Here is a 144,179-nt window from a genome sequence, read left to right as displayed (position 1 = left end):
CGGTGAAGTGTGTCCTGGAAACTGAATCAGCTGAATTCACTGCTAATCAAACTTCAACTTAGGAAACTACTGCTCCACAAGTTGATGAATCTGCATGGCATATTCCTCAAACTAAGAAGAATGCCGCTAAAGAACATGTTCCTCAGACTAGAGATAATGCCTCTGAACCTCATGTTGATAATCCTCAGTCGACAGTTGTCGTGGCTGAAATTCCTCAAACTGGAAATCTACGAAGATTGTTGGCCACCTCAAGCCAAATCTTCAATCGAAGAGTATTCTACCCTCAAAAGAACAAAAAGGCTATAGTTTGTCAAGGACCAATTCATTGATCAGCATCACTATTTCACAGGCACTGGTCGTTACGAATCTCCTCACGTCAGGCGCAGCAGATTCTGGACCCCTAGTCAGATGAACTACTATGGTTCAATACTCTTCAACAAGGACAAGGGTTTTCCTCACACGCTAATTCCTCATGGAGATATGGAGGAAAATCCTTACTATGAAGAAGTTCTTCAAGAAGCTAGACTACTGCAATTCTGCGCTGACATCTGTGACTGGTATGAAGAAATTATTCTTCAATTCTATGCTACACTTCACACCTCAGGAGATATCTCAGATATCACCACTTGGGTTCTGGATTGGATGACTCAAGATACTCACTTCAAAGCCCAGCAACAGAATTGCTTTGGGCCCTTCCAGTTCCAATTCCCTCAGAAGGAGACAGATGCGTCTATGACAGACCTGGACTACCAAATCACCTGATGCAAGTGCTCATGAAGCCTTTGGCTCCTGGCTAGCCACCGAGAACCAAATTCCTGGCAAAGGAATTGATTTATGTGCCCAGGATAGTGTCCCAATTTTGTCCAAAACCTTCTATCAAATCAAGCGACATGACTCAATTGATGAAGAGATTGTGGGCATCATGAAGAATTTGATCTTCATTATCATCCAAGGAATCCCAATAAACATTCATGATTACTTCATGAGTAATTTGTCCCACTCTGCTCTGTCACCATTTGAGCTAAAGCCTTATGCGCCATGGATCATGAGTTCATCGGGAAAAGATCTGGAATCTCTTACAAGGCAGGTATTCTCAATCATCACACCTATTTGCCTCCACTTGAAGTCGTCAAGGGTTCTTTCGACAAGATTGAAGGCAAAGGAAAATCTGTTATCGATGAAGGAACTCGTCCCCTTGATGGCCAATTTCACAAAGTAGCGTCATACTCCACCAATGACGACACAACCTCACATGAAACCCCTAGTCCAACTATACCACATGTGATGACTGGTCGTGAGCTCCTGCTAAGTCTACATCAGAAGGTTGATCGCAACCACAAATGGTTCAAACGGCAGTTTGGTGCCATTGCGAAAGACCTCAATGCAACTCTGAATGCAGTGAAGAAAAATCACTATTATCTTCATGAGATCTTTGACCGCACATGGGCCACTATGTCTCACCTCAAGACTCCTGAGGAACTCACTGAAATAGAGTTCCAGCAATACTTTGACTAGTCCTCGCCTCCAAAGAAGTTCAAGAAGATTCTAGTTCCTCAACTGGTGGCCAACTCATTTTCTTCAACATGCACAACTGATGATGCTGAAGACCTTGATGAGACTGCAGTGATGGACCACCCCAAAGCTCCTCCTCCACCAACGAAATGATATTCTTCAAGGGCATTAGTCCTCAGTTTCGTCCCTTTTCGTCACTTGATGACAAAGGGGCAGAAATCTGAGTTAGTTTTCAAGCGGGTCTATTTTATCAGTTTATGGGCTTTTGAACTATATTTTCTTTAAGTTACAACTCTCGTTCTTGTGAAATGTTTGGTTGTATGAGTTGTAAACTTATACCCGGTGATGGTCTCACACTTTTTAACTGCCTTGCTTCATGCTTATTCCTGATGATGATTAATGCATGCATGCTGAAATTTGTCATACTCCACTTTCCATCAAGCATATGCCAAATACCTGCATGGATTACAAGATATTGGGGGAGATCTCCATGGTATAAATCCATAATGTTCATTTGCAGTCCAAAGAAAATTCCTCAAATATGCACATCTTCACGAGGAGATCTCTATATCTTGCATTCAAATTCCACAAACACTATACTTACACTTCATATTAGTATCCCCATTGAAAACTTAACCTATTTGTCATCAATCACCAAAAAGGGGGTGATTTTAAGTGAATCCAGTGCCCCTTAGTGATTTTGGTGTCTTGAAGACTTATAGGTTAAGAGACTGATATGTTTGTGAGTGTACATACGCTCTATAAGTCACTGAGGAGTTTGACTTATTTGAAGAATATCGACCCCTAAAAATGTATGGCTTCGACTGATGACTTTGGTATTTCCTCTGAAGACTTTGAAAGTGAGGAAATTGGTGTGTCCGTGAAGAAATCGATGTGAAGACTCTGAAGCGTGAAGACTTTCATTTTCATAGTTTCATTTTCTGTATTATGTGTCATAGGACCACCTTACTGTTAAAGGAGGTTGAGGTAAAACTAAGGAAAAGTTTCCAAGTGACGGTCATCTCAAAGCCTACACATTCAAACCCTTCGGATGAAGCCTTTGGAAATCTTCAACAGCTTAGTCAAATTCTTTTTTTTTGACCGGCTACTGTAGGGAAAACCCCCCACAGCCTTTTTTCTTTTATTCCCATATATAAGAGCAGTATGTACAAGAAGAAATTAGAATGTACAAATGGGATGAGGAGCTAAGGCTACAAACCTCAAGGAGGCAAAAAGGAATTAGTCAAATTCTTCAGTGACAAAGACGAAGATCTTCTGGTCTCTGAGGCATTTGCTCTAATTTAGGAGTTAGGTCTTCGCCAGTGCGAATCACGTACCTGTGAGGGACATGAGTGATATGAGCACTTTCACATTTCAAAGGTGGCGACTATTATTGTGCCGCGTGCGAGGTGTCCCCAATCTTATCCACCTAACGGTCATATCATTGGGGCATTAATGTCCATTCATGTCGGGATTGCTCCCCGGCTATAAATAGCCACCCCCATAACCACTAGTTGGTTGGATGCTCCGCGAGAGAAACTAACACTTGTCATTTGAGCGCAACCCAATCCTCAAAGACTCTGAGAGAAAATCATCAGTGAGGAAAAACCCCAAACACCCAAACCAAAACCCAAAACCCAAAGTGTTTGAGCATCACTGAAGAGATTGTTCCTCAGTGGAACCGACGCTTCCTACCTTCAAGGACTGTGCATCCTCCAGACGGTCAGGCATCATGGTCTAGATCATCTAGCAATGAATTGTGGATCGCCGAGTGACCAAGTTTGTGAGCGTTTGGAAGTCTGCCCTAAAGACTTACCACGAGTGTTGGGCGAGGACCGTGTGTCCTCAACTCAAGGAGAATACGGTATGCACTGTTTGTCCTGGGACTTTGTGTCCTTTAGTATAAATACCAAGCCACTCCAAACCAGATGTATGAGTATCACAACAGTTGGAACTGGTTCATCAAATCACTGTCTTCATCGATCAGAGGGTTCTAATTCCTCAACCCGTTCATTTCCTCAATTGTATGTTGACGACTTTGATCTTTATTGTTTGAAGAATTTGACTGGAGACTTTCTCAAATTCCTCAGCTCAAATTCTTCACTTAAGTTATTAGTCACCTACTTATCCTGATCATGCTACCTGTGCAACCTGAAGGTTTCATTTCACTCTAACGACTAAGCTATAGCTATTTTTGCACATGTGTTTGAGTACTTATTCCGCTGCACTCAGTTCGTGACTGAGGACTTTCCTCACTAGGAATTTCCTCGGTGATGAATTTGTAAAACTCGCCTATTCACCCCCCTCTAGTCAATATAACACACTTTCACATGGTCTGCCTAACAGCAAGTGACACACCTTCATAGGCACAACATCACACTCAACGGTGTCATTATACTCTCCAATTTTGAATTGCATGTGTACCATTGTGTGACCTTGATTTCTCCACATTCAGTCAACCATTAGAGATGATATGGGCGGAGGTGTTGTAGCAGCTTCGGTGCAATCTTAGCACACATTTATCTACTAGCAAGATTATGACAACTTCCAGCATCAATAAGTACATTGCATACTTTGTCTTTCACTTTGGCTCCGATTTGAAACAAGTTGTCTCATTGTCCGTCCTCAGCTTCTTTGATCTGCACACTCAAAACCTTAGTGAAAATAAGAGAGGCACCTAGTTCATAATCACAATAGGTATGCTTGTTGCCATCTGAATTTTCACCATGCTTAGTTTCTTCTTCACGTTCACTACAAGATTCATATTCTCCATTCTCTGTAATCAGCATGGTACGCTTGTTGGGATAATCTTTCTTCATGTGTCTACGTACCTTGCATCTAAAGCACTCTATATCACTAGTTTTCCTTGTGGAGCCAATGGAGGATGAACTTGGGGCTATAAATATGCTCTTCTCCTTCCAACTTGATACATCATTTCTACCCGTGGAAGCATGTCAAGGGGGGCGGTTTCCACTACCATAACTAGTCATGATACCTCGGCCAACATTAAATGGTGGCAAAAACTTACTTCCACTTGATGTAGCTCGAGCTGTGAAGGATGTTGTTTTGCTTTGCTTTGAGTCTCCTTGCAATCTATATTCATCCCTAGAAGCAAGATGTACAAGATCTACCACATTCCAATATGGATGCAAATCAACAACTTGCTTAACATTAGGATTCAGCACATAGAGAAATCTTTCCATGGACTACTCCTGATCTTCATGTATGTTGGCTCTTATCATTGCCTTCTCCATCTCCTTATCATACTACTCAACAGATAATTTTCCTTACCTCAAATTCTGGATCTTATCAAATATATCATGCCTATAAATCCTTGGGACAAATCTTGCTCTCATCTCTCTTTTCATTTCAGCCCATGTAGCAACAGTAGGTTCTCCTTCTTCTTCTTGCTGAATCTGAACTTGACCCTACTAGATTAGAGCATAGTCTTCAAACTCAAGTGAGGCCATAGCTGATTTCTTCTTTTTAGAGTACTTGTGCATGCAGAAAATCTTGTCAACCTTCAATTTCCTTGTAAGATAACTTTCTAGATCAGATCCACCATCAAACTTGGGTGTGGTAAGCTTTCCAAACCTATCCTCTTCCTGTCGTCCACGACCATAGTTTCTATGGTGGTGAAACCTTTCATTCTGGTGCATACCATATTTACCTTCATCAAATTCATCTTCACTATCCTCATGGTCTGTATTTGCTCTCCGGTGGCCTCCTCCAACACCACGACCAACATCAGGTTCATGATTACCATGACCATTAGTATCAGCATTTCCATGTCTGGGACCGGGAGGTCTACGGCATGGTGAGCGGGCACACGATTTCTTCTTGCTTGTTCACTGGATGGAGCAATTTCCCCGTCGCTAGCATTATGGTAATCACCATGGACACTTGCATCTATGCGGTCTTGGCGAAGCTCTCACACAAAATCAACAACTATGTCGGCTCTCATGGTTGCCATGTTTTGAGTGAGCTGCTCATTAACATTACCCATAAGTTGGTGCAAATCTCTTGACAACTTGTGTTTCTTATATTCAATTGGATCAAGATTGTTTCTGAATTCTCAGCGTAGATGATCACGCAAGCATTAAAGTGAAATTATGTGATGGCTGATTGAGATGCCCATTTCCATCAACATCATACTCGTGTTCATCACCTACCATGGTTATTTTTGCAAAAGTGTTATAGTACTAGAAGCATATATGTGGGTAACAAATCAAGCTCACCTCCCTTACCAACCAAAGCTCATGTAACTTCCAAGTGAGAGAAGAATCATGCTTAACCGTGGTGCTAGTGGTTGGTATACAAACAATGATAATCAAGAGAATACAAGTCAAGGGTTGCAAATGCGTGGCTATTTTGTGGAGCTTGGGTGCGGTATATATGTAGCAAAATATATACTAGTATGCAATATGGCTATTGTTGAAACAAGTAATCATCCACACATGATTCTAATGCCTTAGTTGCTTTATGGGGTATAAGTTAAGAACATCCAACTCACACCAAGGAAACAGATTTCCTGCAAGCGAAAATTGAAGACTTTGTACAGTTTACATGTTTGAGCTCACTATATGAACAGTGAATTATATAATTGAAGAACATACCAAAATTTCTCTTTTTTTCTTCTTGCACACAAATTTTTTTGGCAGATCTTTTTTCCCTCTTTTTTGGAAAACTATCAACAAGGGGCTTGGATCTGAACACACACTTCGGCAGAATCATGAAATTATAACGGATGAGCTCAAACAACAAGAACTTGCAGCTGAAACTTTGGCAGCAAACACATATGAACTGATCTAATTTTTGTGGATGGAAAACATGTTGGGAATCAGATCTCACAAGGATGGATGGAAATATCATGGAGTGGTCTTTTCAAAACGCACTAAAAAGCTCAAAACGGATTCCGGATGACAAAAATACGCGCAATTTGGTTGAGCTTGCAAATCTAATATATGTGCACGAAAATGAACACAAATACACAAGAATGGATGGGGTAAACTCAGCAACCAAAAAAAAGACCTAATGGATAAGAACTTGATAAAACTCACCAAATAATATATTAAAGGCTATATAGTGGCTAGTTACAGGTAATTTTTTTGTGCGGCTATTTTTTGGACTTTAGAATGAACAAGAACACGAACTAAAGTAGGGATACAAGATCCTATCGTGTGAACCAAAGCTCTAATGCCAAGATGATAAAGGGTTGCCTAATCTTCACAGAGGATCTGGTTGACGAACGAATCAACACCACATTAAGGGTACGAAGGAAACTCCCGATCCGAACCAACAACATTGTTGGGTAATGGATAACTAGTGCAACCTAACGAGACCGAAGCAAGCTACTGCATATCTAACAATGAGCAACAAGTATTTGCCCAACCACACTCTTAGTTTTCCAATCCACGCAACCATGAATGAAGTTGCAAACACGAACTGGTCGCCGCCTCAAAGACAGGTTTTGTAAAATCATAAAGAGGGTTTAGCCTCTCACAAGGCAAGATTACATGAGCTAAGTAGGAAGTGAACTCTCAAACAAAATTCTGGTTGCACTTAGCTAGGAATAGCCCTTCTACTTTAGGTGCGAAACCAGACCAAAATAGGGGCTCTAATTCATGCTAACTAGCTAGTCAAGGCAACTTGCACTGGAACTCTCATATCCATTGACTCAGGACTCCAAATGGTGCACCGTTTTATTTTCCTGAAAGTAGACTTCATATGCTCTCCATTTTTTACTCACACACGTGTTGGATACTCGTATATTTCCGTTGCAGGATGCAGCAAATTCTAGGAAGAATTCTGGAACTATGCAGGCAACGACGGAGTGTTCAGATGACTTGCTATTCTTCCTTGAGGTGTAACTAGTTGCCCTTACAACCAAAAAATAGCTTACATCACAGTTGAAACTTGTGCTCTTCAAACTTGTTGTATGGGCTTCATAACTTGTTTCTTCATGTGCTGAAAGTTGTTGGTTTCCCTTGGCATTGTACCTAAGGAGAATGAGCACACAAGATTTAGGTAGTATAAAGTTCTCATGCATAGTTCAATTATGATTAGTTAGGAGCGCATTCACCTGTTGTTCTATTTGTCTTTCACGGGTCCTTGTCATGGGAACCAAATAGATATTATTTGTAGAATCTTCATTTGATATTTGAGATTTATCATGAGGAAAATACGGCAAATGACATAAACGAGGGATGTCTTCATCACTCTTTATATGAAGAACATGTCGATTCCTTTAAGCACAAGTATGGAAGAAGATAGTAGCACCGTCCATTCTCTCTTTTCTCTCATTTTATATTGTATTTTTATTTTAATTTTTAATTTTTAATTTAGTTTTCATTCTTTTCTTTCATTTTTTTGGGAGTCTCATCCCGACTCATGGAGAAATCATAATCTCCATCATCCTTTCCTAACTAGGATAGTGCCCTAATAATGATGATCATCATGCTTTTATTTACTTACAACATGATATGAAAACTTAATATACAAGATGACTCTATATGAATGCATCTAGCAGTGTACCAGGATGAGCAATGATCTAGTGTATATTGTAGTACTGATGATTGGTGGCTGCACCATAAATATTATGTCAGCTAGATGATCATGCAAAGCAATATGATGTTGAACACACAAGTCATGTGATGGAATGAGGGAAAGGTCATGATAGGTAGGTATGGTGTTTGTTTTGACGAATATATAGGGTAGATTATGTGTGATAGAGCATATCATATCATGGGGTTTGGATGCACCCACGAAGATTGCAGTGATCCTCGAGGTGGGAATTGGTAATGAACGATACAGAAGAGGCTAGTAGTTATGGAAAGGTGAGAGTGCACATATACATGGATTGACATTAGTAATAAAGAATGCATATAATTTTTACAAAGCCTATTATCTCTCCCATTTAAAGTACTATCGCATACTCCTAGGGAGGAGGTTGGTACGAGTTAACCATCATGCTCCTCCGACTCGAACAACATGACATGATTTAAATCAAGTATAAGAACGCTCACACCTCATCACCATGCCATAACAAATATTTAGATGAGTAATCAATAATATGTTATAATACCGATATTTCTACTAACAAGTAATCATGTACTCATGTCATTTCATATTACTATATCAACATAATTAACTCACTGTTCTACTATAGTGAGCTACATGAGAGTTTTTATTATATACCTTTTGGATACCTATCCTTTTTGGACTAGTCTTATAACCCATGGATATTACTGATGGGGAACGTTGCATGGGAAACAAAAAAAATTCCTACGCACACGAAGACCTATCATGGTGATGTCCATCTACAAGTGGAGATTAGATCTACGTACCCTTGTAGATCGCACAGCAGGAAGCGTTAACAAACGCGGTTGATGTAGTGGAACGTATTCACGTCCCTCAAACCGTCCCACGAACCGCCCCGCGATCCGTCCCATGATCCGTTCCGATCTAGCGCCGAACGGACGGCACCTCCGCGTTCAGCACACGTACAGCTCGACGATGATCTTGTCCTTCTTGATCCAACAAGCAAGATGGAGAAGTAGATGAGTTCTCCGGCAGTGTGACGGCGCTCTGGTGGTGGTGACGATCTACTCCTGCAGAGCTCCGTCCGAGCTCCACAGAAATCCGATCTAGAGGTAAAACTGTGCGGAATAGGCTAGAGTTGCACATCGCAAAGTTGTGTCTCAAAAATCCCTAAACCACCACTATATATAGGAGGGAGGGGGAGGGGCTAGCCTTGAGGGACAAGGCCCTCAAGGTGTGTCGGCCGCCAGAAGGAGGAGGACTCCTCCTCCAATTCAGCTTGGGAAGGAGGAGTCCTCTTCCTTCCCACCTCCCTCTTTCCTTTTTACTAGTCTTTTCTTTTGGTATTTTATTATGTGGCGCCATAGCCCTCTTGGGCTGACTCCACCAGCCCAATAAGGACTTGTGGAGCCACCCTAGGGCCTTGGGCTCACTCCCGGGTGGGTGGGCCCCTCCCGGTAAACACCCGGAACCCATTCGTCACTCCCGGTACACTATCGGAATTGCCCAAAACTTTCCGATGACCAAATGAAACCATCCTATATATCAATTTTCGTTTCCGGACCATTCCGGAAACCCTCGTGACGTCCGTGATCTCATCCGGGACTCCGAACAACATTCAGTAACCACACATATAACTCAACTATACTAAAACATCATCGAACCTTAAGTGTGCAGACCCTGTGGGTTCGAGAACTATGTAGACATGACCCGGGGCACTCCTCGGTCAATATCCAATAGAGGGACCTAGATGCCCATATTGGATCCTACATATTCTCCGAAGATATTATCGGTTGATCCTCAGTGTCAAGGATTCATATAATCATGTATGTCACTCCCTTTGTCCTTCGGTATGTTACTTGCCCGAGATTCGATCATCGTTACCTGCATACCTATTTCAATCTCGTTACCGGTAAGTCACTTTACTCGTTCTGTAATACAAGATCTCGTGACTTACACTTAGTCACATTGCTTGCAAGGCTTGTGTGTGATGTTGTATTACCGAGTGGGCCCCGACATACCTCTCTGTCACACGGAGTGACAAATCCTAGTCTTGATCCATATTAACTCAGCGGACACCTTCGGAGATACCTATGGAGAACCTTTAATAGTCACCCAGTTACGTTGCGACGTTTGTTGCACACAAGGTATTCCTCCGGTGCCAGTGAGTTATATGATCCCATGGTCATAGGATTAAATACTTGACACGCAGAAAACTATAGCAATAAAACAACACGATCAATATGCTACGTTCATAGTTTGGGTCTAGTCCATCACATGATTCTCCTAATGATGTGATCTAGTTATCGAGCGAAAACACTTGCACATAGTCAGAAAACCTTGACTATCCTTGATCAACTGGCTAGCCAACTAGAGGCTTGCTAGGGACATTGTTTTGTCTATGTATCCACACAAGTACCTATGTTTTCATTCAATACAATTATAGCATGGATAATAAATGATTATCTTTGTAACAGGAAATATAATAATAACTATTTATCATTGCCTCTAGGGCATATTTACAACAGTCTCCCACTTGCACAAGAGTCAATAATCTAGTCCTCACATCGCCATGTGATTTACATTGTAATAAATCTAACACCCATACAGTTCTGGTGTTGATCATGTTTTGCCCGTGGAAGAGGTTTAGTCAGCGGGTCTGCTACATTCAGATCCATGTGCACTTTGCAAATATTCACGTCATCTCCTTCGACGTAGTCACGGATGAGGTTGAAGCGTCGTTTGATGTGTCTGGTCTTCTTGTGAAACCTTGGTTCCTTTGCTAAGGCAATGGCACCAGTGTTGTCACAGAACAGAGTTATTGGATTTAGTGCGCTCGACACAACTCCAAGATCCATCATGAACTGCTTCATCCAGACACCCTCCTTTGCTGCCTCTGAGGCAGCCATGTACTCCGCTTCACATGTAGAATCTGCTATGGCGCTTTGCTTGGAATTGCACCAGCTTACCGCACCCCCATTAAGAGTAAGTACATATCCGGTTTGCGACTTAGAGTCATCCGGATCGGTGTCAAAGCTTCCGTCGACGGAACCCTTTACGATGAGCTCTTCGTCACCTTCATAAACGAGAAACATTTCCTTAGTCCTTTTAAGGTACTTCAGAATATTCTTGACCGCCGTCCAATGATCCACTCCTGGATTACTTTGAAACCTGCCTGCCATACTTATGCCAACCCGACATCTGGTCAAGTGCACAACATTGCATACATGATAGAACCTATGGCTGAAGCATAGGGGACGGAACTCATTTGTTCTCTATCTTCCGCGGTTGCTGGGCACTGAGTCTTACTCAATTTTATACCTTGTAACACTGGCAAGAACCCTTTCTTGGACTGTTTGATACGTCTCCATCGTATCTACTTTTCCAAACTCTTTTGCCCTTGTTTTGGACTCTAATTTGCATGATTTGAATGGAACTAACCCGGACTGACATTGTTTTCAGCAGAATTGCCATGGTGTTGTTTTTCGCAGAAATAAAAGTTCTCAGAATGACCTGGAAATTTACGAGGATTTTTTGTGGCATATATAAAAAATACTGGCGCAAGAATTACGTGGAGACACGGAGCCAAGAGCCCACAAGCCCAGGAGGCGCCCCCCCCCCCCTGGCCGCGCTTGGTAGGCTTGTGAGGCCCTCATGGCTCCGCAGCCTCCAACTCCAGCTCTATAATTCTCTCGTGCCCAGAAAACATTAAGATAGAAGAGTTCATCGCGTTTCACGACACAGTGCCGCCGCCACCACCTGTTCTTCCTCTCGAGGGCAGATCTGGAGTCCGTTCTGGGATCCGGAGAGGGGAAATCGACGCCGTCGTCATCACCAAGCATCCTTCATCGCCAATTCCATGATGTTCTTCATCGTTCGTGAGTAATCTCATCGTAGGCTTGCTGGACGGTGATGGGTTGGATGAGATCTATCATGTAATCGAGTTAGTTTTGATGCGGTTTGATCCCTAGTATCCACTGTGTTCTAAGATTGATGTTGCTACTACTTTGCTATGCTTAATGCTTGTCACTAGGGCCTGAGTGCCATGATCTCAGATCTGAACCTATTATGTTTTCATCAATATATGTGTGTTCTTGATCCTATCTTGCAAGTTGTAGTCACCAACTATGTGTTATGACCCGGCAACCTCGGAGTGACAATAGTCGGAACCACTCCCGGAGATGACCATAGTATGAGGAGTTCATGTATTCACTATGCGCTAATGCTTTGTTCCGGTTCTCTATTAAAAGGAGACTTTAATATCCCTTAGTTTCCATTAGGACCCCGCTGCCACGGGAGGGATGGACAGTAGATGTCATGCAAGTTCTTTTCCATAAGCACGTATGACTAAATACGGAATACATGCCTACATTACATTGACGAACTGGAGTTAGTTACATATCACCCCATGTTATAACTGTTAAATGATGAATGTCATCCGACATAATTATCCATCACCGATCCAATGCCTACGAGTCTTTTCCTACTGTTCCTTGCTAATTTAGTTTACCGCTACTGATGTCACTACTGCTACTGTTACCGCTGCTACCGTTACTATCACACTACTTTGCTACTGAAACTTTGCTGCAGATACTAAGTCTTTTAGGTGTGGTTGAATTGACAACTCAACTGCTAATACTCGAGAATATTCTTTGGCTTCCCCTTGTGTCGAACCAACAAATTTGGGTTGAATAATCTACCCTCGAAAACTGTTGTGATCCCCTATACTTGTGGGTCATCACTATTCCATTTTGAACTTCTTCAAAACTTTATCAAGGTATGTGCTTTGTGGAAGTCCTATCACGCGTGTCGATCTATCCCTATAGATCTTAATGCCTAGAATGTAAGCAGCTTCTCCTAGGTCCTTCATAGAGAAACTTTTATTCAAGTAATCCTTTACGCTCTCCAAAAACTCCACGTTGTTTGCAATCAGCAATATGTCATCCACATGTAATATTAGAAACGCCACAGAGCTCCCACTCACTTTCTTGTAAATACAAGATTCTCCAACCACTTGTATAAACCCAATTGCTTTGATCACCTCATCAAAGCGCTTATTCCAACTCCGAGATACTTGCACCAGTCCATAAATGGATCGTTGGAGCTTGCATACTTTTTTAGCATTCTTTGGATCGACAAAACCTTCGGGTTGCATCATATACAACTCTTCCTTCAGAAAACCGTTAAGGAATGCCGTTTTGACATCCATCTGCTAGATTTCATAATTGAAAAATGCAGCTATTGCTAACATGATTCGGACGGACTTAAGCATCGCTACCGGTGAGAACGTCTCATCGTAATCAACTCCTTGAACTTGTGAAAAACCCTTTGCCACAAGTCGAGCTTTATAAATGGTCACATTACCGTCCGCGTATGTCTTCTTCTTAAAGATCCATTTGTTCTGAATAGCCTTGCGGCCTTCAGGTAGTACTTCCAAAGTGCACACTATGTTTTCGTACATAGATCCTCTCTCGGACTTCATGGCCTCTAGCCATTTGTTGGAACCCGAGCCCACCGTTGCTTCTTCATAATTCGCAGGTTATTTGTATTCTAACAACATAATTGATAAGACAGGATTACCGTACCACTCAGGAGTAGTACGTGATCTTGTCGACCTGCGAGGTCCGATAGAACTTGATCTGAAGTTTCATGATCATCATCATCAACTTCCTCCTCAACCGGCATCGCAACGATAGGGATTTCCACTTGCCCTGCGCCACCATCTAGGGGGACTAGAGGTTCGAGAACCTCATCAAGTTCTATCTTCCTCCCACTCAATTGTTTCGAGAGAAACTCCTTCTCAAGAAAAGCTCCGTTTTTAGCAACAAACACTTTGCCCTCGGATTTGAGATAGAAGGTGTACCCAACTGCCTCCTATGGGTAACCTAAGAAGACGCACTTTTCCGCTTTGGGTTCCAGCTTTTCAGGCTGAAGCTTTTTGACATAAGCATCACATCCCCAAACTTTAAGAAACGACAACTTCGGTCTTTTGCCATACCACAGTTTGTATCGTGTCGTCTCAACGGATTTTGATGGTGCCCTATTTAAAGTGAATGCAGCTATCTCTAATGCATAACCCCAAAATGATTATGGCAAATCGGTAAGAGACATCATAAATCGCACCATTTCTAACAAAGTACGATTACGACGTTCGGACACACCATTACGCTGTGGTGTTCCAGGCGGTGTCAATTGTGAAATAATTCCACATTGTCTTAAGTGAGGACCAAAACTCGAAACTCAGATATTCACCCCCACGATCAGACCGTAGGAACTTGATCTTCTTGTTACGATGATTTTCAACTTCACTCTGAAATTGCTTGAATTTCTCAAACGTTTCAGACTTGTGCTTCATCAAGTAGATATATCCATACCTACTAAAATCATCAGTGAAGGTGAGAAAATAATGATATCCGCCGCGCGCCTCCACACCCATCGGACCGCACACATCGGTATGTATGATTTCCAACAAGTTACTTGCACGCTCCATTGTTTCGAAGAACGGAGTCTTAGTCATCTTGCCCATAAGTTATGGTTCGCACGTGTCAAATGATTCAAAGTCAAGTGACTCCAAAAGTCCATCAGAATGGAGTTTCTTCATGTGCTTTACACCAATATGACATAAGCGGCAGTGCCACAAAAACATGGTGCTATCATTGTTAACTCTAACTCTTTTGGTCTCAATGTTATGTATATGTGTATCATCTCTATCAAGATTCAATATGAACAATCCTCTCACATTGTGTGCATGACCATAAAAGATATTACTCATAGAAATAGAACAACCATTATTCTCCGACATAAACAAGTAACCGTCTCGCAATAAACAAGATCCAGATATAATGTTCATGCTTAACGCAGGCACTAAATAACAATTATTTAAGTTCATAACTAATCATGATGGTAACTGAAGTGAAACTGTGCCGACGGCGATTGCATCAACCTTGGAACCATTTCCCACGCGCATCGTCACTTCATCCTTCGCCAGCCTTCGTTTATTATGCAGTTCCTGTTTCGAGTTGCAAATATGAGCAACAAAACCGGTATCGAATACCCAGGCACTACTACGAGCGTTGGTTAAGTACACATCAATAACATGTATATCGAATATACCTGCTTTTTCCTTGGCCGCCTTCTTATTAGCCAAATACTTGGGGCAGTTGCGCTTCCAGTGACCCAGTCCCTTGCAATAATAACACTCTGTTTCAGGCTTAGGCCCAGCCCTGGGTTTCTTCGTTGGACTGGCAACAGGCTTGCCGCTCTTCTTGGAGTTACCCTTCTTGCCTTTGCCGTTTCTCTTGAAACTAGTGGTCTTATTGACCATCAACACTTCATGCTCTTTCCGGAGTTCTGACTCTGCGACTTTCAGCATCGCGAATAACTCACCGGGTGACTTGTTCATCCCTTCCATGTTATAGTTCAACACAAAGCTCTTGTAGCTTGGTGGCAGTGATTGAAGAATTATGTAAGTGATAGCCTCTTGCAGGAGTTCAATCCCCAGCTCAGCTAGACGGTTTGAGTACCCAGACATTTTGAGCACATGTTCACTGAAAGACAAATTCTCCTCCATCTTGCAAGCATAGAATTTATCAGAGGTCGCATACCTCTCGATCCGGGCATTCTTATGAAAGATAAACTTCAACACCTGGAAGATCTCATATGCTCCATGACGCTCAGGGCGACGTTGAAGTCCCGTCTCTAAGCCATACAAGACTGCACATTGAACTACTGAGTAGTCCTCCTTACGTGTTAACCAAGCGTTCTTAACATCTTGGTCAGCCGTAGCAAGTGGTTCATCTCCTAGCGCAGCATTAAGGACATAATCCTTCTTCCCAGCTTGCAGGAGCAAGTTAAGATTACGAGCCCAGACTACAAAGTTGCTTCCATCATCTTTCAACTTAGCTTTCTCTAGGAACGTATTAAAATTCAGGGTAACTGTTCCGTGAGCCATTGATCTACAACACAAATATTGCAAAGTGGACTTAGACTATGTTTAAGATAACTAGAGTTTAATTAATCAAATTATTAAAAACTCCCACCCAAAAAGTACATCTCTCTAGTCATCTGAGTGGTACATGATCCAAATTCACTAGCTCGAGTCTGATCATCACGTGAGTTGAGAATAGTTTCAGTGGTAAGCATCTCTATGCTTATCATATCAACTATACGATTCATGCTCGGCCTTTCTGTCTCATGTGTTCCGAGGCTATGTCTGCACATTCTAGGCTCATCAATTTTAACCCAAGTGTTCCACGTGTGTAACTGTTTTGCACCCATTGTATGTGAACGTTGAGTCTATCACACCCGGTCATCACGTGGTGTCTCGAAACGATGAACTGTCGCAACGGTGCATAGTCAGGGAGAACACAATTTCGTCTTGAAATTTTAGTGAGAGATCACCTTATAATGCTACCATCGTTCTAAGCAAAATAAGGTGCATAAAAGGATTAACATCACATGCAATTCATAACTGACATGATCTGGCCATCATCTTCTGCTTCTTGATCTCCATCATTTAAGCACCGGCATGATCTTCTTGTCACCGGCACCACACCATGATCTCCATCATCATGGTCTCCATCAACGTGTCGCCATCGAGGTTGTCGTGCTATCTATGCTATTACTACTAAAGCTACGACCTAGCAATATCGTAAACGCGTCTGCAAACACAAAAATTAGTTTAAAGACAACCCTATGGCTCCTGCCGGTTGCCGTAGCATCACGTGCAAGTCGATATTAACTATTACAACATGATCATCTCATACATCCAATATATCACAGCACGTCATTGGCCATATCATATCACAAGCATACCCTGCAAAAACAAGTTAGACGTCCTCTAATTTGTTGTTACATGTTTTACGTGGCTGCTATGGGTATCTAGTATGATCGCATCTTACTTACGCAAAAACCACAACGGAGATGTGAAAATTGCTATTTAACCTCTCCAAGGACCGCCTCGGTCAAAACCAATTCAACTAAAGTTGAAGAAACAGGCACCCGCTAGTCATCTTTATGCAACGAGGTTGCATGTCAATCGATGAAACCAGTCTCTCGTAAGCATACAAGTTATGTCGGTCCGGGTCGCTTCAATCCAGCAACACCGTCGAATCGAGAAAAGACTAAGGAGGGCAGCAAATCGAACATCACCATCCACAAAACCTTTTGTTTTCTACTCGAGATAACATCTACTCATGAACCTAGCTCTGATACCACTGATGGGGAACGTTGCATGGGAAACAAAAAAAATCCTACGCACAGGAAGACCTATCATGGTGATGTCCATCTACGAGTGGAGATTAGATCTACGTACCCTTGTAGATCACACAGCAGGAAGCGTTAAGAAACATGGGTGATGTAGTGGAACGTATTCACGTCCCTCGAACCGTCCCACGAACCACCCCGCGATCCGTCCCACGATCCGTTCCGATCTAGCGCCGAACGGACGGCACCTCCACGTTCAGCACACGCACAGCTCGACGATGATCTCGGCCTTCTTGATCCAGCAAGCAAGACAAAGAAGTAGATGAGTTCTCCAGTAGCGTGATGGCGCTCCGGTGGTGGTGACGATCTACTCCTGCAGGGCTCCGCCCGAGCTCCGCAGAAATCTGATCTAGAGGTAAAACAATGTGGAATATGCTAGAGTTGCACGTGGCAAAGTTGTGTCTCAAAAAGCCCTAAAGCACCACTATATATAGGAGGGAGGGGGAGGGGCTAGCCTTGAGGGACAAGGCCCTCAAGGTGCGTCGGCCGCCAGGAGGAGGAGGAGGACTCCTCCAATTTGGTTTGGGAAGGAGGAGTCCTCCTCTTCCTTCCCACCTCCCTATTTCCTTTTTCTTTTTCTTTTCTTTTGGTATTTTCTTATGTGGCACCATAGCCCTCTTGGGCTGACTCCACCAGCCCAATAAGGACTTGTGGCGCCACCCTAGGGCCTTGGGCTCACTCCCGCGTGGGTGGGACCCTCCCGGTAAAGACCGGAACCCATTCGTCACTCCTGGTACACTGCCGGAACTGCCCGAAACTTTCCGGTGACCAAATGAAACCATCCTATATATCAATCTTCGTTTCTGGACCACTCCGGAAAACCTCGTGACGTCCGTGATCTCATACGGGACTCCGAACAACATTCGGTAACCACACATAGAACTCAACTATACTAAAAACATCATCGAACCTTAAGTGTGCAGACCATGCGGGTTCGAGAACTATGTAGACATGAACCAAGGCACTCCTCGGCTAATATCCAATAGCGGGACCTGGATGCCCATATTGGATCCTACATATTCTACGAAGATCTTATCGGTTGAACCGAAGTGTCAAGGATTCATATAATCTCGTATGTCATTCCCTTTGTCCTTCGGTATGTTACTTGCCGAAGATTCGACCGTCTGTATCCGCATACCTATTTCAATCTCGTTACCGGCAAGTCTCTTTACTCGTTCCGTAATACAAGATCCCGTGACTTAAACTTAGTCACATTTCTTGCAAGGCTTGTGTGTGATGTTGTATTACCGAGTGGGCCCCGAGATACCTCTTCATCACACAGAGTGACAAATCCCAGTCTTGATCCATACTAACTCAACAGACACCTTCGGAGATACCTGTATAGCACCTTTATAGTCACCCAGTTACGTTGCGTCGTTTGATGCACACAAGGTATTCTTCCAGTGCCAATGAGTTATATGATCTCATGGTCATAGGAATAAATACTTGACATGCAGAAAACAATAGCAATAAGATGACACGATCAATATGCTACGTTCGTAGTTTGGGTCTAGGCCATCACATGATTCTCCTAATGATGTGATCCAGTTGTCAAGCGACAACACTTGCACATAGTCAGAAAACCTTGACTATCCTTGATGAACTTGCTAGCCAACTAGAGGCTTGCTAGGGACATTGTTTTGTCTATGTATCCACACATGTATCTATGTTTTCATTCAATACAATTATAGCATGGATAATAAACGATTATCTTTGTAACAGGAAACATAATAATAACTATTTATCATTGCCTCTAGGGCATATTTCCAACAATTACCATTACTATTTATTAAAATATCAAAAAAAATGAAGCATGATTATTTGTATAAAATTTGGATGCCACCATGCTCTAAAAGATATAAGTGAAGCACTAGAGCAAGTGCCTAGCTCAAAAGATATAAGTGAAGCATATAGAGTATCTAACAAATTGTGATGGACATGTGCCTCTCTCATACATGTATGTCTCACAAACAATAATTGTGGCAAATTAAATAAAAGAAAACTATAATACACCACACTCCAAGTAAAACACATATCATGTGATGAATAGAATGTAGCTCCAAGTGGCATACCGATAGAAAGGAGACGAAAGAGGGGATGCCTTCTGGGCATCCCCAAGCTTAGATGCTTGGGTATTTCTTGAATATTACCTTTGGGTGCCTTGGGAATCCCCAAGCTTAGGGTCTTGCCACTCCATATTCCTTCATCCATCATTGTGTCACCCAAAACTTGAAAACTTCAGCACACAAAACTCAACAGAAACGACATGAGATCGTTAATATAATAGGCAAATCACAAACTTTAGGTATTGTTATAAATTGATTCATATTTAGTTATTGCATAAGGTACTGTATTCTCACTTCTCTATGCAATATAACCCCCCCCCCCCTCGATATGATCCACAACATCAACCAAACCATGCAAGCAAAAACTGAACACGTCTAAAACAGAACAATTTGTAGTCATCAGCACTAAAACAATACTTATGTAAATCTGAAAATTCTGAACAATTATGACAACCTGGGAAATTTGTGTACAAATACTGTGTAAATAATTAATATCTTCCAATAAAATTAGGGAAATTCTGCACTAGACGTAAAAGTTTCTATTTGTTCACACGATCAAATCTACTATCATCCAGATCATCGAAAATGCTTTACTTGGCACAAACACTGATTGAAACATTAAAACACAATCATTACAGTAGCAATAATCATATCAACACATCCAAAAAAGTAAAACAAACATTTAAGATAACTATTGGTTTACCTCCCACCAAACGCTATTGTTTTACGCCCCTAGCTACACTACAGGAATCACCTTCTTTGCCGTCTACCATCACAGACGGCGAAGACAAATACCCGAACGGCAAAGACAGTACCACAGACGGCAAAGATTGTCACGGCCGGCAAATTTTCTGCGTCAGTCTACGACGGCATAGGACATTCTTTGCCGTCTGCCACCCCCCCCCCCCCCAAAGCGGACGGCAAAGCTCTTTGCCGTCAGCTTCCCTGAGGAGCAGTCGGCAAAGAGCTTGAGACGGCACCCGAGAGGCGTTGCCTCCGTTAGGGGTTAACGGAGGCTCTTTGTCGTCTGCCTGCTGGTCAATCTTTGCCGTCTGCCCTATTGAATATCTTTGCCGTCTGTCGTGTCCTCCCCTCCCCCTCTCTCCACTCCTGCCCCTCCTCTGTGCCCTCTTCTTTGCCGTCTGCCCCCCCCCCCAGCAGGCAGACGGCAAAGAGCCTATATGGCCAGCTGCTACTGCCCAGAAGCACAGCTGGGTGCCACGTGGCACCTTTGCCGTCTGCTGGCTGATGGCAAAGGCCTTTGCCATCAGCCAGCAGACGGCAAAGAGCCCATATTGTCACTGTTTTGTTTATTTTATGTTATTTCACAGCAATAATATATATAATTCATATCACATATATGATATATAGTTCACAACACATATATGATATACATATAAAGTTCACCAATGTCATTTGTTCATCAATGAACATCCATATATCGAAAGAAACCAACATATACAAAGTTTCATCCATATATATATACATATAGTTCCACATATATTGTTCATCAACACATTGTTCATCAACACATACAAAGAACCAACACATTGTTCATCAACTCAAATAAAAAAGGAAACTAAAGCACTCCAACGCCAGCTTCCATGCATGTAGTACATCCAATCTGCAAAATGGGAATAAGAAAGTAAGTAGAAGAAGAAGAACAAAATATATGACAAATAAGCTAAATTGAAGAAGAAAGAGAAGAAGCAATAAGAGAACAAGGAGAATAAAAACAAGAAGGAGGAGGAGGAGGAGGAGGGGAAGGGGAAGGAGAAGGAGAAGGAGGAGGAGAAGAAGAAAAAAGAAGAGAAGAAGAAGGAGGAGAAGGAGGAGAAGAAAGAGGAGAAGAAAGAGGAGGAGGAGGAGGAGAAGAAGAAGAAATCAAGAAGAAGGAGGAGGAGGAGAAGGATAGAAGGTCCTTGGCCTTCTCCTCCTCCTCCTCCTCCTCCTCCTCCTCCCTTCTTCTCCTCCTCCTCCTCCTCCTCCTCCTCCTCCTTCTCCTTCTTCTCTTCTTCTTCATCTCTTCTTCTTCTTTCTTTTCATTTTGAGCATATTATGGTAGAAGAAGAAGAAGAAAGAGGATGAGAAGAAGAAGAACGAGGAGGAAGAGGAGAAGAAGAAGAAATCAAGAAGGAGGAGGAGGAGGAGGAGGAGAAGTCCAGGGGCCTTCTCCTCCTCCTCCTCCTCCTCCTCCTCCTCCTCCTCCTCCTTCTTCTCTTCATCTTCATCTCTTCTTCTTCTTTCTTTTCATTTTGCCTATTTCTTCTCCTCTTCTCCTCTTGTTGGAGCTAAATTACCTAATTATGTCTTTTTTGAGCTAAATATTCCAATTATGTCATTTTAGAGGAAAAGAAGCTAAGTATATAATATTCATGAGCTAACCAAGGTTCTTATGCCATTTTGAGCTTATTACGGTATTTTGGAGCTAAATGGGCTAACTATGTCATTGTTGGGTTAATTAAAGCAAGGATAATATGAAAGAGGAGAAGAAAGAGGAGGAGGAGGAGGAGAAGAAGAAGAAATCAAGAAGAAGGAGGAGGAGGAGGAGAAGGAGGAGGAGGAGAAGGATAGAAGGTCCTTGGTCGTCTCATCATCCTCCTCCTCCTCCTCCTCCTTCTCCTTCTTCTCTTCTTCTTCATCTCTTCTTCTTCTTTCTTTTCATTTTGAGCTTACTATGGTAGAAGAAGAAGAAGAAAGAGGAGGAGGAGAAGAAGAAGAAAGAGGAGGAAGAGGAGAAGAAGAAGAAATCAAGAAGAAGGAGGAGGAGGAGGAGGAGAAGAAGAAGAAAGAGGAGGAGCTTATTATGGCCTATTTTCTAATGTTTCTCATCTTCAAGTGCATTGCATTCATCTTGATCTTGTGATCATCATGCACCTCGGCAACATCCAACTCCAATATCATCTTCTCCTCATCAAGGCTTTTACGGACCTTCGACAACTTATATATAAGCTAATAATAGATCTTTTGCGTCTTTCGATATGCGAAGAGAAGTAAGAAGGTTTACTATTGGGATAACGAAGATATGACCATATTTCTGATCAATTCAACAGACGAGATCGGATAGTAGAATAGAGAGAAGGATCTTCTACTTTCTAAAAATGATAGAGAGTCAGGAGAGGGTCTATGTTAATAGTGCTCTTTAGATAGGGAGAGGAAAGACGTAACTAGACCGTGAAAATAATATAATCTTTTACCGCTACATCCGCTGGAGAAGAAAACTCAGCAAAGGATATTCCTATCCTTTCTCTAGTTGAAGACTAATCTGGATATTCCCTAACATGCTTGACTTCGAGTTCTTGGAGTGAAAACTTTCTTTGTACACAAGGGTCCCCTACTTTATTACTTTTCCACTTCATTGATCTGAAAGAAGTGACAGAAGAAAGCTACATGCATATACCCCTGCCCTGGGGGAACAAGTGCCACCTCAACAGTTATATTCTAAATCGTTAAGCCTTGCAACACTTTCTTTTGTATCAGACCTTTCCCGATTTCCTTACTTTCCTTGTTCACTCAAACTTCAAAAATTCCTTCCATGAATCTAGGGACGAAAAACCACCTGTGACTTCGCCAAGTCTCCCTTTCTTTGGTCGAAGGCCTCAGGTCAAGATCTTTTTTCCTATCTATTGAAAATGCATAGAGAGATGCTTCTTCCTCTTCAAGTTGGAAGTGTAAGAAGAAATGCGGTAAATAGGAGTTCCATCTACCACGCACTCGCCTGAAGGGGGTGGTCCCAACAGTAATGTTTCTGCACCGACCTGCATGGGGGTGGTTGCAGCAGCATTGTTGTTGCAGCACGTGAGCTCGATGGCATAGTAGCCATGGCAGGTGCGTGACAAGCTCACCGACGTTCCCCAACGCTGTGGCTAGTGCAAGCATAGGCGGCGACCGGAGGGCTCTACACGGTCAACTACAAACCTAACAACTAACCTAACACACAGTAGGTAATTAACAACTAACCTAACAACTAACCTAGCTCGAGGGGTAATACCACTAACAACTAACCTAATTACCACTAACAACTAACAAGTAACCTAACTAACCTAATTACCAGTACGTAACCACTAACAACTAACCTAACTAACCTAACTAACAATAGGTAATTAACAACTAACCTAACTAACCTAATTAATGAATTAAACGAAAAAAGGAAAAAAGGACTCACCGAGCTCCGGCGGTGGAGGAGAGGGCAGTGGAGGGGGGCGCAGGGCGGCGGTGGGGTGTGTAGGTGGGGAGGTGGGGGGGAGGCGGCGGCGGTGCGGCGGCGGCGGCGGTGGGGCGGCGGCGGCGCTGGGGGAGCAGGCAGGAGGAGGAGGCCCGCAGGGGGGGGTCGCAGGGCGGCGGTGGGGAGGTGGGGGGGGAGGCGGCGGCGGTGGGGCAGCGGCGGCGCTGGGGGCGCAGGGAGGAGGAGGAGGCCCGCAGGGCGTGCGTGGGAGAGAGAGAGCGCGTGGGAGAGAGAGAGTGCGTGGGAGAGAGGAGAGAGGTAGGCGCGTGGCGACCGTTAACTTTTCGGGGGTCCATCTCCTTTGCTGTTTGCCACTGATCCCCTTTGCCGTCAGCCACGGACGGCAAAGCTACTCAGGCAGACGGCAAAGGGGTGGGTGGGGCCGGGGTGGGATGGGGAGAGAGGAGGTGTGGGGTGGGACAGCTTTGCCGTCGGCCATCCCTACCTTTTCCGTCTGTCAGCAGACGGCAAAGAGGTGGCTGATGGCAAATATTTATTTTGCCATCAGCCTCCTCTTTACCGTCTGTTTTTTGCCAACACACGGTAAAGAGGTTCTTCGCCGTCCGCTGGCTGACGGCAAAGATTTGGCGGACGGCAAATATAGGAATTCCAGTAGTGCTAGGCACAATGCATAGTACCAAGTGCTTAGAGATTTGCCACAAAAAACCCTCAACCACTTTAAAAAATTCCATGTGTCCCAAAAAGGCAAACTCGGTCCCAACGAAGTGCTCACATCCGGACAAATCAACTCAACCCACAAAGGATATAAGCCAAACCCTAGGAACTCGTTCAAACTATGATGGCATTCGGTCCCACAGAAGTGTAGTGACCAAGTTTCTGTACCTAGTCGAGTTCACTTTGGATTTACCGAGATGAACTGATTGGAACTATTGAAACTAGAAATCTACTTAGGTCATCACAAATTAGTCTCACCAAGTGGATTCATCCGGTCCCATCGAAAATCCTAACGTTTGAATCTTTTACATGTTTCAGTCTCACTAACATTTCATGTCGATGTCACTAAACTGTGACGATTGGATTTTTGGTGAAAGCTATATATATCCCTATACCACTACCTTCTCTCAGTGAGACCAAGGACGACGAAGCATAAACCTCCCATATCCATTTTCTGAGACAGAACTATGTAACATCCTAGAATTTAAAATTTTGGAATGTTATATTAAATAACTGATTGTGATTGTTTGTGTGGGCGATTGCATGAAATTGAGGGGAGTTTCCTATGTATCCCAAAAAATTAAATCCTCCTTTTTTAAATTGAGTCAAGGTTGAATAAACGGACTTCCACAAAAAAATCTTTTCAATCCCTATTCAATTTTGGATTTGAATATTATCAAATCCTTTGGTAAAGAAAGTTAAGAGAGAAGGAGTATGACCCATCAAAATTAAGAGACAATTTGAAATATATTCGAAGAAGGGAAAACAGAAAAACTATTTGCAAAAGAATTGAAAATCAAATTCCAATTCAAATTGGAATTTAAAAATAATAATTTATTTTACTTTGACTTGAAAAATTGTTCATATGTTTCCGTGCAAAATGTTAAGATTTTTAGATATATGGTATGTCTAATATTTTTCTATTTTCCTTTTTTTCCTCCTTTTTCTCTCTTTACAAAAAAATGGCACTGCATGCGCCAAGCCAAGCCAGCCCAATAGGCCGAGGCCCACGCGAGCAACCAGCCGACTTTGCCACCCGCTAGCGAGGCCAGCGCTAGCCAAAGACCCGGGGCTTGCCCGAGAAAAAAATGAGAAACCCAGGGCTCTCCCTCATGCACGCACAGCTCCCCAATGTCCGCTCCCCTCACTCCAATCACACTCTCATGTGCGTCTCTTTCTATGTTGTTTTTTTCCTCCGTTCCCTGGGGCTCGTTCCATCATCTTCTTCCCCACGAAAAAGAGGAACCCCGTAAGTGCACGTTAGCACCGCCTCGACATTCAACTGTGCAATCCTATCTCTACCCTTCCCCTCACTCAAGATTTATGTCCTATAAATACCAATGGACCTCCTCGGTCGATTCCCCTCGAAAGGCATTGTAAAAACCACCTACATCGAGCCCTAGCTCGCATTGGATCTTGCCATGGTCGTGACCTTCCGCCGTAGATCCTGACGCCGATGAGCAACCTCGACCTCCCAAACTTTGTCTATCGACCAGCTCATCTAGACACACCTCTTTGACATCGTCTAGATCTCCAGGAAGCACCGGAGCCACTGCCTCAAACTTACAACCCCACCGGAGTGCACGCAGAGAACGCGGGTTCATGACGACGCCATGCTCGACCCCGACATCTTCCTACCTCACCAACATCCAAAATTGGAGGCCCTAGATCTCTCGCATCCATCGGACACCGTTGTTGCCCACGATCGCTGGAGCTGCCACCTTGTTGACCTCTCCATCTTTGACGAGCACCCCAACCCATGTGTAAGCCTCGCAAACGCCTTCTCTTCCATACGTTTATTTAGAAGAATTAGGTTTTTTATTTATTTTTCTTAATAGATCGGTCTTTATTTTGGTTTTCTCCGGTTTAGACCCAACCGATCATTCGTTTTCATTTAATTTAACCATCGGCTACTAAACCCTTATATAGAGGTCGTCCGCCCATAGTGCCACAACAAACACTCTCCAGCAAACCGTGGATCGCCACGTAGCATCTAGCCGCAATATAATGTTTTCAGGAACAAATATATTTTCACTTTATCAAATCTTGTGTTTTGCTTTAACTTTAGATCAACAACCCCGATTTCGATGATTCTTTTTCCTACAGTTTCATAAAAATACCCTCTATGAAGAGAAATAAAATAAAAATAATTTTGAACTTTTTATATTTTGAATGAAAACAGATTTGTTGCAATCACTAGATTGGTTATAACTCTTATTTTAAAATAGCTTTTTGTTTAATTCTTGTTGCCACTGTTTTCTAGTGGAAAATTTTATCCAGTGGCTTAATAAAATTTCAATTTAAACTTATTTAAATCTGTTTAATATAGATTCAAAAACAGTATCTATTATGCCTAGTTTTTGTTGAGAGAAATTATTTTCTTTTATTTAAAAAGTAATTTATTTTGCCACTTTATTTTCATTTCAATAACGTTTATTTTAGTTATTAGGAACAAAATTTTATAATTTATTAAAATTGTATTAATCAGATTTGAGTTAAATCTTTTGTTAGAGCATATTTCTCTATATGTGGTTTTGGTAATTGATGATCATCCCTATGGACTAATGATTGCCCTGATTTATATTCAAAGGATTTGTCCACACGCATTTCTTGAAGTCCATCTGTCGGCTTCAAGGAGTTTATATGAGGACCAAGGTGGTATTCAAGGTTTTATACAAAAGTTGGTCATAAAGACACAAGGTTGATCAAGACTAAGTCAAAGAGTTAATCAAGTTGATCAACACACAAAGCATGCAAGATTTTCGAGAGGTATCAAGTGATCCATGGTATGGTAAGCATTGTCCATTACGCTTTGTGTACTAACCCATGGTCTTCGTGAGGGTTCTATGTAGGGTTAGGTGTGTTTCTATGGGCTTGCATCAAGAGGAAGATCTCATACAACCCATGGAGAATGACATCAAGTGGAGATCGTCATCAAGATTTTGGCGTGTAGGTTCAAGTGGAGCACCACGAAGAAATCTTGCTTCAAGTTTGTCGTCCATTGTGGTGGCAGTGGACTTGTGAAGATGTGCTGAAGAGTGGCTCACCCATAGTGATTCTGGGGGAGCAATCAACTAGTCTTCATCGAGCCAACGCAATCAAGAAAGGTGGTCCATCTTAAGGAAGTCAAGATCATCATGAGCTATCTCAAGTGGACTAGTGCTAGGTATTGGTTTTTCATTGAGAGGTTTTCTATTTTACCGGTCTCACAGTGGTAGTTGGGAGACAGGGTTATAGGACAGATTGTCGTACTGGGCCCCTCAAGTGAGTAGCTTAATCGTATCGTTCGGTGAAAGCTCAAACCAGCTGTATCCTTGCATCATTTGTCTTGGTTCTTGTTTGGTGCTTCTCTTTGTGAGCTGTAGAGCTTATGGATATCTTCATGACAACCTTGAGTTCATCGAAAATGGAGTCCATATGCATCTTCTATGATGTTTTTGATGTTGGAATTTTTGCATGTTCTTCTCTCAAAGATTTTTCTCATATCTATATAATTGGAATTTTATACTGCCTCTTCTGAAGATAAATTATGACACTATTGGATATCTCTTGTCGTCCTGAATCCAATAAGCTTGAATTTGCTCAATTCGGAGTTCGTATGCGAAAGTTATGGCAGTTCTGGTATTCATGCTTTTCATCCTGAAAAGGTCCAAGTGGTCGTACCGCTCCAAAGAGCGGTACTACCTCTTATCCGAGGTAGTACTGCCCACGTTAGTGGTAGTACCACTCTCGGGCAGTAGTTCCCTCACTAGTAATGCTGCCTCGGGGTCTCGACACTTTGTATCGGACTAAGCGGTTTCTCGAGTGGTAGTTCTGAGCAATAGTACCTCTCAAGCGGTACTACCTCTCCCACGAGAGGTACTACCTCTGATAAGAGGTACTACCTCTCCCCCGAGCGGTACTACTTCTCAAGCGGTACTACCTCTCCCTCGACCGGTTCTACCTCTCAAACGGTACTAACTCTCCCTCCAGCGGTACTACCTCTCTAACAGAACTACACTCGTGTGTTTCTGTCTCGTTGGGGTGTTTTGACCGTGGGCATAATGCCTAGATTGAGGGGAGCCTATTTAAGGGGGCCTTCTTCCCCAATGGTGTTGGAATTATGCCCTAGAGGCAATAATACATATAGTTATTATCAAATTCCTGTATCAAGATAATCGTTTATTATCCATGCTACAATTGTATTGAATGAAGACTCATTTACATGTGTGGATACATAGACAAAACAATGTCCCTAGCAAGCCTCTAGTTGGCTAGCCAGTTGATCAAAGATAGTCAGTGTCTTCTGATTATGAACAAGGTGTTGTTGCTTGATAACTGGATCACGTCATTAGGAGAATCACGTGATGGACTAGACCCAAACTAATAGACGTAGCATGTTGATCGTGCCATTTTGTTGCTACTGTTTTCTGCGTGTCAAGTATTTGTTCCTATGACCATGAGATCATATAACTCACTAACACCGGAGGAATACTTTGTGTGTATCAAACGTCGCAACGTAACTGGGTGACTATAAAGATGCTCTACAGGTATCTCCGAAGGTGTTCGTTGAGTTAGTATGGATCAAGACTCGGATTTGTCACTCCGTGTGACGGAGAGGTATCTCGGGGCCCACTCGGTAATACAACATCACACACAAGCCTTGCAAGCAATGTGACTTAGTGTAAGTTGCGGGATCTTGTATTACGGAATGAGTAAAGAGACTTGCCGGTAAACGAGATTGAAATAGGTATGCGGATACTGACGATCGAATCTCGGGCAAGTAACATACGGGATTATATGAATCCTTGGCACTGAGGTTCAAACGATAAGATCTTCGGAGAATATGTAGGATCCAATATGGGCATCCAGGTCCCGCTATTGGATATTGACCGAGGAGTCTCTCGGGTCATGTCTACATAGTTCTCGAACCCGCAGGGTCTGCACACTTAAGGTTCAACGTTGTTTTATGCGTATTTGAGTTATATGGTTGGTTACCGAATGTTGTTCGGAGTCCCGGATGAGATCATGGACGTCACGAGGGTTTCCGGAATGGTCCGGAAACGAAGATTGATGTATAGGATGACCTCATTTGATTACCGGAAGGTTTTCGGAGTTACCGGGAATGTACCGGGAATGACGAATGGGTTCCGGGAGTTCACCGGGGGGGCAACCCACCCCGGGGAAGCCCATAGGCCTTGGGGGTGGCACACCAGCCCTTAGTGGGCTGGTGGGACAGACCAAGAAGGCCCTATGCGCCATAGGAAGAAAATCAAAGAGAAAAGAAAAGAAAAAGGAGAAGGTGGGAAAGGAAAGAAGGACTCCACCCACCAAACCAAGTAGGACTCGGTTTGGGGGGGGGGAGACCTTCCCCCCTTGGCTCGGCCGACCCCCTTGGGGCTCCTTGAGCCCCAAGGCAAGGCTCCACCTCTCCCACCTATATATACGGAGGTTTTAGGGCTGATTTGAGACGACTTTTCCACGGCTGCCCGACCACATACCTCCACGGTTTTTCCTCTAGATCGCGTTTCTGCGGAGCTCGGGCGGAGCCCTGCTGAGACAAGATCATCACCAACCTCCGGAGCGCCGTCATGCTGCCGGAGAACTCTTCTACCTCTCCGTCTCTCTTGCTGGATCAAGAAGGCCGAGATCATCGTCGAGTTGTACGTGTGCTGAACACGGAGGTGCCGTCCGTTCGGCACTAGATCGTGGTACTGATTGCGGGACGGTTCGCGGGGCGGATCGAGGGACGTGAGGACGTTCCACTACATCAACCACGTTCACTAACGCTTCTGCTGTACGGTCTACAAGGGTACGTAGATAACTCATCCCCTCTCGTAGATGGACATCACCATGATAGGTCTTCGTGCGCGTAGGAAATTTTTTGTTTCCCATGCGACGTTCCCCAACAGTGGCATCATGAGCTAGGTTCATGCGTAGATGTCTTGTCGAGTAGAACACAAAAGTTTTTGTGGGCGGTGATGTGCGTTTTTCTGCCCTCCTTAGTCTTTTCTCGATTCCGCAGTATTGTTGGATTGAAGCGGCTTGGACCGACATTACTCGTACGCTTACGAGAGACTGGTTTCATCGCTACGAGTAACCCCGTTGCTCAAAGATGACTGGCAAGTGTCAGTTTCTCCAACTTTAGTTGAATCGGATTTGACCGAGGAGGTCCTTGGATGAGGTTAAATAGCAACTCATATATCTCCGTTGTGGTGTTTGCGTAAGTAAGATGCGATCCTACTAGATACCCATGGTCACCACGTAAAACATGCAACAACAAAATTAGAGGACGTCTAACTTGTTTTTGCAGGGTATGCTTGTGATGTGATATGGCCAACGATGTGATGTGATATATTGGATGTATGAGATGATCATGTTGTAATAGATAATATCGACTTGCACGTCGATGGTACGGCAACCGTCAGGAGCCATAGGGTTGTCTTTATACTAACGTTTGTGCTTGCAGATGCGTTTACTATTTTGCTAGGATGTAGCTTTAGTAGTAATAGCATGAGTAGCACGACAACCCCGATGGCGACACGTTGATGGAGATCTTGGTGTGGCGCCGGTGACAAGAAGATCGTGCCGGTGCTTTGGTGATGGAGATCAAGGAGCACGTGATGATGGCCATATCATGTCACTTATGAATTGCATGTGATGTAAATCCTTTTATGCACCTTATTTTGCTTAGAACGACAGTAGCATTATGAGGTGATCTCTCACTAAAATTTCAAGATGAAATTGTGTTCTCCCGACTGTGCACCGTTGCTACAGTTCGTCGTTTCGAGACACCACGTGATGATCGGGTGTGATAGACTCAATGTTCACATACAACGGGTGCAAAACAGTTGCGCACGCGGAACACTCGGGTTAAGCTTGACGAGCCTAGCATGTGCAGACATGGCCTCGGAACACATGAGACCGAAAGGTCGATCATGAATCATATAGATGATATGATTAGCATAGGGATGCTTACCACTGAAACTATGCTCAACTCACGTGATGATCGGACTTGAGCTAGTGTAAGTGGATCATGAACCACTCAAATGACTAGAGAGATGTACTTTTTGAGTGGGAGTTTAGCGAATAATTTGATTAAGTTAAACTCTAATTATCTTGAACATAGTCTAAGTCCACTTTGAATATATTTGCGTTGTAGATCATGGCTCACGCGACAGTCACCCTGAATTTTAATACGTTCCTAGAGAAAGCTAAGTTGAAAGATGATGGAAGCAACTTTGTAGACTAGGATCGTAATCTTAAGCTAATCTTACAAGCTGGGAAGAAGGATTATGTCCTTAATGCTGCGCTAGGAGATGAACCACCCGCTACGGCTGATCAGGATGTTAAGAACGCTTGGTTAGCACATAAGGAGACTACTCAGTAGTTCAATGTGCAGTCTTGTATGGCTTAGAACCGGGACTTCAACGTCGCTTTGAGCGTCATGGAGCATTTGAGATGTTCTAGGAGTTGAAGTTTATCTTTCAGAAGAACGCCCGGATCGAGAGGTATGAGACCTCCGATAAATTCTATGCTTGCAAGATGGAGGAGAACTCGTCTGTCAGTGAACATGTGCTCAAAATGTCTGGGTACTCAAACCGTCTAGCTGAGCTGGGGATTGAACTCCCGCAAGAGGCTATCACTGACAGAATCCTTCAATCACTGCCGCCAAGCTATAAAGGCTTTGTGTTGAACTACAACATGCAAGGGATGAACAAGTCTCCCGGCGAGTTGTTCGCGATGCTGAAAGTCGCAGAGTCTGAACTCCGTAAAGAGCATCAAGTGTTGATGGTGAATAAGACCACTAGTTTCAAGAGAAACGGCAAAGGCAAGAAGGGTAATTCAAAGAAGAGCGGCAAGCCTATTGCCAATCCGACGAAGAAACCCAAAGCTGGACATAAGCCTGAAACAGAGTGTTACTATTGCAAGGGTATGGGTCACTGGAAGCGCAATTGCCCCAAGTATCTGGCAGATAAGAAGGCGGCCAAAGAAAAATCAGGTATATTTGATATACATGTTATTGATGTGTACTTAACCGGCTCTCGTAGTAGTGCCTGGGTATTCGATACTGGTTCTGTTGCTCATATTTGCAACTCGAAACAGGAACTGCGGAATAGACGAAGGCTGGCGAAAGATGAAGTGACGATGCGCGTAGTAAATGGTTCCAAGGTTGATGCAATCGCCGTCAGCATAGTTTCACTTCAGTTACCATCAGGATTAGTTATGAACTTGAATCATTGTTAGTTAGTGCCTGTGTTGAGCATGAACATTATATCTGGATCTTGTTTATTGCGAGATGGTTACTCTTTTAACTCAGAGAATAATGGTTGTTCTATTTCTATGAGTAACATCTTTTATGGTCATGCACCCAATGTGAGAGGATTGTTCATATTGAATCTTGATAGCGATACACACATACATAACATTGAGACCAAAAGAGTTAGAGTTAACAATGATAGCGCCATATTTTTGTGGCACTGCCGCTTAGGTCATATTGGTGTAAAACGCATGAAGAAACTCCATGCCGATGGACTTTTGGGGTCACTTGACTTTGATTCACTTGACACGTGCGAACCATGCCTCATGGGCAAGATGACTAAAACTCCGTTCTCCAGAACAATGGAGCGTGCAAGTGACTTGTTGGAAATCATACATACCGATGTGTGTGGTCCGATGAGCGTAGAGGCACGCGGCGGATATCGTTATTTTCTCACCTTCACTGACGATTTGAGTAGATATGGTTATGTCTACTTAATGAAGCACAAGTCTGAAAAAATTGAAAAGTTCAAGCAATTTCAGAGTGAAGTTGAAAATCATCATAACAAGAAGATCAAGTTCCTACGGTCTGATCATGGGGGTGAATATCTGAGTTTCGAGTTTGGTGCTCACTTAAGACAATGTGGAATTGTTTCACAGTTGACACCGCCTGGAACACCACAGCGTAATGGTGTGTCCGAACGTCGTAATCGTACTTTATTAGAGATGGTGCGATCTATGATGTCTCTTACCAATTTGCCGTTATCATTTTGGGGTTATGCATTAGAAACAGCTGCATTCACTTTAAATAGGGCACCATCAAAATCCGTTGAGACGACACCATACGAACTGTGGTATGGCAAAAGGCCAAAGTTGTCGTTTCTTAAAGTTTGGGGATGTGATGTTTATGTCAAAAAGCTTCAGCCTGAAAAGCTGGAACCCAAAGCGGAAAAGTGCGTCTTCATAGGTTACCTAAAAGAGACAGTTGGGTACACCTTCTATCTCAAATCCGAGGGCAAAGTGTTTGTTGCTAAAAACAGAGCTTTTCTCGAGAAGGAGTTTCTCTCGAGAGAATTGAGTGGGAGGAAGATAGAACTTGACGAGGTTGTCGAACCTCTCATCCCTCTGGATGGTGGCGCAGGGCAAGGGGAAACCTCTGTCGTTGCGACGCCGTTTGAGAAGGAAGTTAATGATAATGATCATGAAACTCCGGTTCAAGTTTCTGTTCTTCTTCTCATTTTATTCCATAGCATTAGTTGTTGTGGAGGGATTTGGAAGAGAAGGACTTGGGCACTCTGTGTGCCCTTGCCATTGCATTTAGTGCATAGGTTTGAGTTCTCTATAGTGATACGTGGAAGTGAAGTTTGAGAAGCTTATTACTCTTGGGTGTTTGTTACCCTAGAGCTTGTTCTTCTTGGTTGCCTGGGCATCCTAGAGGCTTGGTGGTGCCTCGTAGCTCAATCATTGTGGTGTAGAACTTTGGGCAAGCGTCGGCGTCTCCAATTAGGTTGTGGAGATTGCCCCGAGCATATGAAGTCATCTTGGAGCCACAATCCATTATGGTGAAGCTTTGTGGTGTTGTCGGGAGCCCCCAATTAAGTTGTGTATATTGCCCCAACCTTGTTTGTATGGGTTCGGTGACCACCCTCAAGGGTCCCTTAGTGGAATCACGACATCTTGCATTGTGCGAGGGCGTGAGGAGATTACGGTGGCCTTAGTGGCTTCTTGTGGAGCATTGTGCCTCCACACCACTCCATACGGAGATTAGCACCCCCAAGGGTGTGAACTTTGGGTACATCATCGTCTCCGCGTGCCTCGATTATCTCTTACCCGAGCCATTTACTTATGCACTTATTGTTTCTTTTTATATATCTTGCTATCACTTAGTTGTTTATGTTGCTTAGCATAAGTTGTTGGTGCACATAGGTGAGTCTATTTGTTTTAGGCTTTGTGCTTGGCTAATTAAACTTAGTTTTATACCGCATTTTTTCAAGCCTAAACCGTAATTATTTTAAAGCGCCTACTCACCCCCCCCCCCCTCTAGGCGACATCCACGTCCTTTTAATTGGTATTAGAGCTAGGTCTGTATTTATTAGATTTTATCAACTAGAGAGTAAGGATGTCGACTAGGGGATTAGGATTCTCTCATAGTCTTAGTTCCGATGGCAAAAAAATTATATTTGGGTAATTCGCATGCTTAATCTTTTTAGGGTCATGGACCCAAATTTAGAGCGAATTGTAGATATGGGTTCTTCTCCTCGAAAGGATTCTAAAAACATATTTTTAGACGAAGAGAAAAACTCTTATCTTAATGCTCAAGCTTCTAATGTGCTTTTTGATGCTTTGAGCAATGTAGTTATATTTCAACTCATGTCGTTGTGGGATGCTCATGAGTTGTGGACAAAGCTTGAAGATAAATATGGTGTGTCCAAGATTTGTAGGGATGATATGAAAGCTCCAGAAGCTAGGCTTGCAAAGAAGCTAGGTCAGAAGAGAGCCAGAAAGAGAATTGTGCATGTTGGTGGAAGGCCAACCTCAATGTATGAAGACCCAGCCGAAGCTGCTAATGAGGAGGAGGAAGAAATTCCAGCTCAGGTCCATCCTCCTAAGAATAAGAAGTTAATGGCTAATGCTATGCCAAAGAAGCCTTCTGCTCCCAAGAAGTCTTCAGCTCCTAAGAAGCATGTAGCTCCCAAGAGTACTACCAAGGACTTTCCTGCAGCAGAGAAGAACAAAGGCTCTGCATTCAAAGAGTTTCTTGTAGAGGGAGAAGAGGATGCACCTGCACTAATGAAACTGAGAGCTCATTTGCCACTACACAGTGATGCCCATCCAACTCCTGAGGACATGAAAAAGCGAAGAGATCAAGGACTGGAGAAGTGGAGGTTAGTTGATCCATATGCGGTCACAAGGAGAACTACTATTGATCCCCATTTTCACACCAAGTAGCAACAAGAGTCCTGCAGTTAGTGACATCAGATATGTCGGTTGGGAATATATCAAGGCCAATGAACTTGATTTTCCCCATGTGAGAGAAAACTTCAGGCTAGTCTACATTGAAGATTTTGTTGGCGGAGAGAGGACTGCAGGGAACGATGAGATGATCATGCAATTCTATTCCATCGCTCATTTTTATTCTGATGGAAGGATTGTATGGATGACAGAAGGTCGCCGATATGAGTCTATCGTGGATGAGTGTGCCACTATCATTTGTGCCCCAAAGGCACAAGACAGAGACCTGGATGTGTACTCAGAATCCAAGATGAATCATAACTCAATGGCAAATATGTACAAGCTAGTGCCCCACAAGTATGTGCACACACACAAGTTCGGATCTGCCTATTTTTGGCAAGCAGTGATACCTACTATAAACACCATTATGAGATACACCTTGATGCCCAAATCAGGAGATGATAAGATGATTAGAGGTTATTCCATCAATATGTTGCATCATCTAGACACCCACACCCGATTCAGAGTAATGAGACTTGATAGTTGAGACTGTCAGGAGGACTGCTGCAGATCAAAATAAACCATGTGGATATGCTCCATATATTTAGATGCTCATCAATGCCAATATTGACAAGCATGCATATCTACTTGATCGTCCCCACCTGCCACTTCAGCCAGAGTTTGGATATAATGAAGTTGTGATGGACTCTAGCCATCCCAGCTCACCTACAGCTCGATAGGCAGCAGAGGCAGCTAGGAATGCTCCATCTCCAGCCGCACAACTAAGGACCAAAAATGAGAAGATGTCATTCCTAGTCAGCACCATCCAAGGAATGGAGAAAAAAAATTGTGAGATCTTACTGAATGAGAAAAGCCTCGAGAGGATTGTAGAGATAAAATTCCATGACCTGGATTTCAAGGTAATGGAGTTGACTACCACTATTCAACAGCTCGAGCATGAAGTTGATCATGTGCATATATCCCGCTCCAGCAGTAATGATGAATAGTCGCCCGTTACTACTACTACTCAGTTCATGACCCACCCTGGGTCAGCAGTTGTACCACTTTTGAAAGGAATACCAACTTCATCAGCTCAAGCTTCAGCACCTTCAGCTTCAGCTCCTTCTCGTGCACCTCCAATGTCTACACCTCCAGCTCAAGGGACATTTGCAGAAACCTTCATCGACGCCCTCCAGCCCACTCCATTGTCAGCCACCGGAGGAGATCGGCCCCGAAGAGACGATTAGTTCTAGACATTTGAACTTTTTGGTAACTTGTTGCCAAAAGTGGAGAAGTGTATAAATCAAATAGGTCTTCAAGAGAGAGAGAGAGCTTTGCATTTTATTTTCTCTCATTTGTTTTTGCAAAACTTTTGGTCTTTAGGATAACATTATCTTTTAGGAGAAGTGTCTGATCATACACTTTGATTTGTTGATGCTACCACGTTATTACCCTTGACCTATCTACATGATGATCATTCCCTTACTTAGTTGGTGTTGTGTGCATTACTATTCATTCTTATCATTTATGTGCACCACTGGAAGAGTGACCCATGATCCTAATCGACTATGCATTTAAATTCAAACGTAAATTTAAAACAATGCAGAAATTTAGGGGGAGCTCTTGCTTTTCACATACTTCTCAAAATGACGATGCTAATCATTGAGTATATCTTTTGTCGAAGCTTTGATCTATATGTTGTCATCAATTGCCAAAAGAGCTCTCGTTTCCAAGGACACCAAGGCGGATCATTGGAAAAGTACGTTTGTCTCACCCAGAAGCTCATCAAGATCCCAATTTCTTTTTGAAATAAACTCTGTATACATCAAGGCGCCATGCCCGAAGCATATTGGGTGACCTTGTGACAGGTTTACGTGAGAAGTCGACCGCCCGAAAATGGCCAAATGAAGTACTTTATAATGCTGCACTTTCTTTTCCCAACAGTTGGCCTTATCTAACCACCTTGTAACCCTTCTGTTTCAACATATCAGGATTCATCACCTTCATCGGGCAACTCGGACACTACAAACCTGAGGTAACTATTCCCTTTGCATCTGATACTACTTCTTAACTCTTTATCCTTGCAGGTGTCTTAACATGTTGTCTGTACTTATAGTGCCAAAGCCAAGAAAAGGAGAGTAGGTAGGTCATCTGCCAATCATTGCGCCTCTAAGCAAGGGAATCCAAAGTTTGCTGCTCCTGAAACTCATGTTGAACCCTCTGGAGCTCATCATGGCACCCATGATGACATAGTCCAACATGTTGACCCGGCGAGCACTAATAGAATGGCCATGGAAGCAACTGAAAAAATTGAAGTCAATCCTAACCCGCTCAGTCCTCTGAAAGCAACTAAAAAAATTGCTTCTCATGACGATGAGGTCATTATTACTGGGACAGGTTATAGAGCTCCTGCTTGCACCGTGCTGGCCAAGCATACCACAAAAGAGGAGGCACCTTTACTTGAGAAATTGAAGACTAACCTTGAACTTCCCAATCTTGAAAAGCTTAGTTTTGAAGAATTGCATTCTAGATACTTGACTCGCCTCTCCACAAGCCGGGATATAGAAGCCAGCGTGATTGGCATGATGAAGAAAAGATATGAGGTATGTTCATCTTTGTCTTGTATTCCATATATCGTTATGTAGCCCCCAAGGGCCGGCTTATGTTCTTAAAGATGAGTCGGGTCTTTGATGATATAATTTTTTGATGAATTAGCCTGTAGCCCCCAAGGACCGGGTCATTATGAAAATAAAGATTGGTACTTATTATGCTTATATGAAAAATCTCCACATGTTGCCCCCAAGGGCCAAGTCATCTTCTTGAAGATGGGTCGGGTCTTATTACCCTTATATGAAAAAACTCCACTTTAGCCCCCAAGGGTTGAGTCATCTTCTTGAAGATGAATCGGGTCTTCTTGTATTATATGCTTGCAAAAACTGACATGCATTAGCCCCCAAGTGTCGAGTATATTGCTTGCAATCTGCTTGAGACTTGTAATAACTTATTTACAGCCCCCAAGTGTAAATATGCATCATGGTGGCAGCTTAGGTTGGACTGATATCCATCTTATATCCTTGTTGTGCAGGAAGCTTCAAATGTGGCCGAGTCAAGTTTGACTGATTTGAGGAAAAATCTGGTCCTGCAGTAAGACGTCCGGGCTAAAGTTGATGAAAAGCTACAGGTCTCCCTAGAAGAGCTCGAAAAAATCAAAGCCGATTTGAAGGTGTACAAGGAATCTTCTGAGGCTGAAAGAGTTGCACTGATTAAATGTGCAGAGGACGCTAAAGGTCAGCTAAAGCCTGTTACCGAGGAGCTCACTAGTCTGAAACAGCACATTCTTCAGATGACCGAAGTTGTCTTTGGTAAGTATTATTTGATGAGCTTGTGATAATGTTTATAAGAAACACCTTTGTATAAAAAGACCCATCGGGCGACTTACGTGCTTGAAGGCCGCCAAACTCATAATCTCCAAGACAGCAGCGTAATGAAGCTGGAAGCTCGTTACACCTTAACTGAGCAATTGTATGCTGGGAGCCTGTTAACCATCAAGGCTGCTATGGGGGATAAAGATTCGGCCAAATTCATCAAAGACGTGTTGGGCCACCTCTCAATGATTCTCAATCATATCAAAGAGTTGAAGAGATCAGCCGCTCATAAGGGTACAATGGCTGCTTTGAGTTGGGCCTTGGCTTACGCACGAGAACTTAACCCTAAAGAGATGGCCAGAGGTTTTCCTCAGCGAAAAGATGACGGCTCAAATTTCACACAAGAAGATTATGCCCACAATGTGAGAACGTCTCGAGTGGAGGTGGGTCGTTTGGCTGTGGAGGTGGATTTGAAGACATATCAGGCGGCTTATGACGACAACAACTCGCGAGTTCCTCCACCCACTTTTGAGCCGGTGAATCTGACTCCTCAATATCATAAGCACATCTTTGCCCCTGATGTTGACCCGTCCCCCATCTTGCATGAAGAATCTGAATTCCACGCCTTAACCCGTTGCAACTGGGATATGGACAACCTTCAAATCCAGGAACCCAAAGACGCAGCGCAGGATGACCCGAAGGCATCTTAAGCAAGAGGTAGGCCCGGGGCTAACCCGGATGAAGTGAACCCGAATAAGCTGACAGCCGGGTTATGTGTATGATTGTTGAGAAATTTTGGTCCAAGCCACTGGGCTCCATGTAGGCTTGTAATAGCCTAAATTTGAAAAGTTTGATTGTGTCATGCCATCGTGCAGGTTTTAAGCCTTTGTCTCCCAGCTTAATTTGTCAAAGGAGTCTTATATGAATCAAATGTTGCTCCTTATTTTACATATTTTCTTTGGAGACCATACATCGCTCATAGGACTAAAGCTACATAACTCGCTATCGTAGGACTACAGCTGCATAACTCGCCATCATATGATTAGAGTTGTATAACTCGGACGCTCTGTATGATCCGGTACTAATCATTCGATCACCCATGAAAAAGTGAAGGAAAATACCATATGGCGGCAATGTGTCACCTTGAAGGAGTCGACTCAGTGAGACTCGGCAGGGAGACCGGCTTGCAAGGCTCAAGCCTTACCCTTAACTGGGAGGGTGTAATAACCCATAAGAAATATGATAAGCCAGCTCAATAAGACTCGGCGAGGAGACTGACTGATCAGGCTCAAGTCTAGCTTCGGAGAAGTGGGTACGTTAATGTAACAGCCTGAGACCAACGCCCCAGAAGATTCCCCTTGTATTCCGCTGTCATCGTGTTAATTATTTGCTTGTCGCATGCATCATCGCATCATTCACATCATCCGCATTGCATTGGCACTCCTTTATCGTCAGTTTTCAAAACTTGCATCCGTTATTAGTTGCCAATTCTCTGTGTTTCGTCGTTGGCCGTTTCGAGACCAACCACATACGCACGCGCCGGCGACATCGTTAAAATCTTTGTTTTAAAAGTATGTATAAAACATTTTCAGATTGGGTTGAAACTTGGTGTGCGGTCTTCTTTTAATGTAGGTAGGCCGCCTGCCATATTTCGTCGCAATCGGAGTTCGTTTGATGCCGGAACCGTTAAACCTATAGCGGCACTATAGCTGGTTTAATTGTCGAATGTTTCATGTGTTTAACAACCTTTATCACGGGCTGCCACCTTCCATTTCTTCTCAGCCCACAACCCCTTTACACAACCCACTTCAGCCCACCAAAACTACCCACCGATCGGAGCTGTCGGATCGCGATCCAACGATCTGAAAACGGTGGCAAACCCCTCTAAACCTAACCCTAGACTCTCGTGTCTATTTAAACACCCCCACCTGCCAAATCTGGCTTCTCTAGCCTTTCCCACATGGAATTCGATGCCCAGCCCTTCCACCCCTGCCACTTGTTGCCGCCACCTCCACCTGCACCGCCAGAGCCGCCATGCCCAGCCACTCAGGGGCTGCCACGCATCCCCCAGGAAGCTCCCTGCTGCCGCAGGCCAAATCGGGCCCGCCCCGGGCCAGACTTGGCCCCAACGAGCCCGCAGCCGCGCACCGCCTATGCAGCCGCTCGCCCCGACCGTGTTATCTCCCACATCCGCGTGAACACCGAGCACCCGCAGCGCCGCCTCCCGCTAATGGGAGCAGGCAGGCCACCGAAGCTCCGTCGAGATCCGACGCCAGCGAACCTCCAGGTCGCGCGTCCCCCCCCCTGCTCATTTTCTCTCCTCCTTCCTCCCTTCTCACCTCTCTCTCTCTCTCTCTCTGTGTGTGTGTGTGTGTGTTTATTGTAACAAAGCCGCCTCCGCCATGGATTTAGAGCTCGTCTGTCGTCGCTTCGTGCCCGTAGTCGCTGGAGATGGGCGGATCTAGCACCCCTACCTCGGATCCGCGATTTCTCGGTCGGATCCTATTGTTAGACGCCTCGTCCCCACATCCTTGCAATGGCGACATGGCCTTGTTCTCCTGGAGAGCATGGGAGGTCGACGACCGCGCCTCGCCTCGCTCGCCCCTACCAGCAACAGCATGGGCCTTGCCCAGCCAGCACCCACTGAGGCCCAGGCCCGTCTCAGCCTCCTCACCGACCGTGCTTTGCTCATCATGAGCGCAATCCGCTATCTTAATATGTGTAGGTCGCACCTACTCTTGTTATGCAAACGAGCACAAGCGAGGTGGCTAGCCCGGCCACACAACATGTACGGGGTCTTGGGTTCGATTCCCAGCCGCCCCAATATTTTTGCCTTGTTCTTTGTTTTTTGTTTGCACACCACACTCATGTCCACTTGGGCCTAACTACCCCTGGGCCGCTACACTATGATGCTTCGGGCCCATGCGTGTTTTTTCGGCTCTGTAGATTTTGGGCATTTCCCAGCACATGCATATTTCACAAAAATTGCACTATTTTCAAATGCCCGTAACTTTTCAACTATGCGTCGAGTCGGAATAAGTTATATATGTAAAATGTGTAGAATTTCATGCAGATTAGTATTTTTCAACTTTCATGCATATTTAAAAAGGTTTAACCTTGTTGTTGCTTCGTTTGCATGATAACGTGATTAAATGGTTTAATTCGTAGCTAGTTAACCGTAGCTCCGTTGCAGATGAGCTATATGTGTAAACCGACTAGAATGTCGTGTAGAATCACATGCTTCACCTCTTGCCATGTTAACAACATTTTAAAATTGTCGTGTACTTGAACGGGAGTAAACTAAATAATTCGAATGTGGAGTTCCGTCAATATGCAACTCGTTGCATATTGAGCTTTAATTAATGTGTAGTATTTGATTGTGGTGAATTGCCATGCCATGCCTTGCATAATTGGAACCGGTCATGCTTCATATGTGTTGTGCATCATATCGTGCAAGTGTTGTTGTGAATATCGTGTGTTGATTCATGTTTCAGGTTTGTTTCTTCTCGTTAGAGTTCTGATTCGCTTCGGAGTGTGAGGATCCGTTCGACTACGTTGGTTCGTCTGCTTCACGGAGTCGTTCTTCTTCCAAGCGGGATCACACGCAAGATGACCATTTCCCTAGATACCATTACTATCATCACCATGCTAGTTGTTTCATTTCTTCGCTATGTCTCACTGCCTACCACCTGTTTAATAAGCCTCCAAACATTGCCATGAAAAACCTCTAACCTTTCCACCACCCAGAAAACCACTGTTTGGCTATGATACCGCTTGCTTAGCCTTCTTATAGCATTGCTAGTTACAGGTGCAGCTGTTTCCATGTAAAAAACATGGGTTCCTTGTTATATCACCTTATAATTGTTATTTAATTTAATGTACCTACATACTTGGTAAAAGGTGGAAGGCTTGGCCTTCTAGCTTGGTGTTTTGTTCCACCTTTGCGGCCTCAGTTTCGGATACCGGTGTTATGTTCCATAAATGAGCGCTCCTAACATGCTTGGGTTCTTATGGGGACCCCCTTGACTTTCGTTTTGGGAAACAACTCGTGTGGCAAGGCCCAACATTAGTACTATATTTTCCCAACATAATAATACTAATAAGTAATTTGCCGCATAGGGAGTTAGCGCTATCTGAGGAGTAATTCAACATAATACAGGGGGGGCAGTGCTGATGATGTTGGTTCTAAACGGATCATCTTATTAACGCTACTCGGGGCAACTTGGTGTGTGGCGTGGTAACCATAGCTCATCCGGTGTGCCCTGAGAACAAGATACGCAGATCCTATCGGGGTTGTCGGCATGTCGGGCGGCCTTGCTGGACTTGTTTTACCTTTCTCGAGCATCTCGTGCGTGGGATTCCGAGGATATTTTGGGCTATCTCCAGGTTGAGGTTTTCCAAAAGGAACCCGAGGAGATCACAGGTTTCCCTGATCGAGGTCATTCCAATGCAGTGTGTGGTAGTTTGTGATGGACTAGTTGGAGCACCCGTGCAGGGTTAAATCTTTTGGAAAGCCGTGCCCGCGGTTATGTGGCAAACTTGGAAACTTTGTTTAACATCCAGTTCTAGATAACTTGAAGTAAACTTAACTAAAATATGCCAACTGTGTGTTTAACCGTGACTGTATCATCTCGTGAGTTCTACTTCCGGGAGAGGACACGGTGGGGTTATGTTTGACGTAAGTAGGTGTTCAGGATCACTCATTTGATCATTATTAGTTCAACTCCGATTATGTGTGGATCATCCCCCTTTTGTTCTTGTACTCGTAAGTTAGCCACCTCAAATAACTGCTTAGTCGCTTGTTGCAGCCTCACCACTTAACCATACCTCACCCATTAAGCTTTGCTAGTCTTGATACCTTTGGGAATGAGATTTGCTGAGTCCCTGTGGCTCACAGATTACTACAACAACAATTGCAGGTACAGGTAAAGTTATAACTTGACATGAGTGCAATGATTGTTCTATTTGGAGTTTCTTCTTCTTCTTCTTCTCGATCTAGGATGGGTTCCATGCCGGCAGCCTAGGATAGCAAGGATGGACGTCATTCTTTTATCGTTTGTTTTCGTCCGTAGTCGGACCCTTCTCTTCTTCATGATGATTGTATGCTATTTTAATGATGTGATCTTGATGTCGCTTGTGGCGAGTGTAAGACAATTCCATATACTTGTCTCTTCAGTACATGTACTTGTAACGAAATCCATTCTTGCAAAATGACGAGATGCGCTTCTATCCCTGTCGAGGCCCTCGAGCCAAAAATAAGAATAGGATTGCATCTTGGGCGTTACAAGTTGGTATCAGAGCAGTACCGACCTAGGAGCCCCCTTGATTGATCGAACTTGACTGAGTCGAGTCTAGTGAAAAACTGCTTTGAGTCTAGTTATATATTGGAGAGTAGGATTCTTCTTCTCCTCTTCTATGCTCTAGTGAGGAATCTTGACATAAGAATTTTAATTATACTCATCTTCTCACTCAAAAAATTTAGGATCACGCGGGTATTTTGGAACCTATATGATGTCAATGTGATGGAGTTCTATCTTGGTGCCTCCTATCTGGCTTGAGTTCTTCTAGGGAGTTGAGCTCCAGGGGATTCCTGAGCACATTGTTATCATTCAGATTTCTTAGTATCTCAAGACGGAGGATGTTCGAAATTTCTTCAATACTAGTAGTGGCTAGAGGAATCCGGCATCCCTAGTACTGGTGGAGAGCATCTAGATGTACTACCATACTTGGTATTGTTGTGATTACGAGGATCTAAGGAAGATGAGTTTCTGAGATCTCTGGTTATGTGTTGACGGATGTGATACATTCGACGGGTAGTGTTATTGCTTGGAGTTGAGTGATGGATTTTACTCCTTGTATCCGTGGACCCGATTGCATGACCAGAAAATTTCGGGAGTTCTTAGGTAGGATTTCAAGTAGTTACCTATAGGACAATCTTCCAACAGATGCATGATGTGAGGTTGCGGCTCGACATATAGTGGATTCGTTTGTTCACGGTCGTTTTTACAGAGTTCAGTCTCGATATATGTCATCATTGTGCTTCGACAAGCCTTGTAGTTCGCTATGCCTAGGGAGCATACTCGAGCGTCATTTCAATATGACAATACAATGTATGATCGAGCCCATGCGAACCTTACCATGCAAATATTGGATAAAATCTCTGTCATGAATTTGTTCCGTCTTGCTTCATAAGCATCATCCTTTGTTTTGTTGGAATATGGTAATTCAAGTTGCTTCAATGTCAAGTGGCGATTTCATAACTTTTCTAAGTGGTGTTCTCATATTTTTATGGGAATTCTAATTCTTTTGCTCAATCAAGTTGTCTTATAAATTCTTGTCAACTGGAGTAAGGAGGTACTACTGTTGTTCCTAATGATAAAAATGAACTCATTCCACAAAGAATTGTGGCTGGCTATAGAATGGTAATTGATTTTAGAAAATTAAACAAAGCTACTAGAAAAGATCATTATCCTTTACCTTTCATAGACCAAATGCTAGAAAAAATATCAAAGCACACACATTTTTTGCTTCCTAGATGGTTGTTCTCGTTTCTCTCAAATACCTGTGTCACAACCTGATCAAGAGCAAACCACCTTTACTTGTTCTTTTGGAACCTATGCTTATAGACTTATGACTTTTGGATTATGCAATGCACATGCTACCTTTCAAACATGTATGGTTGTTATATTCTCTGATTTTTGTGAAAAGATTGTTGAGGTCTTCATGGATGATTTTTTTTCATTTATGGAACTTCTTTTGATGATTGCTAAAGCAACCTTGATCGAGTTTAGCAGAGATGAGAGCAAACTAACCTTGTCTTGAATTGGGAGAAGTGCCACTTTATGGTAAATGAAGGTATTGTCTTGCGTCATAAAATTACCGAACGAGGTATTGAGATGGATAAGGTTAAAGTTGATGCAATTGAGAAGATGCCATGTCCTAAAGATATTAAAGGTATCAGTAGTTTCCTTGGTCATGTTGCTTTCTATAGGAAGTTTATTAAAGACTTCTCTAAAATTTCTAGGCCACTTACTAATTTATTAAAAAAGGATGTTCCTTTTTTATGATGATTGTGTAGAAGCCTTTGAAACACTTAAGAAATCCTTAACTTCTGCACCTATTGTTCAACCACCTGATTGGAACTTGCCTTTTGAAATTATGTGTGATGCTAGTGATTATGTTGCTGGTGCTATTCTAAGACAAAGAGTTGATAAGAAATTAAATGTTATTCATTATGCTAGCAAAACTATAGACAGTGCCCACAGAAATTATGCTACCACTGAAAAATATTTTTTACCAGTTGTATTTGCTTGTGATAAATTGCGTTCTTGCATTGTTGATTCTAAATTAATCGTTCACACTGATCATGCTGCTATTGAATATCTTATGGAAAAGAAAGATGCTAAGTCTAGACTTATTAGGTGGATTCTTTTGCTACAAGAATTTGATTGCATATCATTGATAGGAAAGGAGCAAAGAATCACGTAGCTGATAGCTTGTCTAGGTTACAAAATGTCCTTGATGACCCACTACATGTTGATGATAGCTTTCCTGATGAACAACTAGCTATGGTCAATGGTTCTCATAACACACTGTGGTTTGCTAATTATGCTAATTACATTGTTTCTAAATACATACCACCTAGTTTCACCTATGAGCAACAGAAAAAAATTCTTCTTTGATTTAAGACATTACTTTTGGGATGAGCCACATCTTTATAAAGAGGGAGTAGATGGTATTGCTACACATTGTATACCTGAGCATGAACAGGAACAAATCCTTCGGAAGTATCACTCCGAGGCTTATGGAGGACACCATGCGGGAGATAGAACTGCACACAAGGTATTGCAGTCTTGATTTTATTGGCCTACTCTTTTCAAAGATGCTCGTGAGTTCGTCCTCTCTTGTGATGAATGTCAAAGAATTGGTAATATAAGTAGATGTCAGGAAATTACTATTAATTATTCACTTGTTATTGAACCATTTGATGTTTGGGGATTTGATTATATGGGACCTTTTCCTTCCTCTAATGGGTATACACATATTTTGATTGTTGTTGATTATGTCACTAAATGGGTAGAAGCTATTCCAACCAATAGTGTTGATCATAACACCTCTATTAAGATGCTTAAGGAAGTTATCTTACCGCGTTTTGGAGTCCCTAGATATTTAACGACTGATGGTGGTTCACATTTTATTCATGGTGCTTTCCGTAAGTTGGTTGCTAGATATGATGTTAACCATAGAATTGCATATCCCTGTCATCATCACTCTACTGTTCAAGTAGAATTATCCAATAGGGAAATAAAATTAATATTTGAAAAGACTGTCAATATGTCCCGAAAGAATTGGTCTAAGAAATTAGATGATGCATTGTGGGCCTATAGAACAACTTCTAAAAATCCTATTGATATGTTTCCTTACAAAATGGTTTATGGGAAAGCATGTCATTTCCCTCTTGAGTTAGAACATATAGCTTATTGGGCAATCAAAGAACTCAACTATGATTTCAAACATGTTGGTGAAAAGAGGTGATTTGACATTAGCTCATTAGATGAGTGGAGAACCCAAGCTTATGAAAATGCCAAACTATTCAAAGAAAATGTTAAAAGATGACATGACAAAAGAATCCAAAAGAGAGAATTCAAATTGGTGAATATGTTATATTGTACAATTATAGTCTTAGATTCATTCCAGGAAAACTTCTCTCCAAATGGGAAGGATCATATATCATCGAAGAAGTTTATCGGTCTCGAGCTATCAAGATCAACAAACCCGAAGGCACAAATCCGAAGGTGGTCAATGGACAAAGAGTAAAGCACTGTATTTCAGGTACACCAATTAATGTTGAAACAAATATTATACAAACCATGACACCGGAGGAGCACATTAGGGAGACCTTCCAGAACACTCCAAAACCCTTAAAAGAAAGAGGTATGTGAGATGGTAAGTAAACAGACTCAGAAAAATCCGCAAAAATATTTTCCATTAGTTTTGGAATATTAGAAATATTAGGAAATTGAGAAACACACGGGAAGGAAACCCACGTGCCCACTAGGCACCAGGGCGCGCCAGCCAGCCCCCCCCCCCCCCCCCCCCGCGCCCTTGGCGTGGCCTGATGTGTTGTGGGCCCCTCGAGAACCTTCATGGCTATGTTTTCTTGTTGGACACGTATTTCCTTGTATAAAAATTCTCTATATATATTTGCCGATGATTTGACCCCGGTACCATAGAGAAATCCTTTGTTCTTGTTTCATTTTGTTTTTCTAACAGATCTAGATCACCATTGCCTCATCAAGCTCTTCCAAGGACAAGTTATTAGAGAGGGTCATCAACCCCTACTTGTCGGAGGTGATGAAGCACCCTCAAACCATTGAGATGCATGATGTGGTGCTTCACATCCGGGATGTTCAAGGGCCCAAGGAGACGGGGACCGTGGAATCTAGGCTTGAGGCGGTGGAGCAGGAGATCTTCAGGTGCCAAAGCATGATGGAGTGTGGACTCGGTGCCAACCACTCCATGACCATGGAATTCACCCGTTATATAAAGGTGGATGTCAGACCCTTGGAGGATATGTTCTTCACCCTCAACGAGCACAATTTTCTACAAGGCCAAGTCTTTGATCTTCAAAACCAAATCATTGAGTATGAAGGAAGGTTTAAAGGTATGAGTTTAGGTGGCACTTGCAGGACTCTGGAGACTCGTGCCACTTCTTATAATGGTGAGCCACTACCATGGAACCCGGAGGAAATTTTTTAAGCTACCTCATCATCTACACCACCACCTCCATCTTCACCACCAAAGGAGACTTGAGTACACGGGTATGGGCACTCCCATTGGCTTGTGCCAAGCTTGGGGGAGGTGCCCCGGTAACGACCACCGTCACTCAGATTATATTTATCCATCTTAGTTTGATCATTAATTATTTTGTGAAATAGTCAAATAAAAGTTTATTTCAACCCTTTTTTTAATGCTAGTTTCGTGATCTATCTATCTATCTATGTAATCGAGTGAGAGTTATATAATAAAGTTTAGTTTGAGTTTTCCTTCTATACTTTCTTGCTACAATCAAAATAAAGGAAAATAATGAAAAATATCATATGCTAATCTTATAGTAAGTAGTGACATCACATAAGGAAAAGTATAAATGGTAAAATTTGTTGAAGGTTGACAAACATAGCATTGGTCAGTGATGCAACACATGAAAGAATTAAAAAGGGAAGAGAAGATTTACATGCAAATATACTACCCTTGACATCTTTTATGATTGTGAGCCCCCATTAATTATAATATGCCGAAACTGTTGACATTGGACAAGGAAGACAACGTAATGATTTATGATTCTTCACATTCACATAGAAATTATATTATTATAGATCCTCTAACATGTGGTACTTGCCCAATACCTTTGCTAGCCAAAACTCCGCACTAAGTAGAGATACTACTTATGCATCCAAAACCTTAAACCCAAGTCCATGTTTCAAGAGTCCACCATACCTACCTATGGATTGAGTGATATCCTTCAAGTAAGTTTTCATCGGTGCACAAGAAATAAAAATTGCTTCTAAACATGTTTGATCATTTAGTGTAAGGGAAATTAAACGTTGTAGAAACTTGTGATGGCGATAATAAAAGTGACGGACTGCATAATAAAGGTTGCCATCACAAGGGGCAATATAACGTAATGTTCCTTTGCACTAAAAGATTTAGCATACAACCATAAAGCCCATGAGAACCTCTGCTTCCCTCTGCGAAGGACCTATCTTTTACCTTTTTGTACTAACTTTTGTGCAAGAGTCAAAGTATTTTCCTCTACTTCCTTTATCTTCTCTTTGGCAAGCATCATGCGATGGGTAAATATCTAGACATATATATCCAGCTGAATGTGGGTGGTCATGAGTTATTATTGTTGACATCACCCTTGAGGTGAATACGTTGGCAGGCGAAACTATAAGCCCTATCTTTGTATGTGTCTGATTGAAACTTTTTTCTCATATATATGCGGTGAGTGTTAGCAATCATAAAAGACTAAATGATGGTTGGGTATGTAGACTTGCTTAAAAGCTCCGTTATGTGACCCTTCCTGAAAGTATGATGAATTGTGTTGCAATTGCAATCTGAGAGGAAAGCTTTATTGATGAAAGTGGGGTTGTGTGACGTCTTGATCTAGTCACAGAAAAAAATGAAGGATGCCAAGTTGCAGCTATGTCGAATTTTTAATCTCAACAAAAAGCAAGTCTAAACGGTACCTTAAGGTTTGTATTTATTGGGGAAAGGGAGGGGGTTTCGTCCACCCTTGGCAAGGTGGGACTAAAAGACATCCTGAGTCGTTTCCCCTACAATACGGACTCTATAACCAACCTAGGAAGTTGTATTTTGAAATTGCATGGGCGTGGCCCAAAAAGAAGGTGGCGCACCACCTATAATAAGCTATGTATGGAACTTATGAAAGGGCATCTTGTATATTTCGTCCATGTCCTTGTATATCATCAAGGAGGCTTCAAAGTGTTGAAGTGTTCACGAGAAACTCCGTTCTCGTTCTCTTCGGGCGTGATACGTCCATTTTGCATCATGTTTTTTTACTGTTATTTATAGTGTTTTTATGCATTTGACCACTTGGTGGAGTAATTCTAATGCCTTTCTCTCATAATATGCAAGGTTTACATCAAGAGGGAGAAAGTCAGCTGATGGAATTCTGGACCTGAAAAAGCTATGTCAGAGATACCTATTCTGCACATCTCCAAATGGGGTGAAATTTTACAAAGATTTATTTTGGAATAAATAAAAAATACTGGAGCAAAGAAGTACCGGAGGGGGCTACCAAGCGCCCACTAGACACTAGGGCACGCTAGCCCCCAGTGGCGCGGCCTGATTTCTAGTGGGCCCCCAGGCCCACTTCTCGCGACCATCTTCTCGTATAAATTCCCTTTTAACCTAAAAAATGAGAGGAGGAATTTGGGACAAAGCGCCGTGGTCTCGAGGCGGAACCTGGGAGCAGGACTTTTACCCTCCACCGGAGCGATTCTGTCGGAGGAACTTCCCTCCCAGAGGGGGAAATCGAGGACATCGTCATCACCAACAGCCCTCTCATCTTGAGGAGGCCAATATTCATTAACATTTTCATCAGCACCATCTCCTCTCAAAACACTAGTTCATCTCTTGTGCTCAATCCTGTACCGGAACCTCGGATTGGTACCTGGGGTGTGACTAGTAGTGTTGGTTACATCTTGTAGTTGATTCTTTATGGTTTTAGTTGGTGGAAGATCATTTGTTTATATCCAATATGTTATTTGATACCTCTCTAATCATGAGCATGTTTATCACCTATGAGTAGTTACTTTTGTTCTTGAGGCCACGGGAGAAGTCATTTTGCAAGTAGTCATGTGAAGTTGATATTCATTTGATATTTTCATGATATGAATGGTGTGATTCCCTTAGTGGTGTTATCTGAATGTCGACTGCATAACACTTCACCATCTTTGGGCCTAAGGGAATGCATTGTGGAGTAGTAATTAGATGGTGGGTTGCGAGAGTGACAGAAACTAAAACCCCAGTTTATGCACTACTACGTAAGGGGGCTGATTTGGATCCCTATGTTTAATGCTATGGATAGAATTTATTCTTAATACTTTTCTCATAGTTGCGGATGCTTGCGGGAGAGTTAATAATAAGTGAGAGGTTTGTTCAAGTAAGAATAACACCCAATCACTGGTCCACCCACATATCAAATTATCAAAGTACCAAACGCGAATTAACCCAAGATGACGAAAGTGACTAGATGAAATTCCCGTGTGCCCTCAAGAACGCTTTGCCTATTATAAGAAACTATTCTAGCTTGTCCTTTGCCAAAAAAGGATTGGGATACCTTGCTGCACCTATTGTTACTATTTCTACTTGTCACTTGTTACAATTATCTTGTTATCAAACAACTTGTTACCGCTATTTTAGTGCTTGCATAAATTACCTTACTGAAAACCGCTTATCGTTTCCTTCTGCTCCTCGTTGGCTTCGACACCCTTATTTATCAAAAGGACTATGATTGATCCCCTATACTTGTGGGTCATCAGCGCGCGCCTTCATCTCCATGCTTGATCCTGCTCTAGTGTTCATCTCTCTTGTCCATGCTAGGCCCTTCATTAGTGATCAACACAAATGTATCCGATTTAGGCAACATCATATTCTCGTGTACATTAGAATTGTTACCAAGAAACAAAAGTACCTGCTAATTCAATTGGTATGTGCGAGCTCTAGTAATTTGTCCAGTATGTATAGCAGCAGGGGATGTGGGTGTAACAATGGTATTAATGACTAGGTCTACTGCGAGTAGTCCACCTGCTTTTTCTACGATGTGCATCCCGATCACGTATGCATGCTCTCACGCTCTTTGTATGGGCTCAAGAACGCGTCGCGTGCCCGATACCAGCAAATCTCTGCCTTTCTTCATCAGCTTGGGTTTTCCTCCACTCTGTCGGATGCCTCGTTGTTCATATACAACAAGGGCACTAACATTCCAAACATGCTCCCCTATGTCGGTGACATCATCCTGAAAGCCTGCACCACCGACCTCCTTTGATGGCTCAGTGAGCGCCTTCGCATCGAGCTTGTCGTCAAGGACTTGGGGCCACTCCACTATTTCCTTGGCATTCAGGTGGTACAGTGTGTGCATGGCTTCTTCCTCCATGAGCTACTTGACCGCGTTGGCATGCTTAATTGCAAGCGTGCAGTTATGCCCGTGGGCACGAAGGCCAAGCTTTCCACCAGTGATGGATCTCCAGTCTCGGATGCCTCCTTCAGCACATGCATTGCTGGTGCCTTGTACTACTTAACGCTCAGTCCTCTTGAGTTGCAATATGTTGTTCACCATGTGTGACTTCACATGCACACTCTTCGCGATGCCTATTGGTCCCTTGTGAAGAGGATTCTTGGATACATCCGTGGTCAAATGGATCTTGTCATCACCCTGCAGGCGTCATCCTTCATCGACATTGTCACTTATTTGGATGTTGACTAGGCTTGTTGTGTGGACACTCATCACTCTATGGATATTGCGTGTTCCTTGCACCACCACTCGTCTTGTAAGTGCATATAGAGCACCTTAGTGATATTGGTGTATTGAAGACTTATAGGTTAAGGGAATAATATGTTTGTGAATGTACATGCTCTCTATAAGTCGCTGAGGAGTTTGATATATTCTAAGAACGTCAACCCCTAAAAATGAATGTCTTCAACTAAAGACTTTGAAAGTGAAGAAATTGATGTCCTTGAAGATATTGATGCTAGGACTATGAAGCGTGAAGACTTTTGTTTTCGTAGTTTCATTTCCTTTGTTTAGAGTCATAGGAACACCATACTATTAAAGGGGGTCGAGGTAATACTAAGAAAAAAATTCCAAGTGATGCTCATCTTAAAGCCTACACATAACCAAACCTTCGAGTGAATCCTTTGGAAATCTCTTACCGTTCAGTCAAATTCATGAGTGAAAGAGACGATGTTCTTCTGGTCTCTAAGGAAATTGGTCTGAATAACGAGTTAGGATTTCCCTAGTCCGAATTACCTACAGGTGAGGAACATGATAGATCTAACAATTTTCATAGTTTGAAATTCCGACCATTGATGTTCTTCGTTCCAGTTGTCCCCAAAATCTTATCCACATAAAGGTCATATCATTGTCGGGTTGCACCCTGGCTATAAATAGCCGCCCCCCTACAACCACTAGATGGTTGGCTGCTCTGAAAGAGAACTTGACACTTGCCATTTGAGAGCAACCCATCCTTTGAGGACTTTGAGAGAAAATCATCAATGAGGAAAAACCCAAAACCAAAAAACAAAAACCCAAAGTGACTAAGCATCACTTAAGAGATTGTTCCCGTGTGGAACTGATGCTTGTTACCCTTTGAAGACTTTGTATCTTCTAGACGTTTAGGCGTCATGGTCTAGAGCATCCAAGAGGAAATTGTGGATTGTCGGGTAACCGAGTTTGTGAGGGTTTGGAAGTATGCCCTAAAGACTTATGCGAGTGTTGGGCGAGGTCTGTGTGACCTTAGCTCAAGGAGAATACGGTAAGGATTGTGTGTCCTAGGACTCTGTGTCCTTTGGTTTAAATACCAAACCGCTCCAAACCATACGTACGAATGTCACGCAGTTGGATCTGGGTCATCAAACCATTGTCTTCATCGAGATCCAGGTTCTATTTCCTCAACTCTTTTATTTCCTCGAATACTCATTGATGAAACTGATTACTACTATTTGAAGACTTTGAGTGAAGACTTTCTCAATTTCCTCATCTCAGATTCTTCAGTCACCTTGTTCTTCACCTGCTTATCATGTTTACACGCCACTCGCACTGTTTGTATGTTTCATTTTGTTATGATGACTATGCTACTGTCATGTCATGCTTACACATGAGTACTTATTCCGCGGCAAGTAGTTCGTCACTTAGCAAATTCCTCAAGTAGAATTTTCTCAGTGATGAATTTGTAAAAAATGCCTATTCACCCCCGTCTAGTCGATTAACGCGCTTTTAGTTGGTATCAGAGCAAGGTCCTCCCTTGTTCTGTATGATTTTGGTTTAACCACCTAGAGTTTTAGTTATGTCGACTCCAGGTATGATCAAGGTCTCTGCGGGTTGTCCTACCTTTGAAGGGACGGACTACCCCTACTGGAAGAACAAGTTGTGCATTAATCTTGAAGCAATTGATAATGATCTCTGGTATACTGTGGAAAATGGTGTTCCCTCTGTCTCTTCATCTATCAACATTGTTGAGTTTAGAGATTCAAGCAACTTGACTCCCAAGCAAAGAATATCATATGTTGCCATCCGAGCAAACGTCAGTATGGTAGAGTGAGTGCTTTGGGATCTACAGAACTCATCTAGGACACGATGTCCAAAGTCAACGAAGGAATCTCAACTCACAGTGACTCTCGATGTGATGTTCTTCGCAATCTCTTCAACCGCTTCCAAATAATCGACAACGAAAATGTTTCGCAAACCTTTGATCGCCTCATTGATATCTCTAATGAGCTCCATGCTCTTGGTGCCATTGTCATCACCGACCATGAGGTGGTGATGAAATTGCTGAGATCTCTTGATTCCTCCTTCGATGCACTGATTTTGATGATTCAAGAGTGTGGAGACTACAAGTCATTGGATCCTGCTGATATTCCTGAGAGGCTCAATACTCATGAATTCCAACAATGTGAGAAAGCAGATCTCTATGGGCTAAGCTATGGAAGATCTCGTGCACTCAAGGCAAAGGCAATTTTCCTCATCTAAGGAATACAAAGAATCCGATTGCAGTCTTGGTGATCCTCAAGAACTTGGTCAGGAGCTTGCAATGATTGTGAGGAAATTCCAGAAGTTTTCCTGAAGGGTTAGTTTGGAAAATCATCAAAAACAGATGTGAAGAAATCAGAATCTTCATCTGAGGATTACAAGAAAAGAACTTGTCACAAATGCAAGAAGTCTGGCCACTACATTTTTGATTACCCTCGTTGGCTAAGGGAATCAAATAAGAATAAATACAAGGATGACAATTCTGATGACTCCAAGAAAAAGAAGAAATCTTCAAAGTCCTCATCACACAAGAAGAACAGCTACACGAAGGGTCGGGCACTTATTGGCAAGGAAATGGATTCTGAAGAAGAATTTCAGGAATGCGAGGAAGATGAAGGATCTGAGGAGGAGTTAGACTCTTGTGTGGAAAGTCTAGCTCTTGATAGCACATTCTTCAGCAAGTCCATCTTCAGCATTGAAGAAAATGGTATCGTCAACACCACTAATGACTACGGCGATGACTCTCCTCCCACCTATTGCTTCATGGCAAAAGGTGCCAAGGTATTCAAACATGCTTCCTCATCTGACTCTAGTGAAAATGAACCTGATGATTATCAGAAACCTACTTACTACAAACTTGCTAATATGGCCACTAAGCAACAGAATGCTATTGAAAAGATTCAGAAACTGCTAGACAAAAGTGATGACGTGTTGAACGAGGAAATGGATCAGACTCAAACTCTAAATAATGACTTCCAACATCTTCAATCTAAGTTTGATATCCTTGAGAGTCGTCATGAAACTCTCTTAGTTGATCGCGAGAAGCTTTTCTATGAATTTCTTCAAAGAAAGCAAGATCTTGAGAAACTAAGAATGTCTCATGATGATGTTCAAAGGGAAAACGATTATTTGCTTGCTCAATAGATCAGTTCCACTGTGGAAGAATTCATGCCACCTTGCTTGAAATGCATCGAACGTGAAACTGCTAATTCTTCACCTGAACGTTCAAATGCTTCTGTTGCTGCAAATTCTTCAATTATATATGTGGTCGAAAATTTCTCAACTAACAAAACCATGAATGTTACTAACGAAAATGCAGGGTTGAAGGAATTGTATGTGACAGACATATACAGAAGTCTCAAAGGGCATCAAACCCTTTGTGGTGTGCTCAAAAAGAAAATTCTGAAGAGGAACCCTAGAAAAGAGGGTATTGCATTCGAGAGAAAATTGAATGTTGATGGATCCTACTGGAAACCTGAGCAATATCCCAAAACTTCATGGGTTGCTGCAAAAGGACCTCTTGTAGATCCATCCACACTATCTAGCTTTACTTGTGAATCTTCATATTCCTTTCATGAGTCATTTGACTTCAACTATAAACAATTCAAAATCAGAATGATGAAGTATTTGTTAGATACGTTGGAACTAACTGCTTGAACGAACATCCTATGAGGAAAATCTGGGTTCCCAAGAGTTGTTTGGAAAATCTTCAGGTGAATTTCATCATGACACCTCCCATGAAGAATAGGAACCCCAGATCAAATTCCTCAAATGGACCAAAGTCTTCACATGGACCAAATTCCTCACATGGTCAAAATTCTACTCATGCTCGTGCTAATGCCTCTGTGTTGCAGGGAAAATCTAAGGGTCATGAATATGTGTATTATTCTTCAAATCATTATGTCCATAAATCCTTGAAGAATTTCTTTCCATATGCATTTGAGTACTCTAACCCCCCTACTGTGAAGCGAAGTGCTTTATCTTCAATGGCAAAATTCTCATATGGTGCTCGTAGAATGATGAACTCTTTGCCACCCCTCCAGATATGGGTGGTGAAGAAAATGAACTAATCACTTATGCAGGTCAGGTCTCCACACGAAAACAAAACGTCTGAAGAATTTGCTGGAGATTTGAGGAAATGCTTGAAAGGATGCAAGCTAATCATGATGGAATGAATTATTAATTTCCCACGTCCTCGTGTTACATTACTTATTACACTTTTTGGTGAAATTATATGTGATGAATGTTATGTCATATTCTTCACTCTGAAGTATATGATTTTGTAAGTTATACTAATTCATCTGTAGGAGGAATCACCCAAAGCTACTGAGTGGGTCCTCGATAGTGGATGCACTGATCACATGATTCGTGACAAGAATCTATTGATGGGCATTCCATTAGCTCCATCTCATGTGAAGGATATCACCTACGTTGATAAAGGAAAAAAGCAAGGTATTAGGTGTAGATAAGGTTCCAATCTCAAAGGACCGACACATAGACAAAGTCATGCTTGTTGAATCCCTCGGATTCAATCTCATGTATGTCTTAATGCTTTGTGATCCTGATATGATTGTCATCTCTGGCAAATATCATTGCATTGTGCTTATGGAATCTCACAAATACAAAGTCTTCGAAGGCTTTAGGATAGGAGACTTGTATATTGTTGGTTTCTCTATAGGTCCTCATCCTGCCACGTGCCTACTTGCAAAAGCTTCAGAAGGCTGGCTATGGCATCGACGACTTGGACATGCTGGCATGAGGAATCTGCACACCCTCATGAAGAAGAAGCACCTCAAAGGCATTGAGGATGTCAAATTACTCAAGGATCATCTATGTGGGGCTTGCGAGTCTGGAAATATGACCATATCCAAGCATCCCTCGAAGACTATCATCACTACCACTCGTCCATTTGAATTGCTTCACATGGACCTCTTTGTCCCCACTCATTATGCCACACTAACCAATGTTGCATCTCTATATGGCTTTGTCGTTGTTGATGATTTCTCACGTTACACTCGGGTGCACATTATCTGATACAAAACTAAAGTGCAGGAAGTCTTCACACGATTTTCCGCAAGGGTAGCGGCGAATTTCAGCGTCAAGATCAAGCACAACAGGAGTGATAATGGGATCGAGTTCAACTAAACTGGTCTTGATGATTATCTTGATGAACTTGGTATTACTCATGAGCTATCTGCCCCATATACTCCTCGGTAGAATGGCATCATGGAGCGCAAGAATAGAACCCTTGTTGAGATGACTTGCATTATGCTTGAAGAATATCATACCCCTCGTCATTTCTGGCCACAGGCAATCAATATTGCCTGCCATATAATCAACAGGGTATATCTTCACAAATTCCTCAAGAAGACTTCATATGAACTCCTCACTCACAAGAAACCTGATGTGAGTTATTTCAAAGCCTTTGGTGCAAAATGCTGGATTGGAGATCCTCATCACAGTTCAAAATTTGCACCAAAAGCACATGAAGGTTTTATGCTTGGTTACGGAAATGACTCACACACCTACGGAGTCTTCAACACCTACCACTAGAAGGTTGTTGAAGTTGTAGATGTGCGGTTCGATGAACTAACGGCTATAAAGAGAGCACCTGCCTCGTGTGCTAGATGAAATGCCTCCTGAGGAATCCATTAGGTTCAAGGCTACTGAAAATATCACCCACTGAAGAACCACTACGAGCTGATGAAGTCATCCCGAATAGTGAAGAAATTCATGTTGGTGCTCCTGAGGAAAATGGTGCTGATGAAAATCCTCAAACCCAACAAAGTCGTCATCCTGCTCATCCAAGAGTGGCGAATGAAGTGCAGATTGATAAAATCCTCGACGACATCAATGCACGAGGTCCCCTCACTCGCTCAAAAGCATCACATTTGTCTAACTTTTGTGGGCACCTTGCTTTCATTTCTATCACAGAGCCCATCAAGGTTGATGAAGCATTTATGGATCCTTAGTGGATTCAAGCTATGCAAGAGGAATTGCATCAATTCAAGCTGAACAACATGCGGGAACTTTTCAAGCGGCCTGATCCTCGCAAGCACAACATCATCGGTACCAAGTGGATATACCGCAACAAGCAAGACAAAAATGGTTAAGTGGTGAGGAATAAGGCTCGTCTTGTAGCACGGGGCTACACAGAGGTTGAGGGAATTGCCTCCAATGAAACTTTTGCACCTGTTGCTAGACTTGAAGCTATTTGAATATTGCTTGCTTATGCTAACCATCATAATATCATCTTATATCAAATGGATGTGAAAAGTGCATTCCTCAATGGTAAGCTTGAGGAAGAAGTATATGTTGCTCAACCCCCAGGTTTTGAAGACCCTAAGCATCGTGACAAAGTCTTTAGACTCAATAAGGCCCTCTATGGCCTCAAGCAGGCCCCTCGGGCATGGTATGATACTGTGAAGGAATTCCTCATGAAGAAAGGCTTCAAACCTAGCTCACTCAATCCAACTCTTTTCACAAAATCCTATGACAATGAACAATTCGTGTGTCAAGTATATGTAGACGATATTATATTTGGATGTACTCGCAAACGTTACAGTGACGAGTCTGGCTACATAACGAGTGAAGAATATCAAATGTCCATGATGGGGGTTGAAATTCTTATTAGGTCTTCAAATGCGTCAACAACGCAACGACATCTTCATCTCTCAAGAGAAATACCTCAAAGATCCATCACCGGACCTCGTCGTCCCTCGTCGGAGCCGCACCGTCGCTGCCCAGCGCCTCGCCGCAGCCGGTGGCTGCCCACCCTGTCACCCGTCGTGGCACCACCATCGGAGCCACCGCCGCTCGACCCACTACACCTTGCCGCTAGCCCAGATCCGGTGGGATCTGACCGAAGAAGGTCCCGGTTGTCTAGATCTGATCGTCCACGCCGCCCCGGGCATCCGTCGTCAAGCTCGGTGCAACGTCGTCCACCACGACCAGAGGCGCCTGTCCAAGATGCTTGCTCATTCGCCAACGCCCACGTGGGCTTGCTCCAACGCTCCTAGCCAGCCCAGCTTCCGTGCAAGGCCCGACCAGCGTGTGCTCCATCGACGCAGATCGTCCGAGGCACCGAATCCCACAGGAGAGCCAAGGCCCAGCCCAGCGTCGCTGCTCAAGCAGCCCTACCTCTCCACCGAATGGGCCAAGACCACAAGGTGAGCCCCCAGCGACCCCTATCCCTCGCCCATGACGTCCGATAGAATTCAGCGCCGAGCCCGTGCACTATTGGGCCAGTCTGTCTTGGCCCGTGCTGTTTTTTCAGTCTTGCGAATTTGTCTAATTATCCACAGAATTGCAGACCTGTAGAATAGACCCTCATCTTCATCACATAATAACTCATCAACCGTGCATCGCATTAAAATAATCTATATATGTAAAATGTGTAGAATTTTATGTAGTTTCACATTATCCAACGTTCATCCATGATATAAATGTTTAACCTGCTATTTGCATTTAATTTGTGTAGATGCCATGTTAAAACAGTTTAATTCATAACTAATTAACCGTAGCTCCAATTAAAATGTTCAACATATGTAACTTGACTAGAAAAATATGTAGAATAACATGGTGGCATTCATTTTGCTGTTTAACAACTCTAAAATTGTGTTATAGGCACAACAGTACTGAAATCTTAATTTGCATATGGGGACTTTCCGGAATTGTTATTCGTTGTTCTGGCCTCATTTAAAATTGCCTAGAATTTAATGTAGTTTCAAAATATATTGTTGCATTCATGATTAACATGCTTGTGGATGTAATTTGCATACATTTTTTGTTCATACCATATCATCTTGTGTTGCTCATATCTTTTAGACCGTGACTCCGTTTTAGATTATCTATATATGTAAATCGACTAGAATGACGTGTAGAATCACATGGTCCACTTTATTTTGTTGTTTAATAAATATAAAATATGTTTAGATCAGATCTGGACCAATTTCAAAATTAACATCTTGGGTCATTTCGGAAGTGCTATATGTTGTTTCCGATCCCATTTAAAATGCCTAGATAGTGTACTTTAATTATGCTTCACCTCTTGCCATGTTTAACAACATTTAACATTGTCGGGTACCTAAACGGGAGTGAACTAAGTAATTCAAATGTGGAGTTTCGTCAATATGCAACTCGTTGCATATTGAGCTTCACTTAATGTGTAGAAGTTGATTGTTGCGGTGTTCATCATGTGTTGATTGTTAGTTCCGGATTGTTTCTTCTCGATAGAGTTCCGAACCGCTTTGGAGTGTGAGGATTCATTTGACTACGTCGGTTCATCTACTTCACGGATGTGTTCTTCTTCCAAGCGGGATCACAGGAAAATGGTCATTTCCCTAGATACCATTACTATATTTGCTATGCTAGTTGTCTCGTTTCTATCGCTATGCCTTCTTGCCTACCACATGTTATGTCAAGCCTCCCAACATTGCCATGGAAAGCCTCTAACCCCTCCACGTCCCGGCAAACCTTTGTTTGGCTATGTTATCGCTTGCTCGACCCTTCTTATAGCGTTGCTAGTTGCATGTGCTAGTTGCTTCCCATGTGACAACATGGATTCATTGTTATATCACAATATTATTGCTATTTAATTCAATGCACCTATATACTTGGTAAAAGCTGGAAGGCTTGGCCTTCTAGCTCGGTGTTTTGCTCCATCTTTGTCGCGCTAGTTACTTGTGTACTGGTGTTATGTTCCATATTTGAGCGCTCCTAACATGCTTGGGGTTGTTACGGGGACACCCTTGGTTTTCTTTTTGGGATAAAACTATTCTGGCAAGGCCCAACATTGGTACTATATTTGCCCAACATAATAATACTGAACACCGTTATTAAAACATAGGGTGTCATGAAACCGAGGAGTAATTCAACATAATACAGGGAGATCCACTGCTGATGGTGCTAGTCCTAAACAGAGTCATGTGTGGGGCCACCTCGGGGCAACTCAGGGGATTTCTATCAGGCCATTATATGTTGCGCTCATCCGATTGTGCCTTCAGAACGAGATACGCGGCTCCTATCGGGATCGTCGGCACGTCGTGCAGCCTTGCTGGATTTCTTTTACCTTTCTCGAACGTCTTGTGCACGGGATTCGAGGTTGAGGTTTTCCATAGGAATATTTGAGAAGACTACGGGTTTTCCGTGGTTGAGTTTATACCACGCAGCTTGTGGTAGTTTGTGATGGACTAGTTGGAGCACCCCTACAGGGTTAAATCTTTTTGAAAGTCGTGCCTGCGGTTATGTGGCAACTTGCAAACTTTGTTTAACACCCGGTCATAGCAAACTTGAAGTAAACTTAATTAAAATATGTCAACTGTGTGCATAACCGTGATTGTCTATTCTAGTGAGTTCTGAATCCGGAAGAGGACACGGTGGGGTTATGTTTGAATCATAAGAAGGTGTTCGGGATCATTTCTTGATCATTATTAGTTCACGTTCGATTATGCGTAGATCACCCCCCTTTTTATTCTGGTACTCCTAAGTTAGCCACTCAAATAAATGCTTAATTGCTTGTTGCAGCCTCACCACTTAAACATACCTCACCCATTAAGCTTTGCTAGACTTGATACCTTCGTAAATGAGAGTTGAGTCCCTGTGGCTCACAAATTACTACAACAACAGTTGCACGTACAGATAAAGCAATACTTTGATATGAGCGCAATGATTGTTCTATTTGGAGTTTCTTCTTCTTCTTTATCATCGATCTAGGATGGGTTCCAGGCTCGCAGCCTCGGATAGCAAGGATGGACATCGCTTTTATCGTTTGATTTCGTCCGTAGTCGGGCCCTGCTCTTCTGACTCGTGATTGAGTGTATGTTTGTATTGAGATGATCATGATTAGCTTGTGGCGAGTGTAAGCCAATTCCATATACTCATCTCTTCTGTACATGTACTTGTAACGATATCCATTCTTGCGAAACAACGAGATGCGCTTCTATCCTTGTCAAGGACCTCGAGCCAAAATAAGGATAGGATCTCATATTGGGAGTTACAGTCAAGTAGCGGTCCCACCAGTATCAAAAGTGGTGAGGAATTTTCCAAGGAGTGGGCCAAGCGCCAAGCCAAGCTGAAGAAGCTCTCTGTAGAAGCAGTGAGGGAAATTCAACCGTGATACTGTTGTTATCGCTACCGCAACCTCGTTTGCTGCTAAGGAATCTGCGAGTGCAACAGTTCCAAAAAGAGGTATTCTTAAGAAATCTGGTGTGAAGTCAAAGTCCTCAAGCTCAAATCCCTCACAGCAAATTCCTTAGCCAGCTCCCTCCGTGGTTGCCACTTCCTCAGCTGCTGCCGCAAAGACCTCAACACGAGTTCATCTCGCGACATGTCAGCAACCAGTTGGATTCACAGTTCCCTCGAGGACATCTGCAAGTGACTCAGCTCTCACTTCTTCAAGTGCCACAACCATGAAAAATAAGGTGACAACTCGACGTGTCAAAAGACCAAGTCCTCACAAGGTGGTCTTCCATGTACCCTCAGTATCTGAGGAAGATGAAGCTAATGATGAAGAACTTTCTAAAATCATCACATGCAAACAACTGGGAGTAGCTCAAGCAAAGGGCACTCAAATTCCTCTCATGATGGATCCAAGGATAGTGCTTGACTTATCGATGTCTGGTACAAAGATCCTCATACCCCAATTGATGACTTAAAATTGCCACCTGGTCCAAGTCATGTGTTGGCTGCCCTTGTAGCAGAAGAAAAATGGAAATATGAAAAGGCCAAAAGGTCTAGAAGGGAACAAAACAAGAAGGAACGCTTCTTGAAGAACAACGTTCTCTCCCTAACTCCACATCAACTTATTTCTGCTCAAACTGAGATTAAAAACCAAAGTGAATAATAGAACTGATACCATGCTGATTGGTAAGGTTCCAAGGTCTGATTCGTCAATGCGGCGACCAAAGTCATCATTGACCATAACACAATGGTTACAGCTCCATCGCATTCTCAAACTCCTCAGGCTAGCTCCTGTTGAAGACATTGCAAGGGCTCCTGAAGAAATTCCAGCTCCTAAAGAAATTGCAAGGGCAACCTCCACTGTTCGCCTGAAGAAGAAGCCAGGGCAGCTCAAGAATATGTTGCGCCCGAAGAAATTGAACCTGACAGGGCGACGACATCATTCGTACCTAGAGAAATTGCATCACCTTCACCTTCCGCTCCACCTGCAAAATCTTCAAAGGTGAAGGAAGATACACCTCCTTCTGCATCATAAGCGAAGAAAACAAAGGTTGCAGAGAAGGAAGCCACGCGAAAGAGAAATGCATCATCCTTTGCAAAATCCTCAGATGCCCAAAGATTGAGGATTTTGCCAAGTTCCTCAACCATTGATGCCACTCCTATCTCCTCAGTACCTTCGTATGAAATAGTACCATTTGGTGAAGACTATGTCATCCCAGATGAAGAAAATGAAGAAAATCGATGTGTTGCTTCCTCCGAGCCGATTGGATAAGAAATTGAGGTGGATGTAATCACCTCATCCCCTCAGGTATCATCGTCCCAGCCTCGGTTCACTTAAGAGGAGCCTGCAGTTGAAGAACTTGATGAGAATGTGGACATTGGAAACACCACTCCTGTGGTCAATGATGAATATTGGTAAGTTGCACATCCAAATTCGCCAATGACAACCCACTAAGTCAAATTCCTCAGTCGTCTGCCCAAACAGAAGAAATTCTAACATGGTTTGAAGGTCGCCCCACTCCTCTCAAATCAATTTTAGAAGAGATTCCACCTGTATCAACTAGAGAAACTATTCCTCTCCTTACACGGTTTGGAGGGCCTGTCATTGAAGAAATTCCAGCTCCATCAACTAAAGAAATTCACACCCACACTGCAGCTGAAGAACCTGTTGTCCAAATTCCTCAGTCTGGAGTGCCTATGGCTGAAGAAACTACTGTTCATATTCCTCTGCCACCAGTTGATGAACCAGTGGCTGGTGAAATCAACACTCACACTATTGTTGAAGAAATTGTTGTACAAAATGCTCAGTCTGCAGTTGTTGAGTTTATGGCACAAATTCCTCAAATTACTGAAATAGCCATTGTGCCAAGAGAAAATGTGGGGCGATATAAGCCAAATCTTCATCCCAAACCTGTTCAGCCATACAAAGGCACAAAGCGGTCAAAATTTAACAAAGAACAAATTCTATGATGAACATCATTTCTTCAAGGATTAGGCGCAAGAGGTTCTGGACTTCAACCCAGATCAATTTCTATGGTGTTGTTCTATTTGATAAGAACAAAATCTTCCAGCAGCGTCAAATTCCTCACGCCGATATGGAGTTCATTCCATGCTTCTCTCAAGTCCTCAACGTTCTTCATGAAGCTGGACTCCTACCATTCTACGTTGACACCTATGATTGGAATGAAGAGCTTGTCTTCAGTTCTATGCAACTTTGCACATCTCTCGTGAAGCACATGATATTAACACATGGATAATAGATTGGATGACTGAAGACACACATTACACTGCCCCGGCAACTGAATTGCTTCGTGTAGTCTCAGTCGGTATTTCCTAAGAGGGCGCAAGATAAATCATCTGGCGCAAGTGCTGATGAAGCCTTTGGCACCACGCCAAGCTCCAAGAACCACCTTCTTAGTGAAGGGTTTGCTCTATGTGCCCACGACAGTGTATCGTATATTGACCAAAACCCTCAATCCAATTAAGGGTGACAATTCTGAAGAAGATGACGTGGTTGGCACCATGAAGAATGTGTTATTCAATATCATTCATGGGATTCCCATAAACCTTCATGATTTCTTCATGAGGACTTTGGCCAACATTGCCTTACCACCATTTGAATTGAAGTCATATGCCCCCTGGATTATGAAATTCATCAGAGTAAGATCCTCAATTCCTTATCAAGCGGATTTTCAGAATCACTTCAGCTTTCTACCCCCAATCGAAGTCATCAAGAAGACATTTTCCTCAATGGAAGGGAAGGGCAAATATGACGAAGGAACTCGCGCTCTAAATGGTCAATTTCGTCAAGCTATTTCATATTTCACCAATGATGATACTACTTCTCGAGACTCTACTGCAAAGGCTCCAGCATAAAATCCTCGAGAACGTGCCCCACGAGTGATGACTGGTCAAGAGATTCTTCTAAGTCTTCATCAGATGGTCAATCGAAATCAAAAGTGGGTCAAACATCAGTTTTGTGCAATTCTCCGTGACATGAGTGTCATGCATAACTCTCTGAGGAAGAATCATTACTATTTGCACGAAATCTTCAATCGCACATGGACCATTCTATCTCATCACAAGACTCCTCAAGAACTTGCAGAGATGGAATTATAGCATGACTTATCTGGTCATATCCACTAAAGAAGAAATTCAAGAAGGTTCAAGTTCCTCAGCTGGTTACAAGCTCATTTTCTTCATTGCGCTCGACAGATGAAGTTGAGGACCTCGACGACACTGCTGCCTGCCCTGCATCAACAAACGACCCCGGCAACGCTAGCGCTCCTCCACCACCGTCAAGAAGGTATTCTTCAGGGGTGTTAGTCCTCAATTTCGTCCATTTTCGTCGTCCATTTTCGTCACTTGATGACAAAAGGGGAGAAATTTGAGTTCGTTTTCAAGTGGGTCTATATGGGTTGTCTTTTGTTAAGTTACAACTCCTGCTCTTCTGAGGTGTTTGATTGTATGAGTTGTAAAGTTAAGTTTGATGATGGTCTGGCGCTTTTGAACTACTTTTTGCATGCTTCTTCCTCATGTTCATTAAGGCATGCATGCTGAATTTTGTGAGACACCATTTTCCGGCATGCATTTCAAATTCCTCATGATATATGTTCAATGCGTGTATGGATTACAAGATATAGGGGGAGATCTCCATGAATTTAACCTATCATGTGCATTTGCAGTCCAAAGCAAATTCCTCAAATATGCACATCTTCAGGGGGGTTTTCTCTATATCTTGCAATTGAATTCCTCAAACTTAGTACTTACACTTCATATGTTTATCCCCGTAGAAAACTTAATCTATTTGTCATCAATCACCAAAAAGGGGGAGATTGTAAGTGCATCTAGTGCCCCTAAGTGATTTTGATGTGTTGAAAACTTACAGGTTAAGGGACTAATATGTTTGTGAGTGTATACACGCTCTATAATTCATGAGGAGTATGATATATTTGAAAAACGTCGACCCCTAAAAATGAATGTCTTCAACTGGAGACTTTGATAATTTCCTGAAGACTTTGAAAGTGAGGGAATTGGTGTGTCTTTGAAGATATTGATGCGAGGACTACGAAGCGTAAAGACTTTTGTTTTCGTAGTTTCATTTCCCTTGTTTTGAGTCATAGGAACACCGTACTATTAAAGGGGTCGAGGTAATACTAAAGAAAAATGTCCAAGTGATTCTCATCTCAAAGCCTACACATAACCAATCCTTTGAGTGAAGCCTTTGGAAATATCTTGAAGTTCAGTCAAATTCTTCAGTGACACAGACGATGTTCTTCCCGTCTCTCAGGAAATTGGTCTGACTAGGGAGTTAGGATTTCGCCAGTGTGAATTGCCTACAAGTGAGGAACATGATAGATCTAAGGATTTTCATAGTTTGAAATTCCGACCGTTGTTGTGCTTCGCGCGAGCTATCCCCAAAATCTTATCCACATGAAAATCATATCATTGGGGGCATTTATGTCTTATCATGTCGGGTTGCACCCTGGCTATAAATAGTTGCCCCCCACAACCACTAGATGGTTGTCTGCTTAGAGAGAACTTGACACTTGTCATTTGAGAGCGGCCCATCCTCTGAGGACTTTGAGAGAAAATCATCAGCAAGGAAAAACCCAAAATCCAAAACCAAAAACCCAAAGTGAGTGAGCATCACTAAAGAGATTGTTCATGTGTGGAACCGACGCTTGTGACCTTTGAAGACTGTGTATCTTCCAGATGGTTAGGCGTCATAGTCTAGAGCATCCAATTAGAAATTGTGAACTGTTGGGTGGCCGAGTTTGTGAGGGTTTGAAAGTCTGTCCTGAAGACTTACCACGAGTGTTGGGCAAGGTCTCTGTGACCTTAGCTCAAGGAGAATACGATAAGGATTGTGTGTCTTGGGAATGTGTGTCCTTTGGTTTAAATACCAAGCCGCTCCAAACGGGACGTATGATTGTTAGAGCAGTTGAAACTGGGTCATCAAACCATTGTCTTCACTGAGCTCCTGGTTCTATTTCCTCAACTCTTTCATTTCCTCGAATACTTGTTGATGAAATTTATTGTTACTGTTTGAAGACTTTGACTCAAGACTTTCTCATTTGAGAGCAGCCCATCCTTTGACGACTTTGAAAGAAAATCATCAGCAAGGAAAAACCCAAAATCCAAAACCAAAAATCCAAAGTGATTGAGCATCACTAAAGACATTGTTCCTATATGGAACCGACGCTTGTGACCTTTGTAGACTTTGTATCTTCCAGGTGGTTAGGCATCATGATCTAGAGTACCTAATTGGAAATTGTGCATTGTCGGGTGGCCGAGTTTGTGAGGGTTTCGAAGTCTATCCTAAAGACTTACCACGAGTGTTGGCGAGGTCTGTGTGACCTTAGCTCAAGGAGAATACGGTAACGATTGTGTGTCTTGGGACTGTGTGTCCTTTGGTTTAAATACCAAGCCACTCCAAACGAGACGTATGACTGTGAGAGCAGTTGGAATTGGGTCATCAAACCATTGTCTTCACTGAGCTCCTGGTTCTATTTCCTCAACTCTTTCATTTCCTCGAATACTTGTTGATGAAATTGATTGTTACTGTTTGAGGACTTTGACTCAAGACTTTCTCAATTTCCTCATCTAAAATTCTTCATCACCTTGTTCTTCACGTGTTTATCCTGTTTACACGCTATCACACTGTGTATGTTTCATTTTGTTATGACCACTATGCTGCCATGTCATCCTTACACCTGAGTACTTATTCCGCTGCAAGTAGTTCGTCACTTAGCAAATTCCTCAAGTAAAAATTCATGAGTGACGAATTTGTAAAAATTGCCTATTCGCACCCCCTGTAGTTGATATAACACACTTTCACATCTCCTGGTCATCCAAGCAAGGGCACATGGTTTTGCGATCCAATCATGGCAGAGTATTGTGGCGTTGCTAAGGTCGTCGCTGAGTGCACGTGACCTCGACAGCTTCTCCATGAGTTTTGTCATCTCGTTCACAAAGCCATTGTTGCCTATCGTGACAACGTCTCTATCGTCTACCTCTCCGCCAATCTGGTTCATTATCGTCGCACCAAACAGATCAAGCTAGATATTCATTTTGTTCACGAACAGGTTGCTCTTGAGAAGGTTAGAATTCTTCACATTCCCACGACCAAAGGCTTGCCAACGTCTACCTTTGAGGAGTTCTTGTGAGTATTTGTATCCCCAGGCGCAACACTTCGACTTGAGGGGAGGGGAGTAATTATGTATGTGTGTAGTTGTTTTGCTTGTTTCCCAAGTCTATATTCTATAATCCTATATACCTAAGAGATTCATCCCTACTATCCTATATCTTAACATGAAACCTATCCACATCATCAAGTGGGTCCATCATGTAAAAACTCTTTCCCACTAATTCTTCATGCACATGCTCCCACTAACTATTCATGTGCATGCGACCTATCATGAATAACCATCAAGTTTTTTGTGTGTCCTCTCAAGCAAGTACGTGATTCTAGGTTTCTTTTGCTATCTATATGTCTTGACTTCATATGATCCATTTCAAATGTCCAACACGAGTCCCCGTTCGACCATTTGGTTAGACTTAGCATGTTGTTTATGTAAACGTCTGATTTTGAAATCCTAAACACCCATATTTTTTTCATTCCCATTCTTGTGCGCTTAATGTCCATGTTTTTTCTTCTACAAGTCATAGAATTGCGCTAGATGTCTTCATTCCCTCGAAACCTGGTGTTGCAAGAAATACACCTAATGATGAAGCATCCATTGTTGCACACAAGACAAGAAAAACAAAAAGAATTAGAGCTACCTGGTATATTACGGTGAATTGGTGCAATACACTACACATGGCTGATCCCATGAGAAGCATGATTTACTCAGTAGTGGGCCTCATGAATTACAAGCAAATCTTATCTATAGAAAATCAAATTATGAATAACCATCAAGTTTTTTGTGTGTTCTCTCAAGCAAGTACGTGATTCTAGGTTTCTTTTGTTATCTATATGTCTTGACTTCATATGATCCATTTCAAATGTCCAACACGAGTCCCCGTTGGACCATTTGGTTAGACTTCACATGTTGTTTATGTAAACGTCTGATTTTGAAATCCCAAACACCCATATTTTTTTCATTCCCATTCTCATGCGCTTAATGTCCATGTTTTTTCTTCTACAAGTCATAGAATTGCACTAGATGTCTTCGTTCCCTCGAAACCCGGTGTTGCGAGAAATACACCTAATGATGAAGCATCCATTGTTGCACACAAGACAAGAAAAACAGAAAAGAATTAGAGCTACCAGGTATATTACGGTGAATTGGTGCAATACACTACACATGGCTGATCCCATGCATGTTTTTTCTTCTACAAGTCATAGAATTGCACTAGATGTCTTCGTTCCCTCGAAACCCGATGTTGTGAGAAATACATCTAATGATGAAGCATCCATTGTTGCACACGAGACAAGAAAAACAAAAAGAATTAGAGCTACCTGGTATGTTACGGTGAATTGGTGCAATACACTACACATGGCTGATCCCATGAGAAGCATGATTTACTCAGTAGTGGGCCTCATGAATTACAAGCAAATCTCATATATAGAAAATCAAATTATGAGTTAACTCACATTTTATTTTTTATGCGATCAGTTTTTTTATGAATGCGCATCTTTAGTTGCTATCATTGCTTTAGGTTTAGCTAAGGGTGGTGATGTCTCCACTGTCTCTACTCAACGTTGTTTTCATCACATATCACGTCGTCTATATATTGTCAAGTTAATAAACTAACAAACAAAAATCATACTCATTTTTGAATTTTTCATTTAAAAGAATAGGTGTTCACTCTAAACAATATTTCTTTCAAAAAAACCATCATTAAATTATACCATGTTTCATGATTTTTCTCATGTTTCGGAACATCAAAGTTCCCGCAGCAACGCTCGGGTTATCATCTAGTTAGGATAATAGTTGTGCACAAAACAGTATGTGCATACGGACACCCTATGAGGTCAATACAATTGTCTTGCACAAATCATTATTCTACACTATGGAAACTTGAATCATTTCATCCCAAACATAGACGGACCCATCAACTCACGCCAATCATTATCTAATTTTCTCTTATTATGGATGTGCTCACAGGGACGCGCAACACTGTCGTTCGGTCATATGTGTTATTTCAACGTCGCTGAAGAACAAGGACCTTTTTGTGCATTAGTGTGGATTTTGATGAGACAGGATACTTAGTGTGTCCCTCTGACTAAAAAGTCAAAGTGACCTTTTAAAAAAAATCAAAGTGACTTTTTTTGAAGAAAAAAAATCAAAGCGACTTATTTTATAAGGTGTGGATCATGGCTTAGTATATATCTATTTTTCCCAATTTATACAATGAAATAAATTTTGGTTATTCATGTTTGCCTCTAAGACTACTCACAGTGGGAAGTAACATAGAGCAGTAACATACATATGTTACCAGTCTAAGTTACTACCTTCATAGTGGATAGTAACATAGCGGTAGTAACATTGAGCCTTTCATTTATTAGCATATAGACTCATCTTGCCTTGGTATCCGCTATGTTACTCCTAGTATGAGTAACTTGCTAAGTTACTCAATTTCTCTCTCTTCTCATTTATTGACTGTCACATCATATTTTCTGCTTAGGTGGCACCTACGTTACTACTTATGTTACTCCCATTATGGGTAGTCTAAGATGTTGATATCCTAAAGGTAAATTAAGTTTGTCTTTGGATCTTGTTAGTTAATTGCTAGTACCAAGTGCTACTCTATTACTCCCTCTTTTAGAGATTTCACTACAGACTACATATGGATGTATATAGACATATTTTAAAATATACATTCACTTATTTTACTCCGTATGTAGTCACTAGTGAAATTTCTACAAAGAATTATTCTTCTTAAAACCTATGTGTTGTGTCAATTTATCAATCCATTCACAGTTTACCTTATTTCCAGGAAAACAAAGAAGTTATGGGTCTATTCAAAGGTAGATACCTCAAGTTACATGCACATTAGCCACTTTATGTTTTAAACGAATGAAGGAAAAAAAATAGATACTCAAGAAAATCAAGCAATGAAAATCATCCTTGGTGGTGCTAGTAATGCAAAGATTCAACTTTTATATAACATTGGCTAAATTTTAATCATTTGATGTTGCTGTGAACCTCTGTTGTATTGCAAAGATTGAATCTTTTACAAAATCTCATGTTAAAGTTCTTCATTTGTCTTAATTTATGTATACCGGCATAGGCCAAACGAGCTGTAAAAGATATTAATTAGAGAACTTGTAGACACTATCTAACACGCATCTCCGTCTAACAAACATTAGTCTTATTGCTGCATCTGCCTACATAAATCATGTTAGCTGCAATAAGACAACGGTTATACTTCACTATGTTGTCAGGCAATTGCAAGTGTTCACCCACAGAATTATCATTTGTTGATGATAAGAGATAATGTCAAAATATATAAACACATGCTATTCTTATGGTGTTCTCTAACAACAAAATGTATTAATAATGCTCATCTACTGGTCATCAATTGCATATGAACTTTCCATCTTCTCTAGTGACAAGGGGGCAGAGAAATTTAAAGGTGAGAACATGTCATCATAATTGGACTTGGGAGCAGGCTTAAACTCGTAAGGGCCAGCCTTGGTTCCCCAAACCTGAGCATGAGTGGGCAATGCATCAAAATAATATTCCTCCCTTTTATCACAGGCATAGAAAGTCAAAACATAGGAAACCTACCTGGCTTCCATTGTCGTCAAAACCCTTGTCCCAAATGTGTATTTCACCATTCTTGTGAATGGACAGATCAGATGTACAATATGCTGCACCACTCTGTCAAAAGATTAATCTTCAGATGGAATGAACATAGCTAATCATTGCATAAGAGGGTAATCCCTAGGTGTAAACTGATATTGAAAAGAAAAGGGCAGCTTCAAATTATTCCTAGTCAGGAAGAAGAATAGGCATGTAGATTCAGAAAGTAGAATAAGTAGCTCACCCAACTGTTGGGAAAACCTCCCGCTGGGGTTGATCCTTCATATAAGCAGCGTTTCCCGCGTTCACATCGTGATAAGTGTATGGTGGTCAAATGCTCTGCGATATCCTGAACACGAAATACTTGAGTGCAAGGACAGTTGTATATGCCACAAGCTGGGATCACCGTGAAAAAACACCATCAAAAACACAAGCTGGGATATGTGACCACATTGTCAGAACATGAACCTGACAAACTGTCATGTTTCTTCACTTAACTGTATCACTTCCGAAAACGTTTCGTGGAATCGGATGGCTAGCCTCACTCGGGTTAAACCTCGCTTGAAGGTGGAGATCATTTAAGACAAGTCGCTATTTACTTTCATCTATGGTTAATACTGGACCTATATAACAGCCAGGTTGTGGCTGAGCGAGGCAGAATTATTCTCCTCTCATTCCGGCCATGTGGTCATTGTTAGGAATATGCAACTTGTATTCCCATAAGGCCATAGATCGATATATATACATGTACAGGTGTGAAATATATGCAGGAAACCCCTTATACTATGGGATAAGTACAAAAGGGTGCATGGCTATATTATATATACTCTAACACCCCCCTCAAACTCATGATGGATGAACAACACTGATTTTGGAGAAATAGAAGCCATGTTGCGCTCTAGTCTGGGCCTTCGTCAGGAAATCCGCCAACTGTAACTCGGAAGGAAATCCGTCAACTGTAACTCAGAAGGCACATACTGAAGAGCAATAACCTGATCCTGCACACCAGCGCGCACATAGAAAGCATCAACACCAATATGCTTGGTGAGCTCATGCTTCACAGGGTCGCGCGCAATGCTGATAGCACTTGTAGTGTCAAATAAGAGCAGAGTAGGTGTAGTGACAAAAACACCAAAATCCTAAAGTAACCACCGTAACCATGTCACCTCTGTCGTCAAAAGAGTCATTGCTCGCAACTCATCCTCTGCACTCGAACAGGAAACTGCGGTTTGTTTCTTCGTCTTCCAGGCAATGAGAGAACCACCAAAAAAAACACAGGAAGCAGAAAGTGAACGACGATCTGAAGGATCACTAGCCCACGTAGCATCCGAATAGGCCTGAAGCTGTAAAGAACTGGAGCGAGGAAAGAATAGACGGTGAGAGATCGTGCCCCGAAGATATCGGAGAACACGAAGGAGGTGACTATAGTGAACCGAGGTGGGAGCGAAGACAACCTGACTCAGAATATGAACCAGATAAGAGATATCCGGAGGAGTGACAGCTAGATAGACAAGACTGCCAACAAGATGACGATAACGCGTCGGGTCAGACAGGGGGTCCCCATCAGTATCACGGAGGTGAACATTGAGCTCCATGGGAGTCTCAACAATACGCTCGTCAGTAAGAGCAGCACGAGTAAGAAGATCCTGGACATACTTTTCCTGGGATATAAAAAAGCCATCAGAGATAGAAGAGACTTCAATCCCAAGAAAGTAGCGAAGAGGTCCAAGATCAGACAGAAGAAACTGCTCACTAAGATGGGCCTTTACAAAGGCAATATACTCGGGGTCAGCACCAGTGATGATCATGTCATCAACATAGAGAAGAAGAAGAGTCCGGCCACGAAGAGAAAGGTGGACGTAGAGACAGCCTCAGCCCAAAAGTGAGGCGAAGGAGAGGCAGCGATCATCATCGCACGAGCCGTCTCAAGAAGGTGACGATGCTTGCGCTCAACCACACCATTCTGAGCATGAGCACCAGGACAAGAGAACTGAGCAAGTGTACCCTGCTCAGCGAGAAATCCACGCAACATCTTGGAGATATACTCTCCAGCAGAGTCAGCACGGAACACACGGATAGGCGTAGAGAACTGGGTGAGAACCATGGCAGCAAAACGCTTATAGATAGATAAGACCTCACTACGAGAAGACATGAAATAGATCCACGTGTGTCGAGAGAAATCATCTATAAAGATAATATAGCAGCGATGGCCCCCCTTCGAGGCAAAGGGAGCCGGACCCCAAACATCAAAGTGAACAAGGTCAAAAGGACGTTGAGACACAGTCTCGCTATGAGGATAAGGTAATTGAACCTGTTTACCAAGCCGGCAACCTTGACAGTCTAAAGACACCACCAGAGACGGATCCAAGAAGACCACGTCAAACTAAGGTGAGAGACGAGAGCCACATAAATGACCCAGACGATGATGCCACTGCTGAAAAGAGCTAGTAGACAAGGCAACAGAGGTGGAGAGACTGGCTGCGGTGGCAGCGGATGGAAGGTGAAGCCAATCAAGCTCCCAGAGACCCTGAGAGTCACGGCGCCGGGGGCCAGCACCAAGAAGAGCACCAGTGTGACGGTCCAGAACTGAACATGAATCAAAGTCAAGAATGACCCGACAACCAGAGTCAACAATCTGACCGCCAGAAATGAGCTGCATGGTAAGCCGAGGAACATGAGAAACACCGGGAACATGAAAAGATGAAGTGCTAAGAGTGCCTCGGCCAGTAACCGGGAGAGAAGTACCGTCAGCAGTAAGAACATGAACAGAAGAATCAAGAGGTCGAGTAGATGACAGAGTTGATGAAATCATGAGTCATGTGAAAAGATGCTCCAGTATCAAGAATCCACGGAGATGTACCTGTTTGTGTAGAAGGCGGTCTCACAATGCCAGAAGAGTCCGTAGCAAAAGCAACAGAACCTGTCGATGAAGAACCAGAAGATGGAGCGAGCAGACATCGAAATCGCCCAATCTCCTGCTCAGTCAGAGGCGTAACGGAAGATGTCGATGTAGTCGCACCCGACAATAGAGAGTCAGAGACAATCAGCAGGGCGCGAAGTCGCGTAATCTCATCCTCGGTGAAGTACATAGCTGAAGTAGACGGCGTAGTAGCATCGGGAGAGGAGCAGCCACCACCGTCTGTGGAAGCCGCTAGAGGTCGCCGTGTAGCATAACCAGTAGCACCCACAAGAGCCGATGAAGGAGACGAGGGCGCACACAGACAAGCCCCAAGCGCCAAGGGAAGGCACGTGTCGATGAAGTCATATGCACCAATACAGTCGATGAGAGGAGTTGGTATAGAGTGACAATCACCTGTAGAAGTCACGGAAAGAGTCGACGTAGAGTGACAATCACCGATAGGAGTCACAGGAAGAGTCGATGTAGATCGATAATCACCAAGTGTGGAGGTCGCAGGAGAAGAGCGACCGACACAGTCGGTGGAGTGACAATCACCGGTAGAAGTCATGGAAGGAGTCGATGTGGATCGATAATCACCATGTGTGGAAGTCGCAAGAGTCGGAGAAGAGCGACCCACACAGTCGGCGGAAGACCGCAAACAGAATGACGTAAGAGACGAACGAGCACCATGCTGAACCGAGAGACAACGCATGGGCGAGACGGAAGCAGGATAGGAAACACCCTCAAACGCCACGGATGTACCCTAGTAGAACTTGGTGTTCTTACCAAAGATCTTGGACTAGATCTTGTGCTCTAGGAATTTTGGATTTAACTCATGCTGCCATATCAACCATATCTCCGCCTCTAGAGTGATATCTAGCCCAACACGTTAAAATGGTTCCTTCAACACTTGTGTCGTACACATTGTAGCAGCAACGTGTAGTTGCTCCTTCACAACCTTGTGCTGCTTTAGGTGGTACCAGAGCCCTGTTGATCCATACTAGTTCTTGTTGTTCTCTTTGAGAGTGAAGCTGCAGCAAGCAATGGAGCAATTGGAGAAGAGATGGATGCTGCCAACGAAGAAATTCATCAAGGATGAAGAAGATGTTTGACAGGGAAGAAGAGGAAGTAATCTCTTCAAAAATGACCGTTTGTGCATCCCAAGGAGTTCTCTACATGACAAACTAATTAGAGCTAAATTCAAGTAATCTTAGTGACCATGTTAGACGCGTCAAGACTATCTTTAACCTGGAGGCTCGTTACTTTTGGCCACAAAAAAAGGGATAATTGTATTTATGCCCCTAGTTGTGTCATACTCGTCTGATTTGCCCCTAGTTCCAAAAACTCACTTGTTCCATCCAAGCTCATTTGTTCCTCTTATGCTTTTGCCCTTTTGACCGTCACTTTGAAAGCCTCATAAGAAATTCATACCAACTTAAAAAAAATGCAAATAAGATATCAAAATGTTTAGAAAACCATCAACTATATGTGCACGTCATTTGCAACAACAACAACAGAGCCTTTAGTCCCAAAGAAGTTGGGGTAAGCTAGAGGTGAAACCCATAAGATCTCGCGACCAGGATAGCACGCTTTCACGCATCCCTGTCCATGGCTAGTTCTCTGGTGATACTCCAGTCCTTCAAATCTCTCTTTACGGACTCCTCCAATGTCAAGTTCGGTCTACCGCGACCTCTTCTGACATTATCAACACGCTTTAGCCATCCGTTATGCACTGGAGCTTCTGGAGGCATGCACTGAATATGCCCACCATCTCAGATAATGTTGGACAAGCTTCTCATCAATCGGTGATGTTAGAGTGTATATAATATAGCCATGTACCCCTTCGTATTTATCCCATTGTATAAGGGGTTTTCTGCATATAGTCCAAACATCTACATGTATATATATATATATATCGGCCTATGGCCTCATGGGAATACAAGTTGCATATTCCTAACATGGTATTAGAGCTAGGTCAATTTTCTGCATGCCGCAACTCGTGCGATTGATCCGTCTCACTGCTCCCAATCGAAGCTGGTCCTCGATCTCCTCTTGCCTCGTCCCGTCGAAGCTGCCTCGTTCTCCCTCGTCCCGTCAAAGCTGCTGGATCTCCATCGAAGCCCCCAGCCGGCCCCGATCCCAGCGGACCCGACTCCCGATCCCAGCGGCTCAGCCGGTCCTCGATCTCCTCCTGCCTCATCCCGTCGAAGCTACCTCGTCCCGTCGAAGCTGCCTCATTCTCCCTCATCCCATCGAAGCTGCTGGATCTCCATCGAAGCCCCCAGCCGGCCCCGATCCCAGCGGCCCCGACTCCCGATCCCAGCGGCCCCGATCCAGGCGGCGGCTCGACCTGGAACCAGATCAATTCGGCGGAGCCCAGCGGCCGCGATCCAGGCGGCGGCTTGACCTGGAACCCTAGCCAACCTAGATCGATTCGGCGGAGGCGGCGGCGCGACCCGCACAGCTCGATTCGGCGCAGGCGGCGGCGCGACCCGCAACCCTAGTTGATTCTCCTGTTGCTGCCTTCCGCTTCCCCTGCTGTGTTGGCTGTCTTCCGTTTCCCCTGCTGCGTCGGCCGATTCCGCTGCTGCCAGGAGATATTCCTAAAAAAATTGTCTGCTGCGTCAGGCTATGTTGTTGTTCCTCGTTGTCCGGTGATTTTTGATGGTACTAACTGCACCGAGTTCATTGGCTTCGTGAATGTGTGGCATCCGTCTATGGGGCGTTCTTTCTGGCGAGGTCCGTTGTCCGCCACGTCCTGTTCCTCCTGTGGCCCCCACTCCGCCAACGCCACCGGTTCTTCCTGCGGATGCTAATCAGGCTGCGAAGGATGCAGCTAAGCTTGCTGATGAGGCCGTTGTTCATACTTATGATGAGCAAGTTTTGATTTATGAGGAGGCTCTTCAGGCATATCATGGTGCTCTGTCTGTTTACACCCAATGGCTTGATGATGATGCTCGTGTTGCAGCTGTTCTCACTGCTAGTGTTCTGCCCCAGTTTGGCTCTGAGTTTCTGGGTCTTCCTACTGTCTTTGAGATGTGGACCCGTCTTCGTCAGCGTTATGAGCCCTCTGGTGATGCCTTATACCTCTCTGTGGTTCGTCAGGAGCATGCTCTTCAGCAGGGTGACTCCACTGTTGATGATTTTTATGTACAGAGTTCTGCTATCTGGCGTCAGCTTGATTCTCTCCGCAGTGCTGGTTGTCGTACTTGTCCATGTTACCAGGCCGTAGAGGCCAAATTTGGAGTTTCATCGTGTCTACGAGTTTTTGCCTCGACTCCGTAAGGAGTTTGAGCCCCGACGTGCTCAGTTGTTTGCTCGTGGCCGTATTTCTCTCATGGAGGCACTTTCCGAGATTCGTGCTGAGGAGACTCGCTTGCATGGTGCTGGTTTACTAGAGATTCCCTCTGTGCTCGCTGCTCGAGCCCCTGCTATGCCACATGCTGCACCGACTTCCGTCTCGCTCGAGTGCTCCGCCGCTCATGTCCACTCCTCCTGGCGGCTCGGGCCGCCCCCGTCCACATTGCGGGTACTGCAACCTGGATGGTCATGTTGAGTCTCAGTGCTACCGGAAAAAGAAACACCTGCGTCAGACGCGCTCATCATCTTCAGGGACTTCGTCTACTACCTCGACATCTTTGGCCACTGCTTTGACTGAGCAAGATATTCTGAGACTTAAGTGTCTACTCGCTGCTTCAGATTCTTCCTCGACGGGTACTGTTGGTTCTGTGACTGATGCATCTCGCACTGAGCAACCACCTTCTACACAGTCAGGTACATCCCCATGGGTTCTGGACTCTGGAGCTTCTTTTCATATGTCTTCTCATTCTTCCACTCTGTCCTCTCTTTGATCGCTTGATTCTCATGTTCATGTCCTCACTGCTGATGGTACTCCTCTTTCTGTCGTTAGTAGAGGCAATCTTACCACTCCTTATTCTGTCCCTGATGTTGCTCATGTTCCTCGACTTACCATGAATCTGTTTTCTGTTGGTCAACTTACTGATTCTGGTTGTCGTGTCATCCTTGACGTTGACTCTTGTTCTGTCCAAGACCGTCGCAAGCACACCCTGGTTGGGGCTGGCCCTCACCGCCGTGATTCTCAGGGTCTTTGGGAGTTAGACTGCCTTCATGTTCCTTCCGCTGCCACCACTATCGCCAGTTCCTCCGCTTCGGTCGCCTCTGCTACCGATTCCTTCCAGCAGTGGCATCATCGACTTGGTCATCTTTGTGGTTCTCGTTTGTCGTCTTTAGTTCGTCAAGGTCTTTTGGGGTCTATCTCAGGAGATGTCTCTTTAGAATGTCAGGGTTGTTGTCTTGGCAAGCAGATTCAGTTACCATATTCGCATAGTGAGTCAGTGTCTAAGCGTCCTTTTGATTTAGTCCATTCTGATGTATGGGGTCCGGCTCCCTTCGCTTCGAAAGGGGGTCATAAATACTATATTATTTTCATAGATGATTTCTCTCGTTACACATTGCTTTATTTCATGACTTCTCATAGTGAGGTGTTGTCTATTTATAAGCGTTTTGCTGCCATGGTTCACACTCAACTCTCTTCGCCCATTCGTGTGTTTCGTGTTGACTCCGCTGGCGAGTATATTTCTAAGATGTTGCGAGGTGTTCTTGTTGAGCAAGAGACTCTTTCTCAGTTCTCTTGTCCTAGTGCTCATGCTCAGAATGGCGTGGCTGAGCGAAAGCATCGTCATCTTCTTGAGACGGCTCGTGCATTGATGATTGATGCCTCTCTCCTGCCCCATTTTTGGGCTGGGGCGGCCTCCACCTCCACCTATCTCATCAATCTACAACCTTTCGTTGCTCTACAGGGTGGTGTTCCTTTCGAGTGTCTTTTTGATCGTTCTCCTGATTAGTCGATGCTTAGCTTGTTTAGTTGTGTTTGCTATGTTCTTCTTGCCCCTCGCGAACGCACCAAACTGACCACTGAGTCTATTGAGTGTGTCTTCTTAGGCTATAGTGATGAGCATAAGGGCTATCGTTGTTAGGATCCTATCGATCGTCGGATGCGTATTTCTCGGGATGTGACTTTTGATGAGTCTCATCCCTTCTATCCGCGTCCATCTTCCTCGACTTTTTCAGTGGAGGATATCTCTTTCCTCACTTTTCCTGACACACCTATCCACCCCGTCGAGCCTTTATCTATCCGTCCTGCTACCTCTGCTTCTCCACCTCTTGCCGATTTGCCACCACCATCTCCCATGGTTTCCTCCCCTAGCATGTCACCGGATTCTGCACCTTCCTCTCCGGTGACTTCTTTGTCTTCACCCCCCGATTCTACCTTGGCGATCCCTCCTTGCATTGTTCCATCTTTTCCTCAGTGTTACACTCGTCATTCACGTCATGTGGATGCCTCTACGGATGTGTCGTCATCCTCATCTCAGCCTCCCTATGCCTTGCGTTCTCGCCCTCGTCCGCCTGTTGATCGCCTTGGGTTTCCCACCGCTGGTGCTGCTATTCTTTTGCCGACTTCCTATCGTCAGGCTGTTGTTCATCCTGAATGGCAGTTTGCGATGGCAGAGGAGATTGCTGCTCTTGACCGCACTGGTACATGGGATCTTGTTTCCCTTCCCCCTGGTGTCCGTCCCATCACTTGTAAGTGGGTCTACAAGGTTAAGACTAGCTCTGATGGTTCTCTTGAGCGTTATAAAGCTCGTCTTGTGGCTCGTGGCTTTCAGCAGGAGCATGGTCATGATTACGACGAGACTTTTGCTCATGTGGCCCATATGACCACTATTCGTACACTTCTTGTCGTGGCCTCTGCACGCCACTGGTCTGTCTCTCAGCTTGATGTTAAGAATGCCTTTCTTAATGGTGAGCTGCGTGAGGAGGTGTACATGCAGCCACCACTTGGGTAAATTTTCCTGATGGCATGGTATGTCGTCTTCGTCGCTCTCTCTATGGCCTTAAGCAAGCCCCCCGCGCCTGGTTTGAGGGATTTGCCTGTGTGGTAACTGCTGCTGGTTTTTCAGCCAGTGCTCATGATCCAGCATTATTTGTTCACCTTTCTCCTCGTGGTCGGACTCTTCTTCTTCTTTATGTTGATGACATGATCATCACTGGTGATGACCCCGAGTATATTGCCTTTGTAAAGGCCCGTCTTGGTGAGCAGTTTCTTATGTCTGATCTTGGACCTCTTCATTACTTTCTTGAGATTAAAGTCTCTTCTACCTCTGATGGCTTTTTTATATCCCAGGAAAAGTATATCCAGGATCTTCTTGCTCGTGCCGCTCTTACTGGCGAGCGCATTGTTGAGACTCCCATGGAGCAATGTTCACCTTCGTGATACTGATGGTGACCCCCTGCCTGACCCGACGCGCTATCGTCATCTTGTTGGCAATCTTGTCTATCTAGCTGTCACTCATCCGGATATCTCTTATCCAGTTCATATTCTGAGTCAGTTTGTCTCCGCTCCCACCTCGGTTCACTATAGTCACCTCCTTCATGTTCTCCGATATCTTCGGGGCACGATCTCTCACCGTCTATTCTTTCCTCGCTCCAGTTATTTACAGCTTCAGGCCTATTCGGATGCTAGGTGGGCTAGTGATCCTTCAGATCGCCGTTCACTTTCTGCTTACTGTGTTTTTCTTGGTGGTTCTCTCATTGCCTGGAAGACGAAGAAACAGACCGCGGTTTCACGTTCGAGTGCAGAGGCTGAGTTGCGAGCGATGGCTCTTTTGATGGCAGAGGTGACTTGGTTACGGTGGTTACTTCAGGATTTTGGTGTTTCTGTCACTACACCTACTCTGCTCTTATCTGACAGTACAGGTGCTATCAGCATTGCGCGCGATCCTGTGAAGCATGAGCTCACCAAGCACATTGGTGTTGATGCTTTTTATGTGCGTGCTGGTGTGCAGGATCAGGTTATTGCTCTTCAGTACATGCCTTCCGAGTTACAGTTGGCGGATTTCCTGACGAAGGCCCGGACTAGAGCACAACATGGCTTCTATCTCTCCAAACTCAGTGTTGTTCATCCACCATGAGTTTGAGGGGGGTGTCAGAGTATATATAATATAGCCATGTACCCCTTCGTATTTATCCCATTGTATAAGGGGTTTTCTGCATTTAGTCCAAACTGTGCATGTATATATATATTGGCCTATGGCCTCATGGGAATACAAGTTGCATATTCCTAACAGGTGCTACCCCAACTCTATCTCGTATGTCATCATTCCAGACTCGGTCCTTCCTTGTATGGCCTCGCATCCATCTCAACATGCACATCTCCGTCACACCTAACTTTTGCACATGTCGCCTTTTATTAGTCCAACACTCTACGCCATACAACATTGCGGGTTGAACCGTCGTCCTATAGAACTTGCCTTTTAACTTTTGTGGCACTCTCTTGTCACAGAGAATGCCAGAAGCTTGACGCCACTTCATCCACCCGGCGTTAATTCGATGGTTCACATCTTCGTCGATATCCCCATCCTTCTACAACAATGACCCCAAATATCAAAAGGTGTCCTTCTGAGGCAGCACCTGCCCATCCAGGCTAACCTCCTCCTCCTCATGCCTAGTAGTACTGAAACCACACTTCATGTACTTAGTTTTAGTTCTACTAAGAATAAAACCTTTCGATTCCAAGGTTTATCTCCATAGCTCTAACTTCCTATTGAACCCTGTCCAACTATCATCGACTAGCATCACATCGTCCGCAAAGAGCATACACCATGGGATATCTCCTTGTATATCCCTTGTGACCTCATCCATCACCAAGGCAAAAAGATAAGGGCTCAAAGCCGACCCCTGGTGTAGTCCTGTTTTAATCGGGAAATCATCAGTGCCGCCATCACTTGTTTGAACACTTGTCACAACATTATCGTACATGTCCTTGATGAGGGTAATGTACTTTGCTGGGACTTTGTGTTTCTCCAAGGCCCACCACATGACATTCCGTGGTATCTTATCATAGGCCTTCTCCAAGTCAATGAACACCATATGCAGATCCTTCTTTTGCTCCTTGTATCTCTTCACAAGTTGTCATACCAAGAAAATGGCTTCCATGGTCGACCTCCCAGGCATGAAACCAAACTGATTTTTAGTCACGCTTGTCATTCTTCTTAAGCGGTGCTCAATGACTCTCTCCCATAGCTTCACTATATGGCTCATCAGCTTAATTCCATGGTAAGTAGTACAACTCAGAACATCCCCCTTGTTCTTGAAGATTGGTACTAATATACTCCGCATCCATTCTTCTGGCATCTTGTTTGCCCGAAATATGAGGTTGAGAAGCTTGGTTAGCCATACTATCGCTATGTCCCCGAGGCCTCTCCATACCTCAATGGGGATACAATCAGGGCCCATCGCCTTGCCTCCTTTCATCCTTTTTAAAGCCCCCTTGACCTTTGACTCCTGAATTTGCCGCACAAAACGCCTGCTAGTATCACCGAAGGAGCCGTCCAGTTCAATGGTAGAGCTTTCACTCTCCCCATTGAACAGCATGTCAAAGTACTCCCGTCAACTATGCGTAATCTCCTCGTTCTTCACCAAGAGCTGATCTGCACCATCCTTGATGCATTTGATTTGGTCAACATCCCTCATCTTACTCTTTCGGATCTGGCCATCTTATAGATGTCCCTTTCTCCTTCCCTCGTGTCTAACCACTGGTAGAGGTCATCATACGCTCGACCCCTTGCTTCACTCACAGCGCTTAGCAGCCTTCTTTGCCATCTTGTACTTCTCTATGTTGTACGCACTCCTATCCAGGTATAGGCGTCTGAAACAATCTTTCTTCTCCTTAATTGCCTTTTGGACATCATCGTTCCACCACCACGTATCTTTAGCTTCGCTTCTACTTCCCCTGGACACTCCAAACTCCTCTGAGGCCACCTTATGAATGCAAGTCGCCATCTTCATCCACATTCTGTTTGCATCACCTCCTTCCTCCCAAGGGCCCTCCTTAATGACCCTCTCCTTGAACCTGAGCTACCTCTCCCTTGAGCTTCCACCACTTCGTTCTAGCGACTTTGGCACACTTATCCTACTGGACACGAATCCAAAAGCAAAAGTCAGCAACCACAAGCTTATGCCGAATGACAACACTCTCTCCAGGTATCACTTTACAATCTAGGCACGCAAGCCTGTCTTCTCTTCTCGAGAGGATGAAATCAATCTGGCTAGAGTGTTGACCACTATTAAAAGTCACTAGATGTGATTCTCTCTTCTTAAAGAGGGTGTTAGCTATGATGTGCATGTCATTTGCATTCACTAAAAATGTGTTGCTCCATCTCAATTTGAGTTCATATGATGTCACCATAAATAGTAAAATCCGAAAAAAATGAAAAAAAAATCTGAATTATTGTTATGGAAAAAGTTGAATGATTTGAGCTCTTATAAAGTTTCACCGGGGAATGAAATTTGTAGAAGTCGTGGCAAAAAAAATTAGCACTCCAAAACGCTTTTGTTTTGGAGCATTAGTTTTGTTTGTTTGCCACGACTTCCATGAATGTAATTCCTTGATGAAACTTTGTAATCACTAAAAAAAATTGTCAATAATCTCCACCAAAAAAATCAGAATTTTTTTAATTTGTTTTCACTTATTTCGGATTTTACTGTTCATAGTGCCATCATATGTAAACTGAGATGGACACTTTCCAACACATTTTTAGTGAATGCAAATGACATGCACATATAGGTGATGTTTTTCACCACATTTTTATATCTTAATTACATTTTTCTAAGTTGGTATGAATTCGGTATGAAGTTTTCAAAGTGACGGTCAAATGGTCAAAGGGCAAAAGCATAAGAGGAGCAAATGAGCTTGGATAGAATAGGTGAGTTTCTGAAAGTAGGGGCAAATCAGACGAGTGTGACACAACTAGGGGCATAAATACAATTATTCCCCAAAAAAAAGATGCTGGAAAGTTTGTTCATAGATGTGGGAGGATACCTCTACGGAGTTCGTCTTGGGTTTGCCAAGAACAAGACGAGGGAGTGATGTTGTGTTTGTGTCGTTGGCAGATTCTCTAAGATGGCTCATTTCATACCATGCCGCAAGACAACAGATGTTCATCGTGTGGCAAACCTATTCTTTTGAAAAGCAGTCAGACTTCATGGAGTTCCATGGTCCATCGTCTTAGACCTCCTGCTGCATTTTGGTTCACTTTGTGGAAGCAATTCAAAACTTAATTAAAATTTCTAGTACTACCCACAAGGAGTCCTTTTTCACTTGTTTATCCTGAAGTTTCAACAAATGTGGTGGACCTGGTGAAGCTACCATCAAGGGGAAACTCAAAATCAGCCACTATGTTCGCATCCAACCGCTACCGAGCTTACCGATATTACGCTCTGACAAACGCTATTGCCCGGTGCATCATGACACGAGCGCTATATCTTACCGCAGCTGAGAACTAATAGCGTGGAGGCACCGCTACCGCAATAGCGGGCATAGCGACTATAGGTAATGTGGTACATAGTATGCTTATAAATAATTATAATTGCTCACACACTCACATTAACTGAAATCTTCTTGTCAACACTCTAGAAACATACACAGTTATACAAATCCGCTATGCATACATATGCATAGCGCGCGCAATAGCGCCCGCAATCCGCCATCCGCAACCATCCCGTTATCCGCTATTTAAAACCTTGCCTATAGTAGAACTTCGTGTTCTTACCTAAGATCTTGGAGAAGATCTTGTGCTCTAGGAGTTTTGTGTTGAACTCCTGCTGCCTCATTAGCCTATGACATAGATGTAACACCCTATGTCATGCTTTAGTTCTTCCTCTGTTTATGCATCACAAATTACAGGATGACCTCTCTCTTTTCCTCTCAAGTGTTGAGAGCTAGTTTTCTTTACCCAGCTACTCTTCTTCTAGCTAGTATTCTTCCAGGTTGCGAACCTTTTGCACGGACTTGGTCCTCCCCTTATATAGGGCCTGGGGGGCACCACAATAACCTGTTACAAACCATGCCACAATCGTCGGGTCCCTCAGAGGATAGGGCAGTGGGCGTAGGTCGTGTTGACGAGTCAACCTCTCCAACCATACACAGCTCGCCAGGTCCAACTTGCCAGCGAGAGAAAGACGAAGAGACATTATATCCAGCGTGTTGATAGTAAAAAAAAAACGACCTGCGCCTGTCAGGTTTCCGATACGCAGCAGGCCATATCACTTCGGTTCAGAGTGAACCGACTTACTGTTCAGAATCATTATAGACATGCAGGCATAGCTATTAATGTGCTTGTCGTACACGGGTCTCACGGAGAGCCCGAAGAGAAGTGAGCAGTGGCGGAGCTAGCCTAGGATGACTGGGGGACAAGGGATAAATATGAGCTCTTGAGGGGACAAAAGTCTATTTTTTTCTATCTATGCTGCTACAGGAAAAAATTCTTCACAAAATATCCCAAGGCTGGGGGCAGTGGTGATTCCATGTGTAACCTGTGGGGTCAGCTGACCCCACAGGTTTTCTTATTACAAGCCTAGTTCTACTTGTTACACTATATGTGGATTGAACTATCCATCAGTTCGGACTTTTTGTTGCGTTGGCTAGTGCATGAAGCTTAACATGGTATCGGAGCTAAGGTCTTGAGTTCAAGTCCTGGCTTTCGCAATTTATTAAAAATTGATGGTAGCCCTCCTTTGTGTCCACGTAGAGGTCTCTTAAGTCATACGTGAGCTTCGCGCGCCGTCGCTCTCTTCCGGTTGCACGTGTTGACTTGTCTTCCCCGTCACACGTGAGAGGGGGTGTTACACTATATGTGGATTGAACTAGCCCTTTCCATCAGTTCGGACTTTTGGTTGCGTTGGCTAGTGCATGAAGCTTAACACTACTCATATTTAGGCAAAAATTAAGAGATTTTAGAGAGATTAGTGCATTTGAACCCACAGCTTTTTGGTGCTGGCACCGCCGCTGGCTGGGGGGGGCAGTGGCCCCTGCAGCTATACACATAGCTCCGCCTATGGAAGTGACCAAGCATGTACTTGATCTTTTGCCAACTTGTGGGCCCCTTAAACGAACCATAGGTGGAGAGGGTAGTTGATCGGGAGGATCCCGACCAACTCTACAGATTCCTTGTGGTTGCCAGTGTCTTCATGCTCGAGAGGCCCCACCCCCGAGTATGGTTTTCTCTCTTTCTTGAAGTATTAGAAGTTTAGAACATGAAGTTGACAATACTGGGCCAATTTCCAGTAGGCGCGGGGACTCCGCTTCTCATGTTGCTGACAAATTTGCAATCCAATGAAATAGTTTGTCTAAGCTCAACAACAAACAACACTAATATGACATAATAACACTACAAACTAGGTTGATGAACACAAATTGGAAGAGAATCTAGCAGTCCCAACTCCCATCTTGGGAAACAAATCTACATGTCAAATAAATAAAGGGTAAAGTAGTCTCAAGAGTGCCAATGAGTATTGCAGATTATAAAATATTTGGACTAACAAACTGGTTCATCCACTATCACTACATTAGAACCCACGATGATATGGATTCATGGGCAAGATGAATTAAAATTTCACATCAGAAATTAAAGGAAAGGGGATGTCCCATAAGTGCGTGTCCTGAAAAGTATGGTTTCATCGGAAACAAGACATACCGCAATTACTTCTTCTGGCTGCGGCCTCTGATCTTTTGGTCGGTCACAGAAATTCTTGTACTCTTCAACATCTCTAATTGCATAAGAACTCAACTGTCCAGTGGGGATAATTTGAAATGTTATCTCAACAAAACATAGTTGAATTAAAGGTACTTCGAATGCCATTGTACTGCTTTTATTAAAACCAAACATTCAAATTTGTTGGGCCAAATGTCATCAAAGATTCAAATTATAGTTATTAAATGGCCAAAAGCATTGGCTCGTATCAAATCAGAGTACTACTATGTTTTTAATTATTTTACCACCATTAATAAAAAAGAAGTATCAAATCAGAGTACTACTATGTTTTTAATTATTTTACCACCATTAATAAAAAAGAAAAACGGGTTGGCTAATTTGATAGTGCGAGGTATCCTCTAGTATTAGAATAATTAATAAGGCATATTGAGAATGATAGAGGTATAATGTGTTTGTTCAAGAGGTATATTTGAATGTGGGAGTACATACTCGCAGGAGTATAGAGAATTAGTACTCATTTTTTTCCTAAACCCAGTGGTAGTGCACTCACGTGAGTTTTGTATGTTGTATGTAGAAGGTATTTTCAATAAATACAAAAAAATTGTGGACTCACATGCAAATTTTTTCATATAGCTTGATTAGGAAAATCTAAGATATAGTACATGGACATACTTAAATGATAAAGAGTATATATACTACCATGTGGGTGTAACTACCACCAGTTGTAGGATGTATTTTTTTCCTATGTGTGTGTGTATGGACTCTAACCTATGATCGTTCTGATACGAACATTCCTCCCCAACCCACGTGCACCTTCCCCTCTTATACTACATATATAGATGCATGCAAAAAAGACAAAACCGATGATGTCATCCTATATTCTCTTCAATTCTGAAAATTCAAAATGTTTTATAGTTCAAACTGTCGGTCCGATTCAAAATCTGCTTTCACCATTAAATCCATCACAATGAGATCTTCGAAACTAGATCCCACGGTTTGTATGATCCAATGACCTTTTTAGTCCAAAGTTACCATGATTGTGTTAGAGTACTATATATATAGCTATGTAATCTTTCGTATTTACCCTATTGTACAAGGGGTTGTCTGCATATTCTACCATGTACATGTATATATACTAGCCTATGGCCTCCTGGAATACAAGTTGCATATTCCTAACATGGTATTAGAGCCTAGGGTTTTTTTAGCATGCGCAACTCGTGCTTGATCCCCTCCTCGTCGCCGTCGTGTTTCCTCTGGTCCGGCTGCTGCAATCCTCCTGATCGAGTCGGCCATCCTAGACCAAGCCGGTTGTTGCTTCCTCCTCCTGGCCCAAGATCCAAACGGGCTGGTTGCTGCTGCCGATCGACCGCTTGCGTCCCCGATCCACTCGTTACCAGCTCTGGATCGCCTCCCACACGGTCTCCGTAACGATCCAGCCACCAGCCGCCCGGTCTCATATGCCCGCCTCGGCCCGTAGTCGGGTCTCTCCCGATTGGATCGGATTGCCCCCGCCCCCGCCACCAGATCGCCTCCTATTGCTCGGCTTTCTCGATCGATCCGAGCCGCCGTCTGTTGCTGCAGTTCTAGTACCAGACCGCTCTCGCCACCAACTACTGTTGCGGTTCTCGTCGGACGCCTTTGGGACTTGCATGAGCACTTGCCTGCCGTCGATTGATCTGCAAAAAAAAATTGTCTACGTCATTCGGTTATGTTGCAGTTCCTCGTCCGATGATCTTTGATGGTACCAACTACACCGAGTTTGTTGGCTTCATGCGCATTCATATGCGTGGCATTAGTCTCTGGGGCGTTCTTTCTAGCGAGGTCTCTTGTCCGCTGCGTCCGGTTTCTCATGTGGCTCCTATTCCGCCCACACCACCGGTTCTTGCTGCGGATGCTGATAAGGCTGCGAAGGATGCAGCTAAGCTTGCTGATGAGGCAGCCGTTCGCGCTTATGATGAGCAGTTTTCGACTTATGAGGAGGCTCTTCACGCTTATCACGAGGCTCTGTCTGGTTACACTCAATGGCTTGATGATGATGCTCATGCCGCAGCTGTTATCACTGCTAGTGTTCTGCCCCGGTTTGCCTCTGAGTTCCTCGGCCTCCCTACCGTCTTTGAGATGTGGACTCGTCTTCTCCAGCGCTATCAGCCCACCGGTGATGCTTTATACCTGTCTATGGTCCGTCAGGAGCATGCTCTTCAGAAGTGTGACTCTACTGTGGATGATTTCTATGCACAGAGTTCTGCTATCTAGCGTCAGCTTGATTCATTCCGTACTGCTGGTTACTGTACTTGCCAGTGTTGCCAGGCTGTGCGGGCTGATTTGGAGTTTCATCGTGTCTACGAGTTCTTATCTCGGCTCCATAAGGAGTTTGAGCCCCAACGCGCGCAGTTGTTTGCTCGTGGCCGTATTTCTCTGATGGAGGCCCTTTATGAGATTCGTGTTGAGGAGACTCGCTTACGCGATGCTGGTTTACTTGAGGTCCCTCTGTGCTCGCTGCTCGAGCTCTTTCTACGCCACCTATTGCACTGCCTTCTCCTCACCCAATGCTCCGCCGCTCTTGCCCACTCCTCCTGGTGGTCAAGGTCGCTCTCGTCCTCAGTGCGGTTAAAGCAATCAGGATGGTCATGTTGAGTCTCAGTGCTTCCAGAAGAAGCGACACATGCTTTGACTGAGCAGGATATTCTAAGACTTAAGCGCCTGCTTGCCGCTTCAGGTTCTTCTTCGACGGGTATTGCAGGTTCTATGAATGATGCTTCCCAAACTGAGCAACCACTCTCTACACAGTCAGGTACATCTCCATGGGTTCTGGACTCCGGAGCTTCTTTTCATATGTCTTCTCATTCTTCGAGTGTGTCCTCTCTTAGATCGCTTGATTTTCCTGTTCATGTACTCACTGCGGGTGGTACTCTTTTTGTTGCTAGTCAAGGCAATCTTACCACTCCTTATTTTGTTCCTGATGTTGCTCATTTTCCTCGACTTACCATGAATCTGTTTTCTGCTGGTCAACGTACTGATTCTGGTTGTCGCGTCATTCTTAACGTTGACTCTTGTTTTGTTCAGGATCGTTGCACGCACACTTTGCTTGGCGCTGGCCCTCGCCGCCGTGATTCTCAGGGTCTTTGGGAGTTAGACTGGCTTCATGTTCCTTCCGCTGCCACCACTATCGCCAGTTCATCCGCTTCGGTCGCTTCAGCTACCCCAGCAGTGGCATCATCGACTCGGTCATCTTTCTGGTTCTCGTTTGTCATCTTTAGTTCGGCGAGGTCTTCTGGTGTCTGTCTCGGGAGATGTCTCTTTAGAATATCAGGGTTGTCGACTTGGCAAACAGATTCAGTTACCATATCCAACTAGTGAGTCAGTGTCTCAGCGTCCTTTTGATTTAGTCCATTCTGATGTATGGTGTCCGGCTCCCTTCGCTTCGAAAGGGGGTCATAAATACTACTCCCTCCGTCCCAAAATAACTATCTCAAGCTTAGTACAATTTTGTACTAGAGCTAGTACAAAGTTGAGACACTTATTTTGAGACGGAGGGAGTATATTATTTTCATAGATGATTTCTCTCGTTACGCTTGGCTTTATTTTATGACTTCTCGCAGTGAGGTGTTGTCCATCTATAAGCGTTTTGCCGCCATGGTTCACACTCAGTTCTCTTCGCCCATTCGTGTGTTTCGTGTTTGACTCCGCTAGCGATATATTTTTAAGATGTTGCGTGGTGTTCTTGCTGAGCGGGGACTCTTTCTCAGTTCTCTTGTCCTTGTGCTCATGCTCAGAATGACGTGGCTGAGTGCAAGCATCGTCACCTTCTTGAGACGGCTCGTGCATTGATGATCGACGCCTCTCTTCTGCCTCATTATTTGGGCTGAGGCTATCTTCACCTCCACCTATCTCGTCAATATCTCCAGCCGTCCGCTGCTCTACACGGTGGTGTTCCTTTCGACCGTCTTCTTGATCGTTCTCTTGATTATTCGACGCTCGTTTGTTTGGTTGTGTTTGCTATGTTCTTCTTACCCCTCGTGAACGCACCAAACTGACCGCTCACTCTGTTGATGGGCCCCGAGGGGGGTTGTGGCTCGTCGGTGTCGACGACCTTGAGGCGACCAATCGCCTCCTCGATCGTCATCGTGGAGAGGTCCTCGATCGAGCGGGCCATCTGCTTGTACTTCTCGGGAATGCACCGGAACAGCTTCTCGGCAGCTCTCTCACTCCTTACGAAGTGCCAGCGGTGTGGACTTGCGAGCACGGTCGCTGCCGATGCATGCCACGGCGATGGCGTCCCAAGCCTCCTTGGCAGTCCGGTTGTTGGAAAGCGAGAACTGCATCTCGGGCGGGACTAGGGCGATGAGGGCGTCCAGCGCCCGTCGATCCTCTTGGTGGTCGACATTGTTGTCCTGGACTGCCTCCCACAGGCGCCGCACCTGGAGCCTGATCTTCATGATCACGGCCCACTCGACTTAGTTGGTTTTCGTGAGGGTAGGCCACCCAACACTGGGACCAACATCCTTGACCACAGTCCGGACCTCGTAGAGGCCGCGGTCCTGGTCGTTGCAGCCGCCGTCGCCGTGCGCACCTCCACCTGGAGCGCGGGGTGCTCGGCTGCCCACTGCGTCGTCCGCTCTTGCACCACTTTGGCGCGGTCTGCGTCGGCGCCGTCGTCCGCGGGCGCGGAGCCGTTGGAACTGTCGGAGCCGTTGCGGAGTGCCTTGGCATCCGTCGTAGCCTCACGTGCTGCCTCCGCTGTTGCTGCTTCTACCTCCGCTCTGGTTGTTGCCAGCTCCGCTGCAGCCAGCCTCGACACCCTTGCTGCCGCAGCAGCGGCTCCTACAGATGCTCGCTCACGCTCCTCTGCCACGGCGCGCTCGGCCTCCTGCCAGCGTTCTGCAGGTAGCCGTATGCTGAGAGCGACCTGCAGACATGGCTCGCTGCAGGGGGGCTGTTGCGTGAAGAGGAGGCTGTTTCTGACGAGTTGTTGCTCGACAGTCCGGAGGGAGGGAGGTAACCAGGGGCAGTCGGAGCAGCTGTTGCTACCGGCTTAGGCTGCTCAGCTCCCGGTGAGAGAGGTGAGCAAGAAATGCTCAGGGTACAAGATAACGAGGCTCTGATACCACTTGTTAGACCTTTCAGCCTGAGCATTGATAGTTGTGCATGACACTAGGAGAGTTGGGACAATTTTCGTTGGTTTATTTCTCACACAATGCCATACCAACCTGAGGGGTTGGGGATACATATTAATAGGCTGCTAGCCAGCCAAGCATATGCTAAGATGCTAGTCTAAGATGCTATCCTAACTGCTAGTCCTTGGTGGTCAAGGTTTCTATCCTAACAGCCACAAGGACCATGTGTTGCAGCCCCACAAAGGACCATGCGTTGCAGCCCCACAAAGACCCTAGTACAGAGACATCCATCAGAATCCAGCGAACAGCTGGCCAGCACAAGCTGTCCTCCCCATGGAAGGGACCCTTCATCATCACCAAGGCGCTGCGCAACAACGCGTACTATCTAATAGACGCCCAGAAGCCACAGAAGCACAAAAGAGACGCCTCCGGCGAGGAGACGGGGCGTCCATGGAACGCGGCACACCTTTGCCCGTTCTACTACTAAGAGAAAGAAAGGAAACAAGTGTACCGTATGTATCCCCTACCCTTTTGGGCTTAAGTGAATGCAGCGGATCCCCCAAGCCTACGCTTGGGGCATACCTTACAATTCCCCAAATATATTGCTTTTCGAGCAGGCTCCCCGGTCCGACTCCTCGGACCCGGGGGCTCGATGGCCGTCCCGAGCCATTCCTCCATTCGTAGCCGATTACACGGTGTGTACCAAGCAAAAACCCTTACCACCCCACCTAGCTACAGACCGGCTCCCGGCTGTCCGGCTAGCGGGTCCCTGGGACGGAAAGCTTACCACTCGTACATTCTGACTACGAAGGAGCAACCGGCTCGGGCTAGTCTAACCATCTCCGGTTCCTTTTCTTAGCCGGCCTCTCCCGAATCGTCCTAAGTCTAAGTGTTCTCGCGGGTTCCAGAAATCCACGACCGACACCCCAAAGGCAGAGGCCCCGTCCCAGTCACTGACCGGCTCCCGGCTGTCGGACTGGCGGGGCGGAAGCTGAAAACGGCAAGGTTTTGGGTGGACGGAAGCAAAGGGAAACAAAGATCGAAAACGAGTCGGCAAGCATTATTTCTTTCGAGCAAGCATTAGAAACATGCATATATTACACAGAAGTACCAAAGGCCCACAGCCAAGGTTCATTACACCACATCCCCAGTGGGTGGAACTGCGAATTAACTACAAATGCAGGAAAAAGGAAAAGTTCTAGCTGGTGGCGGCTCCACCCTTGGCACCGGCATCACCCATGGCAGTGGAGGTGGACGCTCCGTCATCCGATCGGGCACCTCCCGCATCAGCCTTCGCGGCCGTGTCAGCATAAGCTTCACCGCTGGAGTCGGCATCTTCAAGATCCGTCTTGCCGGCGCTGCCATCGGCCCTCCAGAACCAGGCTGCCGTCGGCCCTCCGCTCAAAGGCGTATTCGTCCCACGGGGCAAACGATGCAAGATCGCTGGCCCGCACGAGCAGCTCATCCTCAACTGCGGCCAGCTCCGCCTCATGTCCGGCACACTGCGCCACGAGAAGGCCCAACTCGAGGTCCACGTACCACGACTTGGCAACCCGAAGCGCCATGTACGCTCCGGCTTGCGCCGCCGACGCGCGCTAGGCGCTCACCCGAGCGCTCCTCGCCTCGAGCCACCGCGATAGCCGGCTCATGGAAGTCGGCTCCACCGCATCCGGCCAAAGGGCGTGAACCACGGCCAGCACGGCCTCCTGGAGACAGGCCACGGATCGTGCCAGCTCCCGCAGGCGAGCCTTGGCGGCGATCCCCACCTCGTCCACGGTCCAACTGGCATCCGCCTCAACCTGGACGCCCGCGGCCCGCCGCTCCTCGCGGTGGGCCTCGATGGCCGCATCCGTCGCCTCCCGCGTTCCCGAGAAGAGATCTGGGGAGCAAAACCAGGCGTGCGACGTAAGAAGAAGGAAGAACAGTTCGAATCGACACCGGAAAAGCAAAACAAGCCAAGGAAGACCCACTGTCGAGGTGAATGTGGACTTCGCTAGCCTCCTCCTTCAGCTCACGATCCCGGGTTGCATACGTCTGGACCTGGCTGGCGAGCTCAGCTCACGCCGCCTCGACCTCCTCTGCCAGTCGGGCGTCCTTGTCCTTCAAGGTCGCAGCGTGGGACGCGTCCCGATGCTCTAGCTCCCCGTTATGGACCCCGACCAGCCGCTTCAGATCCGCGTTGTGGGCCGCTACCTTCTCTGACATGGCATCGCGATGGACAGCGTCCCGCCGCTCCAACTCCGCGTGATGGGCCGCCTTGCAGTCCCTCTTCTCCGCTTGGAGAAGCTCCACCTCCTGCCGAAGCCGGCTACCCTCCTCTTGAAGGGCATCCCGCTCCTGACCGGCTCGGGCCAGACGGTCCCGAAGATCGACCAACTGGTCCTCCGCCTCCCTGTGCAGACTCAACAGCGCGTTGTGAGCAACCACCCGGCGGCCGTGGTAATCCTGCAACGGAAGAAGAAAAGAGTTAGCCGCAAGTAAGACTCGACCCGGCTGATTCCCAGTCGGCCCGACTCTCGGGGGCTACACCCAGTGGGTACGCTCGCGCGCCCCACTGAAAAAGAAGAAAAGAGTTAGCCGCGAGTAAGACTCGACTCGGCTGACTCCCAGCTGGCCCGACTCTCGGGGCTACACCCAGTGGGTGCGCTGCCGCACCCCCACTGAAGCAAAGCAAGAAGAAAAAATCCCAAAGAAGACACAAGGGGACAGAAAACTTACCCCAACTACTTGCTCGAGGCGGTGCAGCTCGTCCTGCGTCGCCTGGGCCACATGATTGCGGCATTGGGCGAACCCTAAACCCTCCCAATCACCGCGGCGCCGGAGGCTCATCTCCCAGGGTTCGCATCTGTCGTGCCCCGGGTCTCCATAGGCCGGTTCCTTGAACTGGAGCCGGCTCCAGGCATAGCCGAAACGCGCGTCGACACGACCACGGTGTCGGACGCTCCTAGCCGGCTCCCTTGGCGCCTCGGGCTGGCGGGCCTCATGCGTGGCGGGGACCTCAACCCTTGGGGCCCCGTCTCCCGCCTTCAACGTCGACCCATCCGAGCCGTCCGCTCCGCTGCTCGGGGTCTCCGTCCTTGGCGGCGAGCCCTCGGTCTCAGCCGCGTCCGATGTGGCGTCCGACTGGGCCTCGGGCGCTTCGAGCGCCACCTCAGGCCCCTCCGGCGCGTTGTCGAGCCCCGACTCGGGCTCTTCCACGGCATCCGCAGCACTCACATCCGCGCGCGTCTGCTCGACAGCCTGCACGTCCTCTTCCCGCTACCGCACGGGGTCATGCTTCTTCTTGGAGCGCTTCTCTTTGGACGGCGGCTCCAGGCTGGAGTCGTCCGCCCTCTTCCCCGGGGGATCCTGGCCGACTGCCGCCTTCCAGGTCGCCTCCTCCCACGGACAGTGCTCCTGCTCGCGCAACGCCTTCTGTGTCGCATCCACCTCGGCCCACGCGGCACGCTCCTTCTCGGAGCCCCCCTCGCCCTCCGTCCTCGCTATCCAAATGGGCTTCGTCAGGGCGCCAGCGGCCCTGCTCGTCGTCTCTAGCAGATAAGGTTCGGTCGGCGCTGCAGCGACAGTACCCGGCGTGCCACCATGGTGCCGAGGAGATCCACGGCGGTAAGGCCCTCCGCCTCGAGGAGTTCCAGTCGGGCGCACATAAACTTCACCTCCGCAACCGGATGCAGCAGGTCAGTCTTCCAGTTCTGCCTCTCGATCGGCGGCTCGTTGACGAAGGGAGGCAGGTTGATGCGGTCGTCTGCCGGATTGACGTTCACGTAGAAGAATCCCCTCTGCCATTTCTTCACCGAGTCCTGCAGAGGAAGCCCCCGGAAGCCAGATCCGGTCCGGTGAACGACGAGCACCGCGTCGAAGGCAGTCATCCGCTTGTTGCCAGCGGCCCCGTACTTCGTCGTCTGCTGCTTGAAGTAAAAGAGTCAACTCCAGAGATCCAGACGCGGCTCGATCCCCAGGAAGCCCTTGCAGAGGGTGACATAGGCGGCCAGCTGCAGCACGTTGTTGGCGGCAAGGTGGTGCGGCTGCAAGCCGAAGTGTCAGGAAGCGGAAAAAGAAGTTGCTCGCCGGCAACCCAAACCCGAGCGAAATGCTCTGCGAACACCACCACCTCGCCGGCTTGCGGGGCCCGAGAGTTCTCCGCCCCCGAGACACGCGCGGCGACGAACTCCGCCGACGACAGCTTGCGGCGGTGGCGGAGGAACTCGATATGTTCCTCGTCAACATCGCTGCCGTCCCAGGCGCCGCGGGTCGCAAACATGCCGGCGGCGGCTGGATGCATGATGCTGAAGACGAGGAAGGGCAGCGAGGCGCGTCCGGCGGCGGCGGCGACGGCGACGAACGCGCTGGCGGCATCTCTCTCTCTCTTCGGGAAGGGAGGGGTGCCGGAATGGCAGGGGACGGGAGCGAGGAGCGAATGGCTCCCTTGGCTCCCCCTCCTGCCCATTTAAACCCCGCGCGGGGTAGTGGGGGAGGGGATCCGTTGCGCACGATCTCCACCCCCTCTGCGCCGTGCGGCGGCGTTATTGCGCTTCGGGGGCACCAACCGTCGCCCGCAAATCTGCAAAGGATCCGCACGCGGGGGCTGAGGCAGCGGGGCCCGCGCGGCCCAGACCCGTCACCCGCGTGGCCTGTCAGGGCGCAGCCCCCGACGCGTTACACGTGGCCCGTCACGGCATCAACGGAGAAGCCGAGGCGTCCCATGGGCGCTGGCCGTCGGCAGTCCCGGTCGTCTCCGACCAACGGGCAAACCGGCCGCGGGCTCAAAGGCTTGCGGGCACCACTTCCAAGCCGGCGAGGTCCGTCGCACCGATTCGGCGGGCCTCCCCTACTTCGGGGACTACTGACGGGGGGATAACCCCAGGGTAGGCTCATTGAGCCTACTCCTTCACATTCCGGCACAGTACGGGCCGGATGCTTCCCCGTACGTCGGCTCCTCCGGGCCGGATGCGAGGCCCACGCCGACTAGGGACCCAACGGCTCGCCATCTGGCTCGATGGCTACCCGCCAACCGGATGGTAAGCACATGTCGCATCAACACGACTAATGCGACAGGTGCCCACGACTAAAGGCAAGATTGCGTCAGCTCAGGTACTACGGAGTGGTGTGCTCATGGCTACAGTGGAGGCGGTCGTACTGCTGACCGGTGCCCGTTGCGACCAGTCGCCTTCGCATAGTGCCGGCACACCTCCACCCACTCCATTACCTGCCTCGGCGTGGCTACAATGGAGGCGGCCGTACCGCTGACCACGGCCGAATTCTGCGCCGACGACGGCCACAGTGCGGCATGTGTCGTGCATTAGGGACACACACCAATCCCATCGGCCAGCCGTCGGGCCCCAGCATCCGATGAGACCCTGCAGCCGGCAGGCCCGCAGGCGACAAGACTTCTCAACCGGGGGACCCGCTGACCGACCGGAGGCGCTGCCAATCGGGTCCATATATCCATATTGTAAGCCGGGGGGTCACCTATAAAACTCCCTGGCCCTCTGCCATGCCGAGGGTCGGCCATTGCCACGCACGAACAATCATACAGGAGAGGTAGAACACGAGTCGGTTAGCTCCTTCCTCCTCCGTCGAACAGCTCAAGGAGCACTTTGTAATCACCTTGATTCATCAACCACTCCGACAGGGCTAGGGGTATTACCTCCCACGGAGGGCCCCGAACCTGGGTACATCGTGTGTCTCGCACCGCTAGTTACCAATCCCGTTACCGGAACCCGCCGGTGTCCTTTCGGCCCCAACCACTCTCAATAAGCCACCCCATGGCATTTGTCCCGAGAAAACGACGACACACACCTTTAGTGTATTTGGTAACATACCTCTAGTATTTTTCTAGGTACAAAATCTGTACAAAAGAAACAACAGCAGAAGAACACTGCAATCAGATCCGCAATATGTAGCTTGCCTCAACACGATGGTATAAAAATTATCTAAAATGCATATAATCACAACAAAGAGCCTTCCTAGGTGATTGTTGAGTGGACTTCTAATAGTACTTGAGCCACCAGGTCTCACGTTGGACTCTCTACTTCACACCTTTTTTACCGAGATTAAAAAAGAAGACAATCCAAGCGAAAGAAGGCAGTCCAAGCGGGGATCGCGAAGGTGCGGCGATCACACAAGAAACATGGGTTGCTGGATCGGGACGTGTGCCATCGTTCGATTTTCTACATAGTATTCAACGCATTTGCATCCGTCGCTAAAATTCAACGGCTCGCTGGTTAACTTCCTTGTTTGTTTGTTTGTGTGTCTGTGTGTGTAATGCTAAAGTGTGCGTATAGAGTAACTTATTCTATGTAGACCCCTAGTGAAATGTGTTTAAAATATAATAACATAGTATACAAAATACAGTATCTTTTGGAAGAATGTAGTAAGTTGCGAACTTGGATGGTAACAAAAAATATTTCGAAATTACTACATTTTCTACACTTTATTACTAGATTTTGTATATATTACTAGGGGTGTAGAATAAGCATTTTGCGCTCACGCTTAAGATAGTGCTACCATAGAATGATTATTATGTCTTTGCCACCGATGGACTATCCTACAGCTTCTGTCTAATCTGGCTTTGAGATCCGTGTACCTCTTTGAGGTGTGTCATCAATTAGTCTATCATTTATTTAATTGCACTGAGACTAGTTCATTACCACCTGACACCTTTGGAGTGCACACTACACTTAAAGTTGACTAGTCATGAGTAGTAACAAAATTAGATGTTGATAGTATGTATACACGCATCCATTTTGGGGTATCTTTTTTGAGTTCATGGGGCATTTTTTTGGGAATCTTCATCTTATTCACCAGCCAGCTTCTTTTTAGTATATTATATAGAAAGTTAGGAAGCTATGGCATTTTCATACATATGGGATTAAATTGGAAGGTTTACTATTCATGATCTGACATTTCGAGACCCCTGGTATGACACATACTCTTCTAGCAATCTTATCAGTGCGATCAACAGCATGCATCATTAACTGAATCCTGAAATAGGGAAGACAGTAGGATAGTGTGCGCACAGATCACAAGGCATGCACAGCAACCAGGATAGCACGGGGTGGCATAGCCACCCAGGGGGTGGCATAGCAACTGAGAAGCAAAAAATCCACGTTAATACAAACAGACACACACACACACACACACAATAAAAGGTCTAAGACGCGTTTATTAACGGTAAATAAGTATGCAAAATGGAGCTTACCTCAACGTCACATTTCATCTCCTTTGGACATGGCTTTACCATGTAGAATCTCTGCAAGCACCAGCAACTTGCAATTGTTACTTACATATCATTGTTAAATACTCAAATCATCCAAATAACAAGCTACAAATGGATATATGAAGTTCTACTGTCTGGCACTAACACCCTTGTTCTGTTTTCAAAATGTATTATTCAGTTTGCTTGCATCATATTATGTCAATGAATTAAACATATTAGTTACAAAAGTATTCAGGTCGCAGAGTATGCAACATTTTCTGCACTACCTACAAACTGACAAGCAACATCTATAATGCGAAACAAAATAGACAGGTATACCAAGAACAAAGTACACACAAAAAACCTTATGTTGCCATAAAGATGGGTATTAGCAGAAACATGAAATGGAAAAATATTATATGGATGTGCTTTGGATGCTCATCAAAAGAGTGGAACATGAAAAATATTTCCCTTATCAGGTATCACAGAATAAAAAAGAAGAGGATAATAATGAACTGACATGATAAGGTACATAGAAGATGTTTATACATGTATAGTTGCAGATGATATAGCCTAAGATTATTTAACACGTATTTAATATGAGAAATTTAAGTTGGTACAGGAACACTTCAAGAATCGATAATAGCCAGGTACAACATATATTCGCATATGAAGTACAAAATCTTTGATTTGAAGACTGAGACTGTTTATGTTGTCTTTAGACGGGACTTTTTTTTAGACCGTGACCAACGAAAATCTTTAGATGGGCAGTTCAGAAGTTACCATACTTGTCGGAAAGGTTTTTCTGGAGCTCTCCAAAATGCCTGCAAAAGGAAGTATGACACTGAAGTTCCTGGAAGAGACCCGCAAAAAAAAATCCTAGAAGAGGCTACAAATTTGAAGGATTTATAAGACCAATGGGCATACTTGCTCAAAGTAGAGCACTCCAGAACCATCCACCATCTCAGTTGCAGGGCAAGTGAGCATTCTAGAAGAATGGAAGGCCAAGTTATAACACAAGATATTTAGGTGACAGAAGGTATATTAGCATAGTAAGTGTTTAAACTTATGCCAAACGAAGTAAGTGCAGAATAGTAACATCAATTCAACCATGTGACATCTAATGGGATACTAATTTATTTTTATTTTCAAAATGTGTTTTGGTATCTCATTTAGAAAACAATATTTTTAATCCAAGGGATCTGGTAGAACTTTGAGTTAACGAAGTACCATAAAAAAATAAGTACACTGATATCCTCTTATGGTTTAACAGTGGTCGTTTGGACCACACATAGATTGAGAATCACTCTTGAGAAAACTGTTTTTCAAGACTTCTAGGAGACCAGTTTTTAACTTGATACTCTATTAAGATGAGTAAATAAAATATATTGTTTGCACCGAGTACAACAGAACTATTTTCTTTAGGGTTTTGCTAACATTGTGGTTCTTTAAGATCACAACAGAACACATTTTATCATTAGTATTGCAACCTAGGGGTGTTATTCGACAATTGCTCTTGGCCAAGAAAGACACGATGCTATGACAATGATCTACAGCTGCCACTTCATGTTATGTCAGAAATTGAAATTTATCATCGTAATGTAGTTTTACACAATATTTATGTGGGGTTGTGGTCAGCAGCCAGAACTCGACAACATTGCTGGATTCCCCAATCAGTTTGGCACTACCCAAGAAAATATATAAAAATAAGGCAAGCACCACCATAAGGTGAAGAATCAAAATTCTACAACAATGCTCAACACACATGTATTCATATAATCAACGTGAATTGTACCAATACAGTAGGAATCAATAACCGGTTATGCATATCCCATTATTAGCAAAGCAAAAGTTTAGCAAATTCATAACAAAGTACCAACAAGTAACAACCCAGGAACACCTCAAGCCGCTTGCACAACTACCCAAAAGAAAGTCACATCTTTCGATTGGCAAATAGCACCGTCCGAAGACAAGAACCCAAATCAAACGAACATCCCAACAACTAACGTGCAAACGGAATGCTCATGGGAAGCATAATTTTCACCTAAGGTTGAAATAGTTTCCAGGATCCTGCCTCGCTTGCTCCCTCGAGAACTGCACGTGGAACCAATCATGCCAATATAAACCAAAAAAAGTATCAAGCCACGTTATTGTTATTTTCCTTACCTGAAAATTGCAAAAATTCTAGACGAATTATCAAGGGCAGGCACTCTAAACGGAAGCTATAGTTCTAGCGGGGGGGGGGGGGGGGGGGGGGTCACCTTTTCACCGGAGAGGGCGTCGGCGACGGTCCGGGCGTGGTCCCATCGGGTGGTGGAGCGGCGCAGCCGCCGGATCAGAATAACGCCGCCGAAGACGACGAGTGCCTTCAGCGCCGCACCCCGGACTATCCCGCCGACTCCTCCACCGGTTACTCCTGGGGTGTCCTCGCCGGAGCCCATGCGGTGCTCCACGCGGAACTCCGCGAGGGCCGACACGAGGTACGGAGGCGGAAGATGATCAATCAAGATTCATCAAGAAAGAGAAAGGGAAAGTATTTGTGTGGACAACGATACTGCGTTCATTATTTCCAGTCAAAAAAATACGAAGTATACCTGTAATATAGGAGTACTACTGCGTTCGTTATCTTGGGAAATCTAATGAGCTTATACGTAATTTTGTACAGAACTAAAATGACTCGTTAGGGGTGGATGGATGGTTAGACGTACAGTACTATTTCAAATCCAATAGTGTTTAAGTCTTTTTTAATGAAAAAAATGTTTTCGTCACCGACGAGATGACTACAATAACTTTGTGATTCTCAAAACAACCAGAGGCAAAATTTCATGGTTAATCTTTTATTGAAAAAGTCATTGATATTTGATCCTCATTTGTAAAATTTCGAGAGATAAACATTTTCCTATCGTCCAGATCAAGGACGGTCGGGTATAACAGCCTACCGCCGAGGTCCCTCGTGGTAGGAAATGTCTCCACAAGAGCATGACGCACTCCTATCGTCAAATAGAATGGTGGTAGTTTGTACACCCCTATCAGCAAGTTGCTCGACGGTAGGTGCGAACATTCACTCTATCCGTATACCTCACCGCCATGGATCCCGGTGGTGGGAAAGGGTGAGATCCCATAATTTTTACAAATTAAAGTTACATCTCGATCAACTTTCCTAAAAGGTCAAAACACAAAAATTAGCCGCGACTGGACACACTTTTTTCATCGGTCCGGAAGTGTTTTACTTCGCAAAACAAAAACAAATTATGGCTTTGCGGAAGTTCGGACAACAGCCATGTATGACTTCGATACCTGACCCACTCAAATCACTCTTCTGGTCTCATTCTTTTTCATTATGCGTCTACTCCCACTTACTTTGTATCTACGCCCACCTTCCCCGACGTCGTTGTTGTACCTCTTGAGTCGCCACCGAGGCGTTGCCGGACGTCAGCAACCACCACCAACGAGGCCGCTCACCTTATACCATGGTGTCGTCCATCCAGGATCCGTCCGCAGCCAGGTACCATTTGCCCGTGTCGATGTTGTCAATGAAGACACCATGTTCGATAAGTGTTCGGTCAAATGTCATTGAGCTTCTTTTCGAACTTCATGTCCCTTTTAAGTAGAAAGAATGTGAAGTACTCAAACATGAAGGATGAGTTGTTGTGCGATGCATGCTTGGACGTATCCACGGATTTCATAGGTAGGAGTAGAAGGGACACTTGTGGCAGTGCATGCATGGTTTATTTCACCCACGAAAGCACATTGCGTCCTACAACATGCACATTGTCCATGTACGCAATGTGAAGCCATTAGGGTATCAATGATACATCATCCCAGACCATTGTCGTCAAGTTTTGTAAAGTGGTTAATCGGTTGAAGGCAATGTGGCCATTGTACGCGACAATCCTAATCATAAGTTTTTTCTTTACTCAACTTGTTGATTGATTCATTCATTAACTCGGTGTTGCTATACAGGTTGTGTAGCATCTACGTGTTGTCGTGTTGTACCACGGGATAGATGGCAGACCATTTACACACACATATTATTGGATGAAGCTCAAGGGGCAGTATATGTGAGACGACATGAACCCCTCATGAAAACTTGTTGAACATCTGGTTAATCTCGTTGGATTTAAACTATGGTTGTATTAGGTTTATTTGCATTCTATTTATGAATGATTTGTGTTATTTTTTATCCAAATTTTGATGAATCTCTTCGTGTTTAATGAATTTTGTCCCGTGAGTTGAAATGTGGATTGAAATGTATGTAGATAGCTTTGGATGGCCGCCTCTCGCATCTATGCTTGTGGACTGGCCCCCTTATCCGCGGATGGATGTGGTGTCCAGTTTGCGGGTCAGCGCTGGAGATGCCCTTAAACCCTGGAAATTTCAGCAAGAGCTTATTGTAAATGTCAGATTATTCCATAAAGAAATTAAAGGCTTAAGAAGAACTAGTTTTACTTTTGACTCCATCAAGCGTCATATATAATACTCCCTCCATCCTGAAATATATGTTGCAATGGTAATTTTGTGAAAATAAATCCTAGACAATTTTTGTATTCAACCCGCACTCTCACTCTATGCTTCTCACTCTTTGCAACCCCCTTACATCCACACTCTCCCCTCGCCTCGCATCACCGCACTCTCCCCTCACACCCGCCCCTTACTGCCTCGCTACGATGCTTGCCTCGCCGTCATGCTCCCCTCCATGTTCGATCAGCTCACAACTCTTTATAGGGGCAAATGTGCCCCATCTTTCGATAAGATGATAACTAGCATTTTTTTGGTGGAAGTCGACTTTGACAATCCCACTACGAACATGTGAAGACGTTGCGCCTTAGCAATCGCTAAACCAATTACGAGAGGTTATTGACCACACCGGAGTAGAATCAACCTAACCACGAGGGTCTATTTTCTACATGCAAACGAAGAATAAGCAAGAAAATGAGATTGCAATCTGGATATTGCAAATTGAAGAGGAAAGCTTTATTAAAAGTGGGGTTCTTAAACATCTTGGCATGGTCGTTGGACACAAACAAAGTACGCGGCTTACACAATGGAAAACTTTAATTGAAACAAAACCCAAGTCTAAAATGACACCCTGAGGGTTGTATTTATAGAGAGACAAAGGGGGATTTCATTCACCATTGACAAGGTGGGACTAAATTTTGTCCTAAGTCATTTTCCCTATTAATAAGAACTCTAAAAATAGCCTACTAGGTGTATTATGAAATTACATGGGCCTGGCCCAAAAATAAGGTGGCACGTCACCTATATTAAGCTATGGTTCAATTTTATTAAAGTTCATCTTGTATATTTCGTCCATGTCCTTGTATGTCATCATGGTGGCTTCAAAGTGTTGGAAACTCCACAGAAAACTCCGTCCTTGTTCTCCTTTCGTGCGCCATCATCTCCATGCTTGATCATGCTCCAATGCTCATCCTTCTTGTCCATGTTAGTCCCTTCATTTGAGCAAAACAAATGTATCCAATTTAGGCAACATCATATTCTCATGGTCATTATAATTGTTACCAAGAAACAAAAGTATCTCATAATTTAATTGGCGTGTGTGAGTTCTAGTAAATGATCCACTATGTATAGCAGCGGGAGTTGTGGATGTAACTATAGTAGTAATGTCCCCATCATCCTCCCCTTATTGAATTGAAGTTGTCCTCAACGGAAGCTCATATTCCCCACCCACATAAGGTTTCAAATCTGCAATGTTAAAAGTTGGACCAACCCTAAAATCTGTAGGTAACTCAAGTTTCTATGCATCATCATTTATTTTCTCTAAGACCATAAAAGGACTGTCAACATGTGGCATTAGCTTACGTTTGAGCAAATCAGAAAACATATCTTTGTGTAAATGTAACCAAATAAGACTCCTAGTTCGAACACAATATGTCATTTACCTTATCGTTAGCAAGTTTGTATTTAGCACTCATGCGCTCCATGCTTTCCTTAGTTAACTCATGTATTTTTAAGTTCAATTCAGCACATTGTTTTACATCAAAATGATGGGGAACGTTGCATGGGAAACAAAAAAATCCTATGCACACGCAAGACCTATCCATGGTGATGATCATCTACGAGAGGGGAGATCGGATCCACATACCCTTGTAGATCATTAAGCGGGAAGCATTAAGAAATGCGGTTGATGTATTCGAACGTCTCTGAGATCCAAATCGCAAGCCGTCCCACGAACTCCATCCGGATCTAGCGCCGAACGCACGACACCTCCGCGTTCAGCACACGTACAACTTGATGACGATCTTTGCCTAATTGATCCAGCAAGAGGGCAGAGAGGTAGATGAGTTCTCCAGCAGCACGACGGCATGGTGGTGGTGTGTCACGCCCAAGATGCGACCCTATCCTCAATTTGGCACGAAGGCCTCGTCAGGGATAGAAGCGCATCTCGTCGTGTCGCAAGAATGGATATCGTTACAAGTACATGTACTGAAAAGATGAGATATATATACAGGGTTGGCTTACACTCGCCACAAGCTACATCAGAGTCACATCAGTACATTACATAATCATCAAGAGTAAGAGCAGGGTCCGACTACGGACGAAAACAAACAAGAAAAAAGAAGAACGACGTCCATCCTTGCTATCCCAGGCTGCCGGCCTGGAACCCTTCCTAGATCGATGAAGAAGAAGAAGAAGAAGCAACTCCAAATGAACAATCAACGCGCTCGCGTCAAGTAACCTTTACCTACACCTGTACCTGCAACTGGTGTTGTGTAATCTGTGAGCCACAGGGGACTCAGCAATCTCATTTCCAAAGGTATCAAGACTAGCAAAGCTTAATGGGTGAGGTATGGTTAAGTGGTGAGGTTGCAGCAGCGGCTAGCATGTATTTGGTGGCTAACTTACGAGTACAAGAAATAAGAGGGGGGGGGAGATCTGCGCATAACGGACGTGAACTACTGATGATTAAATGAATGATCCTGAACACCTACCTACGTCAGACATAACCCCACCGTGTCCTCGATCGGAGAAGGAACTCACGAAAGAGACAGTCACGGTTACGCACACAGTTGGCATGTTTTAGTTAAGTTAACTTCAAGTTATCTAGAACGAGTGTTAAACAAAGTTTCCACGTTGCCACATAACCGCGGGCACGGCTTTCCGAAAGATTTAACCCTGCAGGGGTGCTCCAACTAGTCCATCACAAATTACCACAAGCCGCATAGAAATCCTCAATCATGAAGCTCGCGATCTCGTCGGATTCCCTAGTGGAAAACCTCAACTCTGAGATTACCCAAAGCATCACCGGAATCCCGATGCACAAGATATCTCGTCAAAGGTAAAACTAATCCAGCAAGGCCGCCCAACGTGTCGACGATCCCGATAGGAGTCGCGTACCTCGTTCTCAGGACACGACGGATAAGCGAAGCGTACGAGTGCCAAACCTCGAGTTTCCTCGCGGTGGCCCCGCACGGTGCTCTGTTTTGGACCAACACTCATGAGGAGCACTGGCCCGGGGGTTGATTAAAATAGTCTGCGGGTGCCGGCGGGTCCCTATGCATTATTATTAGGTTATTAGGCAAATGTAGTACCAAAGTTGGGCCTTGCCAGACCAGCTTTAATCTAAAACGAATTATCAAGGGGGTCCCCATAACAACCCCGATCGTGTTAGGAGCGCTCATTTATGGAACATAACACCAGTAGCCGAAACTAAGGGGGCAAAGGTGCAACAAAACACCAGGCTAGAAAGGCCGAGCCTTCCACCTTTTACCAAGTATATAGGTCCATTAAATTAAATAGCATTAATATGGTGATATAACAAGGAACCCATGCTTTCGCATGGAAGCATCTGCACCTACAACTAACAACGCTAACAACATGGATAAGCAAGCGGTAACATAGCCAATCACTGGTTTGCTAGGTCGAACAGGTTGAAGGTTATCATGGCATTGTTGAGAGGCTGGTATTTAACAAGTGGTAGGCAACGAGACATAAACGATAGCAACGGTAAAACTAGCATGGCAATGATAGTAATGGTATCTGGGGAAATGATCATCTTTCCTGAGATCCCGCTTGGAAGAAGAACGACTCTGTGAAGTCGGCGAACCAATGTAGTCGAACGAGTCCTCACATTCCGACACGCTTGTGGAACTCTATCGGAACGGAGCAAACCGGAAACAAACATCAACACAAATATTCACCATGGCAAATGCAAGACATGATGCATACCCTAATATGATGCATGATCAGTTCAATGATGCAGGCATGGCATGGCAATTCACCTCACACAAACTCTACACATTAAGTGAAGTTCAATATGCAACGAGTTGCATATTGACAAAACTCCACGTTTAATTATTTAATTCACTCCCGATTAATTTACCGGCAAGGTTAAATGTTTTCAACATGGCAAGGGGTGAAGCGACGGTTCTATGTGGCATCCTGGACGGTTTAACACGTGGAGCATAGAACGAGCTACGTCACAAGAACACGGTACACAAGATGTATATGCCATGAATGTGTCATGCATGCGAGTTCAAACACGTCAAGAAGGGAGAGAAGCAGGTATCGCCACGGCGAGCGAAAGGGGAACTATGGTGGCAAAACGAAAACGATGCCACGGCAACGTTCCTATCACGATACTTGTCGAGATATCATGCCAACATACTGGGAACGCGTGCGGGAACGGTAAGTAAAGATGGGGTGATCCCGGTTACCGGGTTCCCATGTGTGGGGCACGACGAAAGAAGACAACGTGCAACGGGCATACATACGGTGCAACATACATTCATCTCATACAATACTTGCATTCGTTACACGACGCGTCTCATCGGTATACCTTCGAAGCGTGCGAATTAGAGGGGTTCAGTTCGGTGAAGGGGAACAACGGTCGTCGTGGAAGTCGGGGAAGTGGTTGTCGTCGTGGTACCGGTCTCGCCGACGGTAGTCGTTCGCTCGACGTCGTGGTTCTCGGGTCTTTGCGTCGGAAGTCGATCACGTCTTCGTCAATGTTCGGGGATCGTCGAGGATGACGTGGTGCTCGTCGAATTCGTCGATTCCACGCCGGCAGGGATGGAGCACGCGACGACGGCAAGCGGCAGCACAAGCTAGCAACAGCAACTAAGCAACAACTATCATCTGGCAGCAACAAGCACAACAACCTAGCCTAGCAGCAGCAACGAACTACAGCAACACGCAAGCAAGCAAAGCAAGCTAGCATCGGCCACGACAAGCACTAGCAGGAGCAAAAACAACTGGCAGCGACGGCTCGGCAGCAGTAAGGCAAGCAGTAGCCGCTAGCAACAACATCACAGCCAACAACAACTAAGCAACGGCAACATCAGGAGCTTGCACAGCTACAGCAACAACATCCGGCTAGCATCAAAACAGGGCATCGCTAGCAGCAGACAAAGCAGCAGCAATGGCAAGCATCAGCACTAGGCACGGTAGGCAAGCGCATGCACGCAGCGGCAGCAGCCTAGCAGCTAACAGCAACGACAAGCAGACCAGCAGCAACATCAAACTACACGGAGCTGGCAAGCAAGCAGCAGCATAACGGCAACGCGGCAACAACAACTAACAAATAATACGAGCAGCACCTGCAGCAAGCAGCTTCAGCAAAGCACAACAGGCAGCAACCAATGGGAGCAACACGACGACATACAACAGCGAGCAGAAGCTAAAGCAGGCAGCAGCTAGTGCTACGGCGAGCATCCAGCGGCAACAGCACACGGCAGCTGTCGGCAGCGGCAGGAGGAGGCGAGGCCTGGAGGGCTGCTGGAGGCGGCGCGCACGGCTCCGGCAGGGCGAGGCCAAGGCGGTGCAGCCGGCAGGAGGCTGAGGGCGACGAGCTGCGGCGGGGCGAGCTGCGAGGAGGAGGAGGTCGGGGCCATGGAGGGCTTGGCGGAGGCGCGGAGAATGGCCGTCGGGCCCGGGACGAGGCACGGGGCCAAGGTGGCGGGCAACTCAAGGCCATGGCGGCGCGCGAGGGGGGAGCTACTGGCGCGGGGCTGCTCGGCCTGGGCACCTCGGGCAGGGCATGGGCGTGCGGGGGGAGAGGAGGCGCGCGAGGAAGAGGAGGCCAGGGCGTGGGCGGCATGGGGAGGAAGGAGGCGCACGGGGAGGGACGAGGGGCTCGAGGGGGAAGAAGCGGGGTAGGGGCTGGAGGCGGCGTTGCGGGAGGAGAGGGAGGAGGAACGAGGCTGGGGGAGGGCGACGGCGGATGATGGAGATGGGATCGGGAGGATCCCTCCGTGTCGCTAGGGATAGAAGACTGCTGGGCCTCGCCGGTTGGGCATTGGGCCTGGGAACTCCCTCTCTCCCTTTGCTGTTTTTTTTTCTTATACTTTTAAAAACAGAAAACCCAAACAAAAGAAAAGGAAAAAAAGGTTTTAACAAAAATAATAATAATAAAATGCCTTTTGACTTCTTGAAAATAAAATACACCCCAACTATAAGGATAGCTTGGGCATTTTTTTTAAACGAATAAAAATAAACCTTTTGAAGAATAAAACTACCCCTTTTTTTACAAAAGAATAAAATACCCCCTTTTATAAATAAAATGGGTCTCTTGTTTTAAAAATAAAAAAAGGAAAAATAACAAAAACCAGAGGGGTTGTCCCCACATTTAATAAAATGATTTTGAAAGAAGACGATTTTAAAAGGGGTTTAAACGGAACTTTTACACAACCCCAAAACAAAATCAACGAGAAGAGAGGAGGGGAGTGGTTCGCGGTGCAATAGGGTTTAGCGGTGGCTCTCACGCACCCTCTCTCACACTCCATCAAAACAACCCCACTCACAAGGCACTAACACCCAACAACACGGCAACAAGCAACACCGACAAAACACAGTAGACATGATGCCATGCATGATGCGATGATGCAAACTACATGACGATGCAATGAATAAAAATACTCAGATGACGGAAACGGAAAGGAAAGGGGAATCTTCTGGAATGCCGGCATCGGGCTGTCACATGGTGGTTGTGAACTAATCTAGCAGGGCTTCGCCAAGCTATGCCGGACTAATCTATACGAGGGAGACGATCTATGGAGGAGAGGGCAGCACGTAGCTTTTCTGGTGTAGTTTACCCTCAAAACCTCCACTATATATAGGAGGAATAGGAGGGAGGGTTGCCTTGCCTCCTACTCCAAGTAGGAGGGCTCGGCCGAGCCAAGGGAGGAGAGTCCTCCTCCAATTCGGTTTGATAGAGGACTCCCTTCCTACTTGGCCACCTCCTTCCTTTTTTCTTTTTCCTTTTTCCTTTTGCACTTGGCCGAAATAGGCCCTCTTGGGCTGGCCGCACTAGCCCACTAAGGGCTGGTCCACCACCTTTAGGCCTATTAGGTTCTCTCCCGGATGGGTGTCCCCTCTCGGGAAAACCCCCGAACCCATTCGTCACTCCGGGTACTTTACCGGTAATGCCCGAAATCTTTTTTGGAAGCCAAATGCAACTTCCATATATATCAATATTTACCTCCGGACCATACCAGAGCTCCTAGTGACGTCCGGGATCTCATCAAGGACTCTCAACAACTTTCGGTCACCAACATACACAACTCAATAATACTAAAACGTCATCGAACCTTAAGTGTGCAGACCCTACGGGTTCGAGAACTATGTAGACATGACCCGAGACACTCTCCGGTCAATAACCAATAGCGGGGCCTGGATGTCCATATTGGCTCCTACATATCTACGAAGATCTTTAATGATGAACCTCTGTGTTAAGGATTCAGTTAATCCCGTATAACATTCCCTTTGTCCTTCGGTATGTTTCTTGCTCGAGATTCGATCGTCGGTATCTCTATACCTATTTCAATCTCGTTACCGACAAGTCTGTTTACTCGTTCCGTAATACAAAATCTTGTGGCTAACTCTTTAGTCACATTGCTTGCAAGGCTTGTCTGTGTTGTTGCATTACGGAGTGGGCCCCGAGATACCTCTCCGTCATATGGAGTGAGAAATCCCAGTCTTGATCCATGCTAACTCAACGGACACCTTCGGAGATACCTGTAGAGCTCCTTTATAGTCACCCAGTTATGTTGCAACGTTTGATACACACAAGGCATTCCTCCGGTGTTAGTGAGTTACATGATCTCGTGGTCATAGTAATATATACTTGACATGCAGAAAACAGTAGCAATAAAATAACACGATCACATGCGACGTTCATAGTTTGGGTCTTGTCCACCACATTATTCTCCTAATGATGTGATCTCGTTATCAAGTGACAACACTTGTCTATGGCTAGGAAACCTTAACCATCTTTGACCAACGAGCTAGTCAATTAGAGGCTTACTAGGGACAGTGTTTTGTCTATGTATCCACACATGTATTTGTGTTTTCATTCAATACAATTCTAGCATGGATAATATTATCTTGAAACAGGAAATATAATAATAACTATTTTATTATTGCCTCTAGGGCATATTTCCAATAGTCTCCCACTTGCACTAGAGTCAATAATCTAGCTTCACATCACCATGTGATTTACAATGTAACGATTCTAACACCCATACAGTTTTGGTGTTGATCATGTTTTGCTCGTGGAAGAGGCTTAGTTAGCGGGTCTGCAACATTCCGATGTGTGTGCACTTTGCAAATATTTATGACATCCTCCTTGATGTAATTGTAGATGGCATTGAAGCATCACTTTATGCGTCTGCTCCTCTTGTGAAACGTTTTTTCCTTGGCTAGAGCAATGGCACCAGCGTTGTCACAAAACAGATTTATTGGATCCAGTGCAGTTGGCACAAATCAAGATCTGTCATGAACTGATTCATCTAGACATCCTCTTTAGCCGCCTCCGAGGCAACTATGTACTCCGCTTCGCATGTAGAATCAGCTACGACGCTCTGCTCGGAACTGCACCAGCTTACTTCACCCCCATTAAGAATAAATACGTATCCAGTTTCTGACTTAGAGTCATCCAGATCAGTGTCGAAGCTCGCATCGAGGTAACTGAAAGCACAATTGCTCTCTGGGGTGGTTTTGACAATTGATCACAACATATGCATCATTGTACTAATGTGTTTTCCAAGTATATTTCAGAAAAGTTCAAAAGATGATATGGCTCAAGGTTTATGTGGAGATGCCCCTGGAAGCAAGAAAGGAATAATATTGGCTCAAGCTTCAAGCTAGAAGACTCTTCATTTTATATTTGTGCGAAATCACTTTTGAGTCCATAGGAAAGCCAATACTATTGAAAGGGGTGAGGTAGTAAAATGAACTGATTGCTCAAAATGCTCAAAGTTAGCCACCAAAACACTGAGTCATTTTCCCCACATATCCACTCTGTCAAGTTCCACATATACAAGTTTGGTGTCACCAACATTGCCACATTGGACCCACCGAGTTTGAACCTAAGACAGAACCATAGCCATTCCCAAAAAATCGATGCAACCGAAACTGCATCGGTGCTACCGAGTTTGGGTGACCAACAATTTGTTGCCTAGATACACAAAATCGGAATTTCCGAGTTTGAGTATCGGTGCCACCGAGTTTGGCCATCTGACTGATAGTCACCTTTTCGGTGCCACCGAGTTTTATATATCGGTCTCACCGAGATTCAAAAGTTCACACCTGTGAGAAAATCCGTACCACCGAGTTGTCCACTTCGGTGTCACCGAGCTTCCACTTTTGTGTGTAACGGTTGGATTTTGGTTGGTACCTATATATACCCCTTCACCCACCTCTCGTTCGTGGGAAAAGCACTGAGAACGCACACTTCATTTCCAGATCCATTTTCTGAGAGAGAACCACCTACTCATGTATTGAGACCAAGAAATTCCAATCCATTTATTTGAAACTTGATCTCTAGCCTCCCCAAACTGCTTTCCACCAAATCAACCTCTCCTACACATTCATATCCTGTGAGAGAGAGATTTGTGTTGAGGAGACTATATTTAGAAGCACAACAACAAGGAGTTCATTGATCTACCCCACCTATTACCTTTTGGAGGGTGGTGCCTCCTAGATTGGTTAGGTGTCGCTTGGGAGCCTCCTACTTCATGTTGTGGAGTTGAACCAAGATGTTTCTAAGGGCAAGGAGATCGCCTACTTCGTGAAGATCTACCGTGAGTAAGGCTAGTCCTCCGTGGACATAAGTCGTGGTGGGATAGACAAGGCCGCTTCTTTGTGGACCCTCCATGGGTGGAGCCCTTCGTGGACTCTCGCGGCCGTTACCCTCCTTGGGTTGAAGTCTCCACTAACATGGACGTACGATAGCGCCACCTATCGGAACCATGCCAAAAATCACCGTGTCAACCTCATGTGTTTGATCTCTTTACCTTACTCCTCTACTTTACACTTGCATGTTTTACTTTCCGCTGCAATACTATTAGAACTGCATGTGTAGGGTCTGCTTGACCTGTTATAACGGTCGTAGTTGCTTCTCAAGTAAAATTGGGAAAATTCAAAAAAATTATCTTGTCAAGTAGTCAAATCACCCTGTGGACATACTATCGATCCTACAAGTGGTATCAGAGCATAGGTCTCCACTTCATTGGTTTAGCAACCTAGGAGAGTATGGCATCTAGTGAGGGAAATTATCATTGTAGAGGTCCTTACTTCGATGGCACTAAATTTGCTAGTTGGAATCATAAAATGAAAATGCATATACTTGGCTTTAATCCTCATGTTCAGGTTGTCATTCGTGTTGGTGTGCAAGGTAACTTCTTTGGAGAAGGGCATGAACCAGATCGTGATGCGACAACTGATAAACTGAACATGTTGCAACTTAATGCTCAAGCCCGCGATATCATCTTCAACTGCCTTTGCCCCGAAGAATTCAACAAAATCAGTCGTCTTGAGAATGCAAAAGAGATTTGGGATACTTTGGTTGATATGCACGAAGGTACTGATTCTGTTAGAGAATCTAAGTTGGATGTGCTTCAAAGTCAACTTGACAAGTTCAATATGAAGGATGGTGAAAGAGTCGTTGAAATGTACTCTAGGCTAGCTCTCATCACCAATGAGATTGCCGGCTTAGGAAGCGAAGAGATGACCGACAAATTCATCATCAAGAAGATACTTAGAGCTCTTGATGACAAGTATGACACAGTGTGCACATTGATCCCAATGATGCCAAATTACAAAGATCTCAAGCCAACTGAAGTCAAGTGTAGGATTGTTGCTCATGAGATGTCACTCAAAGACAAATATGAGTTGCACAACAAGTCAAGCGGTGCTTATAAAACTTCATCCGATGCTCCCGCTACTTCAAAAGACAATCTTTTCACTGATGAAGAGATAAGCCCCATGGTCAGAAAATTCAACAAGTTCTACAAAAGTAGAGGCAAAGATAGAAGCTCAAGTTCAAGACATGATGAGAAGCGTTCGTCCAGTCGTGACCGAAACTGCTACAATTGCGGGAAACCCGTACACTACTCAAATGAGTGCTCGGCTCCCTACAAAAGAAGAGAAGAGTCACCTCGAAGATGAAGCTCAAGAGATGAGTCACCTCGCAGAGAGAGAATGAGTAGAGAAGATTACTATGAACGAAGACACTCACAGGGAGGTGGTACGTCTCCGTCGTATCTACTTTTCCAAACTCTTTTGCCCTTGTTTTGGACTCTAATTTGCATGATTTGAATGGAACTAACCCGGACTAACATTGTTTTCAGCAGAATTGCCATGGTGTTGTTTTTGCGCAGAAATAAAAGTTGCACCAGTGGGACACAAGCCCTGGAGGTGCGGGCACCCCCCTGGCCGCGTCTATCAGGCTTGTGGGGCCCACGTGTACCCCCTCCACTCATTCTAGCTCCCATCTGCTTCTCCTACCTCCAGAAAAAATCGTTTCGCTGCTCAAACCCGTGTTCTTGCTCTTCTTGCTGCGATTTTCGATCTCCTTGTGCAAAGCCCCATTCACCAAACTGTTTTGGCGAAATTGCTCCTTGGTAAGTGACTCCTCCATTGGTCCAATTAGTTTTTGCTCTAGTGCCTTATTCGTTGCGTATTTTTGCTGCCCTGGTGACCATGTTCTTGAGCTTTGCATGCTAGTTTTAGCTGGTCCCAAGTAGTTTTGATGCGTGATATGGCCTCTAGGCACTTGTCGGAGTAGTTGCTATGAGTTTCTTGAGCCTTGTTCACTTTTCCTTTGAGTTACTGAAAATTTCAGAAAAGGAAGATGTTCATGAGAAACTATCATGGTGGCTCCTCAAGCAAGAAGGGTCCCCGTCTCGCGATTCGGGAGCCCGATCCTTACCAACAGAGGAACGCACAGGTACAACCATGTGAATGGCCTTCTGATGAATTCATGATTGAGGCAGGTTTCAAAGACGAGTTTGATACACTTGTTCACAATGTTGGACTCGAAGAATTCATCTCCGATAAATGTGAACAGTATGTTACTCTCACTGCCTCCTTTGTTCGTAGATTCAAATTTTTAGCTGGTCGTGATACATCTGTACTGTTTGATATCTATGACAAATCATATACCATGGATTTAGAGGATTTCAATAGAATTTGCAAGATACCTGGTTGGGGTAGTCTCAATGATCCTCCTAAATCTTCGGTTAGAGATTTTTTCTCTAGTATAACTATCGGAGAAACTAGAGATATTACGCAGGCTACCATGGGGAGCATTCATTTTCCTGCCTTGCATTACTTTGCCCTCTTCGTAGGTAGATGCATTAACAGCAAGATTGAGCATTGTCACCTCTGTGCACCCGACCTTAGTATTCTTAAGAGCGCGGTAACGGGTGATAGAAGTTTCAACATGGGAGCTATAATAGCAAGGAGGCTGAATAATAATGCTAATGAAGGGGATTTCTTTGGTGGGATCTATGCCACTCGCATAATAAATTTTCTTGGAGTACCCATCCGCGAAGGAGATCCCCCGCTCCATACAACTTTCCTTGATCGCGTCGATATGACACGCTATCAGTTCCTTGAGAGGGATAATGAATCCCTCCTGTACCGGTTAATATTTAACCGACATCGTGTTTTCCATATTACCCTTCCTGCTCCTGCCCTCTTTGACTTTCAGGTAAAACAGAGATATTACATAACCAGAGGAGAGGCAGAGGAGTATGAGAGGGAGGCAAAGGCTGCTCGCCTCCGTGAGGCAGCTATTCAGGCAGTGGCTGCCGCGCTCCTGTACAACCCCCATTATGATTTTGGGTATCGCCCGGACCATCCATGGGAGTAGACCAACTTAGGCCAAAAGCCTAAGCTTACACCGACTTTATATTCATGCTTACACTTTCACTTTGTTAGTCGGTGTTCACACTTTGCCACTGTATCATCCATGCTAGTTTATTTCTTTTTCTCGTTTTCTTTTTGTGTGTTTGTCTAGTTTGAGAAAACCCAAAAAGATTTCTCGTTCTTCTTTTTCTTGTTGGGAGCTTTCCCGTGTAAATAGTTTTCTTTTTCTTTGGGTCAAGGTAGAAGACCATGGTTACAATGTTTAGTGGCTCTCGCATGCATATCGGTTTATCTGTTAAAGAGCCATATTACTTTGTCTTCTCCTTTGTGTTTGCATGCAGATTCCATCTTAGTTCAATGCACGAGCACTCTTATTATTGTTCACATCATTCCGTCGTGCAAGTGAAAGGCAATAATGACGATATATGATGAAGTGACTGAGCCTGAAAAAGCTGGTATGAACTCGATCTATTTTGTTTTTGTAAATATGACTAGCTCATCGTTCCTAGTTCATCTTTGTTGTGAGAGAAACATGTTTGCAATGACAACCTAGAGATCATAGTTTCTGATGCCATGCTTAATTAGCTAGGAGCTTATAATGGTTTGTCTTGGATGCCAACATGAATCTTGAGATGACTATGATGTAGTATGATAGGATGGTATCCTCCTTTGAATGATTCAAGTGGCTTGACTTGGCGCATGTTTACGCATGTAGTTGAAACAAAATCAACATAGCCTCTATGATATTCATGTTCATGGTGATTTATGTCCTACTCATGCTTGCAGTCAATGTTGGTTAATCTCAATGTATTTTGATGAATGTTGTCGCTCTCTAGTTGGTCGCTTCCCAGTCTTTTGCTAGCCTTCACTTGTACTAAGCGGGAATAATGCTTGTGCATCCACTTCCATAAACCCAAAGTTGTTCCATATGAGTCCACCATACCTACCTATATGCGGTATCTACCTGCCGTTACAAGTAAATTTGCATGTGCCACTCTCTAAATCTTCAAGAAATAATGTGTTTTGCATGCCCGAACCGCTCATGTGGTGACAAGGGGCGATTAGTATCTTCCATGCTAGGCGTGTTATCCTCGATACGTGTTTATTCACTATCACTCACGAGAAAGGGGACGGTAATTGGAATGCCCAGTTCCATGCTCAAATCGAAAAGATAATTATAAAAAAAAACTCCCCCTGGATTGATGTTGGGATGGACGGCACCCGAGTATTCGGCTAGTCGTGGAGTGTGATTGATCGGTGGTGGGGGAGTCAAAACTTTACTTTTCTATTTGGGAACCGCCTATAGCATGTGTAGCGTGGAATATGGTGAAAACTCTTGGTCATTGCATTGACAATGAAAGCTTGCCACCCAAAATTATTATCTCTGTTTTAAAAGCTTTAGCTCTGTCACCTCTGCAAATCAATGCTTCCCTCTGCGAAGGGCCTGTCTATTTATGTTTCTATTGAGTCATCCTCTTCTTATAAAAGCACCAATTAGAGAGCACCTCTGTCATTTTTATGCTTTGATTTTAATTGAGATTGAGTATGACTGTGACTGGATCTTCTTTGCCATGAATTACAATGTTTAGTCAGCCCTTGGTCTTTGAAGGTGCTGTGCATTTATGTTTTGCGGTCTCAGAAAGAGCTAGCGAGATACCATCTGTTCACACTGCTTCATGCTTGTTTTGATTGAAGTGTTGACGTTTGAAACTTATTATTATTGCTCGCTAGTTGATTACGCCATTGATATGAGTTTACCGTGAGACCTGGATGTCATTTGCTTATGTGGTTTGCTTGTGATCTTGCTGAAATGCTGGTTATGAGTTAGACATAATTGCAACAACAAGATCAAACAGAGCTCGTAAAAGGTTTTCTTCTGTCTCTTTCAGTTTGTCAACTGAATTGCTTGAGGACAAGCAAGGTTTTAAGCTTGGGGGAGTTGATACGTCTCCGTCGTATCTACTTTTCCAAACTCTTTTGCCCTTGTTTTGGACTCTAATTTGCATGATTTGAATGGAACTAACCCGGACTAACGCTGTTTTCAGCAGAATTGCCATGGTGTTGTTTTTACGCAAAAATAAAAGTTCTCGGAATGACCTAGAAATTTACGGGGATTTTTTGTGGAATATATAAAAAATACTGGTGCAAGAATCAACCGGAGAAGTGGAGCATGGAGCCCACAAGCCACCAGGCGCGACCCCCTGGCCGCGCTTGGCAGGCTTGTGGGCCCACGTTGCTCCACCGCCTCCAAATCCAGCTCTATTTAGTCCCTTTCGCCCGGAAAAAAAATAAAGGAGAAGAGTTCATCGCGTTTTACGATACGGAGGCGCCGCCACCTCTTGTTCTTCCTCTGGAGGGCGGATCTAGAGTCCGTTCTGGGCTCTGGAGAGGGAAGATCGTCGCCATCGTCATCACCAACCTTCCTTCATCGCCAATTCCATGATGCTCTTCACCGTTCGTGAGTAGTATCATCGTAGGCTTGCTGGACGGTGATGGGTTGGATGAGATCTATCATGTAATCGAGTTAGTTTTGAGGGGATTGATCCCTAGTATCTACTATGTTCTGAGATTGATGTTGCTACTACTTTGCCATGCTTAATGCTTGTCACTTGGGCCCGAGTGCCATGATTTTAGATGTGAACCTATTATGTTGTCGCCAATATATGTGTGTTCTTGATCCTATCTTGCAAGTTGTAGTCACCTACTATGTGTTATGACCCGGCAACCCTGGAGTGACAATAGCCGGAACCACTCCCGGATATGACCATAGTATGAGGAGTTCATATATTCACTAAGTGCTAATGCGTTGGTCCTGTTCTTTATTAAAAGGAGAACCTTAATATCCCGTAGTTTCGATTAGGACCCCGCTGCCATGGGAGGGATGGACAATAGATGTCATGCAAGTTCTTTTTCCTAAGCACGTATGACTACATACGGAATACATGCCTACATTACATTGACGAAGTGGAGCTAGTTACGTATCTCTCCGTGTTATAACTGTTGCATGATGAATAGCATCCGGCATAATCATCCATCACCGATCCAATGCCTACGAGTATTTCCTACTGGTCCTTGCTACGTTACTTTGCCGCTACTGCTGTCACTGTTGTCACTTTGCCGCTACTGCTGTCACTGCTGCTACTGTTACTCTTTTGCTACTGATGTCACTTTGTTGCTACTGGTTACCATTGCTACTGTTGCTATCACACTACTTTGCTACTAATACTTTTCTGCAGATACTAGGTCTTTCAGGTGTGGTTGAATTGACAACTCAACTGCTAATACTTGAGAATATTCTTTGGCTTCCCCTTGTGCCGAAACAATAAATTTGGGTTGAATATGCTACCCTCGAAAACTGTTGTGATCCCCTATACTTGTGGGTTATCAGGAGGCAAGGAATTAGAGAAGAAGGACAAATACAACAAGAGCAATTCAAGAATGAGACATCAAACTCATGTTGGTGAATGGGTTTCTCGCTCCGAATCTGATCTGTAACGCCCAAGATGTGGTCCTATCCTTATTTTGTCCCGAGGGCCTCGACAGGGATAGAAACGCATCTGTTGTTTCGCAAGAATGGATATCATTACAAGTACATGTACTGAAAAGATGAGTATATGGAATTGGCTTACGCTCGCCACAAGCTACATAAGAGTCACATCAGTACAATACATACAATCATCATGAAAAAGAGCAGGGTCCGTCTATAGACAAAAACAAATGATAAAAGATAGACGTCCATCCTTACCATCCCAGGCTGCCGGCATGGAAACCATCCTAGATCAATGAAGAAGAAGAAACTCCAAATGAACAATCAATACGCTTGCGTCAAGTAACCCTTTACCTGTATCTGCAACTGGTGTTGTAGTAATCTGTGAGCCATCGGGGACTCAACAATCTCATTTCCAAAGGTATCAAGACTAGCAAAGCTTAATGGGTGAGGTATGGTAAAATGGTGAGGCTGCAACAACGACTAAGCATTTATTTGAGGTGCCTAACTTACGAGTACACGAATAAGAGAGGGAGATGATCTACGCATGGCGGACGTGAACTACTGATGATCAAATGAATGATCCCGAACACCTACTTACGTCAAACATAACCCCACCGTGTCCTCGATCGGAGAAGGAGCTTACAAAAGAGACAATCACGGTTAGGCACTCAGTTGGCAAGTTTTAGTTAAGTTTACTTCAAGTTTTCTAGAACCGGATGTTAAACAAAGTTTCCATGTTGCCACATAACCGCGAGCATGGCTTTCCGAAAGATTTAACCCTGCAGGGGTGCTCCAACTAGTCCATCACAAACTACCACACGCTGCGATGGAATGACCTCGATAAGGGAAACCCGTGATCTCCCCGGGTTCCTATTGGAAAACCTCAACCTCGAGATAACCCAAAGCATCCTCGGAATCCCTCACACAAGACGCTTCTGAAAGGTAAAACAAGTCCAGCAAGGCCGCCCGGAGTGTCAACGATCCCGACAGGAGTCGCGTATCTCGTTCTCTAGACACGACGGATGAGCAATACATATGGTGGCCGAATAGAAATACCGTGAGTTGCCCCGAGTGGCCCCGCAAGTGGCTCTCTTTTGGACCAACACCATCAGCACTGGCCCTCCATTTATTATGTTGAATTACTCCCCGGGTTCATGACGCCCAATGTTTTCAGTATTAGCAAAATTATTATGTTGGGCAAATATAGTACCAATGTTGGGCCTTGCCAGACGAGCTTTATCCCAAAACGAGAATCTAGGGGTCCCCATAACAACCACAAGCATGTTAGGAGCGCTCATTTATGGAACATAACACTCGTAGCCGAAACTAAGGCGGTAAAGGTGGAACAAAACACCAAGCTAGAAAGGCCGAGCCTTCCACATTTTACCAAGTATATAGGTGCATTAAATTAAATAGCATTTAATAGGGTGATATAACAAGGAATCCATCTTAACACATCTAAGCAACTACACCTGCAACTAGCAACTCTAACACATGGTTAAGCAAGCGGTAACATAGCAAGTCAGTGGTTTGCTAGGTTTTATAAAGGTTGAAGGTTTCATGGCAATGTTGAGTGGCTGATATTTAACAGGTGGTAGGTAGTGAGACATAATGATAGAAACGAAACAACTAGCATGGCAATGATAGTAATGGTATCTAGGGAAATGATCATCTTGCGTGAGATCCTGCTTGGAAGAAGAACGACTCCGTGAAGCAGATGAACCAAAGTAGTCGAACGGGTCCTCACACTCCGACACGCTTGCGGAACTCTATTGTGACGAAGCAAACCGGAAATAAAATCAACACACGATATTCACCACACACATGCATGACATGAGGCAACACATATGATGCATGATCAGTATAAAATATGCAAGGCACGACATGGCAATCCACACAATCAAACACTACACATTAAGTAAAGCTCAATATGCACGAGTTGCATATTGACGACACTCCACATTTAAATATTTAGTTCATTCTCGATTAGGTACACGACATTTTTAAATGTTGTTAAACATGACAAGGGGTGAAGCACAAATTAAACTACCTATCTAGGCATTTTAAATGAGGCCGGAAATGACATATAGCATCTCCGAAACGACCCCACGCGTTACATTCTAATTCTATCCAGATTTGTCCTAATCACATTTTGTATTTGCTAGACGACAAAACAAAGTGGTTCACTTGATTCTACTCGTCGTTCTGGTCCATTTACATATATGGCTCATCTTCAACGGAGCTACGGTTAATTAACAATGGGCTAAACCTTTTCTATCACATCGTCCCGCAAATCGATGCAAACAACACAGCTAAACAACTTTAAATATGCATGAGAGTTGTAAAACCTTAATCTTCGAGAAATTCTAGCCAAGGTACATATCTAACTTGTCGCAATCCGGTGCACGGATTGAAGGATACATGCATTTGAAAATTTGCACTTTTTCTGAAAAAGAATTAAATCGCAGGTTTAAAAAAACATCTACGAGCCGAATTTGCTACTTCTGGGACAAAACAAGGTGGGCGCAAGATAATTTATTGCGCGGATGGCGCTAGATAGGATAGCAGGGGAGGCTCATCTCGCTGGGCTGGCCCACGTCGGTGCGAGTATTTGGCCGGCTAAGGGAGGCGCAAGCTGGGCCGAAAGAGGAGCGGCTGGGCGTGCTGGGCCGCGGGGCAAGCTGAGGCCAAAACGGCGCTGCGGGCGGGCAAGCCGTCGGAGCATCCTAGTCCTCCCGTGCTCCTCATGGGTAGGAGCCATGGTGGCGGCGCAGGTCAATGGCGGGATGGCGAGCGGCTGCATGGCATCCTAGAGGCGGAGACGCCGGATCTGGGGTGGGTTTGCCCGGATCCATCCATTTCGGCCACATCCGGCGACAGCTTGAGGTCCGACGGCTTCTATGGCTGCTGCAAAATGGGACGTAGAGAGGGATTAAAGAGAGAAGAAGAGAGGAGAGGAGGAAGGAGAAGGAAAGGGGCGCGGTTTCGGCCTTGGTCCTGGTCGTCGGTGCAGGGATTCAGCGGCCGGTCGGTGACCAGCAGGGGCGCGGTGGCTCAGCTTGCTCGATCGCGGCGAGACGAGCCAGCAACGACTCTGGATTGGGATCCCCTCCCGATGTGGCGCTGAGAACGGTGGTTGCGCGAGATCGGGCCCAGATGGGCTTCCAGGGCCCGCGCGGGAGGTGGGAGGAGACATGTGAATGGGTGGCAGTTGGCTGTTGGTTTAGCATGGAAACCGAGGCTAGGTTAGGGCGACCAAATAAGGAAGGGGGAGTTGTCTATTTATAGAAAAAACGGGACTAGGGCTAGCAATTTGCACCGTTTTCGGGCCGTCGGATCCCGATCGCACGGTCCAAAATGGAGGGGGTAGGCTCGATGGGTTGCGGTTGTTGTGTAGAGGGGCTAGACGGAGATGAGAGGGAAATGGTGCGACCCGACGACATAGATTTACAACACCAAAAACATCCTATGATAAACGATGACGGTGCCGCTACGGTTGACCGTTCGGGTATCAAACGTACTCCGATTGCGATGAAATTTGGTAGGCGGCCTACCTACACTAAAAGAAGACCGCATGCCAAGTTTCAACCCAATCCGAGAATATTTTAAACACACTTTTAAAAACTAAATTTAAATGATGCCGCAGGCGCGGTCGTGTGTGGTTGGGCTCAAAACGATCAACGACAAAAACAAGAGAACTAGCAACTACTAACAGATGCAGGTTTGAAAACCGGTGGCAACGGAGTGCCGATGCAATGCAGATGATGCACATGATGCGATGATGAATGCGACAGACAATCTAATCGCACGGCAGAAATGGAGTAAGAGAGGAATTTTCTGGAGCATCGGTCTAGGGCTGTCACAACTCTCCTACACTAACAAGAGATCTCGCCCCGAGATCTAAGAATGTAGAGGGGACGAGGATGAGAAAGTAAGAGAAAGAGATAAACTTAGTTGCTTCTTTGACAAACGAGTGAAACCAACGAATCTTGAAGGTTGCAAAGAGATGAAGAATGATAAGAGAAACAAGCAAGTATTCAAACAAAATTTGGGCAGTACTTCGGTAGGAAATTGAGGACAAAAATTCGATACAATGGAAAGATCTTGAGAAAATTCACAACAAACCAACTAAATTGATAAGCAAGGAAAGATTATGATCTTGACAGAACTAAATGATAGATTGAAGAGAGCAACAACACAACAACTCCGGAACAAGAGAATAGAAACTAGATCTTGGGAAGAAGCAATGGAGAGAAAAATGAAAACTTGTACCACAATTGAACTTGAAGAGAAACCTACAAAGGAAGATTGCATGGAGTTGTTGGAAAATCAACAACAGAAAGAACAAGCTTGTAGTGGACTTATGAAAACCATCCCAAAATAATGAGGTGACAACCAGCCACTAACAGAAACAAGGATTGATTAGATGCGACAGAAAGGCACAACTTCTTACACCAAGAGGATACATTGAGAACTTGGGTCAATGATAATCACCATAATAGCAACAATACTTAGACAAAGCTTTAGGTGAAGTCTAAACCAAGATAGCTCAACGAAGAATCGGTGGGTTTAATTATCTCATTCTTGAAACTACTTCTTTCCGAGGCTGCTCCACTAACAAGAATGTTATAACACCACCTCAAAGGATAAAGGAGGAAGAATTGCACTTTGAAATGCAAGACAAAGTATACTTGAGGTTCTTCAAGAAGAATCTTGAAGAACACATTGAGAATGAATGAAATACTGAAGAATCAGGAAGACAAACCTCTGTCTAGAAGAGAATTATGCAAGGATATGAAGGATGAAAATAATAAGATTCAGGCCCTCCATGACTTAGATGAAGCTTCACGAAGAGATACTTAAGAAAACTTGGAACTCCAGAAAAGAAAAGATGAGAACTTGAGAAAAGAATTTGATATCATGAGCCACTCCAGAAGAAGAATTGAAATCAGTTGATGGAACAAGAATAAGAATTATGTTATGCTTATCCTTCATCAAGTTAAATTGATGACAAACAACGGATTTAGCGTACCAATTATTCTTCTAGAAAGATTGAGGAGAGATATGAGAACAAACTTGAAGAAGTCTTGAAGGAGACACCGGTAAGAATTGGAATGAATGGGGATAACACGAATGAATGGAGATATATGAGAATGAAGAGATCATGAACCAGCTGAGAGAAGAAAAAAAACTTGAACAAGGCATCGGAATAATTGAGAGATTAACGAAGAGACAACAAATGAGAAGAGTTTCAGGATGAAAGCTGAAAGCTGAGAATGAAGATATCTTCTGAAATGATGGCCTTCGGAGGATCGGGAATGAAAACAAATCTGAAATGCACCGGATAGATATGGAAGGAATTACTCACGAACAAAAATAAATGAGAGGATAACATGTAGTTGAGATGACAATCTTCAAAATATTGGACAAAATTTGAGAGAAACCCTCCTTCGGTCTTCAAGTTGAGCATGATGAGAAGGGACGCCACCAAAATTACTGAGACACTCCGAAATAATGAATAAGGAAAAGTTGAGCCAATGAAGGAAAAAATCAGATTAACCTTGAGGAAGGAATATGACTGATGGAATCCATACTTATGTCACACTTGAAAAGAATTATAGATCTCTAGAAAAAGGTTAGAAGAGCCAGGTAAAATCCGGGGAAACCTGTGGATTATGGGCCCACTAAAAGAAAACACCGTTGAAACAATTGATTAGAAAAGAGAGATTGCATTGGAACAAGAAAAACTTGATGAGGTGAGAAGCTCAAAATAATCGAAAGGATTGAGAACAAGAAACTCTGAGACATCTCCAGCACTCCAGATAGAACAAAGATGGATGAATAACAAGAGAGGCTTGAATAAGAATTACCAACATGGAAAAGAATTTAACGGATGAAAAAAGATATGATGAACACGGATAGCTTGAAGTGAATTCACCGGAAAAGAGAACAAGAATGAAAAAATGATGAACTCTGCACTCCTGAGAATCTTCACAAAGAATCACCGGATAAGAGAGAAAATAAAAGGATAGCGGAAGCAACAATTAAAAGAAGACACTTGGTTGAATCACTGAAGAAAAGGGTGGGAGGGCGGGGAAAACAAAGACAACTTGGGACAGATGAGATGAAGTCCGGAAGAAATGAGGGATTGATCTTGCAAACTTGGAGAGGATTGAATCATTTGAAGAGATACACATCGGTTGAAAAAGAATTGACATGACGACTCCGGTTGAGAAGAATTGAAAAGACAACTTGATTGAGAAAAGAATGAGCATTCCCATACAAATATGAGAACACCTCTTGGAAAATAAATGAAATCACCACTTGACATCTAAGCAACTCGAATTACCATACTCCAACAAAGCAAAGGATTGGCTTACAACACAAGCCGGAACAAATTCATGACAGAGATTTCGCTCGATATTTTCGTGGATAGGATCGCACGGGCTCATCCTATAGTAGTCATCATGTACAAGGCAATGCACACGACATACGAAGCGTCCCTGAGTCGTAGCAAGCTACAAGGAGTCTTTAAGACACAACGAGAACTGCTGTAAGACGACCGTGAACAAACGAATCCACTACATGTCGAACCCCAACCTCACATCATGCATCTGTTGGAAGATTGTCCTATAAGTAACTACTTGAATTCCCATCTAAGAACTCCCAAAATTTCTGGTCATGCAACCGGGTCCACGGATACAAGGAGTAAAATCCATCACTCAACTCCTAGCAATAACACTACCCGTCAAGTGTATCACATCCGTCAACACATAACCAGAGATCTCAGAAACTTATCTATGTCAGTCCCTCGTAATCACAACGATACTAAGTATGGCGATACATCCGGACCTATATGCACCAGTACCGGGGAAGCCAAACTCCTCTCGCCACTAATAGTATTCAAGCAATTTTGAAATCTTCCGTCGTGAGATACTAAGAAATCTGAATGATAACGATGTGCTCAAGAATTCCTTGGAGCTCAACTCCTCGGAAGAAATCAAGTCAGACAAGAGGCACCAAGACAGAACTCCGTCACATCGACATCATATAGATTCCAAAAATATCCGCGTGATCCTAAAATTGTTTTTGAGTGAGAAGAGGAGTAGAATTAAAATCATTACATCAAGATTCCTCACTAGATCATAGAAGAGGACAAAAAAGAATCCTACTCTCCGATATATAACTAGACTCAAAGCAGGTTTTCACTAGACTCGACTCGACCAAGTTCGATCAATCGAGGGGGCTCCTAGGTCGGTACTGCTCAGATACCAACTTGTAACGCCCAAGATGCGGTCCTATCCTTATTTTGGCTCGAGGGCCTCGACAGGGATAGAAATGCATCTCGTCGTTTCGCAAGAATGGATATCGTTACAAGTACATGTACTGAAAAGATGAGTATATGGAATTTTCTTACACTCGCCACAAGCTACATCAGAGTCACATAAGTACAATACATACAATCATCATGAAGAAGAGCAGGGTCCGTCTATGACCGAAAACAAACGATAAAAGAACGACGTCCATCCTTGCTATCCCATGCTGCCGGCCTCGAACCCATTCTAGATCGATGATGAAGAAGAAGAAACTCCAAATGAACAATCAACGCGCTCGCGTCAGGTAACCATTTACCTGTACCTGCAACTAGTGTTGTAGTAATCTGTGAGCCACAGGGGACTCAACAGTCTCATTTCCAAAGGTATCAAGACTAGCAAAGCTTAATGGGTAAGATATGGTTAAGTGGTGAGCCTGCAGCAACGACTAAGCATTTATTTGAGGTGGCTAACTTAAGAGTACAAGAATAAGAGAGGAGATGATATACGCATAGCAGACGTGAACTACTGATGATCAAATGAATGATCCTGAACACCTACTTACGTCAAACATAACCCTTCTGTGTCCTCAATCGGAGAAGGAGCTCACAAAAGAGACAGTCACGGTTATGCACTCAGTTGGCAAGTTTTAATTAAGTTTACTTCAAGTTTTCTAGAATCACATGTTAAACAAAGTTTCCACATTGCCACATAACCGCGGGCACGGCTTTCCGAAAGATCTAACCCCGCAGGGGTGCTCCAACTAGTCCATCACAAACTACCACATGCTGCGACGGAATGACCTCGATCAGGGAAACCCGTGATCTCCTCGGGTTCCTATTGGAAAGCCTCAACCTCGAGATAACCCAAAGCATCCTCGGAATCCCTCGCAGAAGACGCTCGAGAAAGGTAAAACAAGTCCAACAAGGCCGCCCGGAGTGTCGACGATCCCGATAGGAGCCGCGCATCTCGTTCTCTAGACACGTCGGATGAGCAATACGTACGGTGTCTCGATAGAAATCCCACGAATTGCCCCGAGTGGCCCCACAAGTGGCTCTATTTTGGACGAACACTAACCCTTCGTGTATTATGTTGAATTACTCCTCGGGTTCATGACGCCCTATGTTTTCAGTATTAGCAGAATTATTATGTTGGGCAAATATAGTACCAATGTTGGGCCTTGCGAGACGAGCTTTATCCCAAAACGAGAATCTAGGGGGTCCCCATAACAACCCCAAGCATGTTAGGAGCACTCATTTATGTAACATAACACCGGTAGACGAAACTAAGGCGACAAAGGTGGAACAAAACCCAAGGCTAGAAAGGCCGAGCCTTCCACCTTTTACTAAGTATATAGGTGCATTAAATTAAATATCATTTAATAGGGTGATATAACAAGGAACCCATGTTAACACATGTAAGCAACTGCACCTGCAACTAGAAACTCTAACACATGGTTAAGCAAGCGGTAACATAGCCAATCAGTGGTTTGCTAGGTTGTATAAAGGTTGAAGGTTTCATGGCAATGTTGAGTGGCTGATATTTAACAGGTGGTAGGCAATGAGACATAACGATAGAACATGAAACAACTAGCATGGCAATGATAGTAATGGTATCTAGGGAAATGATCATCTTGCCTGAGATCCTGCTTGGAAGAAGAACGACTCCGTGAAGTAGACGAACCGACGTAGTCGAACGGGTCCTCACACTCTGATACGCTTGCGGAACTCTATCGAGATGAAGCAAACCAAAAACAGAATCAACACACGATATTCACCGCACACATGCACGACATGATGCAACACATATGATGCATGATCAGTTTAAAATATGCAAGGCACGACATGGCAATTCACACAATCAAACAATACACATTAAGTAAAGCTCAATATGCACGAGTTGCATATTGACGGCACACCACATTTAAATATTTAGTTCATTCTAGATTAGGTACATGGCATTTTTAAATGTTGTTAAACATGACAAGGGGTGAAGCACGAATTATACTACCTATCTAGGCATTTTAAATCAGGCCGGAAATGACATATAGCATCTCCGGAACGACCCCACGCATTACATTATAATTCTGTCGAGATTTGTCCTAATCACATTTCATGTTGGTTAGACGACAAAACAAAGTGGTTCACGTGATTCTACTCGTCGTACTGGTCCATTTACATATATGGCTCATCTCCAACGAAGCTATGGTTAATTAACTATGGGCTAAACCGTTTCTATCACGACATCATCCAAACCGATGCAAACAACACAGCTAAACAACTTTGAATATGCATGAGAGTTGGAAAACCTTAATCTACGTCACATTCTAGCCAAGTTACATATCTAACTTCTCACAATCCGGTGCACGTATTAAAGGATACGGGCATTTCAAAATATGCTCTTTTTCTGAAAAACAATTAAATCATAGGTTTAAAAAAACATCTACGGACCGAATTCACTACTTCTGGGCCAAGCAAGGTGGGTGCAGGATAGTATATTGTGCCTACGGTGCTAGATAGGACATCACGGGGAGGCTCACCTCGCTGGTCTGGCCCAGGTCGGTGCGGGGATTGGGCTGGCGGAAGGAGGCGCAAGCTGGGCATGTGGCTCTTGTGAGCCACAAGCGGAGCGGCTCGGCCTGCTGGGCCGCGGGGCAAGCTGAGGCCCAAACGGTGTTGTGGGCGGGCGAGCCGTGGGAGCGTCCTGGTCCTCCCGTGCTCCTCACGGGTAGGAGCCATGGCGGTGGCGCAGGTCAATGGCGGGATGGCGAGCAGCTGCATGGCGTCCTAGAGGCGGAGACGCCGGATCTGGGGCGGGACTGCCCGGATCCATCCATTTTAGTCACATTCGGCGGCTGCTTGAGGTCTGATGGCTTCCATGGCTGCTGCAAAATGGGAGGCAGAGAGGGATTATAGAGAGAAGAAGAGAGGAGAGGAGGAAGGAGAAGGAAAGGGGGCGCGGGTCCAGCCTTGGTCCTGGTCGTCGGTGCAGGGATTCGGCGGCCTGTCGGTGACCAGGAGGTGCGCGATTGCTTGGCTCGCTGGGTCGCGGCGAGACCAACGGGTGGCGGCTCTGGATCGGGATCCCTTCTCGATCTGGCGCTCAAGAACGGCGGCTGCGCGAGATCGCGCCCAGATGGGCTCCTAGGGCCACGATCTCGGCTTCTAGGGCCCGCGCAAGAGTTGGGGGAGACACGTGAATGGATGGCGGCTGGCTATTGGTTCAGCATGGTAATTGAGGCTAGGTTAGGGGCGACCAAATAGGGAAGGGGGAGTTGTCTATTTATAGAAAAACACGGCTAGGGCTAGCAATTTGCACCGTTTTCAGGCCGTCGGATCCCTATCGGACGGTTCGAAATGGAGGGGTAGGCTCGATGGGTTGCGGTGGTTGTGTAGAGGGGCTAGGTAGAGATGATAGGGAAATGGTGCGAGCCAACGATAGAGATTTACAACACCAAAAACGTCTGACGATAAACTATGACGGTGCCGCTACGGTCGACCGTTCGGGTATCAAATAGACTCCGATTGCGACGAAATTTGGCAGACGACCTACCTACACTAAAATTAGACCGCATGCCAAGTTTCAAACCAATGCACGAATATTTTAAACACACTTTAAAAACAAAATTTAAATGATGCCGCGAGCACGTGCGTGTGTGGTTGGGCTCAAAACGGTCAACGACGTAAACGGAGAGAACCGACAACTACTAACGGATGCAGGTTTGAAAACCGGCGGCAACAGAGTGCCGATGCAATGCAGATGATGCGCATGATGTGATGATGAATGCAACACACAATCTAATCCCAGGGCGGCAATGGAATAAGAGGGGAATCTTCTGGAGCATCGGTCTCGGGCTGTCACATGATCACCACTCCGAGAGAAGCTATCATCCCACTCCGAGTATAGTCAAGATGAAGGTATTGCCGGCATTTCACTTGTTTCCACCAACTCCTACCACATATTTGATTCACCAAATGAGGGAGTCAGAAACTGCTTCATGGCTAAAGGCCCCAAGGTATCATACCCCGAGTATCCTGATTTCAATAGTGATGCGGATGACTTGTTAGGAGAAGATGACTTGCTTCTAGATAAAACTAGTGAATGCACTGGAAATGAACTTGCTATTTATCATTCTAGTCAAGAGAAATCGAATGATGACGATGATAAAGAGATCGAACGACTAACTCAAGAATTAAAAACTCTTAAGTTAGCTCATGATACCACTCTAGAAGATCATAGAGAGCTTGCAAGAACCCATGAGAAGCTATGCTTCGAGAAGCTCAACTTGGAGCAAGAGCTTGAGTTCTTAAAAGCAATCAATGATTATCTTCGAAAGAAGAGTTCCTCTTATCTAGCCAAACGACTACTCTTGTCTAATTTTTTCCACAAGTTAAGCCTAAGAACACTAGTAACAAAGGCAAGAAGGTTTCTTCATCTAGTAACAATAATGCCAAAGCTAAATCCAATAATGTTGTTGCTAGTAACTCTATTGATTCTACTAACGATTCTCTTAGCCAAGTTACACTTGAGCAAGAAAATGATTTATTGAAAGGGATTATAGAGAGAGGTGTCTTCAAGAGTCTTGCCGGAAGTAAGCAATTCGAGGAAATTGTGTGCAAGCAAGGAGGACATCGGAAGAAACAAGGTGTTGACTATTTCAACTGTAATGGAGATGTTTGGGAAGAGGGTCCACATCCAACTCCCCAGTTGGTTTCCCAATAGGATAAGTCCACTCCTTCCAAAGGAACAAGCTCACAAGATGGCCTTCTACCACAAGATCACAAAGGCAAGGGAAAGCTTCAAGATGACATTGGACTATTTGAAGAAGAATCCCAAGCCAAGGTCAAGTGGGTTCCCAAGGATACTACTAGCTCTACCTCAACAAGTACTACAACAACTCCAAGGATCCCCATCAATTTGTGTGGATTCCCAAGAGGAAGAACTAGAAGTTCTTGAGGGGAGACCCTGCCAATGAAATTCACTCTTATTCATTTTGGCAAGAACTATATGCAATCAACCTCAACCTTATGCATTAGTTCAATGATTCACACATTCCTTCAAAGGTAAGCAAGGCAATAGGTAATCAATGCATATTTGGACACCATCCCATTTGTTCTTCACTCCATGTCCATAGATATTCTTGCATATGTTCTTTTTGATTTGGGACTAACCCGTGTAGGTGGGAAGAGTATGAGAACAACAAGGATTGCTCCCAACTCAAGATGATCTTCGTCAACTTTGAGCATCCACCACTACTTCACCTACTTGAAGTCTTCTACGACAAAACCCAAGGTTAGTTGATCCCTCTTTGTGGGGATATCATATCAAGGGGGAGCTTCACTCTAAGACTTGAGTATAAGCATATCCTAAGTACATGAACACATTAATGCTTATGTAAAAGTGGTAACCCCACTTTTGCTTAACAACAAGTATGACCTATGATCAAGTATTCTTACTTGGCTCCTATGTCAATATACTCATATATAGATGACTTTATCATCGCCCAAGTGCTTGATAGCTTCTAGGATGTGTGTGCATGTTCACCATGTTTGTATCATCATTCTTATTATGTGAGCATGTTGGTCTGCATAAATTTAATCATTCGAGGACATCCAATTGTTGTTATTTGGCTTTTGTTTTATCTTTAGCCAATTGGATGGACAAGAATGCCTAGGACCCTTCTCTAGATATCTATGCTATCTCATCTCAAGTTCTATTCATGCTTCATCACAAAACTTGAACAAGCACTTGTCGATCCCTCTGTGTGAAGGTGCACTCGGAGTTCAGTATCGTCAAAGGTTGCCTTCCAAAACCTCTTTGAAAAACTTGATGTGACCAACTCCACAAACTCAGAGCCACCGATTTTACAAAGTTCATCAAGTTTTCTCATCTCGGTACCACCGGAATCGCCAACTCGGTTCCACTGAGTTTCCCTGTGTGCTAACAGGTGAGGAACTCGGTGACACCGATTTTGCCATCTCGGTGACACCGACTACGCATGGGTATATATACCTGTGGACCGGACCTTTTGATTTCCCATCTTCAAAACGGTTCGTCCTCAAACTCTCGCTGCCCCTAGAGACCCTAGGTCATCGCCTTGACTCCTCGAGCACCGCTGTCGCTGGGATTCCCCGCGTCGATGCAATTTGCCCCGCCGTCGTCGTCGTAGGCGAGCCGCCGCCAAGCTAGGGTACGGTTCGACCCCCTCCGCATTCCCCATCTGATCCACACGAATTGGGAGAGTTTAATCTTCTTTCCACTCTGTGCAAACCTCCTATTCACTAGATAGAATCAATAGAATAGGAGAAGTATGAAATTCGGGATATGATCTGCCGCAGAATGCAACTCGGTGAGACCGAGTTTGTAAAATCGGTTCCACCGATTTCTGTTTTATAGTTCCCGAGGAGCAACTCGGTGAGACCGAGCAACTATTTTCGGTGCCACCGAGAATGACTGCCAAGTTTCTGTTAAGCGAGTTTGTTTTCTCGATGACTCCAAAAATGCCAACTCGGTGCCACTAATTTACATCCTGTAGAAGATCGTATTCTGAGTTTCAGACTTCAATTCTTCAAAAATATGTGAATTTTGTGATGCTCATCCAATCTGTCTCTCCTACATCCACTTCACAGGATCGGCTATTTGCTGCTATGCTTGTCAGTCAGTATGTCAGGATCAGATGACAGTCAAAATGATTTCATAGAGCAAAGTGTTGACTTGGAAGCTGGCACTAGTCCATAAAGGACTGCCTCAGATCCTAGTTCTCCTAGTTCCCATGGATTGCCCAAAGCAGCCACCAGGAAAAGGAGGAAGATAGTTTCTAATGAGGAAGACTCAGATGTCATGCCTGAAGAAACTTCAGCACCTCCTAAGGCTCCTCCAAGGAAAGTTGTCAGGAAGGTATCTGCTAGTGCTGCTAAATAGAGAGCACCTGAGTATGTCAGGAAGGGCAAAGCTGCTGCCAAGGATGCATGTGCAATTAAGGCTGGTGTAAAGAGGCGCAGGAATAGAACTATCCATCTTATTGGCAGAAAGACTTCTATGTTTGAAGACCCTGAAGAAGTCGAGGAGATCCCAGTTCCTCCCAAGAAGAAGAAGCTGATGGAGATGCAATGAAGTCTGCTCCAAAGCCTAGTGCAAAAGCAAAGAAGGTTGTAGCTTCCAGGAAGACCACCAGAGATGTACGTGCAGCTGCTGAGAGCAAAGGCCATGCATCCAGTGCCCATGCTGCAAAAGAGGAAGAAGAAGATGAGAATGTTCCAGTTCTCAGGAAGCTCAGACCATATGTTCCACTTCATAACGATGCTCATCCTGTAGCTGAAGACATGAAGAAGAGGAAGGATGCTGGATTGATAAAGTGGAGAGCTGCTGATCCATACACTATCAAAAGAATAACTGTTGTTGATCCAAGGTTTCACACCAAGGAACAACAAGATTTTTATGAGACTGTCTTGTATGACAAGAGTCGTGTTGTTAGTGACATGAGGTATGTCGACTAGGCATACATCAAGGAGAATGAAGATTACTTTCCACATGTTCAAGAGAGCTTCAAAGCAGTTGACATAGAAAATTTTGTTGGGAAGGAGATGACCCCATGGAATGATGAGATGATCATGCAACTCTATGCAACTGTTCACTTCTATGAAGACTCCCTGGTCTGGATGACAGATGGTCACAGATATCACGCTACAATTGTTGAATGGGATGCTATCATTGGTGTTCCCAAGCAGGAAGAAGCAAATGTTGATGTGTATGTAGATGCTAAGCAGAATCACACCTCTATGGCCAACATGTACAAGACCATTCCACATCAGTACTTGGTCAGTCACAAGCTTGGCTCAATATATTTTCTGCAAGCTGGTATTCCCACTACAAACACTATACTGCGATACACTCTCATGCCTAAGTCAGGAGATGAGAAGATGATCATAGGATATTTAATCAACCTTCTGCACCTACTTGATACCCATACGAGATTTTTAGTGATGAATTGATAGTTGAGACTATCCGAAGGACTGTTGCGGATCAAAAGAGATCCTGTGGTTATGCACCTTATATTCAGATGCTCATCAATGCCAAGGTAGGCAAGCATGCATATCTACTTGATCGTCCCCATCTACCTCTTCAGCCCGAGTTTGAAGATAATGAGGTTGTGATGGATGACAATGATCCCAACTCAGCTGCAACAAGAATGGCAGCAGAGGCAGCAGAGGCCGAAGCTGCTAGAAACAGGCCACCTCGAGTTCCACAACTCAGAACTCAAGCTGAGCAAATGGCATTTCTAGTGAACATTGTCCAATGCATGGAGAAGAACATTCAGGAGATCATCCAGAATCAGAAGAGCCTTGAGAGAGTTGTGGAGATAAAATTCCACAACATGGATGTGAAGGTAACTGAGTTGACCACCATTGTCAGACACCTTCAACATGAAGTTGACTCTTTGGAGATTCCACACTCACAGGATGAAGATGAAGATGATGATGATGAGGATGAGTTTCCTCCTCCCACTACTACACAGTACAACACCAGGCCTAGGTCACCCGATGTCCCTAATCAGGAGACAAGACAAACATCTTCAGCACAAGCATCAACACCTTCAGCACCAGCTCCAGCTCAATGTACTTCCGTATCAACTCCTCCAGCTCCAAGAACATCAGCAGAAGTCTTCGCCAACGCTGTTTTCTCAACTCCATCATCAGTTGCACAAAGAGACGAGTAGTTCTATACTTTTGAACTTTTTGGTAACTTGTTGCCAAAGGGGGAGAAATGTATAGATCATAGACTTCGTGTGAGAGAGAGCTTTTGGCTTTATTTGCTCTTGTTTGGTTTTAAAAACTTTGGTTTGTTGGATGTGATCATACATTTTATCCTCTGTGATGCTAGGATATTATATTTTAGCTATCCATGTGATGATCATTCACTTATCTTGTTGGTGTCATGTGCATTGCTGTTCTTTTTACACACCACCAAGATGTATGTGACATGGAAGAGTAACCCATGATCCTAATCGATTGTGCATTTGCATTCAGACACAAATTTTAAATAATGCACAAATTTAGGGGGAGCTCTTGCTTTTCACATACTTCTCAAAGCATCGATGCTAATCATTGATTATATCTTTTGTCGAAGCTTTAATCTATATGTTGTCATCAATTACCAAAAAGGGGGATATTTAAAGCACAATTGCTCCCTAGGGTGGTTTTGATAATTGATCACAACATATGCATCATTGGACTAATGTGTTTTCCACGTATATTTCAGAAAAGTTCAAAATATGCCATGGCTTAAGGTTTATGTGGACATGCCCCTAGATGCAAGAAAGGAATAATATTGGCTCAAGCTTCAAGCTAGAAGACTCTTCATTTTATATTTGTGAGAAATCACTTTTGAGTCCATAGGAAAGCCAATACTATTAAAAAGGGGTGAGGTAGTAAAATGAACTGATTGCTCAAAATGCTCAAAGTTAGCCACCAAGACACTCAGTCATTTTCCCACATATCCACTCTGTCAAGTTCCACATATACAAATTAGGTGTTTCCAACATTTCCATCGGACACACCGAGTTTCAACCTAAGACAGAATCCTAGCCATTCCCACAAAATCGGTGCAACTGAAACTGCATCGGTGCTACCGAGTTTGGGTGACCAACATTCTGTTGCCCAGATACCCAAAATTGGAATTTCCGAGTTTGAGTATCGGTGCCACCAACTTTGGCCATCTGACCGTTAGTCACCTTTTCGGTGCCACCGAGTTGTATATATCGGTCTCACCGAGATTCAAGAGTTCACACCTTTGAGCAAATCGGTACCAACGAGTTGTCCACTTCGGTGTCCAAGCTTGCACTTTTGTGTGCAACGGTTGGATTTTGGCTGCTGCGTATATATACCCCTTCACCACCTCTCATTCGTGGGAGAAGCACTCAGAACACACACTTCATTTCCAGATCCATTTTCTGAGAGAGAACCACCTACTCATGTGTTGAGACCAAGATATTCCAATCCAATCATTTGAAACTTGATCTCTAGCCTCCCTAAACTGCTTTCCACCCAATCAACCTCTCCTACACATTCGTATCCCGTGAGAGAGTTATTTGTGTTGAGGAGACTATCTTTAGAAGCACATGAGCAAGTAGTTCATTGATATACCCCATCTATTACCTTTTGGAGGGTGGTGCCTCCTAGATTGGTTAGGTGTTGCTTGGGAGCCTCCTACTTCGTGTTGTGGAGTTGAACCAAGATGTCTGTAAGGGCAAGGAGATCGCCTACTTCTTGAAGATCTACCATGAGTAAGGCTAGTCCTCCGTGATGTAAGTCGTGGCGGGATAGACAAGGCCGATTCTTTGTGAACCCTCCGTGGGTGGAGCCCTCCGTGGACTCTCACAGCCGTTACCCTCCGTGGGTTGAAGTCTCCACTAACATGGACGTACGATAGGCCACCTATCGGAACCATGCCAAAAATCACCGTGTCAACCTTATGCGTTTGATCTCTTTACCTTACTCCTCTACTTTACACTTGCATGTTTTACTCTCCTCTGCAATACTACTAGAACTACATGTGTAGGGTGTGCTTGACCTGTTATAACTGCCGTAGCTGCCTCTCAAGTAAGATTGAGGAAAGACACAAAATTTATCTTGTCAAGAAGTCTAATCACCCCCCTCTAGACATACTTTCAATCCTAAAAGTGGTATCAGAGCATTGGTATCCATTTCATTGGTTTAGCAACCTAGGAGAGTATGTCATCTAGTGAGGGAAATTATCATCGTAGAGTTGTCTCCAATGCATGGCCCCAAAATGATAATGGTAAATCGGTAAGAGACATCATAGAATGCACCATATCTAATAAAGTACGATTACGACGTTCAGACACACCATTACGCCGTGGTGTTCCAGGCGGTGTCAACTGTGAAACAATTCCACATTGTCTTAAGTGTGCAACAAACTCGTAACTCATATACTCACCTCCTCCATCAGATTGTAGGAATTTGATCTTCTTGTTACGATAATTTTCAGCTTCACTCTAAAATTTCTTGAAAATTTTCAAACGTTTCAAACTTGTGCTTCATCAAGTAAATATAACAATATCTACTCAAATCGTCAGTGAAGGTGAGAAAATAACGATATCCATCGCGCGCCTCTATGCTCATTGGTGTGCACACATGAGTATGTATGATGTCCAACAAGTCACTTGCACGCTCCATTGTTCGAGAGAATGGAGTCTTAGTCATCTTGCCCATGATGCATGGTTCACATGTGTCAAGTGATTCAAAATCAAGTGACTCCAAAAGTCCATCAACATGGAGTTTCTTCATGCGTTTTATACCAATATGACCTAAGCGGCAGTGCCACAAGTAAGTGGCGCTATCTTATTAACTCTATATCTTTTGGCCTCATTGTTATGGATATGAGTGTCATCACTATCGAGATTCAACATGAACAAACCCCTCACATTGGGTGCACGACCATAAAAGATATTAGTCATATAAATAGAACAACAATTATTCTCTGACTTAAATGAGTAACCGTCTTGCAGTAAACAAGATCCAGATATAATGTTCATGCTTAATGCATGCACTAAATAACACTTATTTAGGTTCATCACTAATACCGACGGTAATTGAAGTGCGAGCGTGCCGACGGCGATTGCATACCCCTTGGAACCATTTCCCACACGCATCGTCACTTCGTCCTTTGCGAGCCTTTGCTTATTCCACACTTCCTATTTCCACTTGCAAATGTGAGCAACAGAACCGGTATCAAATACACACACACTACTACGAGAGCTGGTGAGGTACACATCAGTAACATGTATATCAAATATACCCTGTTTGGCATTGGCCGCTTCTTATCGGCCAGATATTTGGGGCAATTCCGCTTCCAGTGACCAGTCCCCTTGCAATGATAACACTCAGTCTCTGGCTTGGGTCCAGACTTGGGTTTCTTCGTCGAAAGGGAAACAGCTTTGCCACTCTTCTTGGAGTTACCCTTCTTTCCCTTGCCATTTTTCTTGAAACTGGTGGTCTTATTGACCATCAACACTTGATGTTCTTTTTGGATTTCTAACTCAGCGACTTTCAGCATCGCAAACAGCTCGACAAGTGACTTATTCATCCCTTGCATGTTATAGTTCAACACAAAGCTCTTATAGCTAGGTGGCAGTGACTGAAGAACTCTGTCAGTGATAGCCTCTTGCGGGAGAGCAATCCCTAGCTCAGCTAGACGGTTAGAGTACCCAGACATTTTGGGCACATGTTCACTGACAGACCCGTTCTCCTCCATTTTGCAAGCATAGAATTTATTGGAGGTCTCATACCTCTCGATCCGAGCATTCTTCTCAAAGATAAACTTCAACTGCTAAACATCTCATATGGTCCATGACATTCAAAACATCTTTGAAGTCCCGGTTCTAAGCCATACAAAATTACACATTGAACTAATGAGTAGTCATCCTTACGTGTCCGCCAAACGTTCATAACTTATGGCAGCGCCGGTTGGGGTGGTTCATCACCTAGCGATGCATCAAGGACATATAGCTTTTGAGCAGCCGTGAGGATAAGCCTCAAATTATGAGCCCAGTCAACAAAGTTGCTTCCATCATCTTTCAGCTTAGCTTTCTCTAGGAACGCATTAAAATTTAGGGTTGCTACTGCGCAAGCCATTGATCTACAACATAAAATTTTGCAAAGATTACTTAGACCATGTTCAAGATAATTGAGTTTAGTTAATCATATTAGTAGTAAACTCGCACTGAGATTGACATCTCTCTAGTCATTCGAGTGTCACATGATCCAAATTCACTAACTCAAGTCCGCTCATCATGTGAGTTGAGTTAGCTTCAATGGCGAACATCTCCATGTTGATCATATCCACTATATGATTCCTGTTTGACCTTTTGGTCTCTTGTGTTCCGAGGCAATGTCTGTACATGCTAGGCTCGTCAAGTTTAACCCGGGTGTTCCGCATGTGCAACTGTTTTGCACCCGTTGTATGTGAACGTAGAGTCTATCACACCCAATCATCACGTGGTGTCTCAAAACGACAAAGTATCATAACAGTGCACACATGGGGAGAACACAATTTTATATTGAAGTTTTAGTGAGGGATCACCTTATAATGCTACTGACATCCTAAGCAAAATAATGTGCCTAAAAGGATTAACATCACATGCAGATCATAAGTGACATGATATGGCCATGAACTTGTGCTTCTTAATCTCCATCACCAAAGCACCGGCATGATCTCCATCATTGTGCTGCCATCGAGGTTGTCGCGCCACCTATGTTGTTAGTACTAAAGCTACTGACTAGCGATAAAGCAAAGTATCACCAAGCGCAAAATAATTAAAGACGACCCTATGGCTCCTGCCGGTTGCCGTAGCATCGACGTGCAAGTCGATATTTAGCTATTGCAACATGATCATCCCATACATCAAATATATCATATGATGTCTTTGACCATATCACATCACATGCATACCCTCCAAAAACAAGTTAGACATCCTCTAACTTGTTGTTGCATGTTTTACGTAGCTGCTATGGGTATCTAGTATGATCGCATCTTACTTACGCAAAACTACAACGGTGATATGCCAATTGATATTTAACCTTCTCCAAGGACCGCCTCGGTCAAATCCAATTCAACTAAAGTTGGAGAAACAGACACCCGCCAGTCATCTTTATGCAACAAGTTGCATGTCAGTCGATGAAACCGGTCTCTCGTAAGCGTACGAGTAATGTTGGTCTGGGCCGCTTCATCCAACAATACCACCAAATCAAGAAAAAACTAAGGAGTGCAGCAAATTGGACATCAACGCCCACAAACTCCTTTGTGTTCTACTCGAGATATCATCTATGCATAGACCTAGATCTGATACCACTCTTGGGGAACGTTGCATGGGAAACAAAAAATTTCCTACGCACACGCAAGACCTATCCATGGTGATGACCATCTATAGAGGGGAGATCAGATCCACATACCCTTATAGATCGCTAAGCGGGAAACGTTAAGAAACGTGGTTGATGTAGTCGAACATCTTCGCAATCCAAATCACAAGCCGTCCCATGAACTCCATCCCGATCTAGCGTCGAACGAACGACACCTTCGCGTTCACCACACGTATGGCTTGATGACGATCTCTGCCTTCTTGATCTAGCAAGAGGGTCGGAGAGGTAGATGAGTTCTCCGATAGCACGACGACATGGTGGTGGTGGTCGTGAACTAATCCAGCAGGGCTTCGCCAAGCTATGCCGGACTAATCTAGACGAGGGAGACGATCTATGGAGGAGAGGGCAACACATGGCTTTTCTAGTGTAGTTTGCCCTCAAAATCTCCACTGTATATAGGAGGAATAGGAGGGATGGCTACCTTGCCTCCTACTCCAAGGAGAAGGACTCGGTCTAGCCAAGGGAGGAGAGTCCTCCAATTCGGTTTGGTGGAGGACTCCCTTCCTACTTGGCCACCCCTACCTTTTTTTCCTTTTTCCTTTTGCACTTGGCCAAAATAGGCCCTCTTGGGCTGGCCACACCAGACCACCAAGGGCTAGTGCACCACCTTTAGGCCTATTAGGTTCTCTCCCGGGTGTGTGGCCCCTCCGGTAAAATCCCGGAACCCATTCGTCACTCTCGGTACTTTACCGGTAAAGCCCGAAATCTTTCCGGAAGCCAAATGCAACTTTCCTATATATCAATCTTTACCTCTAGACCATTTCGGAGCTCCTCATGACGTCCGGGATCTCATCCGGGACTCCGAACAACTTTCAGTCACCTACATACATAACTCAATAATACCAAAATGTCACTGAACCTTAAGTGTGCAGACCCTGTGGGTTCAAGAACTATGCAGACATGACCTGAGACACTCTCCGATCAAGAACCAATAGCGGGACCCAGATGTCCATATTGGCTCCTACATATTCTATGAAGATCTTTATCGGTTGAACCTCTATGCCAAGGATTCAGTTAATCCCGTATAACATTCCATTTGTCCTTCGGTATGTTTCTTGCCCGAGATTCGATCGTCGGTATCTCCATTCCTATTTCAATATCGTTACCAGCAAGTCTATTTACTCGTTCCATAATACAAAATCATGTGGCTAACTCTTTAGTCACATTATTCTCCTAATGATGTGATCCCGTTATCAAGTGACAACACTTGTCTATTGCTAGGAAACCTTAACCATTTTTGACCAACGAGCTAGTCAACTAGAGGCTTACTAGGGACAGTGTTTTGTCTATGTGTCCACACATGTATTTGTGTTTCCATTCAATACAATTCTAGCATGGATAATATTTTATTATTGCCTATAGGGCATATTTCCAACACAAAATTAACCTTCTCCGAAAATGGAAGAGGCAGCAAATCAATGGATGCACGAGGTAGGAAACCATACACAATTTCAAAAGGGCACATCTGAGTAGTAGAATACAACAAACGATTATAAGAAAATTTGATATGAGGCAAGCATTCTTCTCAAATTTCCAGTTTATTCTTCAAAACAACACTAAGCATAGTAGACAATGTTCTATTGACTAATTCAGTTTGTTGATCAGTTTGGGGTGACATGTAGAACTAAAAAGCAATTTAGTCCTCAACTTAACTCATAAACATCTTGAAATGTGGACAAGAAATTTAATACCACGATCTGAAACAATTGTATTCGACACACCA

General features: G+C 44.5%; 1 protein-coding gene, 1 long non-coding RNA gene and 1 pseudogene across 4 annotated transcripts; 1 reads left to right on the top strand and 2 right to left on the bottom strand.

Annotated features, from left to right (window-relative positions):
- The first annotated feature begins 54,951 nt into the window (after positions 1–54,951).
- LOC123450488 lies at positions 54,952–60,392 on the top strand (annotated as a pseudogene).
- Positions 60,393–63,438: 3,046 nt separating this feature from the next.
- LOC123446440 lies at positions 63,439–64,403 on the bottom strand. Its single transcript, XR_006631348.1, has 2 exons — positions 64,020–64,403; positions 63,439–63,938 (listed from the first exon to the last, which is right to left on the bottom strand). It is a non-coding gene; the product is annotated as an uncharacterized LOC123446440 (long non-coding RNA).
- An 8,038-nt stretch (positions 64,404–72,441) lies between these two features.
- LOC123448554 (chromophore lyase CRL, chloroplastic) lies at positions 72,442–103,193 on the bottom strand. Of its 3 annotated transcripts, XM_045125494.1 has the most exons (9): positions 102,869–103,173; positions 102,652–102,701; positions 101,535–101,595; positions 101,396–101,431; positions 100,611–100,661; positions 88,278–88,370; positions 73,069–73,173; positions 72,810–72,902; positions 72,442–72,727 (listed from the first exon to the last, which is right to left on the bottom strand). In XM_045125494.1, exons 1-9 carry the CDS (start codon positions 103,046–103,048, stop codon positions 72,587–72,589), a joined length of 810 nt encoding a protein of 269 aa, XP_044981429.1. In that variant the 5' UTR covers positions 103,049–103,173; the 3' UTR covers positions 72,442–72,586. The 3 variants fall into 3 exon arrangements, 2 of the variants coding, with proteins under 2 accessions (XP_044981429.1, XP_044981430.1); XR_006631821.1 differs by lacking the exons at positions 72,442–72,727; positions 72,810–72,902; positions 73,069–73,173; positions 88,278–88,370 and adding exons at positions 94,447–95,288; positions 95,380–95,854 and having other exon boundaries at positions 102,869–103,193; XM_045125495.1 differs by lacking the exons at positions 72,442–72,727; positions 72,810–72,902; positions 73,069–73,173; positions 88,278–88,370 and adding an exon at positions 94,447–95,854 and having other exon boundaries at positions 102,869–103,193.
- Between the last annotated feature and the right edge of the window lie 40,986 nt (positions 103,194–144,179).

This window comes from Hordeum vulgare, chromosome 4H (genome assembly GCF_904849725.1).
Source record: "Hordeum vulgare subsp. vulgare chromosome 4H, MorexV3_pseudomolecules_assembly, whole genome shotgun sequence".
NCBI lineage: Eukaryota > Viridiplantae > Streptophyta > Magnoliopsida > Poales > Poaceae > Hordeum > Hordeum vulgare.
The sequence above is the reverse complement of the archived record's forward strand: the minus strand, read 5'-3'. Positions and strand labels throughout refer to the sequence as shown.

What these genes read in the sequence shown, in the direction of transcription:
- LOC123448554 (XM_045125494.1), bottom strand. Translation starts at nt 103,048, where the DNA reads ATGGGCTCCGGCGAGGACACCCCAGGAGTAACCGGTGGAGGAGTCGGC. An exon ending in ACGCCCTCTCCGGTGAAAAG is followed by an intron (nt 102,702 to 102,868) that starts GTGACCCCCCCC and finishes TTCCACGTGCAG; the next exon opens with TTCTCGAGGGAGCAAGCGAG. An exon ending in CAGAAAAACCTTTCCGACAA is followed by an intron (nt 100,662 to 101,395) that starts GTATGGTAACTT and finishes TGGTGCTTGCAG; the next exon opens with AGATTCTACATGGTAAAGCC.